General features: G+C 42.1%; 2 protein-coding genes across 6 annotated transcripts; one reads left to right on the plus strand and one right to left on the minus strand.

Moving 5' to 3' along the window:
• Window positions 1-33,047: 33,047 nt before the first annotated feature.
• Window positions 33,048-75,483, minus strand: LOC311528984 (uncharacterized protein F13E9.13, mitochondrial-like). Of its 2 annotated transcripts, XM_084644549.1 has the most exons (7): window positions 75,317-75,444; window positions 74,943-75,018; window positions 72,817-72,899; window positions 59,881-60,061; window positions 47,885-48,035; window positions 45,443-45,570; window positions 33,048-37,687 (listed from the first exon to the last, which is right to left on the minus strand). In XM_084644549.1, exons 2-7 carry the CDS (start codon window positions 75,013-75,015, stop codon window positions 37,497-37,499), a joined length of 807 nt encoding a protein of 268 aa, XP_084500675.1. In that variant the 5' UTR covers window positions 75,016-75,018; window positions 75,317-75,444; the 3' UTR covers window positions 33,048-37,496. The 2 variants fall into 2 exon arrangements, with proteins under 2 accessions (XP_084500675.1, XP_084500676.1); XM_084644550.1 differs by lacking the exon at window positions 74,943-75,018 and having other exon boundaries at window positions 75,317-75,483.
• Window positions 75,484-75,570: 87 nt separating this feature from the next.
• CCNE1 (cyclin E1) lies at window positions 75,571-90,804 on the plus strand. 4 transcript variants are annotated; one of them, XM_084644191.1, is made up of 12 exons: window positions 75,571-75,836; window positions 76,155-76,204; window positions 76,338-76,428; window positions 76,740-76,808; window positions 83,459-83,601; window positions 83,687-83,822; window positions 85,272-85,418; window positions 86,980-87,075; window positions 87,449-87,583; window positions 87,687-87,798; window positions 87,880-88,037; window positions 90,156-90,804. In XM_084644191.1, exons 2-12 carry the CDS (start codon window positions 76,191-76,193, stop codon window positions 90,276-90,278), a joined length of 1,224 nt encoding a protein of 407 aa, XP_084500317.1. In that variant the 5' UTR covers window positions 75,571-75,836; window positions 76,155-76,190; the 3' UTR covers window positions 90,279-90,804. The 4 variants fall into 4 exon arrangements, with proteins under 4 accessions (XP_084500317.1, XP_084500319.1, XP_084500318.1 ...); XM_084644193.1 differs by lacking the exon at window positions 76,740-76,808; XM_084644192.1 differs by lacking the exon at window positions 75,571-75,836 and having other exon boundaries at window positions 75,903-76,204.
• Window positions 90,805-144,179: the final 53,375 nt, after the last annotated feature.

A 144,179-nucleotide genomic window follows, 5' to 3' on the forward strand; every position in this document is an offset into this window, starting at 1 on the left:
TAGATAGTTGCCTAGTTTTACAATAGGGTACATAAAAAGCACTAGCTAAATCAGTACAAACTAAAATTTAATACAGACAATGACTTGTTTATACTGCTCTATATGCTATACAACTGAAATATTAATATTCTGAAATTATTAGTATTAATATTCTAATTCATTTATTTTATAATTATATGGTAAAAATGAGAAAGTACGCAATTTTTCAGTAATCGTGTGCTATGACACTTTTGTATTTTTATGTCTGATTTTGTAAGCAAGTAGTTTTTAAGTGAGGTGAAACTTTGAGGTTCACAAGACAAATCAGACTCCTACAAGGGGTACTGTCGTCTGGAAAGGTTGAGAACCACTGCATTAGACTGTGTCTTCTCACTAAATATAACTCAATGATACAGTAGGTTTTGCATATGAAGTGCTTTCTATGCACCTTTTGTGGTATTAAGCAAAGAAGCGGTTTGCCTCATCAGCTTGTTGGGTGATTTTGAAGAACAGTATGAGAGAGCTAAATCATCCCACGTTTGCTGCTGTTGCTATAAAAGGTTCTCTCTTGATCTGCTTCACACTCAGGTGATGGAATGCCGAGATGGGCAAAATCAGTTTCAATGCCAAAAAGATAAACAACTGGTGCAGAAGGTCACAAAACACTCTGAATTACTTTATGTCACTCGAATCTTGAAGGATGATCCAAAAATATATACAAGAGTTTTGAAATAATAGTGAGCAACACAGTATTACTACCCAGGGGACACTGTGCAATACACATAAAGCAACTCAAATTTGAATGGGGCATGGAATTATCTTTTGAATTAAGTGCAAAAAGAGTTTGTTTTAAAATGAGAGAGCGAAAGAGTGAGAAAGAAGCAGGTCCACTGTTAAGGAAAAGCAAGTTTATGCCTAATGTCCTGGAGAAATAGTTGAAGAATAATTCAACCCCATGCAAAGATTGCTGCTTAAGGCTACCAAAGTCAGTGAGATTTGTAGGGAACTTTAGGACCAGATCCTACAAAGGGATCCACTGTACAGACACTCAGGACTGCATGGAACCCACAGGTTTTAGTGTGACTCCACAAGGGTCTAAAAGTCTACGTGAGTGGTTCCTTTAGTGGGATTGCAGCCTTAATTTGTTTTCCTGATCCTGATGTTTTAGATCTGTGATCTTGTCAGATCTCATAAGCTAAACAGGGACAGGCCTAATTAGTATTTGGAAGGGTAATTATTTAGGAAGACCCAGGTTCTTACAGAAATGGTGTTGGTGACTCACTGCCTCAGGCTGGCACTCCGACGACTCAGTCAGTATTGAGTCTATCCCCATTTTAATACCAGGGATGGTATGGACATAGAACTATGGTCCTGACCATTTCTGGTTATTGAAGACTCCATGGAACTTTTTTCACATTCTAAATTCCAGAGCAGATAACTCCATTCTACTTTCTAAAATTCTTCTTTATAGTGTCACTCACTTATGCTGTTCTGCATTTGCTCTGCTAGATGATTGCTGAGTCATGTTACCAGTGCAGAATGACTACTGGGCTTCTCTCTGAAAAAAAGCTATATGAACCCGAATGAAGCCAGTGTTCTGAACCAGCAGAAGCAGCATGTACCCAGGTACTTGTGCACACACTATAGCTGAAAGTGTGCCTTTGGCTGCATTTAATTAGAGTATCATTAATAAACACACATAAATACATATATCTCCATGTCTTTCAGAGGTAAGGAAAAAAGACTATTCCCTGATCCACTGCCTCCCACTCCTCTCCAGAACATACCTGAGAAAAGTGTACCCCAGAGTTCAACCTTACGGGCAAACTGTGCAAATAAAGTAGATGCTGTGGATTTAAGTTTTCATCTTAAAGTTCTTATCACACATTCCTTCACCAGAATGTCTTGGTCTAGTGCAACATGGGCTGAGTTAAGATATTTGCGATTACTTTAACAACACATTTCCAATGTTTAAGGAGTTTTTAAGTGTGTCCTTGACTTTGAATTTCCAGGCTTTCTAGTGTTTGTGGTTTTTGAGAGTAATTCATGTTCTATGAAGGCTTTTCCTCTTCAGTGATAGGTACATACAACCCTAGCTCCAAGTAAACACAACTTTTATTTATTTATTTATTTATTTATTTATTGCTAGAAATATGCACTAACAGCCTGATCCAAAGCCAAGAGGAATCTTTCCATTGACTTCAGTGGGTGCTAGCTCTCTTGTGTGACATGGGGGTAAGCATGTGTTCTGCTCATTCCTTCCACACACATGCACCTCATTGCCAGATGATGAACAAGGTCGAATAAAATTATTTTGGTACATTGAGGGCCTGGTTCAAAGCTTCTTGAAGCCCATGGGAATACTCCCACTGATGAACTGAGCACAGAGCTGAGGCGAAGCCTTAAAAGAGGAGTTTCTCAAGCTTTCTCAGAGCTTCCTCCTGCAGTGTCAATCTTTTCTTAAAGAGAGATTGTCTCATGGGCCACCTCCCATCCCATTTGCAATCCCATGGACAACCTCCCTTCCCATTTAGGATCAACTTTGTGGCTACCACAGCAATCGCTTACCTGGGAAGGCAACAGCAGGAAAGTGTTTACGTAATTTTTAGCCATCTTGGAATGTGATTTAGCAGCTGGAATCAAAGAGAGTCAACACCACCTGACCAGCCAGCTCTCTACAGACTACCAGCAAGTGCTTTATAGATCACTGGCTCTCCACGGTCCTCAGTTTGGGGGACATACTAAATAGGAATTAGGAACTAATTAGAGGAAAACTGAAGCACATTAGTTAAATAAATAAAATAAAAAATCTTACATTTATATAGAATCTTTTAACCTAAAAGATCCCAAAGCATTTTATATACAAACAATCCACATACAGGAAATCATGTCACCAACGAAATGCAGTTATCTCTGGGATGGAGTGCATCACCCAAGCAGACAACCTTAAGTTGGAAAGAGAAAATTATGGCCAAATTGGGGCCAGTCTTTTCTCTTATGAAAAGCTATATGGGAAGTTTTATGTCTGTACTGAGCAGACAGGAACTCAGTTTTCCAAATCCTGTTGAAAGACTCACAGCCTGATGTGCCAGTTTTTACACCACGGAAGGATAAAGGGCTGAGATTCTGCTGTGATTAGAATAAACAAGGTTTATTAATTTCTGTCGAACAGTAGATGTCTCCCTTTGCCTGTATTTGATCTGTGTGTAAAATGTGCATTAGGCACATGTCCACAGTGAGCATTACTTCTCTTTTTTCCAGCTAACATTCCCATCATGCCTTGGTGAAAAATCCACAGGGGAGGAAAGATAATGCTGAGCACAAACCCTGAGAATAGAGCCCCATGAAAGCAACAAATTATAAACTCTACAGAAGAGATTTTCTTCAGAAAGATCATAGGTCTCATGCTTTCGTCATGGCCTGTTCCTTTGCCAGCAGGTTTGGAGAGAGTGATCTGTGAGAGCTAAGTGATTTCTTTCAAGTAAGCTTCTCACGATGACTACAGAAAGCTAAAGGATTACAGTACACAAACAATGGGAGAAAAGCTGCTTCAAATAATACATCCAGACAATAGAGTTGCAGTTATGGTAGCAATGCAAAATATGGAAGAGGATTTAAATGAAATGAGTGTTATTTGTACATCTCTGAGGGCTCACGTGTGACAAATTTGGCAGCACTAATGTTTATAGCGCTTGTTGCTCCACCCCTTAAACAATGAGGCTAAACCCCATATGTACAGGAGTTGGTAGCGCACAAGCATTTTTGCTAATCACATTGCATGCAAAATCAGGAAGACAAAGGGAACTAGTAATGCTTATACTAGCATTGGGGAAATAATTAAGCATGAATGAAATATTGTATGTGGATTTGAAATAAATGTGTAGCGCTCTTGGAAACAATTGTGTTGTTTTCTGTTGTGCTGCTTTTTCCCTATTTCACAAAATAATTTGCATTTCATTTAAATAAGGAATATAAATTGTTGCAAACTTTCAATTTTATTTACATAAAACAAAATGCTCATTTCCATTATTGTTTAGATAACCTGGCATCTGCAGAGTTTTTTGAAGGTAAAGTTTTCTCCCTCCCCAAATTACGACTGACACCATGATGTATGGGGCATAGATAGATAGACAGTAATCCACCATAAGCCCTGCTGTACAGTAGGCTAATATCTTTCTCGGGCATAACAAAGACGTGGGACCAGATCATTGATTCTAGCCATGTTCTGCTTTGTGCTCCTGCAATCTCTGAGGCATCTGGTGTTGGTTGGACCATTGCGTAAATTAGAGCAGCCTCATGGATGGTTATGCTGGCTAGAGTGCAGTGGGTTTTGGCTGTGCAGTTTCTTTCCTCAGCTGCATGCTCCCTGAACCAGAACTGGGGGGCAAAAGGCAGTGTCGTAGGGAATCTGCTGAGACAGCTAATATTTAGACCAGCTTTCGGGCCCTTTGCATCACTGAAGTGACACAAATGGCCCGGATCAGGGTCAGTCTCTACAATTACTATTCTGTCCAGTTTTTGTTAGAGCAGGGAAGTGCACTGGGACTTTAATTCAACGTTACTGTGAAGAAGTGAACTACCCTTTTAAAGGACAGGCTGGAGCCTACAATTAAGACTGCCTGGATGTAATCAAGAAGGTCCCCCTTCCCCATTCTGAGGCTTTGCCTGGGCTATTTAAACATGAAGTCGGGTAGGAATAGAGAGGGAATTAGAAGCCATGCAGGCCACAGTGGAGTCTCTCAGGTTCAGGAGTCTAGCCTGAATAGGCCCAGAGACTTTGTTTGGGGACTTTAAGTTTGGGAGCGCTGAACTAGGGTCTGAACTGTTGTTACACGTCCTCCTTCCCTGAGTCCATATGAAAAGGGACACATGCCTTTTATAGGTTTCAGAGTAGCAGCCGTGTTAGTCTGTATCCGCAAAAAGAAAAGGAGTACTTGTGACACCTTAGAGACTAACCAATTTATTTGAGCGTAAGCTTTCGTGAGCTACAGCTCACTTCATCGGACGAATGCATCCGATGAAGTGGGCTGTAGCTCACGAAAGCTCATGCTCAAATAAATTGGTTAGTCTCTAAGGTGCCATAAGTCCTCCTTTTCTTTATGCCTTTTATAGTTACCTTCAGGAATCTCCCTTTGTGGGAGTCTGTATATGTTTGACTTTTCATCCTCACTAACCATAAGTAATAGGTGATCTTTGGATCCTAAACCTTCTCTCATTCCTTAATGTATGTGTGCAAATAGCTCAGTGCCCTCCCTGCAAGATTGCCCAGGTGTATTACTGATTCAAATCCACCTCTGCTGACAGGCTCTTCATCTTCTCTCATCTTGACTATTTTAACTTCCTTCTGTGACCTTCTCAAGCTCATCTCTTCCATCCTCAAACAGTTCCACCAGCTCCCCATTTATGTAAAATCCTCCATGAATTTGTTTCAAATAATCTCACAGGCCTTGTCCATCTATTTCTCTCCCAGTTCCCATCACTCTTACCTCTGTTCTGTCCTTTCACACCTTCTTGCCTTTCTTAGATAACAATGCTGAGCAATAACAATTCAGTACTCTTCATAAGCTGTAAATTCACACCATTAAAAAGAAACCAAATTATTCTGATCCTGCCAAAGATGAGTTCAATATTGATTAAAAGTTAAACATATTCATATCCCTTTGCAGGATCAGTTAGCTATCTAAACCGATATTTAGGTTTCAAAGCACCTCTGAAAACCAGACTACCTGTTCGGGTACAAAAATCTGTATTACACTGCCTAATTTTAGTTTGAATATTTTAGCTGTAATGCACTATAAGACAACAGAAATATATTAATCATTCTGGTTTCTACCCCATGTAGAATCTTAAGCATTGGTCTCCTTCAAAATATTGATAATAATTTCATTTTATCCTGCTCCTCTCTGTACACTGTCCTGAGACTTAAACAATGATCATTTTTCTTTTTCCACAGAGCTACTGCTGCTTTTCCCTGTGCTCTGTTATCAGAATATGCCCAGCACTTCAGATTTTCAGAAAAGGAGATGAAGTCATTTAATAGATGCTGTGTTTACAGAAGAATACACTGTAGTCTTATAGTTTCCTAAATCTAATCTTTTTTTTTTCTGTCTTCCTAGAAACAAAAGAATTCAAACATCTTTCCCAAGTCAGAGCTGAAGGAATCCTTTTAAGTGACATAAGTCCCTCAGTGGGGTTGTATGCTTTGTTTCACCACTGAGTAAGCTGAAATGATTGGGTCTACTTCATGATTCCCAGATATCACTAGGGTGTGCTATAGATCATGACATTCAGTAAAGCACTTGTTAACAAGGCAATCTAGCTGCTATACTAAATATTTTAAATTAATTCTAAACACGAAAGCAATGCACACTGATCCAAATACACGTTTAAAACAACATCTGAAGCACTTGAGAGAGGTAATATAATAAAACTTGTTTAACAATTTAAAACTTTTTGCTACATATGCTTGGAGAACCATACAATAGTGCATGGCTACAAAGAGTTAGTGAGAGCTAGACAGATAATCAATAAATCTAAAATGCCTACAAATCAATAAAACCTAAAAGAAGGGATCTAAATAGTGATTGAAAGATTGGAATGGAACATGTATAAATAAGAAGCATAACCAATAAGGGACCTATTGTAGAAAATTTAGTTTGGTGTGGACTCAATGGAGATTGGCATCAAATGGGATTATTCACCTGAGTAAGTGCTTCCTCATGAGTAAGGGCTGCACATTCAAGCTCTAAATAGTAATTATAAATAACATGTAATTAATAAGTAGATATGAATAATCAAACTGCTCTTAAATCCATTGATGTCAATGGCAAAACTCTTAATGATTGAAGTGGGCGTAGAATCAGGTCCATCCTGGGGGACTACATAGCTGAAGGTCGGTTATGGGATAGGGAACCCACTAGCACTTGCATCTTGATTCAGCAGTACTTAAGCATATGCTTAACTTCAAGCACGTATCTGGATTTAAAGTTAAGCACATCCTTAAAGACAGGCATGAGCTTAAGTGCTTTGCTGAACTGGGGCCTCAGATACCAATTCAAATCCAGGCTACAGCGTGCTGATAGCAACAGAAGAGCATTGCCGCCTGATGGCCTGGTGGTTCAGCGGCCTATGTGAAACGGGTTTGGTGGCCCCAGTCCATTTCCCAGTGCATGATTATTATTTGTATTACTGTGACACCTAAAGCCCCAGTCATGGACCAGGACCCCGCTGTGCCAGGTGCTGTACAAACACAGAGCAAAAAGATGGTCCCTGCCCCAATGTGCACATCACAAAACCCATCTCCCTAATTAGCACTCTTGCCAATAATCTCAAAAGAGATTGAACATGCTTTGAAACACTGAACATGCTTTGATTCTAAACTAGTTTCTCCCCTTTTGAGGTGGCCCCCCGGCATCACAACTGAAACATGTTGGTGGAGCTGTGGGGGGAGGCTTATGCTGTCACTCTCTGAGCTGGTTCTGTCCCAAAGAGCCTTTAGTCTCCAGGACTCTCAATCCAGCAGCTCTCATGAGTGTTAGATTCACCCCAAATGTCAAAAAATAAGATCTCCCTGGAAGTGTACGTTGCCCAAGTTAGTGGGAATGGTTTGACTGGTGACATTCACATATACACCTGAATACTGTAAAAATGATGTTTGCTGTGACAGTTCAGTGTAAGTGTGTGATGCAATGGCTGGAATTCAGCTGAAACAGAAGAATTAGGGACAGATCCTCAGATGACATAAACTAGCATAGCTCTGTTGACTTCAATACAGCTACACTCTTTTACACCACCTGAGGATCTCTCCCTTAAAGTTTTAGCTGGATGTTTTCCTCATGGGTTTTTCCCCTGCTCTCCACCCTAAGCATTAATTATTCTTCTCCTATGCTGTCGTTAGCCCATATGGTGACAACTACTGCTAGTCAGTGGTGGAACAAAAAGGGACAGTTGGCAACCTCAGATATATGTATACTGGAAAAAGAGAACAGCAAAGACAACAACAAATCAGATCCACTTTAACTGAAATCTGAAAAGAGTGACCTTAATGGACAAGGGATGTGAAACGTGATATTTTCTCTCTCACTGATCTATGTAGCCCTTGCCAGATCTCTAATTATTATATGCATCTTCCCGTCCCATGCCCAGGACATTTTCTCAGGTTTGCCTTGGATCATAAACCAATGTGTCCTTTTCAACTGCATGAAAGACAGCACCCGCAGTTCTACTAAAGCCGGTAGGAGAAGGTAACATTTTGAAATGGACACTGTAAAATTCCAGAGTTTTGATAATCTTCATAAAATTACCTTCTTTTAGGTTTAAAACCTGCAGTTCACTGTGAAAAAACAATGTTCCAGCAGCATCTTTTCATGGCATAACTGAAGAAAAAGAGGTACCTGGAATTTCACCTCCACATGGAAAGTATAAGGCTCTATCCACAGAGAATTTATTTACACTGGTATTTGGTCCAGTTCTCCATGACACTGCTAATAACACTAGGTTCTTGATCTTGCAAATCCTTGTGCTTTACACATGTGTGCAGAGTTCCACTGAAGTCAATGGGAGTTTTCACATGCATAGGTTCAGCATGTGTATAAGTGTTTGTAGGGTCAGAGCCATAGTCACAACTGCATATACACTAGGGAAAGGACTTGTTGTGAGTTAGGCTGCAGGTAGGCTCTGGTGTCTTGCTGATTTTTGTTGCTCTAGTTTTGTTAATTTTTACAATTTAATTTTTAAGATGCTTCCTTTCAATTTCACTTACTGGGAAACTAAAGATAATTCTATAAAGCCTAAAAATAAACCTGGATCTGCTAAACAATTCAGCATTTCACTCCTCAGCTTCCACCAGCTGGGCCCATCTGCTTTAGATTTGACACAATTTATAAAAATGAACAAGTTTACATGAGGAAGATGAACAGATTCCTTTGTATATTCATTTTGCCAAAATACTGTGCAGGGCACTTATTACTGGAAGAAGTTTATTTTTGTTGATTTCTTTCCCTATATCCCTTTAACACTGTGGATGGGTTACATCAGTCTTCCATCTAGAAAGTATGTCCAAACGCACACTCTTTTCCACTCATATTCCCTTCAGGTTTTGCTCATCACATTTATTAAGCTACTTAATTCTCAAGGATCTATTGTAGATATGGTGAAGACCTCCTGAACACCAGTTAAGAATGAAGGTGTAATGAGAATAAATGACACACACATACCAATTTCCACAAGTCTTACATGGAGTTCGACCTTTTTACATAAACATCTACTGCGTAAATAAATCAGATGTATTAATAAGAACCCCCCTCCCAAAATCAAACAATGAAAGTATAACAGTTAGCCGACCAGTTAAAAGAATCAACCTATTAAATAAATAAATTTGCTCTACACCAATTTATGTCACGGCTGTACTTAAGACAAAACCTTTTAAAGGAATAGATTTACTGTGCATACATATCCCCACTGGGTATGTGTAATTATGCAAAGGAAAGGCATTACTTCTTTAAAGTGGATGAATGGGTGATACTTTTTGATTTACTGCAAGAAACAGAAAAATGGTAATGGCATGAAATAAGCATTTGCAAAACTGTTTTGGCAGACAGAAAATGTTTGATTTACCTAGAGCATCCATCAGGTTCTGTATTTTAGATCAAAGTAGATAAATGGCAAAGCAAATGGATATTTGGGGGGGGGGAATCTGCTTTTCTGTCAACTCTGCAAGTAAGTTAAATGTTTGAAGGTGAAAAAAAAAAGGCTCTCACATGGACAGGATAAAGTCATGATTCATCACTAATCTAGCAAATATGAGAGTTGTGTATTTACCTGGAAAGGTGAGAATTTCATGGAAGGAAATGCTACACAGGGGCCCCATTTGTCATTGATGCCCTGATCCTGAGAGATTTCAATGAGGGTTGAGGTGCCCAGCATTTCCAAAGCTTAGACCCTCAAGGGGGAAACATTTTACCGTCTCCCTTTGACTTCAAGTTGGTTCACAATTATTTTCCTTCCTATTACTTTCTGGCTGAAACTCATATGGGTTTAAGAAAGATATTCCCATTCAGGGCAAAGGAGCCGTCTCCCCCAAAATGGATATCTGTGCTTCCCTTAGTAATATATATATTTTTAAATAAGACAAAGGGCCAAATTTATCACTGGTCTGAGGGAGTGAACTTGCCTTTACTTTTCTCAAATGTACAGAAATAAAGGTCTTTAAGGATTTTATACATACGAACATAAGAATGGCCATACTGAGTCAGATCAATGGTCCACCTAGCCCAGTATCCTTGCTTTGGACAGTGGCCAATGTCAAATGCTTCAGAGGAAATGAACAAAACAGAACAATTATCGTGTGATCCAGCCCTTGTCGTCCAGTACTAGCTTCTGGCAGTTGGAGGTTTAGGGTTGCCTTGAGCATGGTGTTGCGTCTCTGACCATTTTGGTTAATACCCATTGATGGGCCTATCCTCCATGAACTTATCTAATTCTTTTTTAAACCCAGTTATATTTTTGGCCTTCACAACATCCTTTGGCAATGAGTTCCACAGGTTGACTGTGCATTGTATGAAGAAATACTTGTGTTTATTTTAAACTTGCTGTCTATTAATTTCATTGAGTGACCCCTGTTTCTTGTGTTGGGAAGGGGTAAATAATACTTTCTTTGCAATGGCCTTGTCTTCCTTGCATGCTCTGTTAGTAACTTGATCATCCAGGGGCTCAATGATTGTTTGGCATGCTTCCTACTTTTGATATACTTTGAAAAAATTGCTGTTAGCTTTTGTGTCTTTTGCTAGTTACTCTTCAAATTCTTTTTTGACCTGCCAAATTATACTTTTACACTTGACTTGCCAGTGTTTATGCTCTTTTCTATTTTCCTCAGTAGGATTTGACTTCCAATTTTGAAAGGCTGCCTTTGTGCCTCTAACCACTTCTTTTACTCTTCTGTTTAGCCATGGTGGCATTTTTTGGTCCTATTACTGTTTGGTTTTTTTTACTTGGTATACATTTAGTTTGTGCCTCTGTTATGGTGTTTTTAAATAGTTTCCATTCAGCTTGCAGGCATTTCACCCTTGTGACTGTTCCTTTTAATTTCTGTTTAGCTAGCTTCCTCATTTTTGTGTGTTTCCTGTTTTTAAAGTTAAATGCTCCTGTGGTGGATTTCCCCTACTACAAGGATGTTAAATTGAATTGCATTTTGGTTTCTACTATCTAGTGACACAGCTGTATTCACCTCGTGGATCAGATCCTGTGCTCCACTTAGGACTAAATCAAGAATTGTCTCTCCCCTTGTGAGTTCCAGGACAAGCTGCTTCAAGAAGTAGTCTTTAATGGTGTCTAGAAATTTTATCTTTGTATCCCGTCCTGAGGTGACGTATACCCAGTCAATAGGGGGGATAATTGAAATTCACCATTATTATTGGGTTTTCTCTTTTTGTAGCTTCTCTAATGTCTCTGAGTATTTCACAATCACTGTCATCATCCTGGTCAGGTGGTCAGTATATTCTGACTGCTATACTCTTATTGTTCAGGCATGGGATTTCTATCCACAGAGATTCTATGATACAGTTTGATTCAATTAAGATGTTTATTATATTTGACTCTATGCTTTTTTTTTAACATACAGTGCCATTCCCTCAACAGCATGATCTCCTCCATCATTCCTATATATTTTGTAACCTGATATTACAATATCCCATTCATTATCATTGTTCTGCCAAGTTTCTGTGATGCCTATTATATTAATATTCTCATTTAATACCAGGAACTCAAGTTCACCCATCTTAGTATTTAGACTTCTGGCATTTGTATATGAGCACTTACAAAATATTTAGTTATCTGCCTTCATGTGATATAATTGAATGGAACTCTCTTTTGTTTGATTGTTTCTCCTCAGTTTCTATCTGTAAGTTATCAACTTCTATTCTATCCTCTTTCCTAGGATATAGAGTATTCCCTTTAGCAAATCCTCCCTTAAGGGATAGCTCTGTCTGACCCATGTGCTCCTCTGCACCTGTTGACTTTCCCCCAGAAAGGCTCAGATGAGATGTGGAAGACTGATAGCCAACTGGGAGGTGCAGCTCTGCAAGACTGTTCCACCCTGTTCCTGAAACAAAGAGAAACTCCTGTGCGGGGGCTCACTGGCAAATTGATCTTTCTGTGATTCTGTGAGGAGGCCAGGAGGTGGCAGAACCAAGAACCAGTTGTTCTCTGTGGCAGAATCCCCACTGGGAGCTCCCCAGTACACAGAAGAGCACGCCTGCTGTTACACCACTTCAGCATACATCCCCATCTCACTTGACCATCAGAGAATGGAGAAGGGCCTCAGGCCAGGGACCCACTACCCTTCCAGCACTCTTTGAAATGTCTTGCCTCACCAGAGGGCAGTAGGAAGAAGCCCCTGCAACCTACAGTGCACAGGGACCGCTTATGTACTTATCTACTGCATAGAGGTGAAAGAAGCAACCAGGTCCAATTTATTTTGCACAGATGTGTAAAAGCGCAACCACACTTTAAAACTTATAATAATAAGGCAGAGCTGGCCACGCCCTAGGATATACACCTTGCACACTTAGAGCAAAAAAACCTGGTTCACTTCAGTGGAGTTACACCCAGGATAGCCTTGGCCCTGTCTGTTTTTTCCCTGGTGCAGTTCTTTGTTTATGCCCTAAAGAGCATGAAGTGTTCAGTGATGGTTTGAACAAGACTCATGTCTAAAAATCCAGGAGGGTCTGTTACAGTGGAGGAGTGTGTTTGGTAGATCCTTCTATATCACTATAGCACAGAGGATGCCCTTGCCTTCCAAAGTGTTATTTCACAGTTCACGCCATGGAGTTTGAAATGCCAAGTATATCCTGAAGCTTTAATACTATGGTGCTCCGACAGTGCAAGGGAGCCATACTGAGACAGTAGGCCAGATCATCCCCTGTGATCTGGCCCCTTTGCACTGTTTCCTGGCAAAAAGGGTCTCAAAAGTAGCTGGGTCACACTAGCTAGAAAGAGGACATACAAGACATATTAGGGCTGAGCAGGGAAAGCCAGAGCTCTCCTGTGCTTCCACAATCCCCCATCGGTGTGCAGCCCCTAGGGCATTATTCTAACTAGCTTGCTTTAGAGCAGCCTTATATGCCAGAGTCAAGACTGGCACAGAACTGGTCTCAGAATCAAGGAGCCACATCTAATTCCTTTGTAACCCCCCCTCCCACAGACACACACTTCAGCTGAGCCTGGTATCTGCTGGGCACAGCTAAGACTTTGGCCTGTACACAATGAAGTCTGAAAAATTTGGGGTCAAACCTTGTTTGCAGAAAGAATCATAATAGGTGCCAATATAACTCTGAGCCTTGGTATAAAATGAGTGCTAAAACAGTAATCTGGGTAGTAAGGCTGGATTGTATTTCTCCTCCTATAATAAATCTGCATTGTACGTGTACATTAAAGCCAGTTCCTTGATGCATCCAGTTTCAGTGATAAAAACTTGGTGAGAAGGGCAAAAGTTATTGGGCAGGGATTGATATGCTTGCTTGTTATCCTTGATTGGCAACAATGGTACATTTTCTCCAGAATTATAAGAGGTGCCTTTGTGATTTGGGAGCATGAAGAAATTCTGTACTTGACAGATTTATATAGTAGGAATACACTAATGTCCTTTGACCCGCTTAAGAATAAATACAGCTTACCAAATTGTCATTTTTATGGGTATTTACAACTGAGGCACTTTGTAAACCTAAGAACTAATATTCCCCAAAGGAAATCTGTACTCTCGAATCTTGATAAATTATTGAAAATACAAGTCACTACTAACCCTGCAATCTCTCTCTTCTATATTTCCTGGTTTTAGTTACACAGGAATTGTCATCGTGGACTAGACTGTTGAGCTATTTAATCAGCTATCCTGTCCCAGACATGGCTAGTGTTTGACTCTTCAGAGGAAGGGAGAATCCCATATTGCACCCAGCTAATAGATCAATGCGAACAGAATTCTTTCCTGAACCCTGCAGGTGACCTTGAATTACTCACATCATTGTCCTAGCTCTCATTTTGCTAGTGTAGAAATGTTACTAACAGTCAAAGAATTCTCCAGTCCTGTTTTGAAATTCAGCTGCAGCATCTGCCTCTGTGAATTGCACAGGCTGACTATGGTATGAACAAGAGTTTCCCTTTGTGGGTTCTTAATTTACTGCCCTTTACAGGCCAAATGGCCCAAGGAACCTCCACTTGACTACTACATCTCAGTTCCGCTCTGTCCCATCCACCTGCAAGTCATACATCACACTGAAACAAAACGGGAATTTAATCCTTAGATCTCTGTCAAATAGTCCTCTATGCTGATAGTCTCTGCCTCCTTATCTACCTGGGATTTTCTCAATAAGGTTGAAGGGAAGACAAGCAGGTACCTTTGTGTCTCTGAAAATCTCCCATACAAGCTGAAAGGATGGTTATATCCCTACCCTATTTGGGGTGCGGTCAGAGGTTATCAGAAAGGGTTCAAAGGAGAAAACAGAACTCTCAGACTGGGTTCTAGGTTTGATAAAAGTTCATATAGTTTTGACACAAGGGATGGATTTAAACATGGTCACTCTTAATAAAGAGTTGGAGATCTGTTCCTTTTATCCTTGCATTTTGGCAGCAGTGTAATGTCCTGCTGCCTTGTCATACGGACACACGAGAGCACAGTAAGAGAGAAGGGTCAGCACACATCCTCCTCTTTTGGAACCTCAGTCACGAAGCCAGTACCTCCCAGAACAGCATCTAGAAACCACAAGTTGAATGTTATTTCCCACCAGATGCTTCCTTTATTTTTTCTCTTTGTTAGAGATTAACCAGAAACAAAATCAAGATCCTCTCACCCACTGAACTTTCAGGCAGTTTGGATCCCAGCTAAGGCCTGTGAGAGAGAGCTGGGAGCTGGCAAGTGAGCCAGCACTCTGATCACTCTGGCACTAATTGGCTCCCCCAGAGAAGTCTGATTGGGAATGAAAGATAATTAATTCGCTAATCAGAATGGCAGGCTGGGGGAGTTAAAGGATTGATTAGCCCACCATCTGAGGACTGATAAAAAAGGCATAGGAAAGACTTGTAAGGCAGAGAAGGAGGGATAGTTGAGTATAGAGTCAGAGAGGTCTCCAGGAAGGGAGAAATCTTCTCCTCTTGGGCTCTGGGAAAAGGGCTGAGGATAGAAGGGATGTTGTACTTAGTATTGCTGAGCAAAACCGTAGGAGGGAGCAGAAAATAAAAAGCACAACCTGCATCGCCAACCAGGAGGGTCTGAGCAGGTTTCTGTAGTGCAAGAAGGCAGAAGGGGCCTGTGCCCTGCTACAGGGCCCTTCTCTATTCTTCACTCCATTTCTAAGCCCATCTGCTTTTCTATTTATTTATATGCATCTGGTGCAAAGAGTCTTTTGTTTATCACAAGAATGTCTTTACTAAGTCAGTTTCTGCCCTTGTAGTATTCCTAGTTCCCCTGCATAGTATGGTTTAGTCTATGTATATGTACAAGTGAAAGAACAGGAAGCTGGGATAAAGCTAAAGTATAAAAGGGCAGTTTTGGGGGTGGGGAAATCTTTCCCTGTGTCTAACATTAACACAGACTCCATCTGGAGACATGACCAATCACTTAGCCTCTTTGCCTCAGTTTCCCCATCTATAAAATGGGAATGGTAATACTTACCATGCCTATCTCAGATCTCAGAGGGGTGTGGTTGAGGGATGAATTAGATGTTGTCTGTGATGCACTAGAATGGTGCTAAATATTATACCCCACAGTTCCACACAAACCTGTTATTTCACTATGCACAGCAATCTGATTAGCACACACAAAAGGGGGGCGGGGTTAGGGAGGGGAGTTGCATTTACAATTTTTAAATTGTTGGATAAGGATTGAGAGATTGTAAACAGTGGGCCACTTACACAAGGGCTGAATTTGACCCACTGAGTATGCTAACGAAGGGGATTCTGCACCCTTCTGAAATTTCCTCTCTCTTATATTTTGCATCTGCCCCTGATTTTGTTTTTGCAAAGTTGGATGCTGGTTTCAAAAACAATGAAATCCTTTTAACAGAGCACATCGTTTGGAGCAGGAACACATGATAATCTAGCATCCCAATCAAGTGAATGGAATCTCTGTCCCATTCATTTCAATGGGAGTTTTGTCCTTGGGGAAAAAAGAAATCCTGTGAAATGCAGTGGCTCGCTGCCCATAGGCTCCACTTTGTGGAACTGTGCATTTCCCCCCACTCCCCCCCCCGATTTTGTGGGGAGCAGAGGGGGAAAGTTAAGTGGAGAAGGGTGGGGAGTCATCTCAGCCGAAAGCAGCAAAGTCACTTTTTGGATGGCTTGAACACAAAACCAAGTCTGAATAAAACAAATCTGTTTCTCATCACACCAAAATGATTCCCCTCACACATCTCTGCCCACCAAGAGAGGTTCCACAAAGAGAGACTCACACTCCCCACAGCTTTACCAGGACTTCTGCAACTTCAAACTGTAAGCAAATAAACGGAGGTTGGGTCGTCCAAGGTGAAAGGTTATCAAATTTTGTACTGAGGAACATGTGTTTTCAGTTAGCTGCCTGGCTACAGGCGGGAAAGATTTCCTCCTTTACTCTCTAACATTTTGCTGGAGACCCCTCTGCTCTGGCCTGTGCCTCAGCTGCTGTGTCTGTTTTCTGTATGTGGAGCAGATTGTAGATAGGATGAAAGGCAGCGACAACTGTTCACTGAATGTGAATAAAGCATAGGGGAGGAAGGGAGTCATCTATAATGAGGGCTGGGATATTTCAGTGACCCAAAGGCATCAATCTAAACTAGCATACAGAGCAGAGGAGTGGTAACACTGTCAGCTGAAGAATAATCTGAGATAAGTATTTAATAGCTCTGTCTGGGCTAGAACAAGTGAGTGTCTGAAAGTTTCTTGTTGAGAGAAGAAGTCAGGAATATGAATGGGGCGAAGTAACATACTGGTTTCAAGATTTTATTGAGTGAGCATAGATTTATCAATAGAAGATTCTGAACTATTCATCATGTTGGAGGGACATGACTGAGGTGGTTAGACCCAATATGTGTCCCTTTTTTCAATTAGCTTTTTTGGTAAATGAATTTTCCCCCCAAAGTAAACGTTTCAAAGGGTCAAATCATTCCTCTCATTGGGAGAGGGAAAGGGGGCTGAGATTGGGAAGGACAGACAGGAAAATTCCATAAGGTTCAATGTGCAGAATTTCCTGTCAGGCATTGGGTAGATCCAGGGTAGCCATGAGAGGAGGAGATCCCCCATACACATTTGCTGAAACAGGGCTGTCTGCAGTAACAGCTGTTCTTAAACATAGCTCCCATGGGTCTCCTTCCCCCAGGCACAATGTCTCCTGTAGATGCAAGGTGTATTGGATACGTTTCCCTGCAGTGCTTCAATAACACACGTGGAGGGGACCCAGAGAAACATAACACTCCAAACCAGATTTTTGCACTGGGCTCTGCAGGGACAATGCAATGCAGCATGGATAGTCTTCTGCTCCATCCCCCAACCCCAGTGGAGAAGAATCAGTGTTACAGAGACGTGAGAGACCTAACTGCAAGAAGACATCCCAGTCCAATGATTTGCCCTTTTCAAATCCTCAGCAATACTAGTCTAAGAAACCTGTGTGCACAAGCATCATGAGTGCAAGGAAACAATTCAGATAGGAGACAGCTCAGCTGCAGGAACATAAGAGCTGTTATGCTGGGTCAGACCATGGTCTATCTTGACCAGAATCTCATCTCCAACAGGAGGAGTGCACAGAACAGGGAAATTATGTAGTGATACACCTGTCTTCCACTTCTAGCTTCTGGTAGTCACAGGTTTAGAGTCATCCCAAGCATGGAGTTGCAGCCCTGACCATCTTGGCTAATAGCCAAGGATGGACCTATCCTCCAGGAACTTATCCAGTACTCTTTCTAACCCTGTTATACTTTTGGCCAACACAAGATCACATGGCAATGAGCTCCACAGGTTAGCTGTGTGCTGAGTGAAAAGGTACTGCCTATTAATTTAGTCATGTGACTCCCCCAGCACTCAAGTGCAAACCCTTTTTTGGGAGATAAACCCCAAATAATACTGTCTTGCACTGTATAGAAAAATCCGTACAGTGCAAGCTCAAAAAATCCACCCTCTTCCTCAATGTGAAGAGAGGTATGCACACTTCTTGCCCCCTCAGTTAGAAATTACATAAACTGTGTTATATTACAAACAAGCAATAAGTTTATTAACTACAAAAGTGAATTTTAAGTTTTAAGATAACAGACAGAACAAAGAAGATTACTGACCAAATAAAACAAAATACGCAAACTGAGCTCAATATACTTAAGCAACAGGTTACAAAATGTAAATTCTCACCCTGAATGTTATTTTAGGCAGGTTGCAAAGTTTCTGTGGTTCAGAGTTCCAGTTATATTCCTTTTCAGACTGGACCCCTGTCTCAGTCTGGACTACCCCTGGCCTTCCCTTCAGGCGTCTTTTGCAGTCTTTCTTTTCGGGCAGACAGCCATGGAGAGGAGGAGTCCCATTTGCCTTCCTCCTCACCCCTAAATGGAATTTACATAAGGCGGGAATCCTTTTTTTTGACCCCCAGTGGAAAGTTACAAGGAGTCCAAGGTAATGTTTAGTATCAGGTGAAAAGACCCATGTCTCAGAAGGGCTGTGGCAGCCATTGCTCATAGGCTGTCTCCAGTGTCCACAGGAAGACTACGCTCGTTCACAGTCCACTGTCTCTGCTAATGGCCCATTAGCCCTGTCCGGCTTTTCCACTGTTCTACCTGAAGCACTGGTTGGGGGTGACACCTACAGTAACACATTTGAAATAAAGATACATAGTTGATATTCCTAACTTCAGATACAGAAACGATACAGGTGTACAAATTTGATAATCACATTCAGTAAATCATAACCTTTCCAATGATATCTCATATGAGCCATCTTGCATAAAGTACATCTCGGTTATGTCATATTCATATCATAAGCATATTTTCATAAGGAATATGGGCATATAAGAGTATTTTCATAAGGAATATGAAATGTAATGTCATAACACCCTCAAAGTATGTGATTTCTCTTTATAAAAGACTCTTCCCCAACCAATCATGTTTATCTATGTGTCTGATAAGTATATTTTTTACTACAGTTTCAACAATTTGCCTGGTATCAAATTTAGGCTCATTGGCCTGCAATTGCCAGGATTTCCTTTAGACCCTTTTTTACAAATCAATGTTACTTTATCTACTGTCCAGTTACCTGGTACAAGCGGCTGATTTCAGTGATATGTTACATATTATAATTAGTGGTTTGGCAATTTCGTATCTGAGTTTCTTCAGAACTCTTAGGTGACTACCATTTGGTCATGGTGATTTAGTACTGTTTAGTTGATCAATTTGTTCTAAAATATCTATTATTGACACATAACCTTTATTGTCTATTGGCCTCTGTCATAAATATAAAGGGAAGAGTAAACACCTTTAAATCCCTCCTGGCCAGAGGAAAAACCCTTTCACCTGTAAAGGGTTAAGAAGCTAGGATAACCGCACTGGCACCTGACCAAAATGACCAATGAGGAGACAAGATACTTTCAAAGCTGGAGGGGGGGAGAAACAAAGGTTCTCTCTGTCTGTGTGTTGCTTTTGCCGGGACCAGAGCAGGAATGCAGGTCAGAACTCCTGTAAAGGGCTAATAAGCAATCTAGTTAGATATGCGTTAGATTCTGTTTTGTTTAAATGGCTGATAAAATAAGTTGTGCTGAATGGCATGTATATTCCTGTTTTTGTGTCTTTTTGTAACAAGGTTTTGCATAGAGGGATTCTCTATGTTTTGAATCTGATTACCCTGTAAGGTATTTACCATCCTGATTTTACAGAGGTGATTCTTTTACTTTTTTTCTTCAATTAAAATTCTTCTTTTAAGAATCTGATTGCTTTTTCATTGTTCTTAAGATCCAAGGGTTTGGGTCGGTGTTCATCTATGCAAATTGGTGAGGATTTTTATCAAGCCTTCCCGAGGAAAGGGGGTGTAGGGTTTGGGAGGATTCTGGGGGGGAAAGACGTTTCCAAGTGGGCACTTCCCCTGTTACATATTTGTTAGACGCTTGGTGGTGGCAGCAATAAAGTCCAGGGGCAAAAGGTAAAATAGTTTGTACCTTGGGGAAGTTTTAACCTAAGCTGGTAAAAATAAGCTTGGGGGTTTTTCATGCAGGTCCCCACATCTGTACCCTAGAGTTCAGACTGGGGAAGGAACCTTGACAGCCTCACTGCCTGTTTGTCAGGCTTACTGCTTCTGAGGTACCTAAAAAAAATTTAGTGTTTGTGTTTTTAGCAAGTTGCTTCTCAAATTCTTTCTTGGCCTCCCTTATTATACATTTACATTTTACTTATCAGAGTTTGTAAATCTCCCTATTTTCCTCATTAGGTTTTGACTTCCAAATTTTAAACGATGCCTTTGTGCCTCTAATGGCCTCCATTACTCTGCTGTTTAGCCATAGTGACATTCTTTTTGAACTCTTACTGTCTTTTGTTTTTATTATTTGGAGTATACGTTTAGTCTGAGCCTCAATTATGGTATTTAAAGAAGTCTCCAGGCAGTTTGCAGAAATTTCACCCTTATGAATACTCTTTTTAATTTCTATCTAACTAGTGTCCTCATTCTTGTGTGGTTCCCTTTTTTAAAATTAAATGTTACTATGGTGGGGTATTTTTTGGTATTTCTCCCCCTACATTATGGTCCCTATTACCGAGTGGTTCAGCTATAGTTACCTCTTAGACCAGATCATGTACTACACTTATGATTAAATCTAGAATAGCCTTGCCTTTGTGGGTTCCAGAAGAAGCTGCTCCAAGAAGCAGTCATGTATGTTGTCTACAAATTTTATCTCTGCATCATGTCCTGAAGTGACAATTACACAGTCAATATAAGTATAGTTGAAATCATCCATGATTGTTGTGTTTTGTGGTTTTGTAGCCTCTCTAACCTCCCTTAGCATTTCACAATCATTGTCACCATCCTGGTAAAGTGATTGGTAATATATTTCTATTGCTCTGATCTTTTTACATAAGCATAGAATTTCTATCCATAGAGAGTCTATGGTATAGTTTGATTCATTTAAGATTTTCACCTCATTTGATTCCATGCTTTTTTTTAACATATAGTGCTACTTCTGCACTAACATGGCCTACTTTGTCATTCCTATATATTTTGTACCCTGGTAATACTGTGCCCCATTGATTATCATCATTCCACTAAGTTTTCGGGATACCTTATTATGTCAATATCCTCATTTAATGCCAGGCATTTTAGTTAGTATATAGACTTCTAGCATTTGTATGTAAGCACTTATACATTTTCTCAATATTTAGTTACTTGCCTTCATGTATTATGTTTAAGTGGGATTCTTTTACGTTTGACTGTTCTTCACTAGCTCCCACCTGTACTTTACCAACTTCTTTCCTACCCTCTATACTAGGATATAGCGTTTCCCCTTTACTAAATTCATCCCTATCAGATGCCTCTGACCAAACCATGTGCTCCTCCGCATGTCAGCCTTCCCCCAGACCTTATTTAAAAAAAAATCTCTACACCCTTTTTAGTGTTACATGCCAGTAGTTTGGGTCCATTTTGGTTAAGGTGGAGCCCATCCCTCCTGTATAGGCTCCTTCATTCCCAAAAGATTCCTCAGTTCCTAACAAACCTAAATCCCTTCTCCCTAACCATCATCTCATCCACTTATTTAGATCTGTCTTCCTGTCCCTGCATGTGAACCAGAAGCATTTCAGAGAATGCTACCACGGAGGTCCTGGACTTCTTACCTAGCAGCCTAAATCTCACCCCATGATCCCTCTCCTACCTTTCTCTAGGTCACTTGTACTTACATGTACCAAGACCACCAGCTCCTCCCCAGCACTACTTATAAGGCTACCTAGATGTTTCATGAGATCCGCAACCTTCGTACCCCACGGGCAATTGACCATGCAGTTCTCCCAGTCACCACAAACCCAACTAATAATGGGGATTCTAATAATCGAATCCCCCACTATTATTGCCTGTCTCTTCCTAATAACTGGAGTCCTGGCCTTGGAGGGATATCCACAGTGAGAGAAGATATCATGACAGCATCTGGAAGGTGGGTCCCAACTATAGGACTGTTTCCCTCTGCTGCAGCTTGATGTTCTTCTGCCATGAAACTTTCATTCTCCTTAACAGCACAGAGGTTGTTGGACAGGTGGTAGGACTGCTCTACTATGTCCCTAAAAATTTCCTCTATGTACCTCTGTCTCCCTTGGTTTCTCCAGTTCAGGCACGCTGGCCTCATTAGCCTGAACTGTCTCTGAAGGCCATGAGTTGCTTGCACTGCACTGCACGCACACGCACACAACCTGCCTATGAGGCAGGAAATCAGACATGTTGCATTCAATGCAATAAACTAGGTAGCCCCACTCTGCTGCTGGTCTTCTGCCTGCATTTTTGTACTCATGTCTTTTTTATGTAGCCTAAGTTTAGGGTTATGTTTGTTAGGTGCATTGGGCTGTTTTGTGATTTTTTTTTTCCTGTCAGTTAGTTTTCTTAGGGATGTGCTGCCTTTTTAATTATTATAATTTCCAAGCTTCCAAGGAGTTATTTTTCTTATTCTTTATCATTTATATAGCACCATCACAGGACACCATTCTTTAAAATAGGTTAAACACAGGATAAAAGCCATTCTCTCTCTGAAGACCCTCCAGTCTAGAAAGCACAGATGGCTTTGGCACAGTGAATACAGAGCAATGTGTGGCTACACTTGCCGAGGCTTAGTGGAAGGAATGGGGAAAGAGATTGTGAATTTATTAAAAATGCGTTTTAATTTAAAGTATAACAAATGCTTTAATGGTTTCTTTTTAAAGATTCCTATGTTTCAGATAAATCTGTTCCTAAAACAGGTCTCCATGTATTCTATGATGAGGAAATGTACCATAGAATTAACCCCTTGTTGTCACAGAAAATCCTTCAGAATCTCAGATTTCATTAAAAAAACATCTTTCTAGTGTTTATGGTTGTAGAAATAATCTTGAAAATGTGAACCAAGTGTAAACTGCCTACCTCTGCAAACAGCCTGAAACGATAGCTCTGAGTGGTGTGAACATCCCCCTTCACCTCAGCCAGGAATGCCATGGAATTTAGCATTTTGCTGCAGCCAAATGCTCAGCATTGTGTTTTCTACTCCCCTTCCTATGCCTCTGGCTCTCCAGCTTTTTCACAAGGGGGAGCTGACTGGATTACTATGCACGCTCCCCAGACTATTTCATGGAGCTTGGCAGAGCAAGGCTGGGAAGCCAGAGCTGGTCTCCAGCTTGTAGTGAGGGAGATAGAAGTGCAAGTTGGTGAGCTAGGCAGCCCAGAGAACAGTGCAGGAGTTGAGGTCTAGAAAGTGGCTCCAGGCCCCCTGGAAAGTGTAACAAAAAGCCCATCCTTGAAAATGATCAATGATTTACATCCATTAGTATTTCCAAACTATATGCCATTGCTGTGTGCATTAATGTCAGGGCTGGAGGATGGGAAAGAAGGGTATTTAATGGTGACAAAATAAATTAATGTTGCCACAGAATTTAGGGGTTGCTGCTGTGGAACTTGGCCCATTGTGCTGAGGACTACATGGGGTCCTGTTCTACACAACACTTTATATGATCCAGTGGTTAGCGCATAGGACTGAAAGCCAGGAACTCAGGGCTCCCAACTGGGACTCATACACTGACTTTCTGGTGGGGCTTCAGCAAAGTTACTTAGCTTCTCTACCCCAGTTTCCCTATTTCTAACTGAGGGTAAAAACACCTACTGAAGTGACCAGAGAAGCTAGCGAGGAGCAGCTAATGGGAGTGTAACCCTTCTGCCAGGCCAAGTTGATAGCAGCAAGGGCCGGGTTCAGTACACAGTGCTCTCATCAAAGCAAATGCAAAACTGGCTCAAGTCCCCACCCAGTGACCTGGGAAAATCTTACACACCCCTGGGCGCCTCAAAGAGGCAATACTTCCCCTCTCGCAAGCACAGAGTCTCGGTGTAGCAAAGAATCTTTAATAACATGAGGTAAACGACATCAGCATTAAATTGGGGAAACACCACAACTAGTGTTCATTAACCAAACCATGAGCAAAGACCCACCCCAGCAAATTGGGCCACATCCTTTCCCTCGGGTGCTTGAGTCTCAGAACCCAAACGTCTCTTGAGTCCAGCAATCCACAAATCACCCAAAGTCCAAAAAGTCCAGCCCCAGAGTTCAAAAGTTCATCTGCATAGTGTTACTCCCCAGTCTGGCTAAAATGTGCCTGTGTGTGGTGGAAAGAGGTAAGGGGCACCTTACGTGTCCTCAAGCTGACTGCCCCACAGGGCTCCGCTCTGCTCCGCCGTCTCACAAATGGCTCCGCTCTGCACAGCTCGCCATCTCACGAACAGCTCCGCTCTGCACAGCTCGCCTCACCGTCTCACGAACGCTCTGCCAGCCTATCCATGAACAGCACCACTGCACTCTAGATCTTCCGGCTCCCCACTACTTGACACAGTGCTCAGTGATTTCAGCTCATAGTAGTGGGAGACTTAGTGCTGGTGCACCATAAGGCCAAAGTGAATTCAGCACAGTACCTGTAGCAAGACTCTTAATAGACCCAAAATTAGCTCTGACATTCCACAGTGGAGAAAGACAGAGGTGCAATTGGTGTTCCAGGCCCTCACAAAGGGGCCCACGCCACTAGGTACTAATACCTGTCTCAAACCTCTCTCAATTCACAGAGTTTTGGAACCCATGTCCCTTGCCTTGCGAGTGCTACTTAGTTGATGGTGAGTCCCTCCATCATAACAAAAGGCCAAGTACAGTTCCAAGCACAGTTCCCATAATCAGGGTAATAACAATTTATTCTTCCCGCCCCAATAACAGAGACACTGGGGATCCCACAACAGCCAAAGTGACCATTTGGGCAGTTATGGCCTCATTCTCGGCGGGGTGGGTGTGCCTATGCAAATGAGATCAGCCCCTGAAGTTCTTTTCCACAACTTGCCACACCTCACCACCAGATGTCAGAGTGGAGCTCATCCTGACACTGCTTTCAGGAGTTTTGCAAGGGAATTTAGACAGGGTGTGTGAGAGAGGGCTAGATACATACTTTAAACTGAAAGCCAAAAATACCCCCTGATAAAAAACAAAACCTCAACAAAGGAACTAACTTCAGGAGTAAAAAAAGAATGCCGGCAGAAGTCCAGCACAAGTGGGGGCTATCCAGTTTATTGCACCCAATGCAGCATGTATTATTACCAGCCCCCCTATGGGCAGATGGCATATGTGTGCATTCAGTGCAAGGAGCTCCTGGCCCCCAGAGACCATGTATAGGCTTTGGAGATCAGAGTGGCTGAACTGGAGGAGCTAAGGGAGACAGAGAGATACATAGATGAGACTTTCCAGGACACAATAGAACGGTCCCACAGCCTCTGTGCTGTTGAGGAGGATGAAAGTCTCAGGGAAGGAGAACATCCAACTGGAGCAGAGGGAAACGATCCCATAGTTAGGACCCTCCTTCCAGATGATGTTGTGGTATCTTCTCACACTGAGGATACCTCTCCGGGAGAGGGAACTCCAGTTATTAGGAAAAGACAGGCATTAGTAATGGGCGATTCAATCATTAGAAACATAGATTTGCGATGACCGGGAGACCCGCATGGTAACTTGCCTGCCTGGTGAGAAGATTGCAGATCTCTTGAGACATCTAGATAGACTTATGTGTAGTGCTGGGGAGGGGCTGTTGGTTGTGGTACATGTAGGTACCAATGACATGGGGAAGAATAGGAGAGAGGTACTGGAATCCAAATTTAGGCTGCTAGGTAAGAATTTGAAGTCTAGGATCTCTAGGGTAGCATTATCTGAAATTACTTCCAGTTCCATGTGCAGGGCCAGGTAGACAGGCAGAACTGCAGTCTCTCAATGTGTGGATGAGACAAAGGTGTAGGGAGGAGGGGTTTAGATTAGGAACTAGGGAATTTTTTGGGAAAAGAGGAGCCTATACAGGAAGGATGGGCTCCACCTAAACCAAAATGGAACCAGATTTCTGGAACTTAAAATTAAAAAGGTCATAGAGCAGTTTTTAAACTAAGGGCTGGGTGCAGAGGAGCACATGGTTTGGACAGACACATCCCTTAGGGAGGATCTACTAATGGAGATTCTCTATGTCCTAGTAAGGAGGAGAGGATGGAAGATGATAAAATACAAGTAGGATCTGATGAGAGAGAGAGTCAAATGAAAAAAAGTCCCATTCAATTACATCATGTAATGACAGACAGCTAAAAAGTGACAAGTTTTTAACAGGCTTATATACCAGTGCTAGAAGTCTAAATAATAAAATGGGTGAACTAGAGTGCCTTGTATTAAACGAGGATATTGATAGAATAGCCATAACAGAAACTTGGTGGAATGAGGATAATCAATGGGACACAGCAATACCAGGGTATAAAATTCATTGGAAGGAAAGAACAGGTTGTGCTGGTGGGGGAGTGGCACTATATGTGAAAGAAAGTGTAGAATGAAATGAAGTAAAAATCTTAAATGAACCAAACTGTACCATAGAATTGCTATAGATCAGAGGTGGGCAAACTATGGCCCGCAGGGGACCGTCCTGCCGGCCCCTGAGCTCCCGGCCAGAAAGGCTCACCCCCAGCCGGGCCCCCGCTGTCCCCCCTCCCACGCAGCCATGCTGCCGAGTGAGCAGCGTGGCTTGCGCCCTCCCACCTCCCAGGCTTTCCAACAAGCCTGTCCTGCTGCTCTGAGCGGCATGGTAAGGGGGCGGGGGGCAGGAGGTCCCAGGGGGCAGTCAGGGAACAGGGGGTGGTCGGATGGGGTGGAGGTTCGGGGAGGGGGGCAGTCAGGAGACAGGGAACAGGGAGGGTTGGATAGGGGGTGGGGTCCTGGGGGGGCAGTTAGGGACGGGGGTCTCAGGAGGGGGCGGTCAGGGGACAAGAAGTGGGGAGGGGTGAATGGGGCAGGGGTCCTGGGGGGCTGTCGGGGGCAGGGGTGTGGATACGGGTCAGGGAACAAGGAGTAGGGGGGCTTCAATGGCGGTGAGGTCAAAGGGGGTGGTTAGAGGCGTGGGGTCCTGGGGGGGTGTCAGGGGACAAGGAGCAGGGGGGTTGGACGCGTTGGGGGTTCTGAGGGGAGCAGTCAGGGGGTGGGAAGCGGGAGGGGGCAGGGGCCAGGCTGTTTGGGAAGGCACAGCCTTCCCTACCTAGTCCTCCATACTGTTTTGCAACCCCAGTGTGGCCCTTGGGCCAAAAAAGCTTGCCCACCCCTGCTATAGATAGTACTTCCATGCTTTAATAATAAGAATATAGCAGTTGGGATATATTACCAACCAGCTGACCAGGATGGTGATAGTGACTGTGAAATGCTCAGGGAGATTAGAAAAAAGAACAGGAGGACTTGTGGCACCTTAGAGACTAACATTTATTTGAGCATAAGTTTTCCTGAGCTACAGCTCACTTCATCGGAGGCTATTAAAATAAAAAACTCAATAATAATGGGGGATTTCAACTATCCCCATATTGATTGGGTACATGTCACCTCAGGACGGGATGCAAAGATAAAGTTACTTGACACCTTAAATGACTGCTTTTTGGAGCAGCTGGTCCTGGAACCCACCAGAGGAGAGGCAATTCTTGATTTAGTTCTAAGTAGAGCAGAGGATCTGGTCCAAAAGGTGAATATAGCTGGACGCCTTGGTAATAGTGACTATAATATAATTAAATTTAACATCCCTGTGGAAGGGAAAACACCATAACAGCCCAACATGTAGTATTTCATTTCACAAAGGAGAACTACACAAAAATGAGGAGGTTAGTGAAACGGAAATTAAAAGGTACAGTGCCAAAAGTGAAATTCCTGCAAGCTGCATGGAAACGTTTTAAAGACACTTAAATGTACACCCCAAATTAAAAAACAGTAAGAGAACTAAAGAAGTGCCACCGTGGCTAATACCAACAAAGTAAAAGAAGCAGTCAGAAGCAAAAAGGAATCCTTTCAAAAAGTAGACGTTAAATCCTAGTGAGAAAAATAGAAAGGAGCATAAACTCTGGCAAATGAAGTGTAAAAATATAATTAGGAAGGCCAAAAAAGAATTTGAAGAACAGCTAACCTAAGACTCAAAAAGTAATAGCAAAAATTTTTTAAGTACCTCAGAAGCAGGAAGCCTGCTAAACAACCAGTGAGGCCACTGGATGATTGAGATGCTAAAGGAGCACTCAAGGATGATAAGGCCATTGCAGAGAAATAAAATGAGTTCCTTTGCATCAGTCTTCACGGCTGAGGATGTGAAAGAGATTCCCTAACCTGAGCCATTGTTTTTAGGTGACAAATCTGAGGAACTGTCCCAGATTTGAGGTGTCATTAGAGGAAATTCTGGAACAAATTGATAAACTAAACAATAATAAGTCACCAGGACCAGATAGTATTAACCAAAGTGTTCTGAAGGAACTCAAATGTGAAATTACAGAATTACTAACTGTAGTCTGTAATCTATCATTTAAATTAGTTTCTGTACCAAATGACTAGAGGATAGCTAATGTAATGCCAATTTTTAAAAAGGGCTCCAGAGGTAATCCTGGCAATTACAGGCCGGTAAGCTTGACTTCAATACTGGACAAACTGGTTGAAACTATAGTAAAGGACAAAATTGTCAGATACATAGATTAACATAATTTGTTGGGAAAGTGTCAACATGTTTTTTGCAAAGGGAAAACATGCCTCACCAATCTGCTAGAATTCTTTAAGGGGGGTCAACAAGGGGTACTTAGATTTTCAGAAAGCCTTTGACAGGGTCCCTCACCAAAGGCTCTTAAGCAAAGTAAGCTGTCATGGGATAAGAGGGAAGGTCCTTTCATGGATTGGTAACTGGTTAGAAGATAGGAAACAAAGGTTAGGTATAAATGGTCAGTTTTCAGAATGGAGAGAGGTAAATAGTGATGTCCCCCAGGGGTCTGTACTGGTACCAGTCCTATTTAACATATTCATAAATGACCTGGAAAAAGGGGTAAAACAGTGAGGTGGAAAATTTGCAGATGATACAAAACTATTCAAGATAGTTAAGTCCCAGGCAGACTGCGAAGAGCTACAAAAGGATCTCTCAAAACTGGGTGACTGGGCAACAAAATGGCAGATGAAATTCAATGTTGATAAATGCAAAGTAATGCACATGAGAAAACATAATCCCAACTATACATATAATACAATGGTATCTAAATTAGTTGTTACCACTCAAGAAAGAGATCTTGGAGTTATTGTGGATAGTTCTCTCAAAACATCCACTCAGTGTGCAGCGGGAGTCAAAAAGGCTAATGGAATGTTGGGAAACATTAAGAAAGGGATAGATAATAAGACAGAAAATATCATACTGCCTCTATATAAATCCATCATAGGCCCACATCTTGAATACTGCGTGCAGACGTGGTTGCCCCATCTCAAAAAAAGATATATTGGAACTGGAAAAGGTCAGAAAAGGGAAACAAAATTATTAGGGGTATGGAACAGCTGCCATATGAGAACAGATTAATAAGACTTGGACTTTTCAGCTTGGAAAAGAAACAACTAAGGGGGGATATGATTGAGGTCTATAAAATCATAACGGGAGTGGAGAAAGTAAATAAGGAAGTGTTATTTACGCCTTCTCATAACACAAGAACTAGGTGTCACTAAATGAAATTAATATACAACAGGTTTAAAACAAACAAAAGGAAGTATTTCTTCATGCAATGTAGCGTCAACCTGTGGAATGCTTTGCTAGAGGATGTTATGAAGGTCAAGACTATAACAGGGTTCAAAAAAGAACTAGATAAATTCATGGAGGGATAGGTCCAACAATGGCTATTAGCCAGAATGGGCAGGGATGGTGTCTCTAGCCTCTGCTTGCCTGCGACAGGGAACGAGCGATATGGAATGGATCACTTGATGATTACCCGTTCATTCCCTCTGGGGCACCAGGCGTTGGCCACTGTCAGAAGACAGGATACTGGGCTAGATGGACCTTTAGTCTGACTCAGTATGGCCATTCTTATGTTCTTACCTCTACAGATGTAATGAGGATTAGTTAAAGTTTGTACATTGATTTAACTACAGAAAGTATGTATTATTAACCAATTTTGTAAGTTTCACAATTACAATGCTTATAGTGTCCCATCAACTCCTTGAACCTCATGTATATTATATGGGCCCAATTTTCCCAAATAGCCACCTAAATGATAGGTGATATTGAACTTCCATGCACGGGCCCTTACCTGTACAAACAGGTAACTGTGCACCTATTATCTGCTCACAAGCAACTGAGAGATTTGTGTGTGAAATCCAGGTGATTACAGGGCTGTGTATAGTTGAAGCCATATTTTTACAAGCTCTCTTTGTCTGAAGTTTCTTCAAACAGTTTGGCTTCAAATTATTTGTGTCCATTCTATGCTCAGAAGAAAGTGCAGTATCTATGCAAGAACAAATCCAACAAGAAAGAGGCCACTGACATTTTTAAAGGGCAAATCGAAAACAATCAACACTCAACAAAATGCTCCCATGTAGGCAGAGGAATACTTTAGGATACTATAATGAAGCTAACAAGTACTGTAATGTTTTACTGTAAATTAACACAAGATAATCTCTTCACATATTTAAGTGATGCACTTCAAATTAATTAATACATATTTAATATAAGTCTTCTTGAACAGCTGTTATTCACATCTAGAGTTTCTACACATAACACTGGCTGCTTTGTTCTGCTGCAAAGTTATTCATGCTCTGCAGTACTCTGAGAACTTGTGTAAAATTGAACATTCTTCCCAAAAGACACAGCCTTCCTGATAACTTAATATTTTTACATTAAATATTCAAGCATTTTCTACATAAAAAGGTCAAATTCTATTTACAGCATCTGTGTGCAACAGACAAGCAGATGCTTAATGATGCTAGACAAATACTTTCAGCAGAAAGAATGATAAAGAGTTGGCGATCAATCACCCTCTTGGGCTTTAAAATCAGCTTTTCTTTGACATGGGTCCCTACATCCTGCAGTTACATTTTCATATAATAATTTAGGGCCAAATTATGGCCTTGGTCCTCTTTTACACTGAGGTAGCAATCATTGAGTGGAGGTGCTCTGTCTGACACATTCAGTGCATATTCGGAGTATTGCACAAAATCGCTAGAAGGTCTCTCTCTTATAAGGTTACGGTGTACCTGATGTTATTTCATTTTAGACCTTATAGACATTGCCAAAACGTGCAGATTTCTTGGTTCCGAAGAATAGCTATTACAGAAACAGGACATGTTGTGTTCCTCACTTAGATCACAGCAATGGTATTAAACACATTGAGCCTGATTCTCCTCTCACTTAACCCCCCTTTTTAGAATCTTGTTACTCCACTGATGTCATTAGAGTTACTCTTAACTAACATGGTATAAGTGAGTAGAAAATCAGGCCAAGTAATTTTATTTTTCTTTGTTTCTAGTAACACTACAGTAACACATTAGATTTTCACCTTCACAGTAATTAATGTGACTTTTAGCAACTGTAATCAGTGTCTTTAAAAACTATCATTGCTGCACAGTCATTATCAATGTATTTGTTGCACTTTCCAATTGACTGCTTTAAAACGTTTCCAACACTAGATTGATTATTAGCTGGTCCTCTTTGTTCACATGCTAGTCTTTCTAGTTTCATCATTTTCTTAACAATGAATTTCAAAGTTGGTGATAATTCCACTAGAAAACATGTGACACTACAAGAAGAACTTCATCTACTATGCAATCAGGTATGGAAATATATGCAAGTTCAGAATTGCTTGAAACCTCCCCATAAACACACAGGTGGGAAAAAAAACATTATTAATTTTAAAACATGGAAATCAGTTGTTTTTACTGAATTCTAAACACATTGCTTTTTAATTTTATACAGCATATGGCTTTGTAAACAGGACAAGTACTATATAATATGGGTCTCATAATTTAGTATTAAGGACTTAAAGAATACACAAAGTGAACATCCTGGCTAGCATATAAATTAATATGTTACAATATGTAGAGTTTCAGAGTAGCAGCCGTGTTAGTCTATATTCGCAAAAAGAAAAGGAGTACTTGTGGAACCTTGATGCATCTGATAAAATGAGCTGTAGCTCACGAAAGCTTATGCTCAAATAAATTGGTTAGTCTCTGAGGTGCCACAAGTACTCCTTTTCTTTTTGCGAATATGTAGAGTGTAAATAGATGAAAAATAATTTAACATATGAAGGACCCCATGCTTCCCAATACTTCTGCACACAGCCCGTGTATGCAGACTCTGCTTGGGGGCTGGAGATGTATGAAAAGGGAAGAGTAACGTCTTTAGGACATTATCTACTCTTCCCTGCTGATGTTCTGTAGTTCTGGAGGGAACACACCAACCAGACCCACCAAATTGCAGGGGAAGGAGTGCAAGTTACTGCAGACACAGACATTTGTAACACATCACTTCTGAAGATTTGAAACTCTGTGTGTGTATGACACACATGCTTCTGAAGCATCTGTGCTTTCTACAGGCCACACAGCAAGTCACAGGACTCAACAGCCTTTGGTGGAACCATGGGACAGACAGGTAAGTCCAGGGAGAAGGAACCATGGGAGAAGGCTTATGTTGAGTTTCATGCTGTGTTTTTTGGAATTACCTTTATCTTTACAAAACAAAACCTCTGGGAGATGATCTTTTTGCTCTACAATAAGTGTGCCATTTTATTTGGAGATGGGTGGGTCTCCACCAGCTTACAAAGGGTTTACACTTATCCTTTGATATACATAACATAATCTACATTAGCATCAATGGAAGCTACGCACAGATGTCAAGAGAGAGATTCCAAAGGACAGATTTCACTCACAGTCTCAAAGAATGAAAACACACATACATTCTATCAAAAATGAAAGAGTAAAATCTCAAAATATAATCAGAAATTGTCATTTTTATTTACATTTGACTGTTTTTCACATGATAGTTCATGAAGTAAATACATTTCCAACCCAACGAATCTGCAAAATACATTATAAATATATAATAAATAAATACTATCGTGCAAAATTTCTTCTTTCACTTCGGTGCTCAGATAAAAACACCTCTCTGAAATGTATCCATGTAGAACATGTCTGGGTCCACATCATTCTCACTAAAACATCACACAGATTTTCACATTATGAACCCAAAATAACAAAAAAGATTTTTTAAAGATCTTTTAGTACTTCTATCATTCTCTGATTTTACATAAGCACACAATGACTTCTAGACCTTTTTTTGGCTAAGGAAAATCATTTTTTATTCATGATAATTTATTAGTTTTAAGAGATGGCTGAATCTATCCACTATTGTTTTCTGTGTTGAAGAATTCTTTGTGAAAAATGAAAATCTGTGTTTACCCCTCAGTACAACAAGAAAGGCTTCCATCACAATTACCCCTGTGTGTATCAGGAAGGATCTTGGCAGTCTGCAACATCACTAATACTAATCCTGAGAAGTGCAGAGCTGAATTAGCTGGTCTGGAAACAGCATTAAATCTTCATTTCAAATACTTTTACTAAAATATTTTGTCAAAATTCCTAAAAAATGTCAAGCAGCTCTATTTAAAATAATTTAAATATTTACACTTACTCTTCATTAAGTACTGAAAGTGAATCCATTTCCCAATTTTTTTCAAAATTTTGGTTGTGGTACAGCATTTCCAAGTCAGCCTGATGCTGTAATGGCAGTAGACCGTACCATCTACAACTGGCTGAAACCTCAGGAAGTACTAATGGCTTCGGACAGATGAGGTCCTGGGGAGGATATTGGGACCTCCAATTGGGAAATGCCATCAACAGGGAGAAGAGTTATTAAATCATGATTTAAGCAACAGCAACCACAAACCAGAGAGAAGGCAATAGGAAACCACCCCGTGTATCTTCTCCCATGAGACCAATCATGGCAGAACAAAGGCAACATGATCCATGTGTGGCACTGGATGGTGAGATACCTCCCACGTCAAAAGGCTCATCAAATTATCCTGGGGAGGAGGTTCTGGCCATCAAGAGTACCAGTTGCAGTTACGATGGTGCTGTACCAAATCCTTTGGGAAGTACAGTACCTGATGTTTGCACCAAGGAAAAGAATAACTTGAACCTTCATAAAAGAATGATCAGAACAGGAACATGGATTGTGAGGCGTATGTATGAAGGGAACTTTGCCATTTACAAAGATGTAAGATAGATATACATGAAATCTAAGCTGTGATGGAATGGTAGAAGTCACTTCATGATGATGGATGGGTATGTGGTATACACTCAGGTTCTGAGAAAGTGAGAAAAAAGGGGTTGCATTTATTTTATTCAAGGAGACACCAAAGTGTGTGCTTGGATATAATACAATCAGCAATACAACCATTACAATTTGCCTTCAAGCAAAGTCAGTTAAAAGGTTGATCATAGAGGTTTAAGCCTCTATGCAGCTGACGAGCGAACAATTTATGGCATTCTATGAATGATTTGAAGAGACACTTATTAAAACACCAAGTGAAGACATCACCCTTGTAATTGGAGATCTGAACACAAAAGTTGGAGTTGTAAGCTCTCAAAGAAATAAAGGGAAACAGTGGTCTGGGTTTACAATATGAGAGGAAGATGTTTAGTCGAAGTCTGTACTGTAATCATCTGATCATTACAAACAATATCTTCACCCAACATCCTATATGTTTACATATATGGAGGTCACCTGATGATGTGACAAAGAACCAGTTCAACTATGTAATGATACAGGGACGCTGGAGATAAAGCGTCCAATGGACAAAGACTTCCCTGAGTGCAGACTGTGGGTCAGACCATCAACTGTTACCCTCAAACATAAAATTAAAATGTAAAAAGATAGGACGTTTGTCAGGTCCGCTGCGTCTGCACTTGTCCCAAATCAACTAAAACTACATGACTTCCGTAAAGAACAGGTGTGAGTCACTATCATATGTGAAAGAGAAGAAAAAACCTGAATGACTTTTGGAATAAAATGAAAACTATCATGCTTGAAGCCACTAAAGCACACATTCCAAAAAGTGAGTGTCAGACCGCACCATAATTAACAGAGAAGGTTAAGGTTGGAGACTGAAGAATGCAGGAGAGAAAATACGCTGTAAGGAACTGAGCAGACAGATAGAAAGGCAGACTAGAGGAGATAAGAGCAAATACATTAGAGCAAAATGTGAGGAACTCGAGAATTAAAATAATAAAACAAAAGGTATGTTCACAGTGGTCAGACATTTTAGTAAAAAGTTTTCCCTGCAACCAAGCATAATAAAAGATCATGACAGTAGTGTTTTTACTGAAGGTGGTGATTTCAAACACAGAGAGATTACTGTGCCAACCTCTATGCCTCATCAGAGCCACTTACAATACAGGATGACAGAAAAGAGAGTACACAGCCTGAGCCATCAATCCTGAGTGAGGAAGTGGTGCGTGCTTTTATGAAAATGAAGCTTGGGAAAGCACCAGGGGTAGATAATGTGCCTGCAGAATTGTTAAAAGTGATTGGTGATGGTGATATTGATCTCATGTGGAAAATTTGCAACAATGCATGAATGACTAGAAATTGACTGGATGATTGGACAAAGGGAATTTTTCTGCTCTTACCAAAGAAAGGAAATATAACAGCACAGTGACTATTGTACCATCTCCTTGATATAGCATGCAAGTAAAGTGTTCCTCTGTATAATTCAGGACAGCACGAAGCAAATGACAGAAGCAGAACTACCATCACCACAAGCTGATTTTAGAGAGGGACGAGGCACATACAATCAAATTGCAAATATTCAGCAATCCATTGATTAGGCGTTTCTCTGACTACTCCAAAACATTTGATATCATCCATCATGACAGTCTCTGGAGGATACTGGCTGACATGGGGATTCCAAAGCATCTAATTGAATTTGTGACAAGTCTCCATCATCAACAGATCATGGTGCAAACAGCAGTAAGTTTTCCATTGGTACATGGAGACAGAATGCTCCTTTGCCTCCCAAGTCTTTTTAATATGTATGCAGAATTTCTTGTGAGACAAGCCCTGAAGGTTTTGATAAAGTGAAAGGAACTAGGATTTCCATTGGTGAACACCTCTTACTGACCTCGGATATGCTTTTTGTTGCAACCATCAATGGAATTCAACAAATGTTGGTGTCTGTTAAAAACAGTTAATGAGAAATATGTACTACTGAAAGGGGCAAAAATGAAAATGCATGTATCTTGACACTATCACTAACGTCAGGATGCAAGTGGACAACAAGATTAATGGTCAAGCTGTAGAGGAAGTAGATTGATTTAATTACCTGGGATCATTCATAGTCCAATCAAGGAGGCTAGTCTAAAGAAATCGGAAGAAGACTAGGGATGGCTTGTTCAGTCGTGGCCTCCCTTATAAAAGTGTAGAAAAACTGTGGCCTCTCGAAACATACAAAGGTTTAACTGGTGAAAAGTATAATTTTTTTCCATAGCGACTTATGGAAGTGAATCTTAGGGAACTAATGTGGATGACTAGAAGAAAACTGAAGCCTTTGAATGGGGTGCTGGCATATACTTTTATGTTCGAAATATTATTGGAGAAAAGAGGACTCTGCTCTCAGAAATCAACAGGCACAAACTTATGTAGTTTGCTCACATCAGCCATAGAGATGGAAATAATCTTGAGACAGTCATCACGGAAGGAGTTCATGATGGGTCATCATAGCAAAGGACCAACAAAGAGATAAATAGATGGGGTGCCACTTAAAACTGGGAGGGGCAGCTGCTGAGTGTCTGAAGTTAGTGATGGATCAAGACTTCCAAAAATTCTGCTACGACGTCACTAGTATTCAGACATGAATAAATGGACTTTACTAACTTACAGCATTTTTATTGTATTTTTTTGACAAATAGAGTTTGAATGAAAAAAAATCTTGCACTTTTATAGTAACTTTTATTAGATGAAATTGCTTTACAAAATCTCATTATGTCCTACAACATTTTTTAAAATAGGTATTATTATCCCCATTTTACAGATGGAGAAACTGAGGCACACAGCGGCTAACTGACCTGCCCAATTTACAGTACTGGTGGCTGAAATCTTAGGGTGTCCTATTGTATTCCACATGTAAAACAAAACTCAGCTAATTCTTAAGCTGCACAAATTCTTTACCTGTCATAAAGAATATATTCCTGAAAACGTCTAAGAGATAATTTAGTACTGGAACATGGAGTAGAGAGCGGCAGAAATGTGCCTTCGACAAATGAAACTGAGAACACCCATTTTCTTTAAAATGCCACCTGATTTACTGGCTAGCCACAGAGAAGATTTTTTCTCCTCATTTAATATTGTATTAACCAATTCCCATGCAACTCCCATGAATGCTAATAGAGGTTGCTTGTGCATGGTACTGTATATCCTGTTGGATTTGTATGGTAACCCCACAGAAGTTGTGCTATGACCAAATCTTATTCTACACAAACACAATACTATATGATGATAAATTCATTCTCTCAGTTTACCTATATGATCCATAAATTTCTTTACTCTGTCAGGATCAACACTATTTGCCCAATAACCTTTTTTCTTGAAATATGAACCAATTATTAAAGCATTTGCATCCAAGTAGTTCCTTGCATTCTCCAGCGTCACTCCAGACCCAATCAGCACTGGAATCTTCACAGCATGTTCAACTTCTAAGATGAAGAAAGCCACGTATGTAAATCCAACAATAGGATTAAGCCCACTCTAGAATCATTCTCCCTTCTCCCACCCTTAAAATTATAGGGACACAAAATTAATCAGCCTTGACTTATCCAATTTCCAACTGATACTTTGCTAAAAAATTATACTGACTGTCAGCAACACCTGGTCTTGGTTTCTCTGGTAAAGAATTACGTGGCTTGTCTGTAGAAACCACTTGTAATGACTGCTAACAAAAGAAGAGCAGCTCTGTGTAAGCTTTTGAGCTTGTCTCTCTCACCAACTGAGAATAAATAAAAGCTATTACCTCACCCACCTTGTCTCTCTAATATTCTGGGACCAACATGGCTACAACAATGCTGCATTTGTTTTGTAAACCACTATTCAAGCAAAAGAAACAAAGTTGGGGTCACACGAAACCACCATTGGCCATGCATCACAGGGCAGTTTCAGTGCTGAGGAAGAGGCAAAGCCTGCAACTGAAACAATTAACGGCCACTCTTGTGACCGCCACTCCACATGGGGCAATGACTATTTGGCAGTGAATCCTCTGGCCTCACTTGTACTAGCCCTTTCTTCTCCTGCCCCCACAAACCACGCTGCACGAAGATGCCCAAGAAGTAGGGTGGCCAATGCTCCTGGTTTCGTCGAGAGTCTACTGGAATCACGATCTGTCTCCCAGAGCTACTGCACCCAAACTGGGAGATTTTAAGCACTGACAGTCTGGCGGTGCAGCGGGGCTAAGGCAGGCTCCCTACCTGCCTTGGTTCCGCACTGCTCTCGGAAGCGGCCAGCACGTCCTTCTGGCTCCTGGGTGTGTGCGTGTCTCCACGCGCTGCCCCCGCCCAGAGTGCCGACTCTATAGGTCCCATTGGCCAGGAACTGCAGCCAATGGGAGCTGCGGGAGCAGTGCCTGTAGACAGGGGCAGCGGCATGTGGAGACCCCTTGGCCCCCCCGCCTAGGAGCCGCTGCCAGAGGGATGTGCTGGTCGCTTTTGGGAGCCGCCCGAGGTAAGCGCCATCCCCCTCACCCCCTCCTGTTCCCCAACCCCCGGCCCCAGCCCACACCCAAACTCCCTCCCAGAGCCTGCACCCACTCCTGCACCCAAACTCCCTCCCAGAGCCTGCACCCTACACCCCAACCCCCTCCCACACTCCAACTCCCTGTCCCAGCCCACACCCCGCATCCCAAACTCCTTCTCCAGCCTGGTGAAAGTGAGTGAGGGTGGGGGAGAGAGAGGAAGGGGGGGGTGGAGTGAGTGGGGACGGGGCCTCGGAGAAGTGGCAGGACAGGGACATGGGCTTGGGGAAGGGGCAGGACAGGAGGAGGGGAAGGGTGTTTGGGTTTGTGTGATTAGGCAGCTGGCAACCCTACCAAGAAGCCTCTGCTGAACTAAGCTTTTGAGGGAGCTCCCTTGCGCAGCAGAAGTACAATGGTTCTTCTGCATCTTGGATTCCCTTGTTACTAATATTACAGCAGTACCTAGCATCCAAATAAGATCAGAGCCTCATTTTACGAGGTGCTGTACAAATACATAGAAAGAGGCAGTCATTTATATTGAAGTAGCATCTAGAATAGAACCTAGATCACTCAAGTCAGAACCCAGTGTCTTGGGGACAGAATTTATTCCTATGGGAGTTACTTAAATACAAAAATAAGGATTCTTAACTGTGTTATCAATTTCTCTCTCATCCCAAAAGGAAAACAATAAAAACAAATCTTTCTAGATGGTAATTAAAGTGTAACAGCAACAAGAATAAGACGTTATTCTTGTTTCCATTTATGTCAGCACAGATGGGTTTTTTTGGGTGGAGGCGGTGAGATTATTAAAATGGCAGAACTATTCAATAGTGCTGTGTTCATTACAATTCTGTAGTTATCAGTTTAAATCACAATAATGGTAGTTGGAGCAGTGTATATTTCTACCAGGTCTCTTTGCTGAATTTATGCTATGCTGATGACTAGAACAAGATCTTCAGGGAAGAGGCAGCAAAACAGTGTTATTCCCCATGAAAGGAAAAGGAAAAACAGGCTCTCTAGTTGATCTTCTAATTTAGGGGAAGGGAAGCAGAGAAGCAAACAGTGGTCATAAGGACTATTTGGACAACTCCATCTACTTTATTTGCAGGCCAAAGGCAGTGCTAGTAAATATTATTTTTGTTTTAAAAGGGCAGTGGGACATAAAAGCAGCACATTATTTTATCTAGAAACAACACATCACTTAACAAGTCGAACCTTCACCAGGTTGCATATGGTGAAATTCACCCCGGGCACAAGACAAGACTTATGCAACACTGAAGTCCCTCTTCAGCCTTTGTGCAGTCCCTGTGCACAAGGGTGAATTTCCCTCAGATTTATTCAAGTGACTGTGTTCACTGTGAGATGTAAGCATTCTGAGGTTTTTGGGTTTTTTTTAATATGACAGAAATTGATACAAGGTCCAGAGAAAGTAGTTTGTTGTTCAGATCTCAAATTTATTATTATGCTCAGTTTCTTTTATGGAGAAAGGACAGATGATTAACAGAAGTCTCTGAAAGGCACAAGTCAATATCTAGCTATGAAAAAATAAAGACTCAATTCTAATAGGTGCTGAACTTCCTCATCACCATTAACTTCAAATTGGTTCTCACAAAAATGACTCGGTGCCTTGCAGGATGCTCTATTTGCTTCCTCAAAGAAAATGGTGTAGAACATTATTTCTGACCTTTACAGAAATATAAAAATTGCTTTACTTGGTGATAACAAGCTGGCGTAGGTGGTTACAGCGTCAGAGGAAGGATACACATGTAAAATATAACTCTGCAAGAAAATGCTGTTTACTTTAAAGTTTCAGAAGAATTGTAACTTGTTAATGATGCTACAGGAAAGACTAATTATTTACTTCCATTCTGCTTCACCAAGAGAAGAGCTACCTATACAAATGCTACTGAAGCTTCCTCTAGGTCAGATGTGCTAGCATTCTTCCATCTAAAACAAACACCATCTGTCACATAATGTTAGGGTGACCAGATGTCCTGATTTTATAGGGACCCAATTTTGTTTTTTTTTCCTTATATAGGCATCTATTACCCCCACATCCCATCCCGATTTTTTACACTTGCTATCTGGTCATCCTACATACTGTAAACACAGAAGAATAAGACCATCCTACAGTGGAAGACAATTTTAAGGAAAGCCTTGCCCTGAATTAGACACATCAGATGAGTCGGGCTATAGCCCTTTTCATGCCTATTTTATATCCTGACAGGAGTCCTGCTCACAATAATAGATTCATTAGCTTTCCACTATATTACTGAACAAAAACAAAATCAGAATTTTATTTATACAATGCCCTATCTATTAAGAGTACCCTATCCGCTTTACTTAGGCTCAAATACAGATTTAACATGACATTCTTTTCACAGATATGCGTTGCAGTGCTCAACTGCTCTCCCAGGAGAATTTGGCCAAAAGTCTGTATTTGTTTTTATGAAAAGTGCACAGGACACATTGCCGGCACTACATAATTGTACTGAGTCAATAAGTAAACTGATCATGCAGGAAGAGTAGAATATCTAAGCTGACATATGGGCCCAAGAGAAGCCCTAAGAAGCAAAGACTAAGACAATGAAAACTGAAATGTGCTATTTCAAAGGCTTCCTTAAATAACAAAGGATCCAAGCATCCTGCAGTAATCTGTGTGTGAAGTGGACCCTCCACACACAGATCTGTCCTTTCCTGTGCAGAAGGTGGGGGCAGCCAGAAAGTACCAGGATAGGAAACATACATCGTCCTTACTGCCCACTTTGGCATTACATTTGGTTACCAAATTGAGTGTAAAGTCACTCAAATTATTTTAAACAGATACTTTCACACAGTAAGACATAATGTTGATCCAGGTCAAATGGTTTACATTTTGGTGTTGTTTAATAAGACTTGCACTATATCACTGCCCAAATTCTAACTTTTTATTTTTTAAATAGGCAACAGCATTATGGGAATCAGTGCAGTATGATGTTTCTGCGTAGTAGAATTTAACATTAAACACTACATTTGTTAATTGTCTCTAAACTCAAAACCTTGTTTATAACTCTTAAGCCAACTCTTCGCAAGCTACTGTACTTTTTCAGATAATTTTGTGACTATGTATTCTACGTGACAAGATCTCAAAGTTTATACAATTATACTTAGACATTCCTCTGCTTCAATAAACTATAACTAGAGGACACTGTGTTCTTCCTTGTGACAGTATATCTGAATACATGTCTAATAAAAATCAGATGAAATAGCAAAGCATAATGAAACTTTTTGAACTAGGATATGCACAAATTGCATGAAATAAAGGTCAACAATTCATAGCTTTAAAAAAAAAAGGTAAACAGTGTAAAACTAAACAATGCCCCAATAACTTGCTCAAATACTTTTCTTTAACATTTTATTCATATGCAATAATCATTGTACCATACACACCACTGTGTTTATGGTATATGCAGTACTGTAACACGTTTTAGTTATTTTAATTCAAAGGGCTTTGTTTCATCATTATGCCTAGTGCTGGTAAAAGGTGCAGATTAGAGACAGATGTCCTCTCTTTATCTATAGAACAGGTACAGCATGGGCAGCAGCAATGCGCTTGTACCCAACATAAGCGAACCACCTATGTGCAGAAAGGTAAATTGGTCTCCATGTTCCCACTGTGAACAATGCCAACAAAGGTCCAAATTATTACTATCTACTCTGGTGGTTTTTGTGACATGGGTACATGTCCAGCGGTTACTGGACTGCGACCACTAACTCATTTTCCCACAGTTCATCAAACAGTCATCAAATAGTAAAAACTTTTTAGTTACTTCCAACCTAGGCTGGATATGGACTGGAGATCTAAAGAAGAAAGCACCTATCCTCCAAAAGCAAGCCTTGAGCTATTTAGACTTGGACAAGTCTCCCATCATAGAAGTTTTTATAATATAATTTTGCCTATCTGAAAGATAAACACATTCTCAAATGGAAATATAGTCTGCTAAGAAATTAAGTGCAACATAAGCCCAGCATTCTAATGCCTGCTTCTTAATGGCCCAACAGTGGTAGAGTGCAAAAGCACAAGGGACTTTGGGTCCCTCACTTCCTAGACCGGTGCTGCTTAGGTACTTTGTAGAACTGAAGTAGCTGGGTACTACAGAGAGCCCAATAGTCACTAACTGTATAAGCAATGCCTGCCAGCTGCTGTGTGGAATGGACTGGTAGTTGCCTCAGAGGAGCCTGCTTGCCTTCACTCATAAACAGAGAAAAAGCGACGTATCTATAGTCATCTATAGAAGTTTTACAGAGAATAATACTTGAGAGATCCTCACAATATCATGTGAAAGGACCTTTGGTCAGGGCTGGTCATGGCAAAGTATCACCACAATTAGGAGGCTTGAATTAAGGTATCAACATAATCTAAACAAAATTCTAGCCCCTTCACACAGTTTCCTTGTTTGACAGAAACACTTCTTTCCTACCTCAAATCACAGTCAATTCAATACATCAGAGACAAAGGCACTAGCATTTCTGTATTGCTGCATAACAAATCTGAAAAAGGATATGGCAAAATCTCAACTGCCTTTTCAGTTCTACTTTCAAGAGACAGCTGATCAGATCAAAGCTTAAGTTGGCATAAAATGTTTTAAATTATATATTTTGTAACATGATGAAAGGTGTCCAATTTTGTCTACACTTAACGTCTTCATTGTAACACAGTACTTCTAACAACACAAACTTGTGAAATGCAAAAATTCACTCACACCAACACTCAACTTTGTGACCGTAGGTCTGATTCTGTTAGAGAGATTACCAACACTGATGTGCTTAAACTCTCATTTCCGACCCAAGAATACTGATTTTTCAAGAGGTCCCTCCCCAATTAACAATTCAAAACTACCAACCCTCTTAAATGAGGGATTGCCACACTGTCATAAAATCTCAGCACTTAGCTGTGTGACCCAACCAAAACAAACCCAGAATACTAGGTTTGTTGTATTCATGACACAAAAGTGAGAGCCACACAAATGGGTATACTTTGTGTCATTTCTCTGATCTCTGTTCTTTGGAGCCAGAAAGAGAATAAAACTGGCACGTATACATAAATTCTAGAATCCATGGTTTGGCTTGGTTGGTATCCCACTGTAAAAAACTATAGGACAAAATCTGCTCTCTGATGTGTGAGGTGGCACCCACCAAAGTCAAGGGAAGCTACACACATCCTAGAACAGAATTTTGCCTTCTGGTTTTTACGACTTTTTGAGACTTATTTGTTTTTTTCCATTGAAGAAGGGGGAAACAAAAACTAATTTAAGGGTGTGGATGATACAAAGGTTAAGTCTGTCAAACTTTAGAGTCACATTGTTTTCAGAAGGTTCTGTTTCATGAAACAATTTTTGTTTTAATACTGAGAAAATCCATTACTTTAAGAGGCCTATCTTCATACATAGCCAGCTTTCCACTGCAGTTTACCTAAGGGTGAGCTAAAATGTAGTCATTTATCATCTATTCTTTGGCAAGGGCTTTGTTTTAATTCTGTATATGCACATGAAAACCTAATTTGTCAAGTTTAATATGCCCTGTAACAACATAGTGTTGAACCTGTATTGTATGGATAAATATTGGAAATTTCCACTAACTATGTAACATTCTGAATGTGGTCTGATACGCAGGTCTCTGTGGTAAATATGTAAAACATGTAGTATGTTTATCACCTGCCTTTTCTTCTTTAGAATTGTAATAAGGAAGGATGAATGACTGGCTGTCTTTAGACCAGAAAGAGCCATGTTTAAAGCAGCAAGAATGGAACCCACAAAAGCAGTCTTCTTGTTTCTTCAAACATGATTTTTGCTAAAAATGTTCCCAGTCTTGGTTGAGCATATGATGATTACTTTTAGAGCCTGACCCTGGGAGGTGATGAACACCAGCCATATCGATGGGAGCTGACTTCAAATGAAAGTTGCAGGTGCTCAGCATTTCTCAGATTCAAGCCATTCATCTACGTGAATATCAGTCCTTAGCACAATGAACTGTAACAAAGGAGCAATCCAATTTGTTGAAGACAATTCCAACCTGTGCCAATATAGTAACATCAGGCACCATACATGATATCTACACAGGTCAGAATTCATGGGTCAAGTTATTCTCTCTTAGAAACAAATACGCCTTTAAAAATAATTTAAATGTCACATACTTTTCCACTTATCAGAGAAAGAGAATTCTTTTTCAACTCTTAAAGGCTACACTTCCCCTAGTATTACTGAACCGAAATGTCCAAATCTCGGCAGATTCCTCTCTTGCTGCTGGAATATGTGTTTCACAATGAGAAATCCAATTATAAATAGTCTTTCCATGTTAATAGTTAAGTATTTTTAACTAGTCTAGTTATTAGCCTATTTTTTAAAAAAAGACTATGGAGAATCTCATTCTTAAATTAAAATCATGTAGAAATTAAGCCTTCCTTTTCTTACAAGAAGCCAATATGAGTAACACTTAAATGTTACCAAGCATACTTTCCCAATACTTACAATAATTTTAACTTTTATGCCATAAAAATTGTTTTTATAAACATGCTACTGTACATCCAACCAAAACCCAAATCACGCTGGTTTGTGCGAGACCAAATCAAACACTAGGGTGAAAGAAAGTTTCTCTGTTTTTAGAACAGAGAATGTATAGATTTCTCTCTATATTTAATCCAGAAAATGATTCACTGGTTGTTGCCCGACCTTCGTGTGACAGCTCTCACCTTTCAATTCTTTAGGATCTGCCTGCATTCCAGTAGCTGTTCCAGTCAATACAATCCCATCAGCAAGGAAGAGCTCAGCAGCCTTAGCAGTCTCTGATATACTGACATCTGCTGTCAGAGCGTGAGCGCTGTAAACAGCAGAAACATAACCTGTTGTTACTTTCAGCATACATACTTGCTATCCACCTTGTTTAATGTTAGGCTGCTTTTCTTACAACTCATGATTGTATTTCAACTCCCTACTGTCAGAACAACTGAAGATTGACTTTTGAGTGTTAAGTGCCTTTTTTTTTTTTACAGTTGACATTAAAAACACAATGTGAGGGAAAAAAAAGTTTGGTCATCCTAGACCCATAACCCACTTGTCTCTTTGTCTGGGTCTCACCCTGTCTACACAGTGACTGCTAAATGTGCTAGACTGTCACCCTGGAGTACCAACTGAGCTGGCAGCTTTTGTAGTGAGTGGCTAATTTTCATAGATGCTGAATTCCCCTGATTTCAAGGGGATTTGTAGGTGCTCGGTGTTTCTGTAAATCAGGTCCTTGTCCTCTAGGAACTGGACTAGGAGCATCATCTCATTTCATAAAGGCCAACAAAAAGAACTAACTTTCAGTCATTAGCAAGCACTATATCCTGGATATCTGTCTTTGGAGGAAAAAATGAGAGCAGCTATCATCTTCAAACAGTAGTTGCTTCATGCATCCAAAGATGTACCATTCAAATTTTAAGCAGTAACTGTCAGTAAGATGTGTAAGCTAGCCTCTTTTTCTGAAACCTACATCTAGAGCAACCTCAGCTTTAGACAGCTTCAAAAATTTGAGAAAGTTTTAGCCTTTGAAACACCAACTTTTACATTTATAATTTCCCCCTATCTTTTCTACAATAGAATCAGAAAATACAATATTTAACACAGACAATATTATACAGTAACCTGATACTCTGTTATGGTAGTACAGAGCACTAACCACAAAAGACCAGTAGTCCTGGGACTAGTGTCCTTCTTTCTGGGCCAACCAGATCTGGGAATGGAATAGAAGGAACTTGCTTCAGTCATATTGAGAGGCAATGCCTCTTCTGGCATATTCACTCTGCCATGACCCTCTCCATCAGTGTGACTGTGCTAAAAAAAGAATACCAAACAACTTTTTGCAGCCAGAAGAAAGTCATTGTGATGTCAGGGCCTTGATGAAGTTGTGCATATGTAAAAATATGGAGGGAAAAAACAGAGTGAAAGGAAATGGAAATCCCTAACGCTAGTAACGAAGGATAACCTGGGAAACAGTTTGTCAAGTTAGAGAATTGGACACTGCTAATTCTTGGTGCCAGGCATTTTGTTGTTGTTGTTAGAGAAAACACCACAGCCTTTTAACCCCTGCCCTTTAGTTCAATAATCCCATGAATATTTGTTTCCCATAAACTGGTTAGATGACATTCTCCTTTCCACTATTAACTAAGCAAATAACAAACACCACATTGCATCAGCCTATGAACAATTCAGTGTACATTCTGAATATGAGTGTCTCATATGACAAAGATGAGAATATGTGCATGAAGTACCACATTCTGGGACTTCTCAGAAGAAGAAATATCATTGCACAGATGTTCAGAATATGGAGAGGTGAAGTTAGAAAGTAAATGCTTTGAAGGAACCTTTAAACTTATGTTGAAAATGCGGCATATCATTTATTATAATGAAATGTTTCTTTTTTTAAACCAGATATTAAATATGCCCCAAACCTAGCTATTTCCATGACTTTTCCCACACTCCACACACAAATCTTTCTTGAATTCAAGCTACTTGATATGCGCAATACACAGCTTTTTGGTTCTCTCTTTTTCTGAATTAAATTTCAAAGAAACATCTAATAACAGAAAGGACTATATGACAATTGTGATGAAATGTCAGCTTGAATTCACATAGCTGTCATAAGATGCTGCTGCCTGATAATCATAAAACATACTCCATATCCACATACAGCACTGATTTAAAATTGAAGAAACCAATATTAGAGGGAAAGGGATAAGAGCTTTTAATGTGGCAAAAATCTCATGATTTGTATGTGTCACATTTGGTAGCCACCCATATAACTTAGCTATTAAAATATTAATATTAACTTAGCTATTAAAATAGCTATTTTAGATGCTTACCCTCATGAAACATGATTTATTTGTAAACATAATAAGGAGATACATCTAACTGATATAAAGCATCACCTTATGTCAGAAACAAGACATTTACAAATTCTGAAAGTTAAACAACTGCAAATTACACAGATGCAGAAAGCTGCAGTTTATAGGGGCAAGTTTAATAGTTTTGCAAGACCCTGTGTGAGCAGTAAAGTTCTCCCAATATTCACTTTCTGAGTAATTAATAAGATTAATGTAAAATGAACATCAGATTATTTTTACATTAACACATATGTAAACAGTGCGCATATTTACCTGTGTTTCTTTTTAATATCGGCAAAAATTTGAACATGCTGTGCTCCGATTTGTTTTCGGTATCTTAGCAGATCACCTGCACAGGCATTTATAATCCCTTCATCAGCAACATGAGAAAAAACAAACCCTTCAACTCGGATAAAATCCAGACCTAGAAAAGAAATTTGAAATCTGAAGATGAAATTGAACTGCAAAGAGAAATTACATTTCTCCTAAATTTCATCCTGTAATTACATTTTCAGTCTATTCTGATACAGTATTGAGAGGTTCTCAGACACTAGCACAAAAAGCAAGTCTCTGCTGATAAGTAGTTTGTCAAGCCTAGTTAAAACATGTGTTAAAGATTTTTAGTGCAACCCATCACCGTAGCCTCTAGGTGCAAGGCATACATCAAGAGCAACACAAACTGAATTTCCACAAACAGCCCCCCCCGTACCTCCTAGGCCCACTACAAGGAAAAACCCGTAAGCTGGATGGTGAGCTACCTCCTAATTGCAGCTAAGATACAATCTTTGGATTTCGATGTACAAATTTCAAATTTTAAAATAAATTTCTAAAACTTTCTGCAGTTTTTATTTAATTGATCAAATTTAGAGATCTGGCCCTGTAATTCTTATAGAGATTGAATGCCTATTAAAATAGAAAGGGAGTTTTGGTTGAATGCAAAATCAGGCCCCAATTAAAAATGATTTTCAGTTGTGAATTTAGAACATTATTGGTAATCCAGTAAAATGGCAGTTCTCAAACTTTTGCATACTGTGGGGCACTATTTAAGACAATGACTTTCATTTCTCCCTTTCCCCCACATTCTCTCCCCTCCCAGTGTACCAAACTCACATTTGCCTTGCATCAACTATAGTGTTTGATTCTAAGAAGAAGCAACAATAGGTAGTAAAGGAACAAGATGAATCTAAGGTAATTATATGGCTCCCAGTACTGTGGAATCTGAGAATCTCCCTATCTTTAGTGTATTTACACTGTGAGGTAGGAAAGTGCTATTATCTCCTGTGATGGGGTATGCACCCCACACTTTCTCTTACTACTATAGTTATTTTTCCAGAAACCTCTTAGAACAGATGTTCACCACAGTTGCCAACTTTCACACAGTAAATAAGCACCCTGACTTTCATAATAAGCCCAAAAATCAAGCTAATCCCATTTCAAAACAAGCCCCAAACAAGCCAATCCCTAAGAACCCCAACACTCTATGCCCTGGTCTACACTAGGAGTTTAGGTCGAATTTAGCAGGGTTAAATCGATGTAAACCTGCACCCGTCCACATGATGAAGCCCTTTTTTTCGACTTAAAGGGCTCTTAAAATCGATTTCCTTAATCCACCTCTGACAAGTGGATTAGCGCTTAAATCGGCCTTGCCGGGTCAAATTTGGGGTACTGTGGACGCAATTAGACGGTATTGGCCTCCGGGAGCTATCCCAGAGTGCTCTATTGTGACCACTCTGGACAGCACTCTCAACTTAGATGCACTGGTCAGGTAGACAGGAAAAGGCCCGCAAACTTTTGAATTTCAATTTCCTGTTTGCATGGTCACCTGCAGCTTGCCACACTGGCCAGAGCTCATTAGCAGAGGTGACAATGCAGAGCTCATCAGGAGAGGTGACCATGATGGAGTCCCAGAATCGCAAAAGAGCTCCAGCATGGACCAAACGGGAGGTACGGGATCTGATCGCTGTATGGGGAGAGGAATCCGTACTATCAGAACTCCGTTCCAGTTTTCGAAATGCCAAAACCTTTGTCAAAAATCTCCCAGGGCATGAAGGACAGAGGCCATAACAGGGACCCGAAGCAGTGCCGCGTGAAACTTAAGGAGCTGAGCCAAGCCTACCAGAAAACCAGAGAGGCAAACGGGTGCTCCGGGTCAGAGCCCCAAACATGCCGCTTCTATGATGAGCTGCATGACATTTTAGGGGGTTCAGCCACCACTACCCCAGCCGTGTTGACTCCTTCAATGGAGATGGAGGTAACACAGAAGCAAGTTTTGGGGATGAGGAAGATGATGATGAAGTTGTAGATAGCTCACAGCAAGCAAGCGGAGAAACCGGTTTTCCCGACAGCCAGGAACTGTTTCTCACCCTGGACCTGGAGGCAGTACCCCCCAGACCCACCCAAGGCTGCCTCCCGGACCCACCAGGCAGAGAAGAGACCTCTGGTGAGTGTACCTTTTAAAATACTATACATGGTTTAAAAGCAAGCATGTTTAATGATTAATTTGCCCTGGCATTTGCAGCTCTCCTGGATGTACTACCAAAGCCTTTGCAAAAGATTTCTGGGGAGGGCAGCCTGATTCCACCCACCATGGTAGGACACTTTACCACACCAGGCCAGTAGCACGTACTCGGGAATCATTGTAGAACAAAGCATTGCAGTGTATGTTTGCTGGCATTCAAACAACATCCGTTCTTTATCTCTCTGTGTTATCCTCAGGAGAGTGATATCATTCATGGTCACCTGGTTGAAATAGGGTGCTTTTCTTAAGGGGACATGCAGAGGTGCCCGTTCCTGCTGGGCTGTTTGCCTGTGGCTGAACAGAAATGTTCCCCGCTGTTAGCCAGGGGCGGGGGGGGGAGGGGAGGGGCTAGCCACGTGGTGAGGGGAGGCAAAATGTGACCTTGGAATGAAAGCACATGTGCTGTGTATGTAATGTTAACAGCAAGGTTTACCGTGAAAGAGTATAGCCATTGTTCTAGAAAATGTGTCTTTTTAAATACCACTGCCTCTTTTTTTTTTTTCCCACCAGCTGCATGTGTTTCAATGATCACAGGATCTTCTCCTTCCCAGAGGCTAGTGAAGATTAGAAGGCGAAAAAAAAGCACTCGTGATGAAATGTTCTCTGAGCTCATGGTATCCTCCCACACTGACATAGCACAGACGACTGAGTGGAGGCAGACAATGTCAGAGTGCAGGAAAGCACAATATGACCGGGAGGAGAGGTGGCGGGCTGAAGAGAGTAAGTGGCGGGCTGAAGAGAGGGCTGAAGTTCAAATGTGGCGGCAGCGTGATGAGAGGAGGCAGGATTCAATGCTGAGGCTGCTGGAGGATCAAACCAATGTGCTCCAGCGTATGGTTGAGCTGCAGGAAAGGCAGCAGGAGCACAGACCACCGTTACAGCTCCTGTGTAACCAATCGCCCTCCTCCCCAAGTTCCATAGCCTCCTCACCCAGACGCCCAAGAACGCGGTGGGGGAGCCTCCGGCCACCCGGCCACTCCACCCCAGAGGACTGCCCAAGCAACAGAAGGCTGGCATTCAATAAGTTTTAAAGTTTTAAAGTGCTGTGTGGCCTTGTCCTTCCCTCGTCCACCACCCCTCCTGGTGCTTCTCTCCTCCACCATCCCTCCCGGGCTACCTTGGTAGTTATCCCCCTATTTGTGTAATGAATGAATAAAGAATGCATAAATGTGAAGCAACAATGACTTTATTGCCTCTGCAAGCGGTGATCGAAGGGAGGAGGGGACGGTGGTTAGCTTACAGGGAAGTAGAGTGAACCAAGGGGCGGGGGGTTTCATCATGGAGAAACAAACAGAACTTTCACACCGTAGCCTGTCCATTCATGAAACTGGTTTTCAAAGCTTCTCTGATGAGCACCGCACCCTCCTGTGCTCTTCTAACCGCCCTGGTGTCTGGCTGTGCGAAACCAGCAGCCAGGCGATTTGCCTCAACCTCCCACCCCGCCATAAACGTCTCCCCCTTACTCTCACAGATATTGTGGAGCGCAGAGCAAGCAGTAATAACAGTGGGAATATTGGTTTCGCTGAGGTCTAACCGAGTCAGTAAACTGCGCCAGCGCGCTTTTAAATGTCCAAATGCACATTCTACCACCATTCTGCACTTGCTCAGCCTGTAGTTGAACAGCTCCTGACTACTGTCCAGGCTGCCTGTGTACGGCTTCATGAGCCATGGCATTAAGGGGTAGGCTGGGTCCCCAAGCATAACTATAGGCATTTCAATGTCCCCAACTGTTATTTTCTGGTCTGGGAATAAAGTCCCTTCTTGCAGCTTTTGAAACAGACCAGAGTTCCTGAAGATGCGAGCGTCATGTACCTTTCCCGGCCATCCCACATTGATGTTGGTGAAACGTCCCTTGTGATCCACCAGTGCTTGCAGCACTGTTGAAAAGTACCCCTTGCCGTTTATGTACTCGCTGGCTTGGTGCTCCGGTGCCAAGATAGGGATATGGGTTCCGTCTATGGCCCCACCACAGTTAGGGAATCCCATTGCAGCAAAGCCATCCACTATGATCTGCACATTTCCCAGGGTCACTACCCTTGATATCAGCAGATCTTTGATTGCGTGGGCTACTTGCATCACAGCAGCCCCCACAATAGATTTGCCCACTCCAAATTGATTCCCGACTGACCGGTAGCTGTCTGGCGTTGCAAGCTTCCACAGGACTATCGCCACTTGCTTCTCAACTGTGAGGGCTGCTCTCATCTTGGTATTCTTGCGCCTCAGGGCAGGGGAAAGCAAGTCACAAAGTTCCATAAAAGTGCCCTTATGCATGCGAAAGTTTCTCAACCACTGGGAATCATCCCAGACCTGCAACATTATGAGGTCCCACCAGTCTGTGCTTGTTTCCCGAGCCCAGAATCAGCATTCCACCACATGAACCTGGCCCATTAGCACCATGATGCCCACATTGCCAGGGCCCCTACTTTGAGAGAAGTCTGTGTCCATGTCCTCATCACTCTCGTCACCGCGCTGACATTGCCTACTCGCTCGGTTTCGCTTTGTCAGGTTCTGGAGCTGCATATACTGCTGGATAATGTGCGTGGTGTTTAATGTGCTCCTAATTGCCAAAGTGATCTGAGCAGGCTCCATGCTTGCCGTGGTATGGCGTCTGCACAGAAAAAGGCATGGAACGATTGTCTGCCATTGCCCTGATGGAGGGAGAGGCAACTGACGACATGGCTTACAGGGTTGGCTTACAGGGAATTAAAATCAACAAAGGGGGTGGCTTTGCGAGAAACTGAATGGTCCCCTCAAGGATAGAACTCAAAACTGGGTTTGGCAGGCCGTTGATTTCACAGAGGGAAGGAGAAAATGAATACAAAACATATCTGGTCTACTTCTTGTTTTGAGCCACTTCATCTATCTTTATACATCTTGCTGGCAGCAGACTGTGCAGTACGACCGTTAGCCATCATCATCTCCTGGGTGCTTGGCAGAAGACGGTGCAGTATGACGACTAGCCATCATCTTCTGCTGGCTGGAGGTTAAAAGACAGTGCACTGCCAGTAGGACTGAATCGCCACGAGACGAAACTTAAAAGGGAAATGACCTGACTGAGTCACTCCCATGTTTGCCCAGGCACCCGATTAAAAGAGCACCCAGGACTACGTCGATGACGGCTACCAGTCATACTGCACTGTCTGCTGCCAAAAGGCAATTAACTGCTGCTGTGTAGCAATGCAGTACCACGTCTGCCAGCACCCAGGAGACATACGGTAACGGTTTGCTGAGCGGGCTCCATGCTTGCCGTGGTATGGCGTCTGCACAGGTAACTCAAGAAAAAAGGTGCAAAATGATTGTCTGCCCCTGCTTTCATGGAGCGAGGGAGGGAACGGGGGCCTGACGATATGTACCCAGAACCACCCGCGACAATGTTTTAGCCTCATCAGGCACTGGGATTTCTACCCAGAATTCAGATGGGCAGCGGAGACTGTGGGATAGCCATCTACGGTGCAACGCTCCGGAAGTCGACGGTTGCCTCGGTACTGTGGACACACTCCGCTGACTACATGCACTTAGAGCACTTGTGTGGGGACACACACAATTCACTGTATAAAACCGCTTTCTACAAAACCAAGTTCTATAAATTCGACCTAATTTCGTAGTGTAGACATACCCTATGTGACAAGATCCCCCTAGTGTACAGACTGGGACTGTGGCAGCCCAATATGCACCCCTGACTCTCTTCCTCCCCCACACCGGCCCCTGCTTGCCAGAAGCCGATTTAAAAAAAAAAAAAAAGCAACAAGCTACAAGTCAAAAACTAGACAACAAGCAACTCACAAGCCAATTAAGCCAAAAACAAGCCCAATTTCTGCATTTTTTCCACAGGTTTGGCACGTCTGATGTCCACACTTGTTTACCTAGCTGTTACTGTTTTCTGCATAATCAGCGGACTCCATTGCATTTTCTTGAGGCTGCTTGAAAATGATGCATGTTGTCAGGCACCTTAATCTCTCTTTTAAAGAGCTGTAGAATTAATACATATATAGGTCTGTAAAGAAACCAAGTTCCACCAAGTGGGTGTATTTTATGACAGGCTTTTTTCCTTTAGTCCATGTTCCTTTCTGTGACCATTACTCTTACACAATAAAAAAAGGGGAGGAGGTGCCTTCCTTTTACATTCTTAAATGTAGCACCATATGACTGCCAATGTCAGATTTATCTGATAATTCCTTTGAGTTAAAATGCTGGGGGGGAAATTGAGAAGTTCATCTCTGCTTCATTCCTCACCTACAGACAAAATGTTTGTATGAGTGACAAAGTGCTGGTGCTTCTTCTGATTTCCTTACATTTTCTCAAAAGCCAGAAGACAACTGCTGTTTTCCAACACAATTCTGTTCCAAGGTATTATTACTGACAGAGAGTAGACAGACATTCCCCAGAGGGAATGAAATGGCTACATAATAGCAGGAGACGTTGCTGCATCTGCTTTTTCAAGTACCACATCTTTAAGTGTTTTTGTAACAAAGACTAAAATGTGCAATGCTCTGTTTATTAATAGTCACCTCTATTGACCATCAAAACTGCAGCATTACACAATCAAGTCACTACTGCATCATTACAGAAATACTGACCAAAGATGAGGGATCTACAAAGCAGCATTCACTTTAATGAAGAGTTGCTGAAAGGGGCTCTTCAAATTACAGTGATTCCCTCTTTCTTCTTGCTTTCCTGTTCATTGAGCTTGATACAATCATTTTTGCAGTAGTTGAATGAAATGCATTAAACACAGGTCCTTCAGAGCTCCAGTCCCCCAGTTACAGAGCAAGTAGCACAGAACTCTAACAGTACCTTCAGGAATTCTCTCCCTCATTAACAATGACTAAGAAGTCAGAAATACATTGCTCCTTCAATATCTTCTCCTTTTGGTACTGCAACATGTCCCTAAATGAATCCCAGTTAATTTAAAGCATCCGGTTCAGATTTTTTGAAATACAATAAATTGACGTTTTTGCAAGCACTGCCAAGTATCCCTATATGGAAACTGTACCTAAAAATTAAAAGATAACTGGATTTTGTTAGTTACTTTTTATTGCAGCCATAGCTTTTCCTATAAGCTTTAGGGAAGCAATGAAAATAGATTAAGCTTGCTAGTTTACCAACCAGATCAACAGCAAAAATGCAGTTTCACTTTTTAAAATGTTGAAAAGAAATCACAGTACAAAACACTTCTATTAATAAAAACTCTCTTAAGAAAGAGACTCAAGATTTTCAGAGAGAAATTCAACCAAATTACAGCTGTCATTCTAATAGACAAGTCCACATTTTCTGAATGGTATTTTTAATATTTTTAAAAACACAAAGTTAAACATCTTTTAATTTTGTGGGTCTTACAAAAGAAAGTGCCAGGTTTTTAAAACTATACATGCACAAACATGTGAATATACTGCTCTTGCATGGGCAATCTGGGTAAATGCATGTGCAAACTACCAGTCAGAGCAGTTTAAATGGTCCTTTACATGGGAGTCCTGTGATCTGAAGTGCATCAAAGAAAGCGTGTGTGCATATTTTTGCATGCACACAATTCATGGACATGGAATGGTACGTGCTGCCTGCCTTGCTCTGCAGCAGTAGATATTATTTACAGAGCTGAGCTTTTAAAAAAAAAACAACAACAGAGAAGCTCAATCACCAATAAAAATATTCTGATATGACAAGAATCTTCGTCAAAGTTACTGTCATTTGTATTAAAATTAAAACAATGATATTCAGTTGAACTCCATGCAAAATACTGGGAGAAAAGAACAGTTTATCCTTTTTGTTGAGAAAACAATCATTAGGGGAAAGTTTCTAAAATATTACAAAAGCATTAGAAACAAAAACTGGTAAAAACCACCATTTAAATGGTATGATATTATAAGAAGATGCATCTGCTCTCCACTCACCATGACTCTGTAACTAAAAGACTCCAGTGGTTCAAAGTAGCCTGAGAACTTACCTGCAACAGTGTGGGTTGTGAAGCATGGAAGAAAAAGGCAATACAGCAATGCAAGAAGATAAAATAGATCATGGAAAATATACTTGTAAGCTAGAAAAGAGCATGCCGATATAACCTGAGATTTGTTTGTCACTACTTAAAGGTAATGATACGAAATGCAAGATTTCAGTGTTAATTCAGCCATCAGCTTTAAACCAAGAAACAAATGAGTGGAACACAAATTGTTTGAACCAAACTTTCAGCAGGGAGGAGGAGACTGTACAATTGTTGCTAGCCTTGCTGTTTCTTACGGGATTCATGTAGCCAGGTAAGTTGAATTTATATTTAACTTTTCTAAGCACAATTTAAATTGCTTAATATTTTGGTTAAGAGAGGTGATGCTCACGTCCATTCAGCGTAGGTGTGTGTGCTCGCTACATGCACCGGTGCTGGAAGTTTTTCCTTCAGTAGTATCCGTAGGGGACTGGCTCAGGAGCGGCGCGTGTATACTGTAGTATATAGGGCACTGCCGGCCCCCTCCATCCTCATTTGCTTCTTGCCAGAAACTCTGACCGTGGGGAAGGAGGACAGATTGTGGAACAGACATGAGCAACACACCTCGAAGAACACCAGTTATGGAAAAAAGTAACTGTCTTTTCTTCTTCGAGTGATTGCTCATGTCCATTCAACTTAGCTGACTCCCAGCAGTACCTATGGGGGCAAGTAAGGAGTTCACAAACATGCAGATTGCAATACAGCTCTGCTGAATCCAGCATCATCCCCAACCTGCTGCGGGATGGCACAGTGGCCATGAACATCTGTACTGAGGGTCATGTCGTGGCTCGACAGATGTCCTGGATCGGGAAGCATGCCAGGAAGGCCACTGAAGCTGCCTGCGCTCTAGTCGAGTGGGCTCTGACGATTGGCGGTGGAGGACTCCCGCTAACTCGTAGCAGGTTCGAATGCAAGAGGTGATCCAGTTAGAAGTCCTTTGCGTGAACACTGGAAGGCCCTTCATTCTATCAGCTGTAGAGATGAAAAGCTGAGTCGACGTACGGAAAGGCTTTGTCCAATCCAGGTAGAAAGCCAGAGTCCTCCTCAGAGTCCAAAGCGTGAAGGTGCCTCTCTTCACTAGTCTCATGGAGCTCAAGGCAGAAGACCGGAAGAAAGATGTCCTTGCTCATGTGGAGAGTACACACTACCTTGGGAAGGAAAGCCGGGTGGGGCTGGAACTGGACCTGGTCCTTATAGAAGGCCGCGTATGGCGGTTCTGAAGTCAGGGTTCATAGCTCAGAGTCTCGCCTTGCTGACATCACTGCCACCAGGAAAACTACCTTCCATAATAGGTGGAAAGGGAGCATGAGGCCAAAGACTCAAAGGGCGGGCCCATGAGCCTAGACAGAACCAAGCTGAGATCCCACTGAGGGGCTGGGGATCGGACTTGAGGAAAGAGCCTCTCAAGGCCTCTAAGGAACCTGACAGTCATGTCATGGGAGAACACAGTCTGCTCCTGAATTGGTGGATGAAATGCCAAAATGGCTGCCAGGTGCACCCGGATAGAGGAGTGCACCAGGCCCTGGTTCCTTAAATGAAGCAGGTAGTCCAAGATCGACTGCACCGAAGAATGAGAAAGGGAGATGCCCCGCTCGGCCGCCCAGTGGGAGAACCTCGCCCACTATGCCAGGTAGGTCTGCCTAGTCCAGGGCTTTCTATTCTCAAGGAGGACCTTCTGGACCCCGTCCGAACAGGCCTGTTCATCCGGGTTCAGCCACGCAACATCCATGCTGTGAGGTGGAGGGACATGAGGTTGGGGTGCAAGAGCTGGCCGTGATCCTGTGACAGCAGGTCCGGTCAGTTCGGCATAAGCCAGGGCGGGATCGCTGACCAGCTTGACAGCATCCCGAACCAGTTCTGGTGAGGCCACAGCGGGGCAATCATGACAAGCTGCACCTTGTCCCTCTTGATTTTCACTAGGACCTTGCTGATGAGCAGAATCGGAGGAAACGCATGCATCAGGCTTCCTGCCCACAGAAGGAGGAAGGGCATCAGAGAGGGAGCCATTGCCCAGACCCCATCTGGAGCAAAACCGGTGGCACCTCCTGTTCTGCCTGGTGGTGAACAAATCCACTTGGGGAGTTCCCCACCTCTGGAAGATCATGCCGGCTACCTCCCTAGCTAGGGAACCTTGCTCCCACCACTAGGGAACCTTGAGCCAGAGCCCGAGTGGTCGCTCCCCTGCGACCAAGACAGGGCTGATTGGTACTGGTCACCCATCCCAAAGTTGGATGTGGCTAACCTCTATGAGCGTCTGGATTGGGGCCCTGGTGACCAGCGGCACGCAGCGGATCCGCAATGACTCCGGGCTGGCGATCTATGCCTCACGAGTGGGGAGAGAGATTGGGAACTAGATGCAGCCACACGTGGTGATGCCACCCTGAGGGATTGGCGACGGTCTGGGGAACGGTACCGTTGGTCCCTTGACCTGTCCTTGGAACGGTACCAGTGCCACGGAGATTCCGGGCGCCGACTGCAAAACTCCTGCCGGGAGGAGTGTACCTCCAGAGGTCTGCTCCCGGTTACTGGCGAGCTGTGCCTCAAGTCTCTCTGCCCTCATCCTAGGTCCGGAGACCGGATGGAGCTACGAAGCTTCTGCCTATCACAGTCAGAAGCGTGTCGGCGGCGAGAGGGTGACCTTTGGGAGGATGTCCCCCATGACGGGGAGCGCTGCCGGAAAGGTGGAGACTGTGGTGGTCCCTACGTGGGTTTACCCTGGGACCGGGACCCCATAGGGGCTGGAGAGTGTGGCATCGGGAGGGACATAATGTCTTGCGCTGCTTGGAGGGCCTCCAATGTGGACGGCACATGGAGCTGCCGAGGACCTCCGCCTTCGCAGGCTGGGCTACACCACTCAACCTGAGCTGGGGCCCAGGATCCCAAAGGGGGTGAGGAGGTGCCTGAAACAGGGCCTTTGTCCACCCCAGACTTGTCCTTTCCCTTGTGGGAAGATGGAGACCTTCCTTGCCCCATCTTCCTGGGCTTCTTGGCTGGAGCCACAGAAGGAGGCCAGTGCTGGCTCACATGGGCCTTTTACAGTGATCGCAGGTTTAAAGTCTGGGGACTGGGGCATGCCCCATCCTGAGGCGAAGTCCCTTTAGCAACCTACTAAGTCTCCAACTTAACAAAAAGGTTGAACTAAATTAGAGGGAAACTATATACAGTAATATTTGCAAGAGGCAAAGAAGAGTTTGAACGAACGAAAAGCAACAGCTCTAGCTGAAGCAGCACCAGTTCCATGCACAGTCACTGGCGGAAAGAAGGAACTGAGGGTGGAAGGGACTGGCAACGCCCTATATGCCACGACATATGCGCACCACTCCAGGGGGCGCTAGAGCCCGTCCCCTACACATACTGCTGAGGGAAAAACTTCTGGCACGCACACCTAAGTTGAATGGACATGAGCAATCACTCAAAGAATAAAATCTTCGTATTAATTACCCCATCAAAACATTCCTTTACAAAAATTCAGTTACAGTAGCTAACAAGAGTATCCCAAGATATAACTGAAATCAGATGTTTAACCATTGTGGATGAAATTAATCTTTATTTGCCTCTCACTTGAGCAATGAATAGGGACCATCTCAATATGAAGTTGGCATCTTTTGTACAACCCTCTTCCTGCCTTTTCAGGAGAGAGAGAGAGAGAGAGAGAGTGTACTGAAGGATCTGTGCCCTTCCTGTCTCCTTCCTGAGGGTGTCTATGTTAGCACACAAGTTTCAGAGAGGAAATATCACATCAATTACCAGTACCAAATTATGAGTCATTTCTATTACCTGAAGCAAGAGCAACAGCTACAGCCTGTTGATTTGCAGAACACAGAATCTGGATACCCAATGGGAGACGTGGGCAGGTGTGTTTCACTGCAGCACTAATGACTGCCATTGCTGCAGTTATTTCTGGCCCAACATAAACGGTGTAAGGAAGGTCATGCATATTTTCCACCATCAAGCCATCCTGTGGAGATTATTATAGAGAAATCTGATTAAATTGAGAAGAGCCATTTCAAATAAATCATAGCTATTTTGATATTAGACAAAGGCTTATATTAAAAAGAAACACTATATTTAAAGGTTTTTCTTCAAAGAAGGGATCAGTAAATTGTTGATGCAAATACCCACTTGCAAAAATGCTTTAAATCAATATCATATCTGTAATCACAAAATGAAATAAATGTGATTTCAATTACACACTTTGTCAATTAGATTTCCTTTGAATCTGTGCTACAATGCGAACTATAGAGGAACACGTTAAATCATAAATCCAATTTAAAATATATACTGTAGAGTCAAACCTCAATTATTCAGATGGAATAGAGTATATTGAATAAGTTTGGACAATTGCATTTTTAGATAATCAAGAAAATTTTCAAATCAATTAATATCAAGAGACTAAAGTTATTTTGGATAAACAAAGGTTTCTTTTGCGGTTTTTTGGGGTTTGTATTTTTACTGTATCAGTAAAAATGTTTTCAAATGACTAAAATTTGAGGGAGAAGAGGAGGAGTTAAATATCTAGGTATAGTATTTTTAAGGTGCCTATAACTTTGTTATTAAGCTTCAACACTGCTCATATTTTGGATTCAAGGTTGCTTAACAGAAGATGTTGGCTTTTTATTGTCTACTATATGTCTCATTTGGTAGAAACATATATTTGGTAAACAATGGAGTGGCTATAAACTATTTTGCTGATTCAACCTGTGTGATCATTAAACATCTTTGTACATTATATGAGACAGTGGTTTTTTTTTTAATCATCAGTATGGTATACATTAGAAAATATTCAATAGCTGAAAATCATATATAATTATGCCCAGGACTAATAAGTTTAAAAATATAACTTGAAAGATCCATTCAAATCTAATGTTTTGCATTCACATAAGGATTCTTAAAAGAATTTGGACCTTCTTAACCTACCTTCACTTAATTCTAAAAGTACAGAAGGGAATCATTTGAAAAAAAAATACATAACTCCTATTTTCTTTACAACTCCATAATTAGGGGAAAGTGAGATTAATTCCCAAGAGATCTTAGCCTATCAAGGGTGTCTTAATTGAACTAAACGTGTTTGGAAGGCACCAGAGACAGCATTTCAACAAAGAAAATTTTACCATAGGGACGATAACAAGTGAAATAATAATCAATGATGGTGCAGCTAATGGTAACTTAAGAATGTAGAACCAGGAAGAAAGACAAATATTTTTAAGGAAATATTACATTTGTATATTTTTTTCATTTTAACAGTATTTTTTAATGCAGAAGCTATTTCTGTAAACAAAAGATACGATATCATAAATGTGCAGCCAGCATGTGATGGCTGAGTTAAAGACTAAACATCCGACATCACAAACAGACACCTAAAATGAAGGAATGGGAACACAAATTTGAGCATTTAAACAGTCTCTTGAAACAGTGTGATAAGACCATATACCTGCACCATACTAAAATAAATATGATGGAGAATAACATAATAGGATACTGCTGATGTCCCCAGGTGACTGACAGTTAAATACCTAGACAAATAGGAGACACATCTCCTTAGAGGCAACAGGTCACACTTTTATTAGTTGGCTAACAAATGGTTACTCAGCAATGGACCTAGTCCGAAAGCTCAAACAAATTAATGGAGCCATTCACTATTTGATGTTTCCTCACTGGGAGGACTCAGCTTTGCAAGTCAAGGATCCCCCAACCACCTAATCTCCCATGAGAAACAGTATGGGTATTGATAAAGAAACCTCAAATCTGTTCTTAATCATGCCCAATTCAACTGCACAACCAAACAGTTTAACACCTTCACTTCTCATCCTCTGCTCACACTGTGGGATAAAGGTGACTGACTAACCATCAATCACCATTTGGGACTCTCAGAATTATACAATTAAAACATTTCATAAAAATCTCTGGGATGCAGCAAATAATTGCTCCAGAAATCCCAACTTGATCAAATGTTTTCTAGTCTACTCATTCAAGAAAGCCTGCTGAACCCAGCTGATGTCAAAGGAAAGGTAACTCTCTCTCTCTCTCTCACACACACACACGTCAAAGTCCCAAAGTTGCTGATTTGTAGAGTCGTGCAACTCCAATTTGCAAAGGATTTAAGATATTTCAAAATTTGTTCTGATCTGGATTTATTCAAATTTCAAAACTCTCTTCAAAAACAGACTGGAGTCCCAACTCTGGGGCAGTCTTCTCAGTGGGCTGTCCCAGAGCTACAGACTCTGAAAGCTCTGGTACCCTGAGTCTACCTTGCTGAGCCAGGAACCTTGTAAGTTGGGATTTGAAAACCCGAAGAAGACCCATTCCATGGTACTCTGCCAGGCAAGCTATGGAAGGACCAAAGAGCCTGGGAGTTTAGGAGCTGGGGCTCCCAATGCTTACAGGCTCTTGGAAAAAATGAGGAGCCTGGAAGCCTGGGCTGCTGAAAAAGCAGGTGGATGAGCTGGTAGGAAACCAGAAATTTCTCCATTGCAAATTTGTCAAAGTCTCTGCAAAAAGTTTTTCAATTTTCACAATTGGCATTCTCTGACCAAAAAATGTTCCATCAAAGAACTTCTGACCAGCTCTATGGGTCGGTTTACTTTTTTTTTTTTTTTTTTTTAAAATAGTCTGGCCATGGCAGAAAGGGTCTTGTGCATGAAACAAAAACTGCTTGTACTGAAATGCTACTGGCACTGTCGCTCTTTGCTTAGCATGGCGTATACGCTGCTGAGTTCTTGGACGGCTGCTCAGTCCAACGCGCACGTGACAGTCCCATCCTCAGGTAGGGCATACCTACGCGCTAGCAACGCTCTGAATCCGAGCAGCAGATTCTTTCCTCCTCTGACGCTGCTCATCACAAAGCTCGATCCAGTCCGCCTCACAATGCATCACCCCGTCTACAAGCCAACCAGAACGGCATTTCCCAATCATCCACAGAGATTTCAAAGGATACTAAATCATCCTTGCAAGCACCCTGAAATCTATGCAGCGGTCTGCCTCTCTTTTTAGACCCTTTGTAATCTTTAGAGCACAGCACACGCTTTGGGATCCAGTTATCCGGCATTCGGTTGACATGTCCAAGCCATCTTCGTCTTTTTTACTGATCAACGTTGCCATGAATGACATACCAGCACAATTGAACACTTCCATATTTATCAGCCTGTCTTGTGATTTTATTTGAAGAATTTTACACAGGCATCTGATATGAAAACTGTTTAGTCTTTTGATATATTTGATATAAGTTGTCCATGTTTCTAATCCATATAGAAGAGTGGATAAAGCATATCTCAGAAATACAGATTTTCACTATAGTTTGACAATTTGTTATTGTTCCAGGCTCTGTCTTGCAAAAGACCAAAGTTCCTGGGCTGCTTTGCCGATTTTACTGGTCAGCTCAGCATCAAGATCTACACTGCTGGTAACAGTAGAGCCAATGTAGCAAAGTTGGTCAACAACATCCAGATGAATACCATTTAAGATGATATCTGGAATGGGTTCTGAAGAGGCTTGGTGCATGATAGGTCTTCTTCAAGCTTACTGTTAGCCCAAAGATTTTGCATGAAACAGAGAACTCAGTAATAAGATGTAGGGCATCAACACTGTGAGCCACAAGGGCTGCATCATCTGCACACATGAAATGCAGCCTTGCACTAAACTCTGATCCATCACGAAGCAGATAACAGCCACCAAGAGGAACCAGAAGGTGGACAACAGATAAAATGTAGAAGGATTCCTTGCTCCCACTGGCAGCATCATATCTCCCTGCAAAAATGGTGAGGCAGTCACCTTGGGCAAGTCGATTCCAAACCCTCCAATCTCACAGAAGGCCTTTTCCCGGATCACAGGCAATGAGGTGGCTGCCCACTGCGCGATTCAAGTCACCTGCCAGAACCTTGGGCACAACAAAAATTATCACCATGGAGGGAGAAATTATGCTATGAGATTTTTATTTGCCTGAGCAGTAGGAGGGCAAAAGTCCACACAGTTTTAAGAATAACTAATATAAAAGACCCTATAACCCAAAGGCAAAAACCAACCCCCATTTATGTTAAGAGTTTATACTGTCGTACAGGAAGTAGAAGCTAATAGAGCTGTAATAGTAATAATTTATTGTGTGTGTATGCATCATTCGAGAGGCGAAAAGGACCCAAGCCAGTGGTTGTTTGTGGGGTTTTTGTTTATAATTAAAAAATATTATAGATACTTAGAACTCATGAGATGGGAATTCTCTTCTTCATCCCAGAGTTACAGGAAAGTCTCCTCTTCACTTCAGAGTTACAGCAGAAGTGCTAGAACTCCTATCCTCCCAGGGTAAGAAGCCCCCGCTCCCATATTGCTATTGTGGTAGGAAGGAGTTCCTAAGTCCTGACCACTGCTATGGAATAAGAAAAGAAGCATTAGTTCAATGAGCCCAACATCAGTGTCTCCTATCCCCCTCTCAATTCCACCCAAGATCCGTTAGCCAGTCTCACAATATACTCGCCACCAACAAACAGCCTGGGAAGATGCACTGCTTTGTGTATGCACTGGCCAGCCTCAATCCACTCCACAAGATCATTCTCATGAACCATAAAACAATCAGGAAGAACAGTGTCTATGGCTGCCCCTATGACTGCCCCTATGAAGAGAGCAGACTTGAGGGACTGGACTGTGTTGCTGGCATTTCACAGTAGCTTCTGAGAAGAGAGGAAGCAGACTATGTGCTGACCCACAGTTTGAGAGGGAAGTCATAGAGGGCTATGTCTAGGCCTCAAATTAATGCTGTCCACACTGTGCTTCATGATAGAAAAAAATATATACTGAATAGCACAAGTGGTAATTTTTGATTGTGTGGTTTGTAGACATACAGTAGATTAGGTGACCTAGAGAATACAAATATTTTATATTGATAACAGTCTGGACAGAAAATTATCATTGAAATTATTTATGAAAACTTTTGAAAATTTTCTATGAGCATTAAAAAAATAGTATGTCATTTATTCATTAAAATCTAAAAATGAAAGCCTCTCCCATTTTTATAACAGCTCCCAGCACAAGATACTAAAACACATTAGCTCCAATCAAAAGCACAAACATTGAGCCCTTTCCCCTTAATATACTTATACCCAGACACTTCAGTAGATCTGTTCCTCAACTAGAGTGCCCCTCAGCCCTGGGCAACGCAACAGGCTCTGGGTATTACTTTAATAACATGTTATTCTTTGGGTACCATCAGATAGGACTGTGATCTTTTGCACATTAGGTTTTGTTTAATTTGAAAAAGAGAACATATGTTCTGCAATACAGTGAGCTAAATTACAGATACATTAACTCAAAGCTTGCTTTCTTATTTTTGTGTCAAAACTATAACACTTACCACAGATTTTTGTGTTTTTACTGAATTCATATGGATATAAAACAGATTTCATTATCAGACAGCTAATTAAAATGGTGGAGAGAAAACAGTTATGCTGAATTAAAGTTCTTGGAACTTAAGCTTATAGAGCAGAAATCTATGGCAACAGTTACAGTATTACATATTCCAAAACAGAATTTATTTGGATAGGAACAGATAAAACTCTTGTAATTATTTCTCTAGCATTTCTTTTTAGTTGAATATTAAGATTATTTACATCTTCTTTATTCAGACAATTGCCTTCCTTCTCATATAAAATATTTCCTGTAACCCCTTTCATTCTGAGTGATGTGTACACGTGTCTAAAATGTGTTGTGTGCAAAATATTATAATAACAAAAAGGTCTCCTTTTGTTACAATTAGATATTGGATACTTGTTCTTAAAAAAAACAACCCTTCTAACTACAGAGGGGAGTCTACCATTTCCCTTAATGCTGATATAGTTACACAAACAACAGTCTAGAAGAAAACTAACTTTCACTTAGGAATCATCATTTTATATCTCCTTTCCAGCACCCAGATGTGTTCTGGAAAAATCCATGCCTCTAGCTCTGCCTCAGTCGCTCCCCTATAAAAGGAAATCAATTGGCACATTGTCCTACAACAGGAGTCACCAACCGGTAGATTGCGTTCGACTGGTCGATCCTGGAGCCTCTGCCAGTCGATCGCTATCTCCAGCAGCTAAAAGTCTGGTGGCGCAGCAGGGCTAAGGCAGGCCCCACGCCGTTGCCGGAAGCAGCTGGCACGCCGGGGGGACAGGAGTCTCTGCACACTGCTCCTACCTGCAACCACCGCTCCCGCAGCTCCCATTGGCCAGGAATGGGGAACTGCGGCTAATGGGAGCTGTGGGGGCAGTACCTACAGAGAGGAGTCATGGAGGATAGGGCCACGTGCCCCCCCCCCAGGGCTGCAAGGGCACGCTGGCTGCTTCTGGGTGTGGCGTGGGGTCGGGGAAGGCAGGGAGCCAGCCTTAGCCCTGCTGTGCCGCCGACCAAGTAAATGCCACCTGATGGAAGCCCGCACCTCTCCTGCACCCCCAGCCCTGAATCCCCTTGTGGAGCCAGCATCCCGTACGCCCTCCTGCACCCCAACCCCCTACTACAATGCTGATCCCCCTCCCAGAGCTGACACCCCATACCCCCTCCTGAACCCCACACTCTGACCCAGCCCAGAGCCCCCTCCTGCACCCAAACTTCCTCCCAGAACTTGCACCCCTTCTGCACCCCAACCCTCTGCCCCAGAATCAGCCCAGAGCCCCCTCCCACACTCCAAACCCCTCAGACTCAGCCCAGAGCCTGCACCCCAATCCCCCGCCCCAGCTGGGTGAAAGTGAGTGACGGTGGGGGAGAGTGAGCAACGGAGGGAGGGAGGATGGAGAGAGCAGAGCAGGGCCTTGGGTAAGGGGTGGGGCAGATCCTGGGTTTCACTTAAATTCAAAAAGGTTGGAGACCACTGTCCTACAAGATCTACTTTCTGTTTGTAGGAATCATCTACCCTAAACACAAGACCAGCTTTCCTTCAAAAGCTCTACTTGAACAAAAAGATTTCTTCTTTATCTTAGATATGTAAGGGGTTTTTTGTGTACTACTCTGTTACTAAATCAAGCTATATCAGATAATAATTATGCAAGATTCCACCACACTATAGTGTGGATGGGACTTAAGAAACTGTTAAGAAACAAGGATTATGCCTGGGGGAAATAAAAATTCTGTGCCTAAAAATTTTGTGCACAATATTTTAAAATTCTGCAAAATTCTGCATATTTTATTTGTCAAAATAACAAAATATAATCATGCCAGTTTCAATTATTTTGACAATTTATTTCAAAATACCTGTCAGCAAGATATCTGTAACAATACAGACAACAAAAAAGATTCAGAAAATGTTTTTTGACAAATTGATTCCTTACTAGACATATTAATATAGACTTCTGAGTAATAGTTCATTTAAATTACAGTACAGAAATGTATTCCCCACACCTCTGAAAAGCAGTGAAAAGGCTTGGGGGTGTCAGCGGTAACAGAAGAGCTGAGGGAGAGGGAAGTAATTGCTGGGAAGGAGCCTGGGAACGAACCTGGAGGGTTGTTAGGTGTGGCTGGGAGAAGTATGGAACGTGGTGGGGTTTTTTTGGGGTGGGGATTATTAGGGAGTTGAGGACCCTCCCCCATGCAGACCCTGGCTGACCCTTAGCCTCTCCCATTCAGTCAGGCACATCTGGCCCTATCCCTGTGTGCCCCTGCTCCCCCCTCACCCTATCCCCATGTGTCCCTGCACCCCCACTCAGCAACCCCCTCCACCCCTATCCCAATGGTATCACCCAAATAGCTCCTGTGACCCCCCCACTAGCCCTTCTGTACCCCAGGCTAGATGACCCACTAGCAGCACCATGTGCCTCAGTCTGTTTGCCCCTCTCCCGCCAGTGTCCTGTGCCTCCTCACCCGGCCCTGTGTGCAGGACGCTGTGAGGAAGGCAGCCATTGCCCCCTCCCTCTCCATGGCTGGCTGCTCGGCCTGGAGTCATCTGCCCTTTCTTTTGGTGCCATAGCAGTCTCTGGTGGGCAAAAGGAGTAATTGCAACACTTCCCTGGCAGAATCTATTTTCTACTAGGTGGGAAGGGGAATCTGCAAGGGACATGAATTCTGCGTATGTACAGGGGTGCAAAATTCCCCCAGGAGTAAAGTGCAGGTTACACTAAGACTCCAACCATCATTCCTTGCCATATCCATGCAGCAGCTTTTACCAGCAGTTAAAAATATGTCTAGGTGTTCATTTTTCACTGCCAAAAAACTAATGCAAATTACGCACATAGCTGTAAAACTTTCCAAGTACAAAGGAGGTAGGGAGAACCCCAAATTCTTTACAAGGAGCCAGTGCAACAAGACAGACTTGTTTGGGAAACTATATGGGTAAAAACCATGACAACAACATAATCAATGTTTCTTTAGCAATGTCCTCATGCTAGCGGAGTATTTTGCTGTATTTTTAAATTGCCTGTACTTCACTGTAGTATTTAAATAGTCTCAACTAGGTGACGAAAGTAAATGTTAATTAAAGTAAATGATGTGAAGGAGGAAAACTTGAACCCTTGTTGTTTCAATGTAGAAGCTTTCTGTGAGGCTGAGTTAACATAAGTCCAGAGATTTACATTGTGAACCCTGTATTAACCCTCTCTTAAAATGAAAGCAGAACACTGGAAAAATTGCAGAGAACTTAAAGACTCAGAATCTGTCACTTATAAAATCTTGTCTAGGCAACCTGGTTATTTGGCAATACAAGTACATGGATGGTGTTTGATATTTTTCAGTACAGATGGCCTCCTATCTGAGCACTCACTTGTCTTTATTATTGTGCTCCAACATTATAAATCCTTCATATTTATTATGTTAAAAAACTGCTAAGGAACCGGGCAAGTCACCTTCTAAAGATGCAGGACTTCCTTTAATCAATGCTGTGTATATAGAGTGCTTTGAAAATTTAAACTGTCTGTAGCTTTGTCTACACTAAGCAATTTTAACAATTCCCAGCCTTGAAGTCACGAAAACCTTATCTTCAGTGGGAGCGGTGATAGCCCTAGTGAGAAATGCTTGATAAAGGTCTATTGTAGATAGAGTTCATAAGTAATAGTGGTAACACTCTGTGTTTCCTAGTGGGTGACCAAAGTATGAATCTTAAAATCCAACTTCTGCAGTAGGGTTGATGGGGCCTGGCATTGTTGCTGTGTAAGTGCCTCTTCCAAAAGAGGAAGAGTCGCTTCAGTGATAAAGCCTGCCAGCTGATCTTGTCAATTTCCTACCATGGTAATGGGCACATTAGGAATGCCTACGATAGATGGTGCTGCTTCAAGATAAGCTAGCTCAAAAGCAGTTATGTCCAATTCACTTAGCCAGAGAAACCTTACAAGATTGTGAAGGTTCTTAGCATGGAGGAAATAGTTATATGCAAATGATGTAGGGGATCAAAGGGGGGGAAGGCCTTTTCTGAAGACCCATAGCTATTGTTCAGGACTTTGATTCTATCCCATAGATACTAAATTCTTGATTGGCTTGGGTACACAGGGCATTTTTGCCTATGTAAACAAGTAATTATCAACAAGTAGTTGCCAGACAGAAGTTGGGTAGATTTGAGCAACACTTCCAGTGTCTGAGGCACTAAAGAACATCTGTCTTCTAGTGGGAGAGGAGACCCATCAGGACCCTTCAAGAGAAGTGAAGAGGCAGTCTAACCATTCACCTCAAGTCCCCATGGGGAGAGAGACAATAGATTCCTTGCCTCCCCAGAAGAAGCTGAATTTGGAGGAGGAGTGCTCTCTCAATATCCAGAAACGAGTAATCCTTTGAAGTATAATGAGAACCAGTATACCATTCGAAGTGCTAGAGAAAATGGTGCAAGTGATATAGGGTAGCAGAAGGAAAGCATTATCGGGGTACTCAGCACAAATTTTATAACAACCTCCTTATTGATATTCACAGCTATTTCTGACCCTCGTTATCAAAAGAACAGGTGTGTGGTTTTCATTGTTTTTCGGAGTCCTCACGTGTTTGGTGTTGCAATCACAATGCAATAAGGTATTTCAACTGTAAAGCCTACTTCAAGTGTTCAACTTTGGAACTAAAGACAGGTTTGATGTAACTATTACAGCACTTGTGAATGCTACGTGGAATGTTTGTGCTATTACTTCTACTCTGAGTGAATATAAGATTTAATATGCAGAGAAATTACTGCATTAATCTTTCATCTATCTACAGAGCGAGTTTTAAGCTTGCAAGTGAAGAGTTTAGCAATTTTGATACTGCAAATTATGGCAGCCCAGTTAGTACAGGATTTGTTATATTAATTGAAGAAGGGGAATTGAGGATCCAGCAAAGAAAGGCAAAAACGAAAAAAAAATTTTTCACAAACTCATATATTAATATTAGTGACTTGTCTAAAATTGCTGAAGATGTTCTAAAACTGAGGCCAATGAAGGGAGTTATATTTAAGTGTTTACATTTTCTTCAACAGATTTTTTAAAATGTATTTGTGACGCTGTTTCAGGTTTGACCCTAAAGGCTTCAATGTATAACTCCTTACACAAGGAAAACAAAATTCCTCCTGCTAAATATTCGTTAAAGCTCCAGTATAGTCAAATAACGGAATGTTTGACAGTGGCTTTAAGAGAACTACAGATTACTTTTGTACCCGATCCCTCTACCAAAATGTTAACCTCTAGCTTCCCTATCCCAGCCATTCTACACAAAGCCCTACTGCTAGTCCTTATCCTCTCCTGCCACTCTAACCACATCTAGTCGCCTTAATTCTGTCACTTATTTCCTGTTGTATTTTCAGTAAGTGCTCAGAGCGGTTTGTGCTGTAGAATGCAGATCTCAACTGGGGATCTACGAGCAGGTTTCAGGGCCAGCGCTAGACTCACTGGGGTGCAGGGCAGAGAGACTAAGGAGCCAAAGCCTATGTCCCGCCGCGTGGGCCTCAAGCCAAAACCTGCACCCCGTCAGATTTACACAAAGAAAATAATATTCAGTTTTTTATTTTTGTGCCTATTTTATCCTTTTCTTTTTTATATTATATGTGTGTGTGTTTAACTGTATAACTATCAATTTAATACATCTTTTAATCTACTAGATATGCAGAAAAACAGTTGTGGCACAGGTGGGCTGTGGAGTTTTTATAGCATGTTGGGGGGCCTCAGAAAGAAAAAGGTTCAGAACCCTTGCTGTAGAAGACAAAAACAACAACAACTCAGATCCTGACCCAACTATCTTACAGTCTGAGGCATCAGTCCAGAAAACTCTGCATGAGTAAACTCTGTGAAGCCAATGGCCTTCTTTGTAGGCACAGAGATCTGCCTCCATGAAGCAGTTCGCCTGGTTTGGGCGTAAGTTTTTAACATATCAGATTCTACTTTCGTCTCTGCCTTCAAGGCCATACATAACCTCATGCCCTCTTACAGCTGACATGTCTCCTGCTCCTCACAGATTTCTTCTTAATATTCTCTTTCATCTCATTGTTTCACTTTCATGCTCCCGGCTCTCCTTCCCCACTTTTACCATGACTCCTTCTAGGTTTATCCATCCAATACTTTGCAAACTCTTCTTTAAATTAAATGTTGTTCTGCATCTCATTTCTAGCTTTCTGTAATTTAAGATTTTACGCTCTTAGATTCAATTTTACTCTGCCTGTAAAGTACCATGTGAATTTATGATACTATATAAAAATAAACATATTCAAAATGTTATGCAGAAAATAAAAGTATTTCACAGGAGTGACTATTTATTCATTTAAGCCCTGTTTAAAGCCCAATCACTGAGACCCTGCATCATTGCCATGCCAGAAACTTGCACTCCAGTCAAGTCAAAGCAAAAAGTGCAGCAGCACATAGATACAGAGCGCAGTGAAATGTTTAAAACATACCCTGACCTTTTAAAAGGACATGCACCCTGTTAAAAATCTGCTGAACTATGGAAATTATTACAACACCTGAGGTCCATAGAAATTCAGTCACTAGTACCTGCATTTTGTTGCCTTTGGCTGAGACTGGCCTTTCAGATCTTCTAGATATGTAAAGTAGAAGAGCACTAACTGCCAGGGGTATATCATGGGAGGGTTACACTTAGCAGAAATGGACACATGTGCTTTTTGTACCCTGCATAATATACACAAAGGGGCCAGCACAACCAGAACAGGTTGAATCTGCTTAGAGGCGAAGTGGAGGTGCTTGATCTGCTGCCTGGGCATACTCCATTCTCCAGTAAGTCCACAAAACAGAGCGCTTTAATTATATTAAAATACAATATGTAGGGCAAACAAATATACCACTTTGTCAGACTGGTTCAGCAATTTTATCAAAGAACAAACCTGACAAGATGTTTGGCAATAACGAATTTATCTTAATCATATTAATTATTATTTGTGTTATCATAGTGCCTAAGAAACCTATTTATGGACCAGGAACCCATGTGGTAGGCACTGTATAAACATAAAACAAGAGAAGACAATCTAACTTCCTTAACTGGTCTGATTCTTCTAGGATTTGATTGCAGACATGCTTAAGTGATTGGCCCTGAGCTGCAAAGTGCCAATCCAGATTCTTCCAAAGCTCAGGAATACTGAGATCTAGACTATTATAGAAATCGAGGCCATCTGCAAAATGTGGATCTAGGACTGAATTTCAAACCCCTTCTAACAATCTGTATGTCAGTCTGGATCCAGGTTTTGGCAAGAATTCTAATATAAATGTGATCTTGAAAATATTAGCTCCACAGAACCAACATTTGTCGTACTCTGACATAGCAATATCTTTATGCAAAAATCGAAATAGAAGGATGAAAAATGAAACTTACAACTCCAGCATCCTTGTAAATCTCAGCCTCATGACAGGCTTGATCAGTGATCTGGGTCAATGGCAAACTGCTCTGTGGTGTCCCTGCAAAGAACAATAATGTTATATGCCATGATACAAGCAGAAATCAAAACAAAGTCAGAGTTAGATTAAGATTATTGCAAGCATTGACAGAACTGCCAAAGTAGGCACAAACTGGCAGAGTAAATAATGTGAGTAGTAGGCTGTTGCATAATGTCTCATACCTTAATGGTATCTTGTCCCTAGTAGAACTTGATTGACATGGTTTGACTACTGAGTTCCTAAAACTGGTTTAAAAGCCCTCATACTTCAGGAATATCAAATGTAACCTTACACTGAACCAGACCAGCACCTAGCTTGTCATTCTTGCCTGTAATTGTGATCACACCTCATTCTTTACCAGTGACAAAGCATGTATTTCAATCTGTGGCAATGTCACAGGCAACTACTCTGCACCAGTGATGGGAAATTAATAGGAAGAAGATCAAAGAAATTGACAGGAAGGGATGCTTGGTAGGGATTCTCCAATGATTCATGAGAAGTGGAGGTTAAATCTTGCATGACAGTTTTCCCAGAGGCACACAAACAGGAATGATGCACAGGAGACAATTTAAAAACTGCACTGGTGCTAAAAGGAAGATTCTCAGTACACAGGATGAAGTGAACTGTAGCTCACGAAAGCTTATGCTCAAATAAATTGGTTAGTCTCTAAGGTGCCACAAGTACTCCTTTTCTTTTTGCGAGTACACAGGACTGTATCCAAGACACAGAGATACAACTACAATTGCAAACTGTTGCAAAATAACTCATTGATGAGTAACAGACAAAAAGCAGTGAAGTCTGCTGTTTTTCTGTCTGTTCTCCCTAAAGGTAAGATGAAATCCAAAAACTTTCAAGTGTCCTCTGATATTTTTGTGCCTAACTTTAGGCTTTATTTTCAGAGGTGCTGAACACTCACAATTCCAACAGAAGAGGCATTCAGCACCTCTGAAAATCAGGCTGTAGATGTCACAAATTGGGCAACCAAACTCAGAAGCCACTCTAAAAATACCGAGCCTAGTGAGTGCTCCACCTTCAATTTGTCTGCCACAACCATAAGATCACTCTGGGCAGGGCCTGAAGAATTTGCCTGACACTGACTAGCTAATATTACTGATGCTCCATTGTGAAGTCAAGGGCAAATGTCCCAGTGAAAAACCTGCATGCTCATCTCAGCTATCAGGTTTCCAGGTAGGTCACTGTCACTGTATCCTGACAAGAAACCCTGATCTTTTGTCTCCCACTCCCTCCCATAAATTCTCAATTCCCCCCAGTCACTCTCCAGCACCTTCCCTCCATGGGAATGGTGAGCTCAGCGACAAGGTTAACTTCCAATATTCCCTAAAAACAACAACAACAAAACAAACAAAAAACCCACACAACAACAGGGACTGCAGTTCTTCTGGCTCCCTTCCCAAGAGCTCAGGTTGTGGGATCTTAAATGTCCCGCTCACCCAGGGCTGCATGGGGATCTCATAAAATGTCACCTACTCTAACGTTCTGAGAAAAGGAGTACTTGTGGCACCTTAGAGACTAACCAATTTATTAGAGCATAAGCTTTCGTGAGCTACAGCTCACTTCCTCAGTTGCATCTGAGGAAGTGAGCTGTAGCTCACGAAAGCTTATGCTCTAATAAATTGGTTAGTCTCTAAGGTGCCACAAGTACTCCTTTTCTTTTTGCGAATACAGACTAACACGGCTGTTACTCTCTAACGTTCTGGACAGCAGAGCAAATCCAGCCAACAAACTTGTGCAACTTAAGTAAAGTCCATGGAGCGCACTCCTACGCAAAGGCTGGATCTGGTTACACATAACAGCACCTGCTATGTTGTGATCATATGGTGCATAGTGCATTTCTACCTTGCTAGATTACAGACATATGGAGGTAGGCAAGAGGCAGCAAGCTGGACAACGTGGAAGAATGTCAATATGCTAGCTCCACCCCACTTCTCTTCTGTGCCTTGTTGGATGTTAAGAAATAGCAAACATGGGTCAGTGGGGTATTAAATCAGACTCACTGGACACAGGCTTATCTGAGCTGCAATCAGTATAAAACCTCTTTTTTACCTGGTAATGCCCCCACATGCACCATCCCAATGACAACTGATTTTAATCGCCCAAAGAGCTTCAGAAACTTCATGACCTATGGGAAAACAGACAGGGGGGTGTCAGTCAGTCAGTCAGTCAGCCCCGGGGGGGGGGGGAGTTCTGAACGCTCCTGTGGTTCACTACTGAGCGGTACAGCCCCGTGTGACGGCGGCAATCCAGGGGAAGGGAAGAGGTGCGATTTAAAGTGGAAAGTCGGGTTGTCCTGACCCAGGGCAGGCAAAGCCCACACAGGCGGGCGCCCCAGGCAGTTCCCCCCGGGCTCTTCCCCTCGCAACGCAGGGAGCGTCCGGCCCTCAGCCCTGCCCCGGCCCGGCCCGGCCGCTCCCCGTTACCTGGGCAGGGCCTCTCGGAGAAGCCCCGCGGCGCGACCCCTCGGCCTGGCCCGGCCCCGCCGCCGTGTTTACATCCAGGGGAAGCCACGCTGCTTCCTCCCGCTTCCGCGTCGGGGCCGCCGGCTCCGCCCCCGCGCCCGCAGGCCCCGCCCGAGCCGGCTGCCTGCCGAGCCGGGTGGCCGCGCAGCCTGGGCCCCCGCGCCTCCCCTCCTGCCCCCGGGCCCAGCCCCCTGCGCCCCGCCGCCTCCCCGCGCAGACCCCGCCCCGCCCCGGCCGGCTCCCGGCGGGGCCCCGCGCGGGGCCACGTGTGCGGCTCCCGGGCAGGGAGGAGGCCCCGCGCCCTCTCATTTAAATGTCCCGCTCGGCCGGGGCCGCTCTCTGCGCAGGGACGGGAGCGACCGCGCTGTGAGGCAGGAGGCGCCCAGCGGAGCCCGCCCGCGCCTCGCTCCCCGCCCGCCCTGCCCCGCGCCCCGTCCGCAGCCGCCGGGCAGCGCCTCGCACAGGGCACCCTCTCCCCGGGGTAAGGCGGGGGCGGGCGGCGAGGGTCGGGTGCCTGTGCCCGGGGCTCCCCCTCGGCCATTTCCTGGAGGTGCCCCAGTGAGGGGGCAGGCGAGGGGGAGGTGGGGAGGTCCCGGCCCTATCCGACCCCCCCCCCCAATGCACCCCGCATCCGACCCCGGCGGACTCCGCTCGGGTCCCCCCGCCCGGCGATGAGGGCCACCGCCGCCCGCGCGTCCGGAGCCCTTTGTGGGGCTGGGGAGCTGCAGCTGCTGCCGCCTTCGCCTTTGTGAGGCAGTGACCTGCCCCCCCTAACCCTCTGCCTTTCCCTCCTCCTAAGGTCGGAGCCAGCCTCACCCCGTCCCATCCAGGCACCATGCGCAAGGAGAGGTGAGTCTCTCTCCCCAGCCCCCTGCAGGGCGTGTGGGGGGTGGAGGTGGGGTAGGCCACGATCTCCATTAGGCAGATCCCAGAGGAGACTCCCTCGAGGGGTTTATGGCCCTGTATCTCTCTTTCTTGGCAGTGACTACGTGGATGAGAAGGTTCCCCCCAAGGGTGAGGGTGCTGCTGATCTTGCCATGCGAGCCCGAAAGAGGAAAGCTGATGTGGCCACTGTAAGTACAAAATGGCTCACTTTGATCCTCTAGGGCTAAGTCCTGCTCTGTCATTCCAGTGTAAATGTGGATTCTCTTTGCTGAACTGTTTGGACCATGGCCTCTGTTGCCCTTGCTGGATTGTGAATGTCCATGTGGCATTTGGAGTGTACACTAACTGGGTCAAGTGCTGTGCTCTGTCACACGGGCGTAATGTGCCCGGAGCAACAACTGGATTTACACCAGTATGATTCAGAGTGGCAGAGTTTGGCCTGGAGTCTGTATTCTTGTTAGCACATGGCTCTCTTTTCTCCCCCCCCCCCCCCCTGTAGTTCTTACAGGATCCTGATGAAGAAATTGCTAAAATGGAAATGAACAAGAAAAAGCAATATGAAAGCCAGGTAATTGATTTGGCTGTGGATACATAGTTACTGATACTACTGTAATTTTTTTAATTTATATAGTTTTCTTGGAATGTAGAGCATTTCATCAACTCTGTACCTACATCACCACTAGCATGCTGCATGGTAATGGGGGAGGGGAGACTTTTGTCCAGGGACACTAAGAGAAACCCCCTTCCAATTTACACAAGGTGACATGGGATCTTTAACATTCTCATAAAACAGATGAGGTCTGTCCGAATTCTTGTGGTATTACTATAGCATGACTAAATATCCTGGTTTGCATGGGCTTCATGTATTAAGGCCTTAATTTTGCATGGGTAGATAGCCGCACAGAACCCCATTTACTTCATTAGAGAGTTAGGACACATGTCCTATCCACTTCCATATAACTGGCAGTTTGGACCCTCTTGCAGCTGTCTCCCTACTTTAAATATGAATGTGGAAAAGAGGACATCTGTATTCCTCCTACAGCCCATTAATGGTTTGTTGTTGCTGTGACACTGAATGTTTTCTGAGTGCCAAAAAATCAAAAAGTGCACAGTTAGGATTTGGAAATTTTATGTTATATACTAGGGGATGTACACTTCCGTGGCATTGCTGGGACTGAAGCTTCTAGGTAAGGCATAGTAATCCCTATAAAGGCACTAGGGGTTGTTCAGATAGACAGCAGTAACTGGCCTAGGAGGGGTAGAGATTAGGAGGAGAAACAATGTCCTTAGCAGGCAGTGCTAGCTTTCTAAATCTCCCTGTGATAATATTAAGATAACTTAATTTTGATTTTTAACCCTTAGTATTCTAAACTTCATTTGTTTGTTCCATTCTTCCATTCCACTTCCATTCTTCCTTTGTTCCACAAACTTGGGTATGCTATCAGTTACTGCCCCACACTTTCATACACAATATGAGATGTGTACTGAGTTTGTGAGGTTTCACTCACTGTACACCTTTAAGGTATGTGCAGATTAAATTTGGCTGAGGCATGAAGAAATAGAATATACATACATGCTCTTCCTTGTTAGGATTTGAGCTAATTAATGCATATGTAGGAGGATATTTAAACTACAAAAGTCATGAGTGGGGAATACAGTACCCTGTTCATTCAGTAATAGGGTTACTTATGCATAGGGCCCTACCAAATTCACAGCCATGAAAAACACGTCACGGACTGTGAAATCTGGTCTTTTGTGTGCTTTTATCCTATACTATACAGATTTCACTGTGGAGACCAGTGTTTCTCATATTGGGGGTCTTGAGGCAAAAAGGAGTTGTGGGGGAGGGGCACAAGGCTATTTTAGGGGGGTTGTGGTATTGCTACCCTTACTTCTGTGCTGCCTTCAGAGCAGGGCGGCCAGAGAGTGGTGGCTGTTGTCCGGGTACGCAGCTCTGAGGGCAGCACCCTGCCAGCAGCAATGCAGAAGTGAGGGTGGCAATCCCATACCATGCCATCATTTACTGCTTCGCTACTGCCTTCAGAGCTGGGTGGCCGGACAGCAGTGGCTGCTGAATGAGGGCCTAGCTTTGCAGGCAGCAGTGCAGAAGTAAGGGTGGCAATACCATACCGTGCCATCCTGGCAGTGGCTCTGCCTCAGAGCTAGGCTTCAGCCCACCAACCGCCTCTCTCCAGCTGCCAAGCTCTGAAGGGAGCACTGCTGCCAGCAGCAATGCAGAAGTAAAGGTAGAAGTAGTACAATCCCCCCTATAATAACCTTGCGACCCCCCCACAACTCCTTTTTGGGTCAGGACCCCTACAATTACAACACAGTGAATTTCAGTTTTAAATAGCTGAAATGATTAAATTTATTCTTTTAAAAATCCTATGACCGTGAAATTGACCAAAATGGACCGTGAATTTGGTAGGGCCCTACTTATGCATAATGCGGTGCATCTAACCAGAAGTGGCAACTGCAAATTTGAAGACTGAAGTGCTACATAACAGATGGACATCATTGTTTGGAATGGTCTCTGCTTGTTGCAACCACATATACTAGTTATCACTCAACATATTAAGCAGGGCTCAAATGGTGAGCATTTAATGAGGGGATCTCTTCTTCCCGTCTGTCTTCCTTTTATGCAGTATATTAAACTAATTTCTCACTTTTGACAAGGGGGAGCTGTCTGTCCTTCATTAGAATTCCTTTTCTCCACCCTCCCTAAAAAGCATCCCTCAATTTGAGGTTTTTTTTAAAATATATATTACACAGTAGCTACTTACTAATAAGCTCTAATAACATGTACCCAGATATTTATCCCCTCTCCCCAAAATGGCAGTAGAAAGAAAGTTGAAATGTTTAGCATAAAATGCTCTTACTGTAACTCTTCTTATTCCAGAACTAGAAATGGAATTACAGTCCTGTCTTAACATGAGAATTAGATTTTTTTAAAATAGATGCTGGGACAATTCCTTCATGAATGATTGATGTATTGAAATACAGTTAAAGCACCAATTCCTGAAGTGTAAATTAAAGACTTAGCTTTCTGTAAACCCACTTGGTGTTGATAAGGCCCTGCAACTCTGTAGTTCATAAATAAGAGGTACCTGAGTATCAGTCTGTACATTGAGAGGATTCTGTGGATACTTTGTTATAACAGTTATCCTTTGACAAATCCATGAAGCTAACATTTGGTTGCACAGCAGCAGCTCTTTGGTATGTGGTGTGACACAAGCTATTCTCTGATATAAATTGCCATAGGCCACTAATGAGACTGTGTGCAGTTCCACCAGGAGTAGAGCAAGCTTGTTGATTGCTAGCGAGAAAGCAAGATGGTGCACAATAATAGCATAGCAAACTTCAATGTGCAAGTAGCCTTAAATCCTGTGCAACATACACTGCATTACATAAATACATTGCATTAAATAAACTATTGTATACTAGTTGAAGCTCCATTTTGCTCCATGTATAAAGTATCACTCTCACATCCCACTTATGGCATGTTAATACCCAATTCATTAGTTTGTTTCTGTTGAACGTACGGCCCGAGCTTTTAATTAGGATGATGTTACCCTGTATGTGATGAAAGGGTGGTTATATCAGGCTGATGGAAGCTGAGTACTGCAGGAATTTTGTATTTGGTTTTGAAGTAAGATAACGGGCACTGTTCTCAATTCTCATCCTGATTTTGGTCGTAACTAACATGAGTGCTGATACATTAGCAGGATGTTTTGTGAAACAAAGGTCCTTTAAACTGAAATTATTTTTTCACACAACCTACCAAAGGGAGACCCGGATGATGAGCTTAGTCCACATAATTTATAACCAAGATAACGTTGGCTACTATCAAATTTAGGGTTGGGAATTGGAGCATGAATCACAATGATCCCGTCCCTTGTCTGACTTCTTTAACATTTCTCTTCATTTTTTGAAGCTGGCTGGTAGAACTGTCTTGTCTATCTTTCCTGTGCCATAATACTTGACTCTAGTGCAGTGGTTCTCAACCTACTTATCACTGTGGGCCACATCCAATACTGCCTGTATGGCTCTGAGGATGTTGATTGGGTCACAAGCGGCCCATGGGCCCGCAGGTTGAGAACCACGGCCTAGTGCCTTCAGTGAATGAAACTAACTAGAATTACATTGTGTCACTTTCTGTAGGCAAATTGCAGGAGAACAGCATTATTCCTAACATGGCTTCAGGCACTAGTTGCTAGCACATGCTGGGTTTTGCGGAGTTGGGGAGGGCTAAGTTTATATCCCTCTTTCTCTTCCGATCCCACCTTCATGTTTGGTAACTTCAGCTTCAATGCTGATGATCCATCCAACCTTTTGCTTCTTATATCCTCTTTCCCTCAGTAGTTCTGAGTCAACCTCCTACATACAGCCGTGGTCTAGACTTTATTTGGTGCTGTACATTGCTGCTTGTTCACTCATGGCTAGATTTCTTCATTCTTCATCTGCCTTTGCTGTTTTTTTGTTTTGTTTTTGTGTTTTGTGTGTGTCCTATTACCGCGAAGCCATTAACTTTCTTGAGTTCTCAAACTCCTCCTTCCTGTTGATATAGATAGCAGCATATAAATAAAATACAGGTTTTTTACTGCAGCCATCATAGAAGTATCTGAGCCTTGCCAAAGAACTTCTTGGACCTCACATATAAAACCACTCCTCTTCCACACTAGATTCTTTGGCTTCCCTTTCTTGCTGAATCCTGGTCTTGGCTTACATCCCACTCCTGCTCCAGCATTGCAGAGTGCCTTTGGAGGAGCCCACGAACCATAGGATTTCCTTTGCTACACTGCCAAGATTTTCAGCTGCACCTGCCATCCTGGATACAAGGGTGGGGTCCCTGCAGAGGAGCCGATTGCAGCTCCAGGATTTGGGGACTAGTTACTTTATGCAAACCTAAACTAAGCTTGGCAAAAATTGAACTAGTTTTTCTACCTAAGCCTTTGCCCATTTCCCCCTCCCCCCCACAAATGGCAACTTGACAATCCACTCAGTTGATGTAATACAACTTTTTTGATACATTTCCTCATCTGAAATTGGTGCTGTCACAAAATCTGTAGCTGTCTCCATCTCCCCTGCAAAAACCCTTATCTAAGCAATAATAATCCCTCACTTCAATGATTATAACCTCTTCCTCCTCACTAGCTTGCTAGATGGTCATCTTGCTTCTTTTTAGCCTATTTAAAATGCTGCCTCTTAAGATAATGTATCTTGCTTGCTGCTCTGACCACACCTAGCCCCTCACCTATCATTTCACTCTTAAACATCATTTTGCTCTTAAATCTTAGAGGTCCTCTCGTTCCAATCCTGTTGAGTTTTACTTATTTTTTTATTTAAAAACACCCGCTGTACTTCAGTGCACTGATGAATTGCATTGCCTTTTGTTGTTTCCCTTTGCCCTCATTTTGTCTACATGTTTAGATTGTGAGCTCTCTGGGGCAGGGACCTTGTCTTTCTGAGGTGCCAAGCATGTGCCACGTTATACAGAAAGTATATAATTCTCCTTCCTTAACTCTTATCCAAACCACAGTCTGTTTGATTAACTGCACTCAAAGGACCGTCGTCCATGCCTGCCATGTAATTGGAGAACTAGATGTACCTAAAATGTAACTTAGAGGAAGGACAAAAAATTAAGTTAAGTGCTGATGTGACATTTTAAACTTTCAGTTCATAGGGAATCTACTGTCGTCTTACTCTGAATGATACATCTTTCCCCCCAGTTAAATAGTAACACAAACCGCACTGGGATCTTGGACATAGCTGTGCACATGCCTGTGATAGATTTGCATGCACAATTTCTCCTTTTTGAAGAGGAAAACTGCCTAGCTTTTTCAGGCAGTGGCTCAAATAGTACAAAGCAATTTTCACTATGAATAAACCAAAACGTGGTTATGAGCATTCTGAATCTAGTGCTGGAAAGTGTTAGTTGTGACAAAGGCAGACTAAAAACCCAGGTTTGGAACTGATTCATAAGTCTTCTTATTTTTAACTTGTAAAACAAGTGTTTTCTATTTAAAGCAGGTTGAGGACTTGCTGAAGCTTTTTGACCCTGCCACTGATACAAATTGCATTCCTTTTTCAGTAAGATGGCTGCCTCCAGTACTAGGTCAAATGCCAAGTTTTAGTTAGAATAAAAATAAATGTGTTTATTCATGGTGATAGGATTTTCTTTCTTTGTGAACTTTCAGAACATTGGGCTAAGCAAAATGGGTTCTGTCTTTCTTTAGGAACTGGGGTGATAACTTTATAGTAAAGTCTTGCTTTTTTAAAATTTAGTTTGCCAAGATAAGCCTTCTTTAAAGAAAAGTAGCATTAGGTCTGTGTTCTGTTCCAAATACATAAATAACAAGTTATAATAGCTGGAATGTCAGGTGTCTACCATTTGCAGATTTGTTAGTAACCTATTCTGTATATGAATGGACTAGCTATTATGAGTTTTAGTTCTTTTCTAAGAGGGAACATCCTAGGGCAAATAAAATGTATACAAAGTCATTTTCATATATCTGAAGTGATAGCAAAATGTTAGCTTTCTGCTTAACCAACTTCACAAGATGAGCAGTCAATAACCTCTGAATCTTGAAAGACAAAACAAAATCAGCATTCCTTCTCTGCTGTGTTCATTACCAAGGACATTTTGCACAAAAGCAGCCTCTTTGTCTGGGAATCTCATTTGCTTATTCCTCACCTGAGTCCTAATCCTTGATTGTCGTCTTAGCATATGTGCAACATGCCTCATGTGGCACGTGACCAGCATTCATCACTGAATTTGGTCTGCTGGCATTGGATCATTAGTGCCTGGCCCAGGCCAGGGAATCTGGCTGGGATTGTGATGCCATAAACGAAAGGATTCGAACTTCAGGTGGGGAATAAGCGATGCGACTCCCAGACAAAAATCGTATTTTCACACAAAATCTCCTTCTATCCAAAACATTGCAACAGAACTCTTTATAGAGAACACTTGTCTTTCTGTGGGACATCTGTGACCCTTCAATTCCAAAATATGAAAGGTAAATGACTTGTTTTAAGCTCAGCAATTGAAAGTCTTTCTTCGTGTGAAAATGCACCTTTCAACTTGTTCTGAATTTTAGCTGCCTACAGGAGTGATCACCTCTCTGAACTAGTGTGTCTTGTGTGGAGTCTGTGTGCATTAATAGCCCTAGAAACTATAAAACCAGTTATAGTGCAACATTTTTTTCTTTCCTTTAATAGCCATCTTGGAATAAGGATGTCCAGAAAAGTCCCCATATGCTGATTCCCACACCAGATAAAGATGAGCCAGTTAATATTGGCTTTTCTCATTTTGTACACCTCAGACTTAGTCCATCTAGAACTTCACCGCTACCAATTCTGGGGTAATTGTATTTCATTCCCCCTTCTTTGTCTGTCCCATTCACCACTTAACAGTTGATACTTAACATGTTTATATTTTTTCCTTAGCTGGGCAAATAGAGATGATGTTTGGAAAAACATGCTAAACAAAGAACAGACGTATGTGAGAGAGAAACATTATATGCAAAAGCACCCTCTCTTGCAACCTAAAATGCGAACAATTCTTCTAGACTGGCTGATGGAGGTGAGCTTTGCTGTTCTTGCTAACAATTTATGTGTGCTGTAGGTAGGTATAGAGATGCCCTGAATAACATGAATTTTTCTAAATACCTAGTATGATCTGATTTTCATGCACTTTACATAATGCATACAGCACCAGAATATTAGTGGAACTTGTTTACTCAGTGCACATCTAAGAAATTTTACCAGAGTGTTGGCACCAAATATGTAGAATTTAATGGTTCCAAGTTTCAAGTGTGCAGTTTGATAACTTCATATCTAATATAAGGATAGTTTATCAAACTTATACTCAGTGAATGTGAATGCCTACTTCTGCCTGGAACTTACATGAAATGTTTTATTTCAGCATTTTGTGTTCTAGACTAAAGCAAAACAAATGAAGATGAAATTATGGTGGAGGGGAAGTGATGGTGTGTGTAGAGAAGTTGGGAACCCTGATGTAATGCTTAATGTGTCATAATTCTAATAGTTTCAGCGTATACTATGTGATCTGCAACTGTTTCTAACATGATAATCTTAGAATTGAAAAGATGCTATTTTTAAACATTCTTGTTGCACAGTATCTTCCTGTTGGCCACCTACTGGCTTAGAAGACTGAAGAGTTCTTCTCAGTCACAACCAACTTGTGAGAATTTTTTTTTCCGTTACGAACTGTGGGGAGGCTACATATTTTTGAAAATGAAGACCTGATGCTCTGGTCTTGTAACATGCATGCTTTCCCGTGTGTGTGTGTGTGTGTGTGGTTTTTTTGTTGGTTGTTTTGTTTTACACACTACAGCCTTGTCCCAGCAATGTAAGTGCCATACTACACTGACATAACTCCACTTACATAAGCGCTCTCATGGCAGTGTAGTTAAGGCAATGCAGTGTCTGTGCAGACATTGTGTGAAAATTGACAAGAAAGCCAGGCAGTTAGAGCCCAGCTTCCTCTGGCTCCCCACTCCCAGTTGGGCTACTGCCCAAAGGCTCCCTGCTTAAGGAGCCGAGAAGCCTGGATAGCTGCTCTTCCACTTCTGACTGGGAGCAGGGAGGGAAGAGCCTGGGGGGCAGCTGGGCACCGAGCAGAGAGCTGCATGAAGCTGAGAGCCCTGGCTCTCATCCCCTCATGCTGCCCCTCTTCAGCTGGCATCAGCCACCGCAGTAATTATTAGGATTGAAGGGTCACAGATGTCCCATGGAAAGACATCACTGCGGTGGCTGTAAGTTGACCTACCATAGGTCAACTTACAGCTGTAGTGTGGACATGACACCACCCTTCTTACCCCATATTTGATTTCAGCTCTTTTTATATTAAAACTACTGTATGAAATATCCCTAGATTTGTCTTATTAAATGTTATACGCTGCTTGAGACAAAACCCCCATTGTAGGTACATGAGTTGGTTTGATACCTAAAAGGACTTGTATGTACTCTGCTTTCCTTATGAATATGCATTACTGTTTATCTCTTGCAGGTTTGTGAGGTCTACAAACTTCACAGAGAGACTTTTTACTTGGCACAAGATTTCTTTGATCGGTTTATGGCAACACAACAAAATGTTGTAAAAACACTGTTGCAGCTTATTGGCATTTCATCTTTATTCATAGCTGCAAAGCTTGAGGTAAAAGTCTTTAGCTTCTACCTAAACATAAGTGGCTTGGAAATGCTTGCTGCTTTTCTGTGCTGGGTACATCTTTGCTTTATGGAAGTCATTGAGGGGAAAAGAATTTTTGGAGGAGTTTGTAGGAAGAAAGAAGACTCCACTCTTGCTACAATTCCCCTCTGGCCCATTTTACCCTATATAAGGTTACACCAGAATATGCCATTCCTTTGTACTCCTAGGAAATTCAAAAACTGAGGTGAAGTTAGTTACCTTGGGTTTTAAGGTTGGTCGCTGGATACAGAGACCACTTCTAAGTACTCTACCAATAAAGAACATAACTGACATTGGAACAAGATGACCTAACTCAGGAGTTATCCCTCAATTGTTTGAATAACTCAACTATTAAAATAAGTGACTTTCTCTTGGCTTTAACTCTTAAAGGTGAAGATGAATAGAAATCTCTGGAATGCATTTGATTCTTTGAGGTATTCTTTGGCACACATCCTTGCTCCGCTTCTAAATCATAAGGCCTCATGAGATATTTATTTTAAGTGTGAGTAAGGTAAAGTTTATACCTGTCAATTGAGTGGAAGGGTTGGGGAAGCCAACTTGTCTGAAAAAACAGATATGTTAAAAGAGCATTTAAATTGTTAAGCTAAATTGGGGCTAATGTCTGTTTCTTCCTCTCCCCACTGCCTCTTTTAACAAGCCAGATTTAGACCAAATATATCCCATAACCTCTAGAGATACATCCTCATACCACATCTGCATTGGGCACCAGGTTTATAATCTTAGATTTGGGAAATTAGAATAGGTCATTGGCCGTGTTGTTCCTAATATTTCTTCTAGAGGGCTAATCCTCTTGTAATGTGACACAAAAATAGACACACACCCCCCCCCCCGCTAAGATTGGAACCTGGCCCCTAGAAAATGGGGTGGCACACTTTTTTTTTTTTTTTGGTTTTTTTTTTTTAAAGGCTGAATAAACATTTTTAGGAATATGCAGGTGTTATCTCTCCATGTATGCAGTAGGAATACAGAGGCGAATTTGTGAGGTGGTGGAATAACTGACATGAAGATCTTGATATGAGCTCTGAGAACATGCATTGTATCCCTTGCAGTCAAACTCTATTTTGGACTTGGACTGATAAATCAAAAATGGAAAACGAAGACTATGAACAAGAAATTTGCTTTTTGGGAAGCCATTTTTTATCACTGCCATGATTCATGAGAGTCAACAAACACTTGGGCTCCCATGAGATTTTAAAAATAAAAGGAGTACTAGTGGCACCTTAGAGACTAACCAATTTATTTGAGCATAAGCTTTCGTGAGCTACAGCTCCACACTGCATTTAGCCGTATGGAGTGGAGCTGTAGCTCACGAAAGCTTATGCTCAAATACATTTGTTAGTCTCTAAGGTGCCACTAGTACTCCTTTTCTTTTTGCGAATACAGACTAATACGGCTGCTACTCTGAAACATGAGATTTTAGTTTTACACAACTTGAAATGTTCAGTTTTTTTACATGTGGAATATCTACATTCTACTTGACTTATATTTTTGATCTTTTATCTTTCAGGAAATCTATCCACCAAAGTTGCACCAGTTTGCTTATGTTACAGATGGAGCTTGTGCAGAAGATGAAATCCTCAGCATGGAATTGATCATTATGAAGGTAGTTATAAAATTGTATTGTTTACATTTCTGTAAGGACCAAAACATGGTGTGATCAACTTCAGCAGAGATCTGCAATTAGTGTTGTAATATTCTGGTAGAGTAATATTTTTCCTGTAGTTAAAACTAGTGCCTTATAAGATGTAGAAATTTGCATACTTCTCAAATGTTACAGATAAAGTGGCTTGGTTAGGTTTTTTTTGCTTGGGAAAGTTCAGTTTCACTGGGAAAAAGAACATTGTTTTCTTTGCACTGCTACCATAAATGGGAATGCAGTCTCCCACCAACACTAGGTAATGATGTAAAGAGTAAGATGCATATTCTAATAACATTTTCGATAACATTTTTGTCAATTTTATATCTGTCTTTTTTAGGCTCTTAATTGGAACTTAAATCCACTGACAGTTGTATCGTGGCTAAATATTTACATGCAAGTTGCATATCTAAATGAGCTTTATGAGGTGTTGCTGCCACAATATCCCCAGCAAATCTTTGTACAGATAGCAGAGGTAAGGGTGACTTCATCCCCAAACTCCATGCATCTCATGTTAAGACTTCTCATTTGTAATATGAGATTGTCACATGTTAGGAATCTGTCTTCTCCCTGTGTAGCTTTTGGATCTCTGTGTGCTCGATATTGGCTGCTTGGAATATACATATGGAGTACTTGCTGCTTCTGCTTTGTACCACTTCTCCTCATCTGAACTGATGCAGAAGGTTTCGGGTAATTAACGCTTTCTAATCGCAAATATTTGTCTGACAAGTAAGTTAACCTAAAGCTCACATAAGTATCTTTACCTTCCAGGTTATGACTGGTATGATATAGAAGAGTGTGTAAAATGGATGGTTCCATTTGCTATCGCTATCAGGGAAGCAGGAAGCTCCAAACTCAAGCACTTCAGAGGCATAGCTTCTGAAGATTTGCACAATATACAAACACATATAAACAGCTTGGATTTGCTGGTATGTTTTTTTTTTTAAAAAAAATCTTCACTTTATGTAATCTCTAGAGGCAAAAACTATATATTCTCTTGCAGAGTATAGGAATTTCAAGGCTTTTTTAAAATTTGTGACCTGATAGAGCAGGGTGGGCAAACTTTTTGGCCTGAGGGCCGCATCAGGTTTTGGAAATTGTATGGAGGGCTGGTTAGGGGAGGCTGTGCCTCCTCAAACAGCCAGGTGTGCCCCCACCCCCCTGGGACTTCTGCCCCATTCACCTCCCATGCTCCCTGTCCCCTACCTGCCCCCTGCCACCCCATCCAACACCTCCTCTCATTCCTGACTGCCCCCCGGGACCCCTGCCCCATTCAACCGCCCCTTCTCCCTGTCCCCTGACTGCCCGCCTCCCTCCTTCCTGACTGCCCGCCTCCCGAAACCTCTGCCCCCATTCAACCCCCCTTTTCCCTGCCCTCTGACCACCCTGACCTCTGTCCACACCCCCGCCCCTTGACCACCACCCCAAACTCCCCTGCCCTCTCTCCAGTCCCCCTGCTCCCTGCCCCCTTACCTCGCTGCCTGGAGCACCGGTGGCTGGCAGCACTACAGCCCCGCCGCCCGGCTGGAGCCAGCCACACCACCGTGCAGTGAGAGCACTGGGTCAGGCCGGGCTCTGCAGCTGCACTGCCCCAGGACCTCGTCGCCCAGAGCATTGCACCGGCGGCGCAGTGAGCTAAAGTTGCAGGAGGAGGGGAAACAGCAGGGGAGGAGCCAGGGGCTCGCCTCCTGAGCCAAGGGCTCAGGGGCCAGGCAGGAGTGGCCCGCAGGCCATAGTTTGCCCACCTCTGCGATAGAGCAAATTCAGAAACTAAATGCCTTTAAAAAGTGATACCCAGTATATACTGAAGGACTTAAGAGTGCAGCTGATGACAAACTTTGAGCTTAAATTGCAAGTTCCTTTGGGCAGAGACTGTCATATTTTGTGCTGTGCCTCGCACAAAAGGGCCACTCTTCAGATTGTGGGCTCTTGGTGATGGCGTAATACACAGAGCACTTGAAAGTAATTTGTATATGTTATGTCAGAAACATACTACCGTCTTGCAAATACTTGTCAAAGAAAGAAACAAAACCTCCTCTAATTTGGTTTTCCCCTAACTTGGTATCAGCTTTGGGATGCTTCAGGTGTTGCATACTGGGCTTATTTTTTCCATAAGGATTATAGAACATAGAGCTTCCCCATTATGTTTGGAAAGATAGAATAGTCTAATTTTAGGAAAGAAAACACGTTCCCAATTTGGATGACTGCTTTTGATTTATTTTTCAATGCTTTCTTTCTCTTTTTCTTTTCTTTCTCCGCCAGTGACTAAATTCTCACTATAGGCCAGTAAGATCAATATCCCAAGGTTTGCTGGCAGTTGACTAGTTGAATAAGTCAAGCAATAATGTTTTAAGCAATTATAATATATAATAAATGTCAGAATATATTTGCTTGATGCAATTACAGCTGTATTATAAACTGGAGTTAACTTTTTATTCACTAATTCTTTTATATTAAAAAGGTTTTGATTAAAATATAGTAGATTATAAAAACACCTCTAAAGCTTAGTAGCAACTGAAATTCTGCTTTCTTACACACTTGTAAGGTCTATATCTAATAGTGGTTAAGGGAATTCAAAATGCTGCTAACTTAGATCTATCATGATTTACAGTGTCTGACTAGCAATATAATACATCTGATTACAGTAAAGTTGTTTGGTAGGTCTCAATAGGAACCTGCCAAATTGCACTCTGGACTCACGTTGATAATACTTTTAAGGCAAAGCTGCACACTGGAAAATTACCTAAATTGAAGAATTAGCGCTGCTGCGTTACTCTCAGACTTATTCTGCTATCAGTTGGTTTTTCAGAGGCAGTCTTAGCTTTGAAGCAACTTCAGTGCTATGGTGTAAGAATTTTTAAATTGATAATAAGTTGGTGAAAACAAACTAGAGAGGTTTAAATGTGTGAATGATAGCTTTGGAAAAATAATGGGCATTTAAGTAATACCTCAAGTCTTTTGCCTCTTTTATTAATATGCATGGCTGGAATATCAAAGCTGATTTTGTAACACGCTAACTTAAATATTACCTTTTTTTACTTGTTCAGGACAAAGCTCAAGCAAATCAGGCCATGTTGGCTGAGCAAAATAGGACTTCTCCTTTACCCAGTGGTGTCCTCACACCACCACAGAGTAGTAAGAAACAGTCCACTGGGCTGAAGCTGATATGACTGCAAACTGTCTACATCAGAGACAATTTAGCTGAAGTGCCTGTTTTTGCTGGTTCTGAATCCTGCTCCATTATGGAAATGCTGCCAGTGAAGTTCATAAGCTTTTATGGATTCTAAAAAAGAAACTTGCATTTTTTTGTGACAGAAGAATCTTCTATATGAAAAAGTTTTTATTAACTATTGATATTTTAAATAAATGGATCAAGTACACCAGCCACTTAAAAGAACGCCGAAGAGTGCTCCAAATGCTGCTAAGGAAGGTAATACTTGATGTGACCAACTGTTCAAAAAAAAAGGCTTGAAGTTAAAACCTGCAACTGTGTGTGTGTCTGTGTGTCTGTCTTTGGATATCCCGGGGTCATTTCACCTTGTGGGGGCAAATGGGTTTGAGAATGCTGTGGACGACTACATTTTAGAGCCTCTTTACAAGCTATTGGCTTACAACTTGATGACTTTTTAAAAACCCTTTACGTAAATGCTGCTATGTCTCTGTATATCAATTTTTAAATAAAAATGCTGTCCAAGACAGCTGGTTTTATGTGTATTTGTTGTATCCGTGTGGTAAAGGTAGCTGTTTTGAAGCAGAAAACATGGGGGAATTAAGAAAGTAAGGATATCTTCTGTTACCACCAACTGCTTCCCTGCGAACTAAGTCTCTTCTTGGATACAGAAATGTGAACATCCAGAGAATGAAGCTGTGAATGCAACTGAAAACAGGGACTATTCATACTGTGTATTTTTTTTCTCAAATATTTTGAATGACTACTTCTGGAAACTGATATTCCGCCTCCACATATTGCAGGGAGGAGGAGATGTAAACCAGCTTTTCAGTTCGTCCTGGCACTTGTTTTTCAAAATGTCAGTGAGCAGTTTCTACTGCAAATGTAATGCTGAAAATTCTGGGAGGCTTTCAGCATTACTCATGCTAGTTTCCCATAAACTACGCAGAAGCAGCATGAAACTGAGGAATGGAATACAAGTTGTTTGGGGTTTTCATTAACTTCCTGGTGTCCAAACTAAAGCTTGCTGGTAACTCTGGTGTTTGGAAGTAATTTAGCGTGTTGGGTGGGAGGGAATCTGACACAATCTAAAGCCCTAATACATTGAAAAAAGCATAGTCTTGATCAAGTGTTAAATAATGCTGCTTATGGTTAAACAATTCATTTTTATCTTCATGATGCTGTTCGGTCTCTTGAAAGATCCTTCTCTGAAAGGTTGTAAATTGGTTGTTAAAGGAACAAGTGTAAATGTCAACTGAACAATTTGGCAGCTACCAACTTGAAGTTCTTACTTCTGGCAGAGATATGACTGACAGTGAGGCCTGGACCTTATTGGAAGGAATGTTAGAAATACTCATGAGTAGTGAAAATGCATGTAGCTTAGTACTACTCTTAAATATCCTCACACTCATTTAAAACCTGAACAAAAGTATTTCAGAATTCTTACCTTGTAATTGATGAGAAATCAGTTTTTAATGCAAACCTTCCAGTCATTATTTCTAATGCTTTCTATAAAAGCTTCAGTATTAAATAATGACCACCATATACAAAACCCCCATTTGACTGTGTCATAAATATAAAGGAAGGGTAACAACCTCTATGTATGCAGTAACAGAAATCCCTCCTGGCCAGAGGTACAGAATCTCTTACTTGTAAGGGGTTAATCAGTTTGTTTAATCTGATTTGGCACCTGACCAGAAAGTCTAATAGGGAAAGAAGATACTTTCAACTCTGGGGTGGGGAGTTTTTGTTTGTGCTCTCTTTGTGGTGTGCTCTCTCTCAGGACAAAGAGAGACCAAGCAGGAAAAAAACTTCTCCTAAAAAGATACATCTAAAATTACAGAAATTGTAAGTAATAGCAAGGAAATGCATTAGATTATTTTTCATTTTATCTTGTGAATTTTCCCTATGCTAAGAAGTAATTTTATTCCTGTTTTGTAACTGGGAAGCAAAGTCAGAGGTGATCATCTGGGTTTTAAATATTTTTATTTACGCTGTAAAGTTATCTTCCATCCTCATTTTGCAGGTGTGAGTCTTTTACATTTTTTTTTTAAATAAAATTCTTCTTTTAAGAACCTGATTTTGATTTTCAGTGCCCTAAAAAACAGGGATTTGGTCTGTGCTCACTTTAACCTATTGGTTGGTATATTATTCTCAAGCCTCACCAGGAAAGGGGGTGAAGGGACTTGGGGGATAGAGCTCCAAGTAGCCTCTCCCTGAACGTTCATTTAAATCACTTGGTGATGGCAGCAATACTGTCCAAGGACAAGGAAAGGAATTTGTGCCTTAGGGAAGTTTTTAACCTAAGCTGGTGGAATATAAGCTTAGGGGTTTTTTCATGTGAATCCCCCATCTGTATCTCAGAGGGGGGAGGGAACCCTGACAGACTGCTTATAATAGGATGTTACACTTTTAATTTAGGACTTTAATAGTCTGCCCTCTCCAATTGTGGAAAAATTGAAGACCGTAGCAAACACAGCAAATGTGACCAGCACTAATTTTCAGTTTCCATTAGGAAAAAAACTTTCTGGTTTGACATCCTAATGTTTGAGAATAAATGCAAATGTTCTATACCCCTATGGAAAGATACGTGGATAGAAGTAAGTTGTACCTCATGGAACTCAATTTCTATGAGCAGTTGTGTCTAGCCAAAATGAAGCCTGACTTTATATACTGATCCTACTTTAGGTTCTAACTATAAGTGGTGGTAACTTCGAAAAAAGTTTAAAATGCCTTATTTCTGAGGAAAGGAGACTTGTGTTCAGAGTGCACTTAATCATAGCCCTCCTCAAGCCCCTCAATCAGCCACTACAGCTTAGGCCATGCTAATACACAGCTGTTTTCATGAGTTAGATGAAGCAGAGTTTAAATTTTTTTTGGAATGTGTTTTGAATTCATTTGACTTGGGCATGGATTATATGTAGAGAGGGGTAGAAGATGGGAGTCAATGTACTGAGTGGTAATGAGCTATGTTGCATTGTCTCGGAATGGAAAGCTTTCTGAATAACAAGTTAAAATAACAGATTTCTAGAAATTGATTGCTTGAATAGGAAATGAAAGTATATCTTTCATTCTCTTCCACCGCGTGCGCGCCCCCCCCACCCCCCACCTCAGATTTCAAAGTGCAACATTATTTAGGAGGGAGGAGTAAGCTGGATGGAGTAAGTGCGATTGATGGATCCTTTCACTTGAATTTTCTAAAAGTTGTTGAATTTTTGTACTATGTAAAGTGCCTATAAAAACACACTTAACATTAACTCTTAAGTTCTTGCATTAGTATAGCTTTGGTAACTAGATCATTCTGCATACTATCTGGAATACATCAGCACAGTCTGAATTAAATATTTGCTTCACTTTGCATATAATTGTTCCCTTCAAGTTTTAAATTAAACATCTGCCTCTGACAGCACCCAACCCCATTTTAAAATGTCACTTTTCAATCTCTTGAAATCCATTTCATTCTCAAAGAACTTTGTCAAGCACAAAACAGTAAACATTACATAAGAAAGGCCCTACTGGGTCAGACCAAAGGTCCATCTAGCCCAGTATCCTGTCTTCCAACAGTGGCCAGTGCCAGCTGTCTCAGAGGGAATGAAAAGAACAGGTAATCGTCAAGTGATCCATCCCCTGTTGCTCATTCCCAGTTTCTGGCAGACAGAGGCTAGGGACGCATTTCCTGCCCATCCTGGCTAATAGCCATTGATAGACCTATCCTCCATGAATTTATCTAGTTCTTTTATGTTATGGTCTTGGCCTTCACAACATCTTCTGTCAAGGAGTTCCACAGGTTAACTGTGTGTTGTGTGAAGAAATACTTCCTTTTGTTTGTTTTAAACCTGCTGCCTATTAATTTCATTTGGTGACCCCTAGTTCTTGTGTTATGAGAAGTAGTAAACAACACTTCCTTATCTATTTTCTCTTCACCAATCATGATTTTATAGACCTCAATCATATCTCCCCTTAGCTGTCTCTTTTCCAAGCTGAAAAGTCCCAGTTTTATTAATCTCTCCTCATACAGAAGCTGTTCCATACCCCTAATCATTTTTGTTGCCTTTTTGTGAACCTTTTCCCATTCCACCCCATCTTTTTTGAGATGGGGCGACCACAAGATGTGGGCGTACCATGAATTTATATAGAGGCAACATGATATTTTCTGTCCTATTATCTATCCCTTTCTTAATTATTCCCAGAATTCTGTTTGCTTTTTTGACTGCCACTGCACATTGAGTGGATGTTTTCAGAGAATGATCCACAATGACTTTTGCTTTTTCCCTTCCCATATATTTCAAGATTTCAACCACACTTGTGGTTATGGGGTTCACAAAAGAATAAGTTTTGTAATTACAATCCGCAATACTTTGTTTTTTGTCCTGATGCCTGTTATTTCACATATAGTAGGGGAATGTTGAATTGTTTAAAAATAACTTCCACTGCAATTTAAAAAAATAAATCCTCATGGGAATATTTCAAGGGGTCTTAGCTTTTATAAAAAGCCTTTTTTAAAAAAAAAAAACACACTTGAATACTGGGCCAAAAATGAGTTGTCTCTTGAATTTCAAAAGTATAGTAAAATGGCCTGGGGTATTTGTACAAATTGATATTAAAAAGCCAACCTTGACACTGAAACTATGCCACATCTTGGTTAAGAAGTAAATTATGTTTGTAGCCTTGAGTCTGTTTTACCAACATAGAAAGAAACCCTTAATTAACAATATGAAATGTTGTATTCATCCCAAAAAAAGTATTTCAGAAAAGTGGCATTATCACAGAAATTAGGCTCCTAGTACGAAAAGCCAAGACCATGTACACATTGCTCAACATCACATGCATTTCTCTATATTAGAAATAGATTCTTTTAGTTTCTGCGTATCTAGAAGAAAAACCTTAGATATTCCAAGACTCGTCTCCCTTCTCTCCTCCCCACCTCCACCAAAATTAGTTTCTTGCACAATTAAGAATGTTCATTAGCCAACTGACTCCCCTTGGTAGTGCAAGGAAATGGAAGCTATAAAAGAGAGCTGAAAAATTGAAACTGAAAATCTGCAACTGCAACATATTAGCTGGAATAAATTAGTTACTTGCACAAGTTTAAGTTTTTGCAACCCCTTCTAGAGCAAATCAGTTGAACTCTGAATCTGGGCCAGTAACTCTTTCTAATGTGCATGCGAGGAGCGTAATGAACCAAAAATACAGGAAGTTGGCTGGAAGTTAAGCACCCACAGCAATGACCGTATAGGACCAGTAAAACTGCAGGAGGTACTTTTCTTTTTTTCCATACATTTGTAAAATTGAGAAGCAGCAACAGCTGTGCCTTGCCATGTCTACAGTTATTGTGGTCTGATTCCACTTGTGTGCACTTCACACATACTGATCAGGTAACTAGAATGAATAGTATGAAAAAAGTATTTCTCACCTGAGTCCTAGAGTTACATCATCAAAAAGAAAGGCAAAATGAGTAATACAGTACAGCAGTGGTTCTCAACCAGGAGTATGCAGAGGTCTTCCGGGGGTACATCAACTCATCTAGATATTTTCCTCGTTTTAAACAGGCTACAATAAAAGCACTAACAAAGTCAGTACAAATTAAAATTTCATACAGACAAGGACTTGTTTATACCACTCTATATATTATACAATGAAATATAAGTACACTAAATTTATATTCCAATTGATTTATTTTATAATTATATGATAAAAATGCAAAAGTAAGTGATTTTTCAGTAATAGTGTACTGTGACACTTTTGTATTGTCTGATTTTGTAAGCAAGTAGTTTTTTAGTGAGGTGAAACTTGGGGTACACAAGAAAAATTAGCCTCCTGAAAGGGGTACAGTAGTCTGGAAAGGTTGAGTACCACTGCAGTACAGTATTTTACTCAGCTGTTGCTTTTTTAATTGGATACTTTACAAAGATTTAGAGGCTATAATTGCTGCAAACAGGTGTTCCTCCAGCCGACGTTTGTGTATGCTAATAATTAGTGGGAGTGATGAGTTCAATAGGTAATCATTCTTTCATATAACATTAACCTTCCAAGTACTTATCAGTTGTCTAAGTAATATTTTTGAGCTCCTGGTAAGGTCCAGTTGTGAGACCTCCTTTTGAGGCCACTCAAAGTTGGCAAATCCATTTGTCCTCTCAACCAGCTCTGTTGATCGTGCATTTTCTATTTTTTCAATGTTTAACGTTTCTAGGGATGTCTCCCACAAGCCCAGTTACACACATACTGGAGCATAGTTTTTAGCAAAGTGGAGCAAAAAATAAAAACTTCTGTTTTAAATCACAATTCGTGAAGTGTGGTTGTCTCCAAAGACTGGCAAATCAGCCAGAGAGAAAGGTATTAATATTTGGACCCAAATCTTGCAGAATGAGAAATGGTTGGTTTATCCTCAGTTGTTTTATTAGTGTTCTGTGCTTCAAACGGTAGATTAATAACTGCTCCAGACAATGGTTTTTTCATATGAAAGTGTTTTCACATGAGTAGTTTGGGTGAGTGCAAAAGGACTGCGAGGTAAAAGCAAATGGTCTTCTCACCCAAACTGAAAACAAGTCAAGCCTTTAACATAAAGGGAACAGTTGGAAACAGTTATTAACATAACAAAATACACCTGAGATTTCTCAGAATTCATTTTGTTATATTTAAACATTTTTCCCTCACCAGTGACAGAACAATTTATTAAATGCCTGGGCCACCTCTGTTCTCCAGGGAAATGGAACAATGTTCAGGCCATCAAAGGATCCCATGGGATTGTCCCAGAGTTCTGTATGACAAGAAGACAAGATAGGTACCAAAGAAGAGGTTAATTTTCTACACATCATTTGCTATCCTATGTTTCAGATTACACTAGGAAAGTGTGAAAGATCTGTTTGTTAAATGACAGAAAGAAGCCACCTAGTTTATGCAGCTAAAACCCATTATCCTTGTGAGCACCACAAGCTGTATGCACACTAGGACCATACTAAATAGTCAAACTACATAGGAGCGTACATCCACAGGGCTGTTTAGGGCCATGCAGTGTCCTGAGAGGTCAGGCAAGTGCTATAGTGGCTACTACTATAGCCTGTATATAGTTGTGCTACAGGTCTGTGTCCAGGCCTCATATTGCAAAGTGGGTTTTGTTTCATAACATTCCTGCAGACTAGGTTACTTGGGTCTGAGGAGTTGGAGTGGCTCCACCCTGGATAACATAAAACGAGTGTGCATACAGTACGTATTACTACCCAGAGTAACATGTATTACTGCCTGGTGTTCTGGGAATGGAGTTGAGAGACTGGCAAGGTTTAAAGGGACAAGAACTCTAAGGGTCATATTTTCTAAGGGACCTCAATCCAGGGGTGCTGGAATAATTTGTGTAGTGGGGATGCTGAGAGCCATTGACCCAAACTCTAAACCCTATATATAATGAAAACCACTTTAAGTCAGGAGGTGCCCCCCACGCATAGTTCCAGCCTCTATCTAGCTTTCAGAATTGCACATTTGATTTTGTTTTTGTCACAGGGTGAGCCGGCCTTTTATACTTACTGAGATCATCCTACTCTGGATTTATACATAAAAAATCTTGGATGTTGGAGAACAAACATTTTGGTGTTCGGGTGTATGTGTGTGAGTTTGTACCCATCAGTCTGTTATATGTAATACAGACAATAGAGTCCAGGCTTGCCCTGAGGCCTTAGTAGCATTTTTCACTCTAAACTAGAAGACAGATTTGATTACTGCCTTTATTTCCCTTTCCAAGCCTACAGGGGCTGTGTGCTTAGCCCTTTGGGTTGGAGAAGAGGGAGAAAAGGCAAACGCATTGATCCTTTGTGGCCTCTGCTGAATGGTTAGTGAGTGATTTTAACAGATTCAGAAAGCAGGTTGGAGGAAGTAGCCGTGGGAGGACTTGGATGAAAGAGGGGAGTATGGAGATGGTATGAGTATTATAGGCTCGATGGCAAAACTCAGTGACTTAACTGGGAGGGTGATAAGGCCCTAAGAGAGAAGAGTGTTAAAAGGCAAGGATTCTCAGGACCCGTCTAGCCGAATTTCGGCCGGAGTGGACATGGAGAGATTCCACCAGCAAAAACAATGGAACAGTGAAATCATTAACATCAATTAAATACATTCTGTGTAGATTACTGACATGTTATTGTTACATTTATAAAGGAAATATAATTAATAAAACTCACCATCCCGCACCAAAAAGCTAGCCTTTTGTGTGCCCTTTGCTTTCTTATTGACTACACTATCTATCTCGTCTCACAGACTTGCATTCCTTTCAACTGCTGTGGACAACATTAACATTTGAATTAACATAAAATCGCTTTCTGAAATCTATTAACACTTATAATGTTGCTGTACTTTGCCTGATCATTGCAATTTTTCTGTTAGTTTGAGCTCAGTGAGTTTTTCCAATAGTTCCAAACATAGACCTATTATACTGCAAAAATCACATATTGGTTTAATGATTTCCCATTGGTATCTTTGTCACTATGAACCAAAGCATTAAATAGGAGCTAGCATGTTAATGCCATATTGTTCTACATAATAAATTTGAATATTCCCAGATTAATATGCTTAAAAGGGATTTTCTGAATAAAATGCATTCACACCAGCATATTAGTAATCACTTAAAATCATTTTTTGACATTTAATGTTGGCATCTAACATCATTTCTTTTAATTTTTCATTGCCTCTGCAAGCACGAAGTATGACATTTGTCCTGGAAAAGGCTGCGTGGCCAAACATCATTTTTGCTTATAATGAAAGGAAAAGCAAATAAAATAATGTAGGAAATATCAACAGTAAAGAGTATATGCTTTTCATGCATTATGAAGAGAATATACCATGAAGGGTCTAAAACAGATTTTAAGTAAGGTAATGTATTTGAATATGAATCGATTGAACATTAATCCACTGTTATGGTTAAATTTTCAGCAAATTGACGATTTAAATATGTTATTTCCTCTATAAATCCTATAAGATCTCCCTGTGGTACCTAAAGCGTGAAAAATAATTATAAATCTGAATTTAAATACAACTGAATTTTCTTCAGAATTGCACAAATTTGCAGAGAGAGGCAAAAGATAATGAAGTATTGTTTGTCTTTACACTTTGTCTTTGCAGAGGTTGTTCATACTAAAAGCAGCAGATCAAGAGTGTTGGATGTCTCAGGGGACTGTCAAACAGCCTAAAATATTTTCTGGCTCTAGCTTGCTATTTCAGATTTAGCTCTGGTGAGAAATGACAGGTAATCTTTACCATATGACAGAGCTTTGGTAGCCTGTACAAAACGAGTTGGTCAACACAGTTCCGTTTCTTGTGGAGAATTGGCAATTGGCAGTCTTTTTGGAGGTCTGAGCAGGAAGGAGTGAATAGGCAGGTGCTCTGCTCCCGTAAAGGTGATCTCTAGGGATCACGGTACATGTGCCTTGGAGCAACATGAAAAACTTTACAGGCCTGAAAGCCTTTGACAAGGTCCCTCACCAAAGGTTCTTAAGCAAAGTAAGTTGTCATGGGATAAAAGGAAGTTCCTCTCATAGATCAGTATCAGGCTAAAAGATAGGAAACAAAGTATAGGGATAAATAGTCACTTTTCAGAATAGAGAGCGGTACATAGTGGTGTCCCCTAGGGGTCTGTACTGGGACAGTCCTATTCAACATATTCATAAATGATCTGGAAAAAGGGGTAAACAGTGAAGTGGCAAAATTTGCAGACGATACAAAATTATTCAAGATAGTTAAGTCTACAGTGGACTGTGAAGAGCTACAAAAGGATCTCACAAAACTGGATGACTGGGTAACAAAATGGCACATGAAATTCAGCGTTGATAAATGCCAAGTAATGGGAAAACATAATCCCAACTATACATATAAAATGATGGGGTCTAAATTCTCAGTCAAGAAAGAGATCTTGGAGTCCTTGTGGATAGTTCTCTGAAGACATCTATTCAATGTGCAGCGGCAGTCAAAAAAGCAAACAGAATATTGGGAAACATAAAGGGATAGGTAATAAGACAGAAAATATATTGCCTCTATATAAATCCATGGTACACCAACATCTTAAATACTGCGTGCAGATGTGGTCACCCCATCTCAAAAAATATATATTGGATCATGGCCAGCATCAGGACGTGCTATGACTTGGCAAAGATTCCAGCCCCAGAGTTGATGGCGCACTCCACGAGAGTGTAGGCTTCATCTGCAGCATTCTTGGTGCAGGTCCCCATTCAGGACATCTTCAGGGCGGTGACGTGGTCATCTCTCCATACCTGTACGTCGCACTACATCATCACACGGCAGGCTAGGGATGATGCTGCATTTGGTAGAGCCGTGTTTCAGTCTACAACTCGGTGAACTCCAACCCCTCCTCTGAGGAACTGCTTGGGAGTTGCCTACTTGGAATTGACATGGGCAATCACTCGAAGGCAAAAAAATGGTTACCTACCTTTCATACCTGTTGTTCTTCAAGATGTGTTGCTCATTCCAAGACCCACCTGCCTCCCCGGTTGGAATATCCGGCAAGAAGGAACTGAAGAGGTGGCAGATTGGCAGGGACTTATATACACAGCCATGAAGGCACCACTCCAGGGGACTCCACAGCTGACCCGACGGGTACCACTAGGGGAAAAACCTTCTGACGATCATGCACGTGGCGCACACACCCCTGCTTGGAATGGACATGAGGAACACATCTCAAAGAACAACAGTTACAAAAGGTAGGTAACCAGTTTTTAACCTCCTCCGCCTTGTCTCTCTAATATCCTGGGACTGAGACAGCTTCAACAACATTGCATATATGTAAATAGATAAGGTGCCAAAAGATAGTGCTTTCGAATATGCAGTGTAGAACCTGGGTTAAGCAGGACCAATAACACTTCTTGTTGTACACGGCAAATATTTTGTTTAGCAGCTCTTAATGCAACCTAGCTTAAACACGTCACTTTTTAACACTGCCATTCTGTGAATTAAATAACACTATAACAATAGCTGCCACAGACATCCATTGGTCTTTTATTAGGATTTTCATATGTGCTGGACCATAAGAAACCCAAAGTAGGAATGTGCCAGTGTTCATATAAAAAAAGAACTGATCATGTTGGGTGCTGTTAATGGACTGAACCCTCACAGCATTTATAGAATTCTATCTTTAGAAATAAACAATTTAATAGTGTAACAGCTTATGTATTCAGATGGTATTGCACAGTTTCTGCAATAGTGTAGTTCAAGGGTTCTCCAACTTCACTGCACTGTGACCCCCTTCTGACAACAAAAATTACTATACAACCCCAGGATGGGGGATTGAAGCCTGAGCAAACCTGAACCCCACTGCCCTGGGTGGGGGGCCAAATTCCAAGCCCCACCGCTCTGGACGGGGTGGGGTGTCAAAGCTGAAGCCCAAAGGCTTCAGTCCCAGGCAGGGGGCCTGTAACCTCAGCTCTGCCCCCCGGGCTGAAGCCCTCGAGCTTTGGCTTTGGCCCTGAGTGGTGGGGCTCGGGCTTCAGCCCCGGGCCCCAGCAAATCTAAGCCAGCCCTGGTGACCCCATTAAAATGGGGTCCTGACCCACAGTTTGAGAACTGCTGTGTAATTGAAATTTTCTCTGTGGGGAAAAATTGACATAGTGGGTAAAATCTTGATCCTATTGAAGTCAATGAAAGTTTTGCCATTGACTTCAGTGGGGTCCAGAATTTCACCCTATGTCCTTTTCTCTCATCCTAGCTTTTGTCCAACTTGAATGACATGTGACTGTTATCTCAGGAGAATGAAGTAGCCATGCTGCTCATATACACATTGGTTTTTCACACAAATGTCATTATTATTATTATTATTTATTTATTATTTTCTGTCTGGATCCCCCCTCCCTTGGAAAAATAATTTCAATCTTTTGTTTTCTATTATTCTGTTATTAGCTATTTAGTTACCAACTTATCCAAGGAGAAGGGCAGAAAATCTGCCAGATTCTAGCCTCACACAAAGTTAACAGGCCTGTTACAACAATATAAATAATAATGATAATCTCAGGTTCATTTAAAGAAGTGTGAGAAACATGTGCACACACAAATAACAAATCCAGCACCTACTCACCCCCAGATCCACTGGTCAAGACCTGTGCAATCAGGGTTGGATCCTGTGAAGTGCCGAGTACTGTGGCTCCGATCCAGCGAAGCACTTAAGCTTGTTGCTTAAGCTTAAGCATATAAGCAGCCCCATTGACTTCATTATAGGATTGAGCCCTTAAACTTAGGATGGAGCACCTCAGCTGTGAATTACTACAGTTCCTTTCAGAGCTGCAGCTGTCTTGTAGTCTCATAGTGTGTAGCTGCAGCTGACTTTACCTCTGAAATTGTATTTGATAAATCTGATGGATGAGGGTTTTTTTAAATCCCTCTCAATCTTTTTAAATGAAAAAAAAGAGAGAAATTGAAAAGAGTTGTAATTGCAAGTGAGCAGCCAGCAGGCATGCTTCAAAGGGAAATGTGGACAGGCTGGAGGCTTCAAATGCTGGCTAGCAAGGGTTTCCAGTGTGCTCACATGTGGGGGCTGCTTTAAATTGTGATTTATATTGAAAGAGCTTAATTGGGGGATATTGTTTTGTTTGATTTAAATGTAATCTTTTATTCAGTAGCAGTGGAACATTGTCAGAGCAGATGCCAGAGCAGATCTTTAGTAGAATGGAATGGCTGTCACTGCAGCAAAGATCCTGGCTGGGGAGAGCAGCACTAGTTTTGAACGCAGACAGACAGGGATCGTAAATGAAGGAGAGGAAGGTCTGGACTTGAAGGGATTGGTTTGAAAAGGTCTGTATTAGAAAATAAAAGCCAAGAAAGCTCTGCTCAAAAGAAAGGGTGCTGGGCCTCAGCTTGAGGCTTGCTCTCATGAATTATAATGTTACGATATAAAGTAATGAAGTGTTTTCAGCTAGTTAGATCATTGAAGGGTTGCCACTTGTCCTTGTTTTCAGAATGTCTCCATGTGTCTGCAAGATAGTTCCCTGAGGTATTAGCTTTATTTTGTATTGGGCCAATGTAATGAATAAGGCCTTTTCTTGCAGGAGTGGGAAATCTATTCTATGCATTTAAAACCATGAAGCAGGCTATGAGATTTATATTTGGGAGATAGGAGTCCATCACTTTTCCATATCCTCATATTCCACATCCCCCACCATACACACACACAGCTGATTCTTATAGACCCGCTCATCCACATGCACATGGCTCCCCGCACACTCACACAGGTGGTTAGCCCACATGCCCTCTCTGCCCACACACATTAGCTGTGGGCCAACCCAATGTGTCCTTTCTCTTCCAGACATGCACAGAGGACCAATCAGTGTATCCTCCCCCTCCTGCCCACAATGGGACAGCCCAAGTGCCCCCTTCTGCCCACAGGTGGTGGGGTGGGCCTTGTCTGTGTTATACCTCCCACTCTGGTTTGCTTTGATGGAGCTGCGCCTGTTGATAATTATGCACCCAGTTTTCATCAGTGTTGATGCACCTTGCATGTTGATGCACCTTGCATAAACTACCTATTAAGGCTATTTATTTGGATCAGTGAAGGTATTGCATTCCAGTAGGAACTGAAAAAGGAGACACTAAACTTCTGGAGACAATCTGTATAAAACATCAACAGATTACTCTAAAGCAGCTAATTTATCATCTTTGTATATCTTTTAAAAATGCATTGATAATCCTGGGTATGTAGCTCTCAACCAGTATGTGTGTATTTGGAGTCCTTTACTTCTCAGCTGTTTCTAACCGGGATTGATTTGAGCCAGACATTGCAAATTGTTGACCTTGGAGAGTAGTTTGTTATCCTTTATGAAATGAGTCAATGCTCTGAGATGATGAATTCTATGGGATGACTAATCACTGCGTTAGGATGCCTTTGCTTTTACTAATCTATGAGTCAAGACACTCTTCCATTATTGTCTAGGTTTCTGAATTTGCAAATGTATTCACTAGCATGGACCCCTTGGTACCTGTGTGTCATACCATTCTCTTTAGTGGAATGCCACGTATGTCTGTTTGTGGAATTGGATGCTCAATTTGCTTTGTTTTCACAATAAATTCTACCTTCCGAGTCCAGGGCCAGAAGGGACCAACTAACTGATCATCTAACTGAGTTCCAGTGTTACAGTGGCTGTAGGACTTTCTGAAAATAATTCCTAGAGCAGATCTTTGAGAAAAACATCCAACCTTGATTTAAAAATGGTCAGGGATGGTGAATCCACCATGAACCTTGGTACATTGTTCCAATGGTTAATTACCCTCACTGTTAAAAATTTACTCCTCATTACCAGTCTGAATTTGTCTAGCTTCAGCTTCCAGCCATTGGATAATGTTATACCTTTCCCTGCTAGATTAAAGAGCTCATTATTAAATATTTAATCCCCATGTAGACACTTATAGACTGTAAACAAGTCACTACTTAACCTTCTCTTTGTTAGACTCTGAAAGAGTTCAATTTGTTTCACTTATCATTATCAGGCATGTTTTCTAATGCTGTAGTCATTCTCGTGGTTCTTCTCTTAAACCTCATCCAATATGTCAACATCCTTGAATTGTGGGCACCAGAACTAGACAAATAATTCCAGCAGAGGTAGCACCACTGCCAAATATAAGAGGCAAAATAATCCCTCTACTCCTACTTTAGATTCCCAGGATCGCATTAGCTCTTTTGGCCACTGAGTCATACCGGGAGCTCATGTTCAGCTCATTATCCACCATGACTCCCAAATCTTTTTCAGAGTCATTGCTTCCCAGGATAGAGTCCCCCATCCTGTAAGTATGGTCTACATTCTTTGTTCCTAGATATATAAATGTACATTTAACCATATTAAAACATGTTCTTGATCCATATGTACTAGGTATGGAGAAGAGAATTATCTTTTAATTCAGTAGTTCTCAAACTTTTTACTGGTGACCCCTTTCACATAGCAAGCCTCTAACTGTGACCCCTCCCTTATAATATAAAAACATTTATATATGTAACATCATTAGAAACACTGGATGCAAAGCAGTGTTTGGGGTGGAGGTGGCAGCTTGCGACCCCTCGTGTAATAACCTGGTGACCCCCTGAGGGGTCCCAACCCCCAGTTTGAGAACCCCTGTTTTAATTATTACAGTATAACCAGCTTGATGAGCACAGATTTAGAGTGAGTATTTCTTGCTACCAAAAGCTATTGATTTCCGTAACAACTTGTCCTGGAATATACATAAACCTTTGTCCTCTGTCATACACTGAAATTGGTTCCGAAGGTAAGAATGACTGACCCTGAGCAACAAGAGTGACCTATGTCTGCTCAATGCATTACACCAGATGAAAAAGCTAACGGTATGTTTGAAAGAAGGAGAGCTAATATGAAGAATATTATTATTGCAAATTTCAGTAATTAAAAAATGGAATTCTTCAATGTTGGAGCAGAAATAGCAATTTTCTACCCAGTGAATTGCCAAAATATTTTTGAGCAAATTAGATCTATTTCCTGGACTATGATGATTATGAACAATTTTTGGATGCTGCTAAACTATACTACTCGCTCAAGACTGGCAATGGCAAACTATATTTCCCTCTCACCTGATGATAGTTGGGAGGTTGAAATACCAGAAGTTAAAGGATTATCAAAATGTAGGTGTTATGTAATTTTCTCGGTGTTCTCTCTTCACCTGAACATAGCACTGGAAATGTTGTAAGTAATCCCTGAATATCCATGTAGCCACATTTTCTTTTTCTGGGTTGAACTTAAATGACTATTGGCTTTATGTACAGTTTCAGTATGAGAAGCTCATTCTCTTATGGTTAGCAGAATGGTGCAGTGAGGTCTTGTGTTACTAAGACCTGAGTACGTTTGCAAAATACACTATGGCCCTGCAAGAGCTGAGTTGGACCAGGTGAGTCCAATCAGCTAGTTAGACTGCAAACAGGGGAGCTTTAGGCTGGAGGAAGCTCGTTAGAGAGAAGCTCACTTGTGAGAGACAGGCAGGGATTCTGTAAAAGACAGGAAAATGGAAACCGAAGGGGTGGCTGGGAAAGTCTGCAATCACTCCCTGAGGGAAGGGAGGTGTGTTTGTGCTGGCAAACCCGGAGAGGAGGAAAGGAAGGCAGAAAGGTAGGACAGGGCTCAGGGAAAGGCAGTAAGATCTAGAAGGGAACAGACCCTGACTACTAGAGGGGCCCTGAGCCGGAACCCAAAGTACAGGGCGGGCCTGGGTTCCCCTGCCAGTCAGTGTGGGAGTGGCACTGTGAGGCAGTGAATAGGAAGACTGCCCGGGAGCGTTGAAGGAGACTTTGGTATCCCAGAAGGGGGAAACCCATTATAGTGTAGACATAGCCCAAGAGACACAGAGAGGTTGCTCCACCTAGCAGTTGTGGAGAGGTCAAATGGGGATGTATTTTACTTGCAGAGCTGACATAATTGTTTAAAGCAAACAGACAGCTCAACATTTTTGCTTACTTACAAAATCTGGCATCTTGTAACAACGTGTTCTGACTCAGCAAGGCCATTTTCACAGAAGCATTGTCATTAATCTGAATGTTTGGTAACACTGCTGAAGATTGTCTTATTTTGCTATGGATAAGATGCATATTCATACTCTGAAAGTTTTTTTGAGTGTGTGCTGGCCGTGTGTTCCGACTGCCCCCGCCCCCTCTTTTGTGTGTGTGGAAACACCTAATCTCTCCATATACATGCAGTCAACATTTCCAACTACACTTTGAAAAACCTCTGGTCACTTTTACTGGTATTTTCTAATCTAGTGACATGGAAACTGTAATTGTGTCAAGGTCTGTACAACGATTGCCAATTATATTATCTGTCACTCTAGGAAAAGAACCAGTGACTAAATAAGATGGTGGAGTGAATGATCTGTTCAGAATGAAAGGAATAACCAGTTACTATTGCCTGTTGCCAATTTCTGCATAACCCGAGAAAAGTTCACACAGTGCTTTGTATTCTGTCCAGCTGTGAGCCTCACACAATCTTCATACGGTAACCCACTGCAGAACACTTGTAAAAGGAGTATGCTTACAGTAAGATGTGGGACCCAACTTCATTTATTTCATTATTGATTTTCTATTATGTTCTAATCAGATCCTTATATGGTACCCATAATAATGGCACCAGAGTACTTACTAGATATGAGGCCTAAAGAATATTGCTCTTCCCTTCAATCATTGCAAAGGACTATAGGGCCAGATGTTCAAATAATTTAGGCATGCAACTGTGTGTCCAAAATCTTTGTGCAATTGTGTGCCTAATTTACAAACAAAATTGCTGCCATTGTGCATGCAAATCAGATAATTATGCATGCAAATAACCAAAGTGTACACTATGTATTGCTGGGATTTTCAAAAGCAATTGAAAGTCAGTGGGAGTTAGCTATTTAACTCGCTAACATACTTTTGAAAATCTCACCCTGTGTTCTAAAGGTATTTGAAAAACTGGCTTAGAACGTGTAGTGGTACACACATCTTCTGAATGATAAAGAACTGTGTCTCAGGTAAGGAGTTACTTCTCCATTTAGCTTCTCTCCCTCTTGACATTTCCATATACCTCTCTGCTCACCATGTCTTTGCATGTTTGCTATTGTCTCTCTCTCTGTCTTGATATGTGTCAACTGCTCCAATTCCCAAGGTCCTTACAAGATGAATGGCTTTATGTATGAGATTCCAATAATAATCCATTTTTTGTATGAAATATGCTGTTCATTATTACTGAATCATAGAGAGGTAGTATTTTCTGATAGTTAGAGCAGGTGAATGAGGACTTGGACTCCTGAGTTCTATTCTGAATTGTGCCCCTGACTCTGGCTAGCTTTTTAAAACTCATTTTAATTCTTAGTGACTCAGATTATCAGATTAACGTTACCCACCATAGGTAAACTGAGTCACAATGATTTAAAGTGACTTTTCAAAAGCTATCCGGAGAGTCAGAGGCCTAGCTCAAAATAGAACTCCTCTTCACCACAAACATATGCTACAGGGGTTGTGTGGGTTAATTAGTGGATGTCTGTAAAGTGCTGTGAGGTCCTTGGATCAAGTGCAATATGTAAAGAATTACTGTATCAACAATATGCTTAAGTACATTGTGATACTATTAAGTCTAATTATAATAGCTAATAAGAGACATGTAGCATATGTCTGTGGTAAAAAAAGAGTGATGTGTGCTTTTCAGTCTGCTTTGTTCACAGGTGTATATAACGTTGCAGTGGCTTGCCATGCTTAAAGTGCAATTCTAAACACTCATTGGCACTTTGAAAGCTTTGTAAGTTGTCTACCAGGATCTGTTTCAATTTCAAATTATCTCAGTCCAGTCAAGAAATGCAGAATATGCCAGTCAAGTAGTACGGTGCACACAAAAGTACAGTTCAGAAGTCACATTATCCTTATCTATTAGTAATCATAAATTAGCATGAAGGTCAGTGCGCACCTTGGAAATGAGTCAGAGAAGAAGGTCAGAAAGAGGATTTGAATGGAAAGGAAACTGTGACTACATATGCAGTGTTCAAATCATTGCAACAATGGGGGAGGAGGGTAACATTAAATAATCTCATTGTCAAACTGCCTCAGCCAGTGTGTAAATCATGGATGGTATAATGGTGTGGATTTTTTCCAATACCAAAAAGTCATATTGTATTACAGTGAGGTTTTTCTATTACAAACAGTCCTCCTTCCCTCCACTCCACCATGAAAGTGCCTGGCCAATTACACTCCTCATGCGTCGCATGCTTTCAGCAGCACAGTAGGGACAGTGGCTTACTGTGAATGCCACCGAAGATTTAAAATTCTACTCTTCCGCTTCCACCAAAATGAGCTGAATCAGTGGTGAAAGCGATGCCCGCAAGGCATGAGACAGTGGGAGGCAGGAAGGCGTCGACAGCCTCCTGACATTACCCAAGCAGGAAGTACTTTTCAATACAACATTAATGTTCTTTTAAAAAAAAAAAGATTTGTAACCAATTAATTAACTTGCAAATTTTGCACAGATGATCCAAGTGTGTCACATTAAACAGTAATCAGCCCTTCCCAATGTGTGTGTGCACCCTGAGATAAAGACAAAGGTATTAAAAAACATTAATGGGAGTTACACGCTCACAGCCAGGGTGGTAGAGGCCTCTTATTATGATCATGTACTCTAGCTTGGTTTCTGTTGCAAGCTGTTACAGTTCAGGCAGAAACTGCTGGGCAAATCAGTTACGTTCTTGCCAGTTAGGCATCATGGTACATTGACTTTTTGCCTAAATGTTATTTTTGCCTTGTCGGTTATTTAAACCAAGTGGGCCTGAAATAATTCTATCCTGTGCTGAGTCTCCTTTAACGTGGACATTGATGAAACCAGCCAGAGGGTGCGATGCACAATAAAAAGCGGTGACCGTGCTCGCCTCGGATTCAGTTAAAAATGAATAGGACACAAATAATAAATGAAATGGAGGCCAGGCCATCTGTTTTCATTGACTCACGTGTGTAACTTCGGGGTGTTTAGGGAGAGGTCAAAGGTCTTTCGGGGCAGATTGCTTGACTTTTTTTATAAAGGAGCTGAAAAATAAAATGTACATGACACAAGGTTAATGCATAAGAATAGAAAATCTGTCTGTCTTTCTGTGGTTCTGGGGCAGGACCTTGGAGACTGTAATTCTCTTCAGAGCGTGCCACAGAAAAAGTAGGGCACAGACAGAAGCACTACACACTACCCACATGCTGCACTGTCAATCTGATTCCACTCTGACTTGGGTGGAGGGTAAGGGTAAGAGGGTAGCCAATAGGGCCTATTTTCTCCTGCATTACCTAGGCCATCAATCCCCCTTTCCCTGCCACAGACTCACTCTCAGCTGTCAAAAGACTCTGTGAAAAGTAATATGGAGGGTACCGTGACAGACATGGCAACCCCATGCAATATCTTACGGGGCTTTGTATTAAATTTATGAATGGTTTGTGAATGACTGTGTTCTACTTCACAGAGAAGGGTTACCACAGATCCTACCAGAACTAAAAACAGTGGAGGATGATTAAGGCGAGTCACTGGGGCTAAACAACTCTAGAGAAGTACCAGCTCCTGGAGTGGTTTGCATATACTGTTATAAGCTGGGTTTCCAGAGAGTAGGAAACAAAGAAAGGAGATTGGGTATAAAAGGTTTGGGTATAAAAAGGCTGCATTTGTACTCCTCCAGGGCTGCCTTTTTGATCCAGCAAATGGACAGGACCTTCTATTCAAGGGGGTCCCAACCTTTGCAGGAGGATTGGAAAGACTTTGACCTACTATGGTCCCGTGAGATTGATGGGTGATGGCTGGTAAGCTTTTTGCATGAGTGTAGGAACATTTAAAAAAATAATTTCTCTGTATACTTTAAAATAAATGTGCTTGCTTAGAAAGAGCTGTCTGGTAACTTGTAACTGTGGGCAAAACATTGTTCGTTGCCCTCGGAGAGAAAGCAACACAGACGCTGGAAATATCACAGTGTAAGGCAGGGAGCTGTTCAGCCTTAAAACCCCTGGTCAAAAGGGAGTGGGACACAGGTCCCTGCCCAGAGACAGGTGATGCTAGGATACCTGACTAGGCATTCCTGGAATGGACCAAGAGGTGGGGTGGGGGGCGGGTGAGGTTACCCTGATACTGTGACAGGTACTACTTAGCTATGTTCTGCCTCCTGTTGGGCTCAGACTAAGACTCCTCTTTCCAAATACTGTTACTCAGAATGGACTGGGCCATTCTCATTTTAACAGTCTGAGGATCCCTGGATCCCTCTGGATTTGGATCTCTGGATTTCTATGTGGGAGGAGATCATCAAGTTAAGGGCAGGAGCTCATAGGAGGTTTCTCAGTGTTTGGGGCCTCTCCAAATGCAGAGCAGTGCCAATTAGACCCCTACTAGGACCAGCCCTGGTAACTAGCATGTATTTTCAAAACATCTGAAGGGCGAGGGGGGGGGGATCACTCTTTCCAGATTCGCCCTAGGACAAAGATTGAGATAAGAGCACCTCCCCCATACAGGGTGTGTCTTCACTTCAGAATTAACCTAGCTCTTACCTGTGTTTTAGCTTTAACCACCCTCCCCTCCTCCCCCATACTGTCAACGCACACAACAAACCTTTTACCTGGATTTAGATGTGCTTTGAACTCAGACTAGCTTATCCAGGTGGGGGTAAGCCAAGTCTTGTGAAGGCCAAGACTATAACCATTCAAAAAAGAACTAGAGAGGTTAATGGAGGATAGGTCCATCAATGGCTATTAGCCAGGAGGGACAGGGATGGTGTTCCTAGCCTCTGTCTGTCAGAAACTGGGAATGGGTAACGGGATGGATCACTTAATGATTAACTGTTCTGTTCATTACTTATGGGGCACCTGGCATGCGCCGCTGTCAGAAGACAGGATACTAGGCTAGATGGACCTTTGGTCTGACCCAGTATCGACGTTCTTATAGATTAGAGCCTGAGTTTTGCTACTTAATTTGGGCTCTAACCCACCTACTTTGCAGTGTGGATGAAGGCTCTAACCCAGGTTACAAAACTCGGGTGCTGATAGTCCTTTAATGCCTTTCCACAGTTCCCAAGGACTGTATTTTCCTGCCTTTCTACCTACTCCCTTCATCTGCACCAGAAGACACCTACCAGTTGATATGTAGCTAGCTGGTGTTTAAACCCCACATTCCATGTGCCTGCTCCTTTTCGGCACAGCACTCAGACAGTGCCTGAACAGAAATGTGATATGGGAGATCCTCCTCCCAGCATGCTTCTCGTTGGCCAGAGCTCCCACCAAGGTTTCTGCGGGACATCTAGTGTGAGGTCAGTAAGGTCCACAGTTTGGGGAGATGTATCCTGAAATCATCACCTGGGCGATAGTAGTACCAGGCCTGCAGAGGAAGGGATTAAGTGGATGGCAATTCAATGCAGGGAGAGATTAAAAAACCTGAAGACTTCATACCGCAAGAAGAAAACACCAACGGCAAGTCAGGAAAATCCCCCTCAACCTAACCTGACTACAAGGAGTTTGACCAGGTGCTCAGCTCTGCACTGCGTATGGCGCCCACAGTAATGCTGAATGAGCTTTGGACATTGAATGAGCTAATTTTTGGAAAAGGGCCAGCAGGACCAGAGGGGCCAGAAGAGACCCTAGTGGCAGAGAGTCTGGAGACCCCATGTGCAGGGGGACTGGAAAACAATGATGGCCTGGAGTCCATGGATCTGTTGGGGAAGGGGGTTGGGAACAGAGCAGGGAGGAATCCCCATCACAGCTGCAGCTGGTTAAGTCACCACTGCCATCTTTGTTATTGTGTGGGGAGAAATTACAACATAAGTGGGAGGGGTTTTGGTGGTTTATGACCAATGTAATTATTGCCATGGAAGATGTTACGCTGTGGGATGGCCTTTGCTTCAGTTGAGGTGGAAATGAGGCCATTTCCTGGCCCCCTTTCCTCCTGGACACATGATCCAAGATGGAATCCAAGCAGAGAAAAGAAATGTAAACATGCAACTACTGATTTATTCTATTACACGTTATTGCGTGTGTGCAAAGCTGGGATTTTAAACTGAGCTATGCTGGCAGATGCAGGGACACATGCAGCATAAGCATACATGCATATTTGTATACATACTGCAGTCTGTTTATTCTCACAGTGACACTAGCATTAAAGTATTGTCTAAGATAGCCTAGATTGTATGTCCCACTGTATGACCTGCAGCTGTCTTAAGTGCAGAGCAGTTTAAAGTCTCCTTGTAACTGCCAGTCTTCTGTCCATGCAGGGTGATTTGAAAAGCCACATCTGTTGTAATGAAGCGTTTGCATCTTAGTTCAGCATCCTGTTTATTGTTCCTCCAAATTTTCGTCCATTCCTGGTTGATGATGCTTGAGAGCTTTTCATAGAAGAGAAATTCAAGATGGTCTGAGATTACTGGGCAGGGCAAACTTTCTATTACCCCCTATCTAGCTTACTAGACATCTCTGCTAGAGTTGGTTGAAGTTCTGAATTTCATCAGAAAATGGCGATTCACTGAAGCAAAATGTTTCACCAAGTCTATTACAGATTTGACAGGATTTTTATCAAACCACAGGCAGGCTTTTACTAGAGTCAGTCAGCTTTGGTAACAAGCTGTCCCTGAGCCACAGATGCAGGAATGGCCATTCCACATTTCATTTTGGAAAGGCAATGTTTCAGCATTTCCTAAACAAAATTTTTGATTCTCAGAGACGTTTGGGCAAATTGCTTTAGTTTTGATGTGGAATGAACCCAGATTCCAAAAAACAAAATTTCTCATGAACCAAAAGTCACAAGTTTTGGCCAGTTCTACTCTCCAGTAATTTGCTGATGAGTCATCAGGCAGTGAAATATCTCCTGGAAAAGGCTCAGGGATGACTGGCTGCAGGCGCGCAGAAGGACTTTGGCCACAGATCAGAGTATCACATCAGAAGTGCAGAGAGACATGCTGGAGAGGGAGGAGAGAATGAGGTGAAGTACGCTGAAAATGACAGGATGGTGAAGGAGCAGGACCAACGACAACAGAGGGAACTGTTCGAGAGGCTGCTTAGCCTGATGGCCAGAAGGCAGCAGACTCCAGTACCTGCCTCTGCAGACTGGCTGCTCTGGTGCAGCAATCTCCAATGGACACTGCTCCACATTACTACATCCTGCAGCCACTGGATGATTGGGGGTGGTCAATGAGCCAGTCCATGCCCTCCTGGAATAGAAGTATGTAAATGTGCATGGGCAGATGTTTCCTGCTCACTCGACTCCAATGCAACAGTGGGGGAAGGAGAACAAGTGCATTGGTGATGTGCAGCTCCATTACCAGTGATGTTGGTTTACTTTGTACTCTCCACTCCTCTTAACATCTGCACTCTCTGTGGGGTGGCAGCAAGGCTGCCTGTTTTGTTCTTATGTAAGTGTTTGGGTACACAATCCATTGGCATGTAAGTGCTTGGGAAACAATAAAGAGGCAGGAAGTTTAAACCAAAGCTTTTAATACAGTATCATAACAACACGAGACACATTGATACATGTAGTATGGCTGAATTACACTATTCCACATCACCACATTTCCCTGTGCATGCCCCCTGTAAAGCAAGGATGTGAGCATACAAGTAATTCTTTTCTTCCCTTTGGCTACTGGACCCAGCTTCAGTGATCAAAGGTGCTCTTCCTGCTTACCTGCATTGGGCCCATAAACAAGAACAGACATGGACCCTTTCCTGGTTCAAATTCTCTCCCCTGTAGTCACATATGTTGTGTAGTTCAGAGGCTCTCAATCTTTCCAGACTACTGTACCCCTTTCAAGAGTCTGATTTGTCTTGTGTACCCCCAAGTTTCACCTCACTTAAAAACTTACAAAATCAGACATAAAAATACAAAAGTGTTCCCAGACACTATTACTGAAAAATAGCTGATTTTCTCATTTTTACCATAAAATTATAAAATAAATCAATTGGAATATAAATATTGTACTTAAATTTCAGTGTATAATATATAGAGCAATGTAAACAAATAATTGTCTATGAAATTTTAATTTGTACTGACTTTGCCAGTGCTTTTTATGTAGCCTGTTGTAAAAGTAGGCAAATATCTAGATTAGTTGATGTACCCCCAAAGACCTCTGCATACCCCCAGGGATACATGTACCCCTGGTTGAGAACCACTGGTGTAGTTTACCATAGCAGGGGGGGAACAGGGGCCTGACCCCAGGCCTCCACGGGGGGGTGGGGTTGGCTTGGGGAGCAGGGGGGAACCGCCCCCCAACACTCACCGGCAGCATGGCTGTGGGCCAGGTTGCTGCACTTCCCACCGCCAGTGAGTGCAGGCCTGGCCCTGCTGCACTCCTCGGGGAGTGGGCTGGCGAAGGGGCAGGGTGGGGTGGGAAGAGCTGCAGCAGCGGCTGGAGCAGGAAATGTGGTACCCTACGCACCATACGTCTATACTTTGCGTATGGACAAGGACGGCCCTGGTGAGAAGCCACCGCCAAAATGCCCTCCGCCATGTCTCATGGCCTGTAGCTGGCTCCTGTTGAAATGAGAGTTGCATTAATGCCAAGAGCTAGAACAGGTCATCACCCTGAGCTGAAGCCATGCCTTACTACCAGCTGGAATGGATTTTCTTGATCTAAAAAATGAGAGTAAACTTTGGCACTTTCCATAAATTCAGATGATTTGATAAAATATTTCTTGTTTTCTCAAGTTTACATATCCCAGTCTTTCACTGTTTCTATGGGGCAGGTTGGAGCAGAGATGAAAATAAATCTGTGTCATTTATTTCTCTGTGTGAAGTTTATTTCTGCTTATTTCTTCCACACATACATATATATGCACACATATAGAGGCTTACCGAAATACTTAAACTCTCTGCGTTTAACGAATACATGTGTGAAGGAATACATATGTACTGTGCTTTCAGCTTCTGTTCTTGAAATACCATATGTTCCGGGCTGTGCGCTTAAAATAGCTTGATGAAATGATGTTTTAAAGCAATAGATAGTGTAGGTGCAGATTTTCTCCACCAATTTCTCGAGGTTGATTAATCCCCTTAAAATACACTTGTAGAGAAATAGGTACTCTCAGTATTAGGCAACTGAACTGCCTGTTGAAGATAAAGAAATAGAAGTACAAAAGAAAATAGGTAAGAGTAGGTTAAAACTGTGTTCCTGCCTCTGACAGTTTACTTTGATGAATGCACTCATTCACTCATATTCACCTGCATAATCAGAGATAACAGACTGATGGTTTGCATGAATAACTAAGTTTGGCATGTTTAATTTTCTTTTAAAAAAGAAACAGCAGTTATTTCACCCGCATCCTTCAGTTCCAATACATATTTATAAAATGTCAAAAAATGAAAAGCCTTTTAACAGCAAGCAACAAGCATACAAAACTACTACAAGAAAGAACTGGGATAGCAGTAATTCAGGGGAGCGGACCAGATTGTGAGCAATTCAAACCCACTCACTCCACTCACTGTGGGCTGGGCAGATAATATGGGACGAAGGAGCTAGTTGCTTGAATGATTACTAAGTGAGGCACTTCTATTTGTTTTGTATTCTTTAGACTGTATCTTCTGATAACTTGACATTGCAAAACAAGATCCACTAAAATTGAAAAGTAAATCCACACTGCGCAGCTAGCTAATAATTTGGAAAGTGAATGTGCTGCTTAATGTTTGATGGTTTATATTCTTTAGATTACCCCAATGGCTCCAGGCACTGTTTCAATTTCTTGAAATGTAAATGGATGCAAGTAGAGGTCACATGGACCAAGATGGCAGAGGGTTGCTCTACCTCAGCAGAAATCCACCACCAGGATTGATTTACCCCCCGCCAAAGTACTGAGATGGCAACTTCTAAGAACCCCAGGAAGCTGGCAGGGATAAAATACAAAGGTAAAATGACTGATTCACCAGCTGGCTCTGATCTAGAATCAGACCCTCTAGACCAAGACATAGGGCAGGTGTTGGAAACCCTGAAGCCACAAATAAAAATATTGTAGAATTATATTCTCCTTACTGGCCAAATGATTTCTGTGCCGAAAACAGTAAATGATATTACTGGTATGGAGGAGGACTCCAAGACAGAATCTCAGAAGCAAAGCGCTAGACTGGGAGTATTGACAGCAGAGGATCTGCAGCCGAAGCTTTGATCAGTAAAAATCAAACAGAGATTTCCAGGATCCAGGAGAAACTGGCAGGGTCTGAAGGATGAAAATTGAATCTGAGGTTTGTCTTATAGCAGGAGAGGGAGGAGGAGATGCCCTTTCTTTCATAAATAACTCCATCAAGGAGATCTTTGCAATGGAAGACCTGGATCTGATTTCTATACAAATTTATGTACATCACAATGTGCAAATCCCAGGAGCAGACACAACAGTATTTAAAACAAATGAAAACTGCCAGTTCTAGGAGAGAAAGATGCAATTAGATTAGAGGAGCACATATGTTGGTGAAGAGTGAAAAGACTATAAACAGCAAAGTCTGGGAGAAACCCAGGGCTGAAAGCCTAGGGAGCCAAGTTCTTAACAACTTTTAGGCAAGAACTTATTCTCTTATTAAGTTGAGTCTTTGCTGAAATTTTAGAAAAAAGTAGTTCCTGGAAAGCATGCAACAAGCTACTGTTAATTGCACTGATTCCAAGGAGGATGAACTCAGAGATAATTGTGGATCCTACAAATCAAGTTCCTTTTAAAATGTAGAAATTAACACTTTTGTGCTAAATGCTGGCAGCAAAGAGGAGACTATAATCAAACAATTGCTACATAGAGACCAGACAGGATTCCCTACTGGAGGACAACAATATGGATTTGGTCCCAAGTTTAAAACACAGGTGAGTGCCTCCAGGAGCCTAATTTCTTGGTATATGGCTTCCTCCCTAAGAGTTTAATTTGTTCCTGTGCAAAGGACCTTCATAAGGCCTAGGCACAGGACCAAACTTCACCCAAAAGGAATACACCTTAAAAAGCTGCTGAAGGGGATGGGGCAAAGGTGACTTTAAGCCACCTCTGTGCTCTCACCTCCCCCAATTCCTGGTGTTGCTGGGAATAGGTTTGGGGGGCAGTGTACTCAGAACCGTCTCCGGGCTGTTCTAAATTACACTCATTTATAGTGGATCCCCCAAAGGCCATTATGCTGGCTTGGGATTGCTGGAGCGCAGTGTGCAGGGGCTACACACTTGGCCCAACTCATTCTTTACGCTGGGGTCAGAAGGCGGGGGTGGTAGAGAGTCAGGATTCACCCACGCCAGATGAGTCGTTCATGAAATTATTGCCACGCAAACAGTGTTGATGAAATTGCAATGAGGAAGGAAACAGAAAATATATAATTTGGTACTATTGCCCAATATGCAGATCTAGTGGCAAAAAATAATAAATGTTACCACAAATATCACTGGGATGAAAAAATATTAAATCCTCACCCCAGGTGGTTGTCTTAGGAATAGACAATAATGAAATAGGAAATGAAAGACCACAGAAGCCTTTAAAATATTATTTCTAGCAGGGGAATATCATAACAGTTTGAAAGCCTGAGTCTGTCTCTTTTGATATACCTTGATTCAGCAAGGCTTTTGACCATCTGCTTAACTTTAAGTACTTGAGCAGTCCTGTTGACTTCTATGGGACTACTCCTATGCTTAAAGCTAGGCCCATGCATCAGTGCTTTGATAAATTAAAGCCATAATGAATGATTATGGAGAATATGGCAGGTGGTGGGAATAGAGAGCCAGATTCCCATTTACACAACAGCCACTTTACATGGCTCCGGCATGGTATGTGAATTCTAAACCATGTAAATGGTGTAAAATTCCCTGAAGTTAACCTAAAAATAGGCAGGGTATTTTATTTGTATGTGCTGGGAAACCACACACATCTATACAACTTGACACCTTTGTTCTCTGCTCATGAGCTCCCACTCTTTCATGTGAAGGGCAGGAGTCATCCAACGGTGGCTCTTTCAGCTAGAGGCCAGCAGGTGGCACTGAAGAGCTTATAACAAGGACCTTTTTCCTTGTGAATCATGCAGATGGTTTCCATTGGGCATCTGGTGTCCAGCAGGTCGCTGCTGATGCTGGGTTAGCAAGGAGTGCCACAAATGTGTTACGTAGACTAGCATTTGTGTTACTGTTTTTAACAATGCAGCAGGGGTGTGAGGGGAAAGTTTGCTGTGGTCTAAAAAGCAACGCATCTTAGTTTATTCTCAGTACATCCTCTGCTGTCTTGACTGGAGAGCCTCCTCTCAGCTAGAGTCATTAACATTTCAGTTAATAGGGATATGTGTGTGGCTACTTAGTGTGAATCCAGCCTCAGTTATCTTATTAACGAGGATCCAAAAGTGCCTATACTTAAGGCCTCACTTAGCTGGGGGAAGCCTTGTAGGGCCAATTTGAGTTCTATTAAATGACTAATGGCTATTGAGACATAATGTCCACCAAGCAGATATCACATCATATTTAGTATTTAATGTTTAAATATTTAATTAATTAAACACTGCCAAATATTTAATTAAATACCATCAAAGTCATCCTGACACTTCCACTATGCATAATGCAAAAGAAACCAGGGCCCTTTTTATCAAGTAGCATAACTTTAGCATTGCATAGAAATAATGGGTCTGTTCAGCCAAAACACCTAAAATCATTCCATAAAGTAGGCTAATTTTAAAAACTTCGGTTCTGTAAAGTGAGCTGGGCTAAATGTTTTGCTAGTAAATCAGGCTCTGAAAGAGCATATAGAGTAGACAGAGCTGCAGTGCTGCGTTCCACACCGAAACAAGAATGCTGTGCTTGTATATTGACTTTTAATTATTTAAAAGTAAATGACTGCTCCTTAGCATGGCACACCTGCCAACAGTTTACACTAGTTTTACTTAAATATTTACTCTGCTATTCAATAAAAAATGAGTCTACTGAAGCAAAAAATGAGAAGCTACCACATCACATGGTCCTTGTGCTACCTGTGGCATGCAGAGTTCACACTGGATAGAAGAATTATTTGCATACATTCTAAACATTCCTGTTTCTAAATTACCCAGATTAAACTTTCACATTTGTCTGCTAAATGTTAGGCACCTACACCAGAGTCACCAAAATTCTTAATTTAGGCACCATTAGTAGATACCTGTAATGAGTAGCACTTAATTATGAAACTATAAATGTAGGTACCAAACTTGAGACCCCAATTTTGAAAAGTGGGTTCCCATCAGGTAGACGCATCACGGGGTTGAACGGCTAATTTTAACATTTTTACTTCTTAGTTCCAGCCTCTGTTCTGCGCATGTAGCTGCTCTGTCCTGTTTCTCTGCACTCCCCCGGCTGTAAGAGAGTCATGCTGTAGCATTCCCACCTGGGACCTTCAGCTAGTGCAAAATGCAGCGTCCAGCATTGTAAGTAGGATAAGCCATTAAAGACGTGTAATACATGTGATCAGAGATCTTCCATCATTCTATGAGAAGGGGATAAAAAACCAGGATTCTTTGTATTAATTTACATAATTGTCTCATTCACTGCAGTCAAATGATATTGTAGTGATGCAGTTCCATTGGCTTCAATGGAGTTTTAAACAGGCAGAAAATTTCACCATTTATATCTCCTAAGGACACTCAGTATAAACTTTGGATTGCAATGCAAAAGTTGATGTTGCTTTCACATAGCAAAATGTGAGTTCCATTGTCATAAACTCCCCTCCCCCCATCTGAGGTACAATGATGTTTTACTTTAAGTACATTTGCATTTATCATCAAACAGTTAGTTGACTAGCTGCTGGGTTTAGCTACTTCTACAGGCTTCTGGGAGCCAATGTTTTGAATTTGCTTATTGTCCCTCCACCCATGCAAACAATGAACTGTTTGATAACACTGTTCTAAATAGATGTAGTCATTGGGCCTGGGTCTCCACTGCGTGGCACATTGTGTAGTCTTTTAAGCACGTGTAAAATGTTACCCAAAGTGGGTGTAAAATTCTACCATTACATCCACTTTGCCCAGGTGTAAATGTTGAGAAAACATCTCAAATGGGGGAGACCCATAATTTCTTGTAAACAAAAAACTGATCTTGTTTGATGTACATGGGTTGTCCTTCCTGACATTTACGTTAGCCTTATTTATGTATCAAATGCACACTAATAGGCTGTATCAGGTTATAGCTTCATTAATAAGGTTAATATGTAAACTGCATAGTTATCTCGCCCTTTGCCCTTAGGTGCATGTACAATAGGCAGTAGTCTATCTGTTTTTTGCTACTCAATAAAAAATGAAAGTTAAACAGACTTCCTTTCTGATAGCTGTTCTCTGACAATCTCTCTAGCAAAAAGCACAGCTTGTTTTGCACAGATCTAACTGGAAGTTAATTAGTACAGCAGTGTTCAAAGACCCCAGTCATGTTCACATGGTGCATGTGATGACATGCTGCATGCAGGCACATAAGATGGCACAGTACTTTACAGATGCGTTAACTAAGTTGATTCTCTTTCCTTTTTTATTTCTTCCCGCATATTCTTCCCTCATATTAAAATGAAGAGGATTGTTACATTACAAAGTCACCAAGCACAGGCGGGGGTTATTATATTAGCCACGTTCACCTTATTCTTGCTGACTGTCCTTTCTGACTCTTCAGGGATCTGTTTTCAGTGCTTTTCTACCAGCCATCCTAAAGACTGTTCCCTCAGCTGCAGAGATGGTAAGGAACTGACTGCTGTTGTGAGCAGAAGGAAGAGAGGCATCTAAGAGTGGGGGTTTCGATGTTTATATGAATATGTCTCAGTTCTGACTGAACTGGATCCTTTAATCATCAGCCCCTCTGGGCTGTGCAGTGGCTGGGAGGGTAGAGCAAGTGAAAGGCCACATGGTGCTGTCTAGAAAGCGCTAAAATGTTTCGCTTGCCCAGATGGGGTGAGTACAGAAAGGTACTGTAAAGCTGGAGTATTTTCTCCTATCTTGAGCTTGCAGAAATATTCCACTAACTCAACTGGAAGAGCACTTGCAAGAGTAACCAGGGGATTTGGGTTCTAGTTGCAGCACTGAGTTCTTCCTGTACTCATTTATTATTCAGAATGTCTTGACTGCTTAATTGAGGAGATGTATAGCAGCCTCTATTAGTGGATGAGCTGTCTGGAAAAAAATCACAGTGTGAACAGAGCTTCTGTGTTAATATTTTCAACCTTGGGATGGAAAAACCCCTTAACCCTCCAAGATGTATTTACCTTAGGTTGAATTTTTATGGTATCATATTTGAAAGCGGGTCAGTGATTATGCCTTGTGATTACATCTAACCACTGGCTGGCTTGTCTAGTGCCTCATGTCATGGCTGGCCGGTCCATTGTGCTGGCAGCAGCAGCAGCCATGGCCCATTCATCGCAAGTCAAGGCCTGTCCAGCCTGACTCTGCTTTTGATTATGAAATCATGGAGGGCCCAAGTCTCATTCAATGTTTCAAAAGTGGGTTTCTAAAGTTAGGCCCTTAAGTCCATATTTAGGCACCTTAATAAGTGACTTGATTTTCCAAAGACTGGGGAGGGAAGAAACTTCTCCCCAAACCTAATGTCTAGCATGTTTGATGGAGAAAGGGTCCCTTTTGTGTCCTGGTGTTCCAGGAATATTACTTGCTTACAAGTGATTTATTGCATTTCCTCTGTGATTGGATGGGGGCTGTTCTGTAAAAATATTTAAGAAAAAGGTTTCTCCTTTTATGATGGTAACAACATTTCAAGTATTCAAGACTCCAGCCTTTCTAAGCTTGACTCACAACAAACTGCACTTAATACGGCGAGATTGTTAGAGCCTGATAAGATGAAGAAAGGGATGTTGTTATAAAGATAGCAGTTATAATAATTCTGCTTTCTCCTGGTCTCTTGCCCATCAGGTCTAAACCAAGGGAGTCAGGCTGAACTAAGCTACCTTCTAGAGATACTTTCATTGTGTTCTATAATCCCCTCCAGAGAGATAAAAAGGGATATCCTACCTTACATAAAATCCCACTGAGGGAGATTCATTACACAGGCAACCTCTGGACTTTTACCTTCAGTGTGAATAAATAAGGTAAGGGTATTGTTGAGTGAACAGGACTATCCTAAGGGCCTAGCATCCTTCAGAGATGGATCTGAGTCACAAAGCTGAGACCTAGATCTTGATCAATTTTGAAACTCTCCTATAGTTAGGAGGTGTTGAGCTTTGGTTTGGCCCAGTCTCTAGCATCAATACAGTGAAGGAGAAGAGAAGGTTATCTCTGGGTAACTTAGTTATTATTTTATATGCAGTGAAGTAGCAAACACTTCTACAGGAGCAGTGGAATTCGAAGACCACTGCTTTATTGTTGCTCTTATTTTTATTTCATTTTTAAAAAAACTATCTGCATGTTGTATCAGTCCCATGTGCCTGGTTTCTAAATCTACATTAGGGAAAGAGGGAGGATGTGTGGATGTGCTGGGTGGGATGACAATTATCAAGAGAGGAGTGTTTGGGAATTTGGGAATGAAAAACTCTGATTAATTATTGAGATTTATAACCAGCCCATGAAATTATTTAGATTTGCTCTTTTGTTCATTATAAGAAGTGGGTGAAAGAATGTTCCAAACATGTTTAGCTTTACTGTGCTTGTTTCAGAATAAATCTACTTTCACCTTACAATATTAAATGTTATAATTTGAGACCAAACAGTTGTACTTTATTTAAAAATGCATGTAGGTATTGATCACCTAACTAGGATATTTCAAAGATTCTACTGCCATCTTGTGGATAAGTATATACTTATGCAACTATAACATATTGGAAAAGAACATCATCCGTGTTCTGAATATTCTTATTAGGTATTATATATATGACACCATATATGTATATGGTGCTTTGCAGACAAATAAAAATGACCAGTTTCTACCTTAAAGAATTTACAATATAAGGGTCCAATCCTGCAAAACTTTGAGAGCCACCTGTGAGGCGATTGACTCCTTTTGGCTTGGGATGGTTTTGACATGAGCACAGGCAAATCTTAGTCATTTCAGCTGGATTTCATTTTGAGTTTTGTGGTTTGCTAGAACCTGAAACTCAAAGTGAAACACCACAGGAACGAACCCGCATGAACTGAACAAAACAATGGTCAGCAAAGTAAAATCACCAAGTGTTACACAGCTCTAGGCTTCATTTTGCTTACTGATGGGGATCTACACAGGAAATCACTAATTTACATAAGACTGGCTATATTATTATTATAAACCGATTGTGTCATAATTTGTAGATTAGGATTAATTTAAAAAATCTGATTTTAATTTTAAAATTTAAACCTTAAAGAAATAAACCTATTTTTTCAGGTGTAGGAATTCAGCTACAATACTGCATTCTTGAACAACAAGTGTTTACATAGAGTGAATTTTTGCTGCATTCTTAATTAAGTCAGTATTTATGTGGAAATTGCCATTTCCCCATCCATAATTTCAAATCTTATGTATTGTGCTGAATGGTATCATATGTGATTTTATCAGGCATGCTACTTTGATTACAGCTCAGGACATAATGCAGTGTGACCTGCAAAATTAGTCACAACATGATACATCAGCCTGGAAAAGACAAAAGATTTCACAGAACTGAGTACTATCTGGTATTTGGCTATGAATGTTTCTGGACAAACTGGTTTGATGGCTATGTTCAAATTCAAAAGTATCAAATGTTTTCCAAATAGTTCAACATAATGACATTCAAATAATTGTATTCCAGTATAATTCATGTATAAACATAATAGGGCAAATTTAGTGGCTTCATTGGAATTACAATAGTGATCAATTCAACCTAGTGGCATTATTTCCCTCTGTCTTGCTTCTCGATTAGTGTATTACACAGTATCTGGGAGGCAATTGTCCTACATTCTACAAATAGGATCTAGAACAGGGGTTCTCGATTGGGGGGGTCATGACCCCTCAGGGGTTGGGATGTTATTACATGTGGGGTCACGAGCTATCAGCCTCCACCGCCAAACCCTGCTTCACCGCTAGCATTTATAATAGTATTAAATATAAAAAATGTTTTCATTTATAAGGGGGAGTCACACTTAGAGGCTTGCTGTGGGAAAGGGGTCACCAATACAAAACTTTGAGAAACACTGATAGAATAAAGGTGATGCACTAGGTTTTATTTTGATTTGTTGGTTCTATTAGCTGCTGTACTTTTGAATGGTCTTTCTTACTCAGACTGGGGGTAAGAGAATGGTGATCATATGGTCTTGGACATGTGATTCTACTAAAGGGTAACACCTGCCTTGCATCAGAGGGCAGTATTAAAAGGTTTGTGTTAGCAGCTCTCTGAAGACTTCAGGTATGCTGTGCTTGGGAGAAGATGAACAAGCTGCAGGATATGTCTGTTTCTTGAAGTGGGAGTAAAGACTCAGTGAAGCTCATGACTTTGAGACTATTTGAAAGTTATGGGCCCAGTCTTGCTCCTATTAGAGTCAATTGGCCATGTTCATTTCTCAGTATCTAAGCTATGAGTACAGTGCATCCTTGTGCCTAACAAGACCTCAGCGAAGCTGGGGTGGATATTAAGGGTGGCTTAAAGGTGAGTGCCCACTGGGCCTACCTGCTTTGTTTTTGGTTTTTGTGGCCTCTCTTGGGTGTGTTGGGTGTGGGTGGGGGGACACATCACAAATGTTTTCCACCTTGGCTGGCAAAATGCCTAGGGCCACCCTCGCCGCCAAGTCTGAGAATTTCATGAGACATCACATGTCCTTCTCCATTCCTCTCCTCCTGCAGCACTCCAGCCCTTTCGTTGGGGAGCAGCTGCATTCTTGTGGCTCATGCTGTTCCTCCCGCTAACTCTCCTGGACCCCCCTCACTCTCTGGCCTCATCCCCTGCGTCAGCCACCAAAGCTTCTCCCACATCCCACCCCGCATGGTGCTAGCACAGGCTGAAGGAGACTGGAGGAGGAATTGCTGCCATCTCTGCCTGCCCTGTTGCAGGGCTCTGTGAACAGGGGAGGCAGATCATAGAGGCCCTCCAGGCCAGGTCCCCAACTCTACTTCTCCCCCTGCAGCCACCTCAAGAAGAGAGACAGCGTGAGTGGAGGGGACGCTTGAAAGAGATGGGGACATGGCGGGAACCATAAGGGATAACTGAGGGTCCCCCTGAGAGATCCAGAAAGAGGGGATTGGGCCACAAGGGGCCAAGAGGGATTCTGAGAGATCTGGGGCAAGGAATGGAGAGGGGGTGGCTGAGGGACCCAGAGCATGGCTGTTGGGGACCCAGGGACTGAGATGCTCAGGTGGGAGTCATGAGGGCACATGAAAGATCCAGAAGCCTGAGGACTCCTGAGAGTCCAGAAAAGGGGTACATTTAGAGGGTTTTGAGAGCCCCAGAAGAGGTGGAATAGGCATGATCTCCATTAAGTGGTGGGTGGATGGGTTAGTGGGGAAGGGCACTAGTGTTGGTGTACGTGATTCTGTGTGGTGGGTGCCCAGCCGTGGGAGTGGGAGCAGCGTTGGGCCCTAGCTGGCCACATGCAGTTGAGAGGCACTAATTTAAATAATTCACTTTGTGTGATGTGACACAGATCTCTCTGTTTACGTTCCGTAAGGGAGAAACAATAGTTGCCTCCATAAACATTTGACTTAGTTTAACAACCGTGATAATACCAACACTTAGTGCTTATATTGTGCTTTTTATCTTCAGGTGAACTTTCCAAATACCAACCAGCTATTCCTCTTACCACTCCTGTGGCTGTTACTCTCCTCATGTTACAGAGGGAGAACCGTGAGGCAGTGAGCCCATTATTGTCACTGTTATTGTTAAGCATTGTAAGGGACCCATAAATTTGGCCTCTGTGTGCTAAGCTCTGCTAAATGATGTGCCCAGGGCCAGTCACAGAGCCAGGTCTAAATGCCTTCTAGTCATGTGCTTACACTGCTAGGCCATGTTGTCGCCAGAGGGCCTAAGGAGCTTCTCTCTCAACCTGTTCAAGGTAACTCCTCTCTCTCTCTCTCTCTCTCTCTCTCTCGTAGAAATGATTGTCCCTCGATCCTTCACTGCTGCAGTGGTGACAATCTGCTTTTGAACTGCTGTAAATGAGGCCAATCAACATTACTTTCGTTTCATTACTTCAAGAGCTTACTCATAAATTTCCTCTTATCCTACTTCCCCTTTGGTCTGGAATTAGCCTCAGTACTTGCTGCATGCTACAATATCTCGCTTCTCCCCAATCGCTGCTGTCTGATCTCTGCTAGGGTTATAAATCGATTGGCATATGTGCCCTGCTTGGCATGGCCTGAAGAAATCCACCGGTCGGTCTGTCCTTCTCTGCTCTGCACGTGCATGATTTTGTGGGTGAAGTACTGAGCAAGCTTTGGCACGTAACCGACCTCAGTGTTGCACAAGAGAGAATGACCATATAAAATAATTAACAATCTCTCACTTAGCTGTGTGAATTTTATTACTTGGTTGATGACAATGGGGGAGGATGGATTTCACTGCATATTAAGGAGTGTTTACCCCCTTTAATGCTGAGGGCACATAGAATCATAGAATCATAGAATATCAGGGTTGGAAGGGACCCCAGAAGGTCATCTAGTCCAACCCCCTGCTCAAAGCAGGACCAATTCCCAGTTAAATCATCCCAGCCAGGGCTTTGTCAAGCCTGACCTTAAAAACCTCTAAGGAAGGAGATTCTACCACCTCCCTAGGTAACGCATTCCAGTGTTTCACCACCCTCTTAGTGAAAAAGTTTTTCCTAATATCCAATCTAAACCTCCCCCACTGCAACTTGAGACCATTACTCCTCGTTCTGTCATCTGCTACCATTGAGAACAGTCTAGAGCCATCCTCTTTGGAACCCCCTTTCAGGTAGTTGAAAGCAGCTATCAAATCCCCCCTCATTCTTCTCTTCTGCAGGCTAAACAATCCCAGCTCCCTCAGCCTCTCCTCATAACTCATGTGTTCCAGTCCCCTAATCATTTTTGTTGCCCTTCGCTGGACTCTCTCCAATTTATCCACATCCTTCTTGAAGTGTGGGGCCCAAAACTGGACACAGTACTCCAGATGAGGCCTCACCAATGTCGAATAGAGGGGAACGATCACGTCCCTCGATCTGCTCGCTATGCCCCTACTTATACATCCCAAAATGCCATTGGCCTTCTTGGCAACAAGGGCACACTGCTGACTCATATCCAGCTTCTCGTCCACTGTCACCCCTAGGTCCTTTTCTGCAGAACTGCTGCCTAGCCATTCGGTCCCTAGTCTGTAGCTGTGCATTGGGTTCTTCCGTCCTAAGTGCAGGACCCTGCACTTATCCTTATTGAACCTCATCAGATTCCTTTTGGCCCAATCTTCCAATTGGTCTAGGTCCTTCTGTATCCTATCCCTCCCCTCCAGCGTATCTACCACTCCTCCCAGTTTAGTATCATCCGCAAATTTGCTGAGAGTGCAATCCACACCATCCTCCAGATCATTTATGAAGATATTGAATAAAACCGGCCCCAGGACCGACCCTTGGGGCACTCCACTTGATACCGGCTGCCAACTAGACATGGAGCCATGCGTGGCAGGAATGGGAGGTTTTTGAGAGCTCTGCTCTTTTCAGAGATCAGTAACTGAATGTTTTCTCAGAGATATAAGAGACATGTTAATATTCTCTGCATACTTTGTAATTTTCATTCATGCTAAATACAGCTGGGCTGAGGAAATGACATTTGGCTCCAGTTTAGATTCATGGTTTGGTATTGAGGAAGAACCGGGGATAGAACTTGAGGTTTGGATTTGATGGTGCTGAAATTTTTGCAAGCTGTTCCCTTGAGATTTTGACCATTTCTAAAGTGAAACTGGACAGATAGGCCTGTTCAGTGTTGCATTGTATCTAGAGTCTAGGGATCCATTTCCAAATGACCCAAAAATTCAAAGGGGCTCAAGTTGAAGATTCTGTTTTGGCCCATCTCTGACACTCAGGCTTGTGGGTATCTGCTCACTGACTTGCAAAACCTGCTAAAATGTAAGCAAATGTTATTGTACATAAATTCACCTTTTAGTATAATCTTTTAAAAATCAGACTGCTCAGTGATATCCCCCGTCTTTCATTGTTCCCCGATGTGAATAAGTAAAAGAAAAACTGAGCTTTTAAAAATGAAGGTCCGGTATTCACCCATGGAAGCCCCATTTGGTATAACAGAGAGCAGAATTTGCCTAATCTGTTTGCCTTTTATGGTCACTTTGCATTAAAGGTTAGTAGTTAGGAATTGGGACTCCGGTGCTCTATTCCTGGTGTTTCTTGTCCAGCTCTCTCTACATATTTCAGTTCATTCAAACAGTAAAGAATTATGATGATATGGCAGCCTCACAGTGAGGCGTGGACTCTGCCTGTGAGCCCCATTTATAGAACACCTTCTCCTCATTTTGTCTAGAGGTTTTACTGTGCTATAGTAGATCTAATTTTAAAGGGTTTGGAAAATTCTTGGATTAACAAAATTAGGTTTATTCTCCAAATTGTGGGGTTTTTTTTCTTCTTTTTCCATTCCTTAAATTGTCTTGTCAGCATGATGGTATAAGGATCTGACTCAGACCAGGTCTACACAACAGACCTATATTGGCATAACTACGTCCCTCAGGGGTGTAAAAAATCCACACCCCTGAGCAACGTAGTTATACCAACCTAACCCTAACAGAACCAATCTAAAAAAGGGAAGAAGGAGAATCCGGGGAGCTACAGACCAGTCAGCCTTACCTCAGTCCCTGGAAAAATAATGGAGCAGGTCCTCAAGGAATCCATTTTGAAGCACTTGGAGGAGAGGAAGGTGATCAGGAACAGTCAACATGGATTCACCAAGGGCAAGTCATGCGTGACCAACCTGATTGCCTTCTATGATGAGATAATTAGCTCTGTGGATATGGGGAAAGCAGTGGATGTGATATATCTTGACTTTAGCAAAGCTTTTGATACGGTCTCCCACAGTATTCTTGCCAGCAAGATAAAAAAGTATGGATTCGATGAATGGACTATAAGGTGGATAGAAAGCTGGCTAGATCGTCGGGCTCAATGGGTAGTGATCAGCGGCTGGATGTCTAGTTGGCAGCTGGTATCAAGCGGAGTGCCCCAGGGGTCAGTCCTGGGGCCGGTTTTGTTCAACATCTTTATTAATGATCTGGATGATGGGATGGATTGCACCCTCAACAAGTTTGTGGATGACACTAAGCTGTGGGGAGAGGTAGATTGCTGGAGGGTAGGGATAGGGTCCAGAGTGACCTAGACCAATTGGAGGATTAGTCTAAAAAACTCTGACGAGGTTCAACAAGGACAAGTGCAGAGTCCTGCACTTAGGACAGAAGAATCCCATGCACTGCTACAGGCTGGGGACGGACTGGCTTAGCAGCAGTTCTGCAGAAAAGGACCTGGGGATTACAGTGGATGAGAAGCTGGATACGAGTCAACAGTGTGCCCTTGTTGCCAAGAAGGCTAATGGCATATTGGGCTGTATTAGTAGGAGCATTGTCAGCAGATTGAGGGAAGTGATTATTCCCTTCTTTTCGGCACTGGTGAGGCCACATCTGGAGTGTTGTGTCCAGTTTTGGTCCCCCCACTACAGAAAGGATGTTGACAAATTGGAGAGAGTCTAGCAGAGGGCAACAAAAATTATTAGGGGTTGGGGCACATGACTTATGAGGAGAGACTGACGGAACTGGGCTTATTTAGTCTGCAGAAGAGAAGAGTGAGGGGGGATTTGACAGCAGCCTTCAACTACCTGAAGGGGGGTTCTAAAGAGGATGGAGCTAGACTGTTTTCAGTGGTGACAGATGACAAAACAAAAAACCATGGTCTCAGGTTGCAGTGAGGAAGGTCTAGGCTGGATATTAGGAAAAACTATTTCACTAGGAGGGTGGTGAAGCACTGGAATGGGTTACCTAGGGAGGTGGTGGAATTTCTATCCTCAGAGGTTTTTAAGGCCAGGCTTAACAAAGCCTTGGCTGGGATGATTTAGTTGGGATTAGTCCTGCATTGAGCAGGGGGTTGGACTAGATGAACCTCCTGAGGTCTCTTCCAACCCTAATCTTCTATGATTCTATGATAATCCACCGTGTAGACAGCGCTATGTCGACAGGAGAGCTTCTCCCGTCAACATAGCTACTGCCTCTCTGGGAGGTGCATTAACTATGCCAGTGGGAGAAGCTCTCCAGTCAGCATAGGTGTGTATTCACTTAAGTGCTATGATGCAGAGTTTTAAGTGTAGAACAGCCCTAAGGGAACTAGTCTGTGTTTGTGGACCTCATCTATGGCTAGATGCAGCACCTCATTATATCATATTGAAAGTTTCGATTACAAGGGGACACTCTTAACTTAGAGAAATGTAAATGACTCATGAATGTCTTCTGTGTAAAGAACAGTTATTTGTCCCCCTTCCCTAGGGGCCTGTCTTTCTTTGTTGAGGATAGCAGTGTGACTGATGCAGGCAGACTGGATTCTGCCAGTCACACTTCTCAGCTAACTTCCTGATAACTTTAAGGGAACCCTGCTCAACTTGTACTTGTGTTCTTCTCCGTGATTTCTCTCTTCTCTTCAGTTTACCCACCTCAGTCACCTCTGCAAGCCTATGAATGTGGAACAGCAGCGTGCAGAATACTTCCCCCTGTTCTTCCCCTTTCATCATTTGTTCCTGTTTTAGGTGGTACTAAGGACCCATGTACTGAACCGTATAGCCAAGTGCAGTGGATGCGTTGACCCTATATCCTCACCTCTGTGGGCTTCTGTGCTGAGAATTGGACTGGGAGGTTGATGTGGATTTTGACTAGGCAGTGATGTATATAGCACCCAGCTCATTATCTTTGTATGCTTAGTCTGTCCTTCTTAAGCCTGTAGAGGGATGTCCTTCAGTCTATATGCAATTTACCACCAGTTAGGACTAAACTATTAAAATTGGTGACTTGGACTGTAAGAGAGCTAAATAATCTTAAACATAAAAAAAAGATTCATTTGGGGGAAAGTAAAGCAAACATGGGAACACATAATTGTTTTTTTTACAAGAATTCCATTTATCTGAATCTGACACAAACAGAGTAAGAGTGGCAGTATCCAGTATTTTCTCCTCCACGATTACAGGGTGTATATTTTATTCCACAAAAAAAGTTTTTTTGTGGAATAAAAAAATCATTACAAGGTTCATAGCATGGTGCAAGAGGCCCTCTTTCGATGCATTGGAGGTGTAAATGGGCCTTAAAGTAGATGTAAATATAATTAATCACACTGCTAGAGCAATGTCAAAGGGCTTTAGTGAAAAGGGGAATCAGGCCATGTGAGTCCAACGTTTATAAACAAAAAAAGTTGAGGAGAGCTGTGTAGTAATTAGGAGAGTTAAGAAGTGATTCCATAATGAGGCTGAGCAATGTCTCCAGCCCAAACAAGGAGGATTCTATTTATTTCCCACGTTTAGGACTTGTTTACGCTACCCAGTTTTGTTGGCAAAAGGCAGCTTTTGTTGACAAAACAGTGGAGATGTACACACTACAATGCTCCTTCCTGCTTTGCCAACAGAATAAAACCATCTTGACCACAGGTGTAGAGCTTTTTGCAGCAAAGTTAGATCGACAAAGCGGCAGCGTAGACACTGCGTTCCTTACATCGCTGTAGTTGGCCTCCAAGTATCCCACAATGCCCATCGTGACTGCTCTGTTCACTGCTTTGAACTCCGCTTCCCTGCATCCAGCTACAGGTCCTTCCCCTTTCAAAGCCACAGGAAGTTTTGAAACTGCTCAGCGTGGAGAGCTCACAGAGCTACTGTCCAGCTGAGCATGCTGGCTCCCAGCAGCGAATGCACTGCTGCCTGGACTACAAGGGAGGGGGTGGATCTGCTTGGTCTGTGGGGAGAGGAGGCTTTGGGAGAACTCGGAGGAAATCACGGAATCAAAACATTAACACGGAATCCGGCACTAGGACCACAGCAGCAAGCAGGCAGGCAGGGCAGGCTGCTGCTGGGGGGGTGGGGGGGGGGAATAAGGTGGGTGTTGAGGTGGGGGTGCAGGAGACTGCTGTGCTGTGCAGAGCTGGGGAGGGAGGTGGGGGCTGATGTCAGGTTGTCCCCCTCCCTGTGCCGGTGTACCAGTCTCTGCTGAGCTGGGTGGAGGGACAGGGGGACACCAGCTGTCCATGAACCAGCTTCGGCCACAGGGTTGGTTGCTTCCAGCTGCTGTCTGAACTTAAAGGGACAGCATGCCGACACACTCACTCGCCCCCAATACAGTCTGTCTCTAGGGTTGCCAACTCTGACTGAAGCTATTCCAGGAGATTTTTTTCCCCCTAACATGACATAATGTCATTTTCTTAAAATATCCTATTAAAATCTCCCTGATTGCTTTCAACAGTCACCAGGAGATGAATGCTGATTCTGGGATGGCAACCCTATCTGTCTCTCTCACACACACAAATGCACACGCCCTCCCTGTTACACACACACACACACAAAATTCTATGGGCTTCTTTTGTTAGTGTTCAGCAATGTCTGTACCAAATGCTTCTTTAAAAAGTGATTTAAAATATGTTACTTTTTGGGGATACACTACAATCATTACAAGGTTCATAGCATGGTGCAAGAAAATAATATCAGGCTCAGCATACTCCAGCAACACACATTACTGTGGCTCAGTGTTAATATGCTGCTTCAAGGCATCCCACAGCTGAATAGCCCTCTGTTGGGCTCCTCTTACAGCCTTGTGTTCATAACACACAGCACAATGCAGCAGTGCAGGATCCATGCTTCCAGAGATCGCTGGGTTGCAGGTTACCAGGGCAGTTGAAAAGCGGCTGGCAATCTAGTAGGATGCCCATGAGAAACCTTCATCATGTGACGCTGTACCTGTCCCCATAAGGCATTGCAAACCCTTCCCAAAGCACCTTGTGGCCAGTTGCACAAGCTCTCTGTGTTGATGCAAGAGCTGCTATTGTGGGTGCACTCCACTGACACAAGGAGCATAGTGTGGACATACAACTGCGGTTTAATTACAGCGATGGCTGTGTGTCAGTGTAACTTGTGTCGACAAAACCCTGTAGTGTAGACAAGGCCTAACTGTACAATTAATGGACATGAAGGGTTCCCCTAGTCTTGAGTAGGGACTTCAACTCTATTTTATTGGTTTTAAGGTTCTGCAGCATTTGAACCCAGCCTGCCAGGTAACCAACACCCCCACACTATCACCCAGCAGCAGCTGTAACCTGACTGCTCCCTGTGACCCGCAAGCCACAGGGATTGCTTGCCACAGGAAGTTCTGCCTCAAGTGATCTAACAGAGAATGGTCTTAGTGATTGCTTATTGGCTTCTTGATCTTATATAAGCCCCTGGGGCATCCCAGTAACTGTTCAGGAAACAATTCAGGTCCTTGGTTAGCTATTATGATTATCCTGCTTCTGATTTCTTGGTATTGACCTTTCCTCTGACTTGGATTTTGACTCCTGATTGACCCTGGGAACCCCACATGGCCCCGATACCTCGGCCTGATTCCTGACTCTGACTCCAGCTTGAACTTCTGGCTGATGCTTCGGGCATGATACTGGCTCTGACCCCTGGCTTCAGTTCATGGTTCCCAAGCTCCTGCCACTAGTCCTGCATACCTTCACCCAGGATCCTGACAGTGGCTAACCTGGAAGCTCTTCCTCCAGAACAACTTTGAACTCTGTATGATACCTGGAGATTCAGAAATCCTACAAGGGAAGATCATTTGTTCTTTATGCTAGGCTGGGAGACTGGCTAACATGCTCAGAGGTGCTGCATGACACCAAGGGGTCTGGTCACTGACTTGAATGGTTGGTTAGACCTTCAACCCTGTTGATAGCAAGCCCCAAGGGGAGCATATGTCCTATGTGGAGCGTGTTGACTCCAGAACCCCTCTGAACTATCATGCCCCATGCAGGCATGGACCTTCCATGTGTTCTCGACCACTCTGTTTCCCCCACTTTATGCCTTGAAGTCATGAGGGTAGGGCCTTCCCTTAAATCTTGGGTGGTAACACTCAAATGCTTCAGGTAAGGTAAAAGCAGAGATACAGACATGTAGAGGTTATTAATAGGGATGGTTTTGCGGAAAATTATGGTCACTGCTTTAATCTGATTGAAATGCACTAAGTCAGATAGGAGGACAAAGCAAAATATTTTTTAAATGGCATAATTTTTTAACTGAAAGAACTAGCTGAAATGAATTCTGAGATACACCTCAGTGATGGAAAGAATAAAAATGACCAGGTATTGAGGTGGAGCAATACTGAAGGGATTCAATGCTCCAGTGATTGCTATGGCCATATAGGGTCCTTACACAGGGTCTGTGGGACCTATGTTTTTGGAAGAAAAAAACGTTATTGGTGAATATACAAAATATACTTCCTAGAGCTGTGAGTACTTTTCCATCTGATTCCAGCTTCTCTAGGTGATTCACCCCTGAGGTGAATGCTTGGGTCAAAGTTAAATACAGCTGCTCTGGGATTTTGTGAGTAAGAAAACAGACTAATTTGGTGCATCAGTCATTTTTAGTGCACTAATTTCCTGCTTTATGTGCAGAAATGGTCCATAAATGGCAAAAAGATTTCAGTAAACTGAACCGAAAGCATGCTGTTCAGATACATTGAACTCTGGAGTTTTCCTTAAGAGCATATTATAAGGAAACTCTTGCTACTTCAGTTATTACTAAAGTCCAGCAAATCTCTACCAATTTATGGCTTGGTTGACACAAAACTTTATTAGTTGTTTCAGGCCTATATTTCTCTGTTTTTCTCCCCTTAATATTAGGCTTTTATCTTTTTGATTTTTCCAAAGAACTTTAAGTTTACAGGTTTGAAGATCTGATGTCTTTCTTCATTTAAAAAAAACAAAACTGTATGTGAATTAGGTGCTTATGAAAACAATGGCTAGAGCCACAGGCATAGGACAGACAGTTGTTACAAAGGCTCTCACATAATTCAGTCAATATATCTCCATCGTAACCTTGACAGTATAATCCTGGCCCATTTGGGCTGAGACTTCCAACCACGAAGGACTATGTGGTGTTCTCATGCAATAGACCTGTGACAGGTTGGACCCCTTGGGAAGTCACCTGATGTGCTGAGATTCCACTCAGTCTACCTGTTCTGCCAGCATGGGCCCCCTTTAACTTGTCTTGCTGAGCCAGGCTCTTAAAACCTCCTTTAACACACACACAGGCAGGGCCACACCCAGCTGCAGATCAGCTCTGGGAAGATTTAGCTTACGGAACTTGCTCCAGCATTCAGATGTCTACCTCCCTTGGAGTATAGACACAAAGATATGTTACATTCACCTCTTCCCTCAATGTGGAAGAGGCTATGCAGAATTTCTAGCCCCGCCAGTTAGAAGTCACATAAACTGGGTTGTATTATAAACCAGAAATAAATGTATTAACTATAAGAGGTATACTTTAAATAGTTAAGGAGGTAGCAGACAGAACAGGGCAGATTACTAAGAAAATAAAACAGAGCACGCAAACTAAGCTTAATAAACTAAAGAAACTGCTTACATGTGAGTTCTCACCCTAAATGTGCTTCTTCACAGGCCAGATACCCTTCCAGCCTGGGCCCAGTTCTTTCCCCCTATTCAGTCTTAGTTGTTTCCAGCAGTCATCTTGGATGGGGTAGCAGGGGAGAACTCACAACCTGGATTACCTCACTTCCCACCCTTAAATAGGATTTGCATAAGGTGAGAGTCCTTTGTTTCCTAGTTTGACCCCCCTTCCCTTACAGTGGAAAGTTACAAGAAGTCCCAGGTAATGTTTTAGTATCAGGTGACAAGACCACCTGACTGTATGGCCCCTGTAGCTATTCTTCACAGGCTAACCCACATGTTCACAGGAAGACTAAGCTCTTTACAGTCCATTGTCTTCGCTGATGGACCATGTGCCCTGTCTGGTTTTTCCATTGTTGTACCTGAAGTGTTGGCAGTAGGCATCACTCAAAGGAGCACAGTTGAAATACAGATACATAGTCAATATTCCTAATTTCAGATACAGAAATGATACATGCATACAAATTGGACAATCACATTCAGTAAATCGTAACCTTTCCAATGATATTTCACGTGAGCCATCTTGCATAAAGTATATCTCAGTTATGTCATATTCATATCATAAGCATATTTTCATAAATAATATGGAATGACACGTCACAAGACCAATGTCTCTGGAAGGGGATACATTTGGACCCAGAAAGGGGATAAGTTTGGACCTCCTATGATGTGTGTGTATACTTTTGTTCAAAGCAGGGTAGGAGAGTCACCTACTCACACACACTTGTAAAATGTAACAATTCTACCATCTTGATGTTCTACTTCTGAGTCTCTAAACTCCTTCAGTGTTCTCAGTTATGTATTGCATTTACTCCTGCTCTAGTCCATTTGCTTACCTACCACACATTATATCATAATACTCAAAACAGAAAATTTTGCTGTGCAGATAAGACCTTGAACACTATACAGCAAGGAACAGATTTTTAGAGTGATAAGCAATCCTGTGCCCAATGTACAGGCATAATTACAGTGACTGTCACGCAGTCATCGTGTACCCAGTTTATTACCATTTACAAGTGAAATTGCTCTAATTTGCACGTGCAGTCATGGTAATTGTGTGAGCAAATTAGACTTGTAAGTCACACAATCTGTGCAAGAAATCTTACAATTCATATGAACATACAGTACTAATGTGAGTGTACATATCACTTTAGCAATTTCATAAAATCTTAAACTTTTTCAACAAGTAGGTATGAGTCACAGCATTCCCGTTGCTACCATATTGGGTCTGAAGGAGCCATAGACCCCATGCAGTGGCCAACTAAGATTTTTTTTTTTAATGAGCTGTTCCCTGTACAAGAATGTACACAGAGCTGTTATGGTATCAATGAAAGATTCATTACAACATCTATGGAAGGTTTATCTTTAGTCTTTAACTTTTTTAAAAAAGTGTTGTCCTGAAGGAGTTGTTACGTGTCTCTTGCACTTGTCAGTGCAAATGCAGTTATAATATGTCAAGGAAAACTTTGTTTTCAGAGTTTTATTTCTATATTGCAATTGAAAAACAGAAACAATTCCAAAATAGCCAAAACAACTACGTCAAGCCTGCCTTCCAGTGCACTGGGGACATGACCAAAGGACATGGCCAACTTTGTACTGGGGGAGGGACTGAGCCCTAAGGGCATGGGTGGCGGGTATCATAGGCTAGGGGCGTCTGTGCCTCCCCAAACAGCCTGCGGTGGCCCCATCCACATTCTGCCCTCACACCCCCTCCTGCTGCAGTTCCTGGCGCTCTGCCCTGGCCCGGGCTGGCTGGGGCTGGGGCTGGCTGGCCTGCCATGAGGACTCAGGGTGGCTGGCACTGGGGCTGCACTGCCCTCCTGGCACTCCGGGGCTGGTGGTGCTGTGGCTGTGCTGTCTGGCGGCCCGGGGCACCGGACCTGGGGGGTGGCTGCCCAGGGCACCAGGGCTGGGGACGCTGCGACCACGCTGCCCAGCCACCTGGGGGCTGGGGGCCACGGTGGGGGTTCTCTGGGCTCCTGTGGGGTCAGTGGGGGGCAGAAAAGGAAGGAGGGGGTGGGGCCTCAGGCACAAGGGGAGGAGCTGGGGGATAGCCTCCCCCAACGGCTAGGTCACCGGCCGCCCATGCCTAAGGGTGAAGCCTAAATTCACTAAAACAAGAAAATTCTGAACTGAAAATACAGCTCTATCCTTAATTCCCCCCCATTATGCCTATGTTTTTATAAGATGTGAGATCACCCACTATTCTGAAACTCCTACTATACTGAAGCACAGCAAGTTGTGGTACGGTGAATAGACTTGATTTTGTTGAACACTTAAGGCTAAATTCTTGCTTCCAAAGCCTGGATAAGTGGACTTTCTTTGGGATTCAGCAGGTGGCAACCTGTGGCATGCATCATATTTAGAGGTCTTGGCCAGTATATTCTCATAGCTTGTGCTCCTGCTGACCACCCAGTATCTCTCTCCCAGTTCACTGCGTAGTTTATCTACAGCCTCCTACTGTTTCCTCACATAGCAGAACCACAGTTCCACTGCTTTTTGAGTCTTGAATTCCCATCTGGGAGATGTGGGTGATTTGTCCCATAGTGCTAGAGCCTTCCCTCATCGGCTCCAGTTTGCTGAGTGTCGGGTTCCTACAAGAGCCGCAGGGCAGGATCTCTCCCTAATGCTGGAAGGGAAGGCATGGGTGTATTCTGCTGGGTAGAAACCATTTCCAGCCTGTTCAATGGCACACAACCTTCTCATAGACTATAAGGCCAGAAGGGACCATCATGATCATCTAGTCTGACCTGCACATTGCAGGCCACAGAATCTCACCCACCCACTCCTGTAAAAGACCCATGACAGTCAGCCCTCCCTCCCCATGCTAGGTGCTAGCATATGCTGCTCCCATTTAGAGCAGCAGCCAAGGACATCACACCACATGTCCCTCAGGCCACTTCTGAAAATCTTTTCCTGGCCAATAGGACACAACTGTCAGTGTCTCCCTTTACAACACCAGGCAGGGTTGGAATTGACCCTTTAATGTTATTTGAACAGATTTTTAAAAATTTAATTTACATGTATCCAGTTTTAATCCATCACTTCCTGATCTAGAGAGAGAGAGAGAAACAGATTCAATACCTTGTTCGAACTTTCTCAAAGGAAACACAGTGAGGTTCCATCTGTTCATTTATGTAGCTCTATTTCTCAGACACATCCTGCTAATTTAGTAGTATATTTCTGAATACTGCATGTTGGATAAAGGCTTTATCGCCAGATGCTGCTGATGACTTGAGGTTTGGCTTTTGTTCACTTAGAAAAGATCTAGCTATTTAAGCACTGAGGCTGGGACTGGCTATCTCAGAGCCAGATGGTTCAGTTCCAAATGTTTAAAATCTATAAATCTTTAAACTATAAATTCTGTTGTCACTATGAAAATGATAGGTTAAATTTTGCAGTCCTCACAGATAGTTACCCTTTGAGTAGATATCATCAAAGATTAAAAAGTCATTATTTCTTGGCTTTTTATATATTTTTCTCTCTTTGTCGTTTTTGTATAAGTTCTTACAATGGGAAAAAATATTCTAAGCTCTCAGTTATAGAACATTAGAAAGAAGCTTCTATTAACTTGATTTGAAATCGTATTTTTCTAGTGTACTGCTCCTCTTTAGTTTATCTATAACTTTTTAATGACCTGGTCTATTTGTGGTAGTTTCTGTTATTTATATTCCGGCCAACCACTGACTTCATTCTCTCAATGCTATTCATATGTTTTACAAATATTGCAGAAAAGTGGTTATTTTACTTTGTTCCTTTTTGTTCTTGTATTTTTGTTTTTAAGTCTATAAACAGCAATTTTTTTTCTCCTTTTAAAACTTACTAGTTGTCATTAGAGTTTTCTGCTTGGTAATCAGTTGTCTGTGGGCGAATGCTGCAATTTAAAGGTACTGTAGCTAGCCAAGGGCCTGGCATGTCCTCTGGCAGAAGGACCCACTGTAGGGCTAAAGATACTCAGAAAAAAAATCACATTTCTGCTCAGAATTTCTATGGTATCAAGCAGCTAGAGGCAGATGTGAGAGGCTCGCTATGGCTTCCTTAGCCCCACAGATGTTCTGAGTTCCAAGGGGCTAAGGAAAGTGCAGAGGGTATAAGAGGGTTGTCCCTTCTGTATTACTTTCCAAGCCTCCTCGTGTCACCTGCCCTCATGGCTTTCTCTGGAGCTGTGCTGCCAACATCTTCCTGTCCTTAATGCACCAACCATTGCCATAAGGAAGGTTGGGGTTGCTCCAAACACAAGTCTGATGGTTTAGAGTAGCCAAAGATTATGTGGTAGGGTAAAGAGAATGGATTTCTTGTTGAGGCACAGAATTGGAAGCCAGGAAATCCGAAAACTTCTTGTGAAAATTTGCAAAAGTGACCTCCAATTCTTGGTGCTTCAGCTTTTAAAGCTTCAGAGTAACAGCCGTGTTAGTCTGTATTTGCAAAAAGAAAAGGAGTACTTGTGGCACCTTAGAGACTAACCAATTTAATGCTCAAATAAATTGGTTAGTCTCTAAGGTGCCACAAGTACTCCTTTTCTTTTAAAGCTTGACATTAGACAGCTATGTCTTTGTTTTCTGAGGTATTGATCTCCCCAGGGCCAGCCCACAACATTTTGGCACCTGAGACGGCACCTGAGCTCAAATGATACCCCCATGCCCCTCGCTTGGGCCAAAACTTTGAAAGGTCTCAATTCTGCCTTCTTCCTGTTCTATACTTTTCATGGTACTGCTCTGCTACCTCCCCGAATAAAGGAGAACTAACAACTTAAAATGCCTTGTTCAAAAATTTTAAGTAACACTTAACTTTCAAACGCCTGAACAGCAAATGTAACTTTTCTTGTCTGCATAGTAAACACTGGCATTTTTGTCTGTTTGAATAATCAAAGTGGTGCTTTCTGTGCCTTCTTGGATGCAAAGATTTGAATTGCTTCCTGCTGAAGGTCCACAGTCAGGGCCAGCTCATGCTCTATTGAGATGGTTGCAAGGCCGACCAGCCTCTCCTGTGTCATTGTAGAGCATAGATGTGTTTTTATTAACTTCAGCTTGGAGAAGCTGCATTCTCCACTGGCAACTGTTACAGGAAGTGTTAGAAGTATGCGCAGAGCAACAAAAGCCTTTGGAAAGAGGGCAGTCATCTTATTTGTCACATATATTCCAGAACAGCCTTTGGAGTTGATCTTGCTGAAATGTATCTTGAAAGGGCTTTCAGTTCATCACCTAAATCACACACATCAATATCGCACTTGTCATCATGTGTCAACACTGTCTCCAGTTCCCTGCACTGCTGGTGTAGGTCTTCTTCAGGTATAGTGAGGAGTTTTGGAATATCATACATCCCAAATATACTGCTGTGTTTCTTGAGCTGCATGAAACATTCTTCAGCTGACTGTATTGCACAATCTAGCACCTGATTAAAGAATTCAACTTTGAATTGTTGTTTGGGGTCTCTTATGGGTTTATCCCGTGCCTCGTAATCAAAATGTCTTCTTCTTTGGTGACTCTTGTATTCTTGAATGGGTGGGAAAATAGCTTCAGTGTGAAGTTCCTCTGCCAACTCTGTGCACTCTTCAGAACTTTTTGAAATCCCTCATCTGACCGGTAAGACTGTAGGTATGACTTTGCTTTGTCCACTTGTTCCATTGCTCCAGATATATCAAGGTCAACATCTTGGAGACTCTTGCTTACAACATTTATTTCAAGCAGTATGTCATGCCACAACACTAAGCCACACAGAAATTTGAAGTTATGCATGTTTCTGATGATTCCATTTACCTCCACCACTGTTCTCCCACGAACAGTTCCTGTCATAGCATTATCCTCCATAATGGCAACCATGGCATCATCTATCTTCTCAGTTTGGTGTTTGACAGGCTTTATTGCCTCCACTCCACTTTCCCATTGTGTGGCACTCAGTGGTTTCACTGTCAGAGAAGTTGTTCCCAGATCTTGCTTCAAAATTTGCCATTGATGAGTTGATGCAGAGAAAAATACATAGATGCTTTGAATTACATTAAAAAAATCAGCCACCTCACTAGAAGCTGATGCTGCATCACTGACCACCAAGTTCAATGAATGAGAACTGGATGGGACAAAAAAACCTTGAGATCCGTGTCTGCACTCCTCTGTGCTTTCCTCTCATGTTGGAACCATTATTGTAGCCCTGACCTCTCATATCAGCTATCGCAATTCCCATATCTTCCAGCTTTTTAAGAAGCACATTTGTCATATCAGCTCCTGTAGTATCATCAATATCAATAAATTCTAGAAAATGCTGTCTGACAGTCACCATTGCAAGGACATTTTCACTACGTTCTGTTGTTGTTACAAAATGCACTATTAAACTCATTTGTTCCGTATGGCTGATGTCAGGTGTGCAGTCAGGAATAACAGAGTGTGACAAAGTTCTTCCTCTGCCTTGGTGGGTCCTGCACTTATTGGTGGATTTGCTCGCCTCAGAGATTCACAGCAGCCCTCAGTTTGGCCACTTTTGTTAGTGGCTCAAACCTGCCGTCCACTCAGTTAGCCTCATCACTGGTCAGCATGGGGGAAACAGAGAACAATCCCTGCAGTCTCTCTGTCCTGCCTAGTGGGTCGGGGACAGGCCAGATCCCTTTCCAATTTAGATCTTCCCACCTGGTGTTTCTCATAGACCAGGTCAACTTCTCCTGTGTCCAATTAGGAGTTGGGGGGATGGGGGAAACACGGGCCCACCCTCTACACCGGGTTCCAGCCCAGGGCCCTGTGGATAGCAGCTGACTACAATGTTCCCTGTATCAGTTGCATGACAGCTACAACTCCCTGGGCTATTTCCCCATGGCCTTCCCCCAGCACCTTCTTTATCCTTACTGCAGAATCTTCCTCCTGAAGCCTGATCACGCTTGAACTTTTCAGTCCTCCAGCAGCACGCCTTCTCACTCCCTGCTCCTTGCGCACCCCCCTACGAACCGATGGGAGGTCCCTTTTAAATCAGGTGTCCAGATTAGCCTGCCTGCCATAATTGATTCTAGAAAGTTCTTAATTGGCTCCAGGTGTCTTGATTAGCTTGCCTGTCTTAATTGGTTCTAGCAGGTTCCTGATTGCTCTAGGGCAGCCCCTGCTCTGGTCACTCAGGGAACAGAAAACGATTCATCCAGTGGCCAGTATATTTGCCTTCTACCAGACTCCTGTGCCCCACTGGTCTGGGTCTGCCACAAGAGTAATATCTTGCTGACTTCAGATCTACCACAGTCTTCTGTTTGATTTTGTTGCCAGTAACTATATGATCTGATTTTGAATTGTTTTTCCAAGGTAATGGTGTGTGTACATTTCTTGGGTGGTGACTCTTCTTAGATGCTCCTGGAGTACAGCATCAAATTCAGCCATCAGCTCCACAGTTTTAAGGAAGTTTCCATTATTTGGGACATACAGCTGATCTGAAGTGCCACGCAGTGCTAAGTTTTGGGTAGCAAACATTCTCACAATGGCAATGAGCCTTTTCAGAACATTTTACCAGTAAAGAGACTCTAATACAATCTTCTCTTGATGCTGATCATCTATGGTGGCCTTTAACCTTAGTCTCATCTCACGCTCTTTCCACCTATGGAATGCTCTCTGGTGATTTGCTGCCTTCTCATGGCATGCCAGATTTCTAGTCAGATTTTTCCAGTCCTTTGTTCCTGTGTTGTACCAATAAAATAAAAACCAGCAGGATCTTATTAAAGGGAAAAAGGCAAAATACCACATTTATTGTGAATACAGAAAGAATCATAGTAAGCAGTTAGTTATAGCTATAACATTCCATTCAATCTCATATTTATTCACACATTCATTCATACAAACACACACACACACACATACACACCCACACACACAGGTTCTGCAAGGTTGTTATCATAGTTACCAGCCTTAGAGTTGCTCATGCCAAGCCACTGGCCAGGTGGCCTGGACATGAGGAGGGAGCAGGGCCTTGTCAGATGCTCATCTGATGCTCCTGGAAGTTGGTTT

Source organism: Lepidochelys olivacea, assembly GCF_965140295.1.
Source record: "Lepidochelys olivacea isolate rLepOli2 genome assembly, chromosome: 12".
NCBI lineage: Eukaryota > Metazoa > Chordata > Testudines > Cheloniidae > Lepidochelys > Lepidochelys olivacea.

What these genes read in the sequence shown, in the direction of transcription:
- CCNE1 (XM_084644191.1), top strand. An exon ending in TCACCGCTACCAATTCTGGG is followed by an intron (nt 83,602 to 83,686) that starts GTAATTGTATTT and finishes TTTTTTCCTTAG; the next exon opens with CTGGGCAAATAGAGATGATG. An exon ending in TTCTAGACTGGCTGATGGAG is followed by an intron (nt 83,823 to 85,271) that starts GTGAGCTTTGCT and finishes TATCTCTTGCAG; the next exon opens with GTTTGTGAGGTCTACAAACT.
- LOC311528984 (XM_084644549.1), bottom strand. Translation starts at nt 75,015, where the DNA reads ATGAAGTTTCTGAAGCTCTTTGGGCGATTAAAATCAGTTGTCATTGGG. An exon ending in GCATGTGGGGGCATTACCAG is followed by an intron (nt 72,900 to 74,942) that starts GTAAAAAAGAGG and finishes TGTTCTTTGCAG; the next exon opens with GGACACCACAGAGCAGTTTG. An exon ending in AGATCCTAAAGAATTGAAAG is followed by an intron (nt 37,688 to 45,442) that starts GTGAGAGCTGTC and finishes TCTTCATCTTAG; the next exon opens with AAGTTGAACATGCTGTGAAG.